This window comes from Anolis sagrei, chromosome 5, assembly GCF_037176765.1.
Source record: "Anolis sagrei isolate rAnoSag1 chromosome 5, rAnoSag1.mat, whole genome shotgun sequence".
NCBI lineage: Eukaryota > Metazoa > Chordata > Lepidosauria > Squamata > Dactyloidae > Anolis > Anolis sagrei.
The window spans coordinates 37,684,813-37,828,991 of record NC_090025.1 but is presented as its reverse complement, the minus strand read 5'-3'; the positions used below and the strand labels follow the sequence as shown (position 1 = coordinate 37,828,991).

The 144,179-nt window shown below is 39.4% G+C and overlaps 1 protein-coding gene across 2 annotated transcripts; it reads left to right on the top strand.

Annotated features, from left to right (window-relative positions):
- The first annotated feature begins 44,358 nt into the window (after positions 1–44,358).
- ANKRD50 (ankyrin repeat domain containing 50) lies at positions 44,359–113,168 on the top strand. 2 transcript variants are annotated; one of them, XM_060778960.2, is made up of 5 exons: positions 44,359–44,693; positions 48,395–49,649; positions 81,697–81,926; positions 103,713–107,264; positions 109,675–113,168. In XM_060778960.2, the coding sequence occupies exons 2-4, from the start codon at positions 49,171–49,173 to the stop codon at positions 107,258–107,260; spliced, it is 4,257 nt and encodes a 1,418-aa protein (XP_060634943.1). In that variant the 5' UTR covers positions 44,359–44,693; positions 48,395–49,170; the 3' UTR covers positions 107,261–107,264; positions 109,675–113,168. The 2 variants fall into 2 exon arrangements, with proteins under 2 accessions (XP_060634943.1, XP_060634945.1); XM_060778962.2 differs by lacking the exon at positions 44,359–44,693 and adding an exon at positions 65,804–65,869 and having other exon boundaries at positions 49,561–49,649.
- The last annotated feature ends 31,011 nt before the right edge of the window (positions 113,169–144,179 follow it).

The following is a 144,179-nucleotide window of genomic DNA, read 5'->3' as shown; positions in this document are numbered from 1 at the left end:
TTTTACCTGCCTAGGTCTCCGAGTTGAGGAGGAGAAAAAAGCAACCTTATTATTGGCATTGCTGGAAGAAAAGGTATTTTGTTTCTGTTCTCCAATGAGGGGGCGAGGGGTGTGCGTATCTTGGTGAGATGGGATTTTCAGCAGCAAAATAGCACAAAATGAATATAAATCATTATCGCACTAGAGAATGAATTCACTTTAATCCAATTGCTGCCTGTTGCAGAATTTTGGGGTTTGTAGTTTAGGGAGGAGCCTTTAACAGCTTCACTTAACTACAAATCCCAGAATTCTGTGGGAGGCAGAAACTGGATTTAAAGTGGATTCATTCTCTAGTGTGATTGAAAGGGTCTTTGAGTGAAATTTGCAAATGCTAAGCAAGGGGCTTTGAATGAAATTAACAGCAAAAGAGAAATATACCCTTTCTCTATAGAAAAAGAGCAACATGGAATAAAATGTTTTAAGAAACAAGATGTGACATGTAGAGGTCATACAAAGGTGAGCTTACATAGGAAGTTGAGTTGTGGTTAAGCCAAAGGTTGTGGTTAAGTGCAAAGTCTGCAGGTACAAGAAGGTACTTTCCATCAAAAGGTCAAGGGAGTGGGGCTGGAAAGAGAGTACTTTCCATGACCTATTACTTGAGTATAAAGATCAGCAGAAACAGAGGAGGGGGCGGCAGTCTTTGACAGCTCATACAGAAGTGATGACTGTTCGTCTCATGTTGATCATCTTGATTAAATAGTGTCTTACATGAACCAATTGGATTATGTGGATTTCTTTGAAAAGTGACCCCGCACCCTAAACCCGTGATCCCTTACATGATGAAGTAGTTAAGAGGCATACAACGAGAAAAGGCATCTTGTGTAAGAGCACCCTCCCCACTGAAGTATCATCAAACTACTACATCTCTTGTGTAGCTGCTCCCCTAGACCCTTAAGTAGCAAAACAAAGCTGTGCATATTCAGCCTGACCCAACTGACTTATGCAATTGCACAACACTAGAATTCTTCACTATGTGACCAGGGCCATGGATCTTAAACTGAAAGAATAACATGTATTCATCAGACTGGCATGTTTTGTTATGCTGTGCAGGTACAGCCTTAGGTACAAAATGCTTATCTGTTGTCACTGCATCTTTTGGAATCATTCAATAGATCTTTTTTTTTGGTGAAGCAGAATAGACACTCCTAAATCATGTGGATGTATTATACATACTTAATGCAATTACATCCATCACTGTCAGGAGCAATTATTTTGTGCATGCTGCATTGGAAGCTGCATTGCCTGTGTTTTGAAAGGATAAAAACAAAAAAGGGGCTGTACAATGAGTATAATTGCTGTTCAGACCACTCTTTATTATTGGTGACATGTAAAAACTAAGGTGTGGCTTGAAAACCAGGCAGCACGTATGCAACCATTTATATAGTTTTACATGTAATTCATCAAATATAGCAATAACATATTGGATTGTGTGATTTAAAATGACATGTGCTTAAGCAATACTGATTAGCACATACTTTGCATTTTACATTACCCTCCATTGTGTGCCAAATGCTATGTTCACTCCAACTGGCATTCAACAAGCACCCAGAAAATTGCTGCAATCATTTGAAATGACTGAAATGTGAACATGAATGTGCAACCCTCACCACAAATAAAGCAATCTGTTGTTTCTGTGCTGTGGTTGTTAGCCATTATGAAAGAAACAATGAATTCCAGCTAATATTACAATGTCTCTGCCAAAATGCAGTCAGTACTCAACATTATTTGAAATTATGCTTCTTGAGTAGAATAGTTTCCCTGGCATATTCTGAATTAAAGCCTGGATTAGAAGACATTATATCTGTCAATCTTTTGAAAAGATTTATTAGTTTTCTTTTTTGCAACCAAACTACAGTTTAAAGCAAATATTAGCATATTATTGGAGTAAGTGAGTAATTCTTAGACTGTTGTTTTTGCCACAGTAATGGAGCTCTTCTATTATGGCACAGTTCCAAAAATCTGAGCAACCTGTAGAAATGGTACAGTGTTTCCTTGTTCTGTCAAAGAAGAAACTGTAAGAAAAAAGTAACTTTTGGAATGAGTTACAAAATGCTAGCTGGAGGATTCCAGGACTTGTGGACTAACAAAGTATCATTTATTTATTTACCAAACTTGTATCCTTCCCTTCTCACCCCGAATGGGACTCAGAGCGGCCTTACAAAGGCAACAGTTCAATGCCACACATATACATATCGATAAATAAACAAATGCATTCATCAATTAAAATCACACAATCCAAGTCATACTCCAGTGCCCTTCCAAATCATGCCATTGTCATGTAAAGGAGAGGGAGTTAAAAAAATAAGTGTTATAAATTAACAATAATATTTTTAAGAACTTAAGGAAGCAGATAATTCTCTGGAGAAATTTAACCTTCAGTAGAAAGGTAGAGGGAGAGGCCCCCAAGGAATTTCATACCAATTATGTACTTGTTAGACAACTTAAGAACAATAATAAGCAGCCGTCCTGGATTTGTTAAAAACAGATTATGCAAAGCCTATCTTCATTCCTTCTTAAACAGTGTAACCAGTTTAGCAGAAAATGCCTTAAAGAAATATCCATATGATTCCCTTCTAAGTAAGTGAACATTTTCTGTACAGAAATTACCAGATAGACCTTGAGGTCCCTTCCTGCTTTATAATCCTAAATTTCAATAATGTATTCACTTGTAAGATATAGACTTTGACAGCCAGGTATGCTGTTCTTTTTAGTAAAGCAAACACACAAGAAATGTAAGTTGGAAAAGTATGATATCAATGTGATTTCGGTGTCTTGTGTAATGTCACGAAAGCAAAAATATCAAAGTTTGGGCTTCAGTTTGGCTGTTGTGTATAGCAGAAACGTTTTAAAAATCAACATTAAAGACAAACAAGATGATTCTTTGATGTGGCAAACAGTTATGAACATGTCAAAAGTGTAAGTAGAGAATTCACTCCCAATACACACTTTTGTTGTGGTTTCTCTTTCAGATGTTATTTTTCTTTTAATCCCCAGGAACTGATAAACAAAAACAATGAATCAAAGTCCCTCATAGTTTTGTCATAAACATTTAAGGGTGAAGTGAAACCTTTTTGAAAAGATACAGGACTGTTGACCCAAATGGCAGCCACATCTCAATGAATCCTCCTTCAATCTACAAAGTGTTGTGCAATTTTCTTGATGTCATAGTGTCACCTTTCATCAGTAGCCAATGCTAATGAATAAATAGTGACACAATGACAGGTTCATAATGAACATAAAGAAACAATAGGCCCAAAACGTACCACAGGACTGGCATTTTCGTGGCAAGCTCAAGTTCCTTCAAATGTTTAATAGAATATGAATTGTTGGACTGTAACTCCTGAAGTTCCTAACCATTGGCTATGCAAGCTAAAACTGGGAGTCCAACTGCATCAAGCAGTTCAATGACAACAACTGACAGACCACAAGGTTCACATGCATAGTTAGTAGTTCCATCCTATGTGGTGCTGATGTAGTACTTACTTACTTACTTAGGCGATCCCTCATTGTCCGAGTATAATGGCCTTCCAAGTGTAGTGTCTTAGTAGTGGGTACATAGGTGACTGTATTCTTGATCTGCATGTTCTTCCACATCTGTTTCCAGGTAGAAGGCAGTCCCAGTCAGGGTTGGCTTGACGCGCCTTCCTCTTGACATGTTTCTCCCTTTCGCCCTCCATTTGTACCTCTTCAGATTCCAAAGTTCATTTTTCTTTTTTGGCTGCAGGGTGATGACCTCACTGGATGCAGCAGTCCTTACTTACTTACTTAGGCAATCCCTCATTGTCCGAGTAGGATAATCTTCCAGGGTGGGTCCGTAGGTAACTATGGAACCCTATTCTTGATCTGCATCGTCTCCCGCATTGGTTTCCAGGTGGAAGGCCTTCCCGGGCGGGGTTGGCTTGATGCGCCTTCCTCTTGGCACGTTTCTCTTTTTTGCCCTCCATTTGTGCTTCAAATTCTGCAGCACTGCTGATCACAGTCCAGCAGTCCAGTCAGGGATAAAAGAAAAAGACTAGGTTTAGGAAAACATTTCTAGCCCCTTCCCAATGTAGGGTGAGCAGAATGGATCCTTAAAAGGACTGCTCAGTCATGGATACAGCTGCCGAACTGATCAACTGCCTTAGACCTTGAGGTAAAATGACTGAATCCATATCCATTGCCCACTTGTCAGTCTGTTAGGAGATTCCAGATTTTACAGTTCTGCCCCCGTTGCCACTTGCTCATTGTCACAGGAGTTTTTGGGTTGGTTTTATTTTTCCTGGAAGACACCTATGTGTGAGGTTTTATTTTTAATGTGTGGAAGTCTGTGCACAGCTGATCAACACACAGTCTTCACAGAGTGAGGTACACATCCAGTGGCATGGTTAACACAATGAAGGTGGCTTTCACAGCCATTGTAACATGTACCAAGTTATTTCCCACCTGCTCTGCTGCTGAGGTCTTTGGATCTTTGGATTACTTGGTCTGGATCCTCTCCTGCGGCCCATCCTGGGAGTGCATGACTCTGGTGGTTATACCCACAGATTCATTGAAACATGCAAGCCACCTCACCATGACAAGGAGACAATCCACTTGGTAAAGCCAAATCGGGAACAGCTCCTTTCACACCACACAATTTAAGTCCTGTAATTCTACTTTAGCTGCCATGGTTGTACCATAGGATGTTGCCATGGCAGTTAAAGAATAGTCATAGTGCTCTAATAGTGTGGTTTGAAAGAACTCCAGTCTTAATGTTGTTGCAATCTGACACACAATGCAAAATTCTGTTCAGTTCATCTGCTCAGTTTATAGCTTTGAAAACTGAAGTACTTGATAGTAAATTATATGAATGTTTATCATATAATGTACTTGTTCATATTGTAATGGGCACATTAAGATTTTCTACAATAGATACATTAGCATGCTAATGTGGGGCATGCCAATCATACAGACCCATGAAAGCAACATGCTTCAGTGGCTTGCCTAATTTTTCACACAGAGAATTACATATGAAGGTTACAAAAATAAGCATATTTAATTTCCTCTAAAAAGATAGAAGTTTATTTCAAACCTGAAGGAACTCCAGTTTTTTCTTTTTCATTTCCTATTGGCAATACTGTTGTCATTACTTTTGTCTAAAGAAAGTATCATTTAAATAAAATGACTTGCAATTATATGCATTAGAAGCATGGCTGAAGCAACAGGGTGGAAGCAAATGTAGTGTATATGCAACTGCCCAAACAGATTTTCGCCTTTTTTAGTATATAGCACTTCACAGTGAAGAAAGCTGATAGGAAGAGAATCAATTTGTGTGGTGCTGAAGGAAATGGTCTATGAATACTGTGAACTAATATAAAGATAAATGAATGGGTGTCAGAGGAAATCAAATCTGAACTCTCCCTAGAAGACAGTAACCTATCATATACTATGGGCATACCATGAAAGGACAGTGTCATTAGAAAAGACAATAATGGTAGAAGGCAGTAGGGATAGAGGAAGATCCCATTACAAAGAACCAAGGAAGCCACAGTCCTGAATCTGCAGCACTTGAGAAGAGTTGTCAGTAACAGAGAGACTTGAAGATCTCTTATTTTAATTGATTTTGCAGCAGTTAACAACCACAACAAATAAGCAAAAAGTGCTCTCCCCAGATCCACATGTTCTTGAGCACTTCATTCTTAGGCTAGAAGTTTTGAGAGCTTACATCATGCACTGCCACGGGGACATTATTTCTCTCAGTTTTAACTTCTCCTTTGCTCTTTTTATTTTCAGCTTGATTTAATACTAATTGTTTTGCATACAGTTTAATACAGAGTTTAACAAGTTTTGTAAACATTTTTTTTCTTAAGAGATGATGATACAAACTTTTGAAAGTGAGGTAAGAAAGCTCTCACCGTGTACTGTATGTTTATTCTGATACATTGGCAAGCACAGGAATACGAGTGCTATTTAGTTTGCTTCGACTGGCATTCAAATTTGATCAAGCAATGCTCAGACCTTTGTTACCATTCTTAATAAACTAGGATGCAAACTGTGGCTCTATAATCCCAGATGTCCTTCTCCATATTGGGAGTTCATTCATATGTTCCAGGCCACATCATGGGGCCAGATGAACATTCCATTATCTGTTTCAGGTTCTGTAGTTGTGCCAAGAGAACAAAACTGATTCCATTTGTTTGGCTTTCCCACTTAAGGGAAACAGGGATGACAATTCATTGCATTCCAGATATTAACCCAGCTATGCCAAAATAGGTAAGAAAATACAACAGAAAACCAGCAATTAGTCTAATCAGACTACAGACTAAAATCTCAATTATTTTTGTTTGTGGAGGCATAAATACATAATTTTACTATTTTTTATCTTACTGTGAGAAAGTCACTGAAACCAGTTCAGTTGCTGAATGCTATCCAAATTTTAGGACTTATCCTGTGTGGGTGTGGGTGTGTGGGGGGTGGGGGGTGGGGTGGGGGGGACTTGTACACTAAATGACATTCCTACAGAAAAAAAACATATGTTTCTATTTTTTAAAATAGAAATGAAATGAAAATTTCCCTTGCTTGGAATTATAGTTCATCTGCAATCAAAGAGCATTCTGAACTCACCAATGATGGAATTGAACCAGTCTTGGCACACAGAACTCCCATGACCAACAGAAAATATTAGAAGTGTTTGATGGGCATTGACCTTGAGTTTTGGAGTTGTAGTTCACCTACACCCAGAGAGCACTGTGGACTCAAACATTGATGGATCTGGGCGAATACTCAATATGCCCAAATGTGAACATTGGTGGAGTTTGGAAAAAACAGACTTTGACATTTGGGAGTTGTAGTTGCTGGGATTTATAGTTCACCTATAATCAAAGAGCATTCTGAACCCAACCAACAATAGAATTAGGCCAAACTTCCCACGCATACCCCCATAACCAACAGAAAATAGTGTTTTCTGATGGTCTTTGGCAACACCTCTGACACCCCCTTCGTGACCCTCCCAGGGGTCCCGACCCCCAGGGTGAGAAACAGTGGGCAAAGTGGAGTATCTTAAGTTTGTCACTGGAGTATCTTACATTTGTTATGTTTGAACTTCATTTTGTCACATAAAACATACCCCAAACTGCATTTTCTCCATCAGTTCATGATTATTATTATCAGGGATTCTCAGCACTCAAGATTTTTTTATCCAATTTTGAATATATGTAAGTATTCTTCCCATCTCTAATTCTGAAGAAGTTCAAATATCTCCGAGCCAGTCCACTTTGTTCAGTATTTATGTTCTATCCAAAAATGTTCCGCATTTCAAAATTAATATACTTGAAACCTTGTTTGTGGGTAGCAAAAGAGAATTACTTGTCTCTGTAAGCAATTCTGTTGTGTTAGTTTTCTGTAAGTCTACATATTTAACATGCACTGCAAATTACTTCTTAATTCATGCAGAAATGAAATTATCTACAAAGAGCACAGGCTTACAAGCATCCATATTTGGTTTTTAATTCCTATCAGATGAGAGACCACACCGTGATTATCAGTCAATGCACTCATTCTTACATATCTCTGATTACAGCAGTCTGCCTGCAATATGATGCAAGCCGCAAAGAAGATTTGTTTGGTGACCTATGTATCCTACTTCTACATGATCAGGAGAGGTTGGTCAAAAGAATGAGCATATATTTAATGCTTTCATCTCCAAATGACTAGGTAGATTCAGCATTGCTTTCTATAAAACATTTCCCTTGCATACTTAATAAAATCATTTTAATATGTCATCCTATGCACATTTACTAAGAAGCTGGTTCTATTAAAATCAATTGGTTGAAGATCAGATTGTAATTTCCCCAAAGTACATTGTTTAAAACCATGTTTCATGCAGTTCTTTCTACAAATTTTAATAAAAATTCATTCAAATATTGCCTGAGTATAAATAAAAATATATCTATTGATTCAAACACATGTTTTTGCCTTCTTTTTTTTCTTTTTTCTTTTGGAAAGGTACTAAATATTGCATCAGAAGAATGTGCTACATTATTGCTCCAGGAAGAAAAATGTATCAAATATCCATTTGTGTACACTGAACCATCTGAAAGCAATGGTTAACCACACATGTGTATAGTTTTGGATTTTAGAGTATTTCGGGCTTTGGAATACCGGATAAGGGATGTCGCATCTGTACCTAATTCATTGACTAATTGTTCTTAGTGATATGTTCCCAGTTTAACTATTTATGTTTTAGTTTGGATGGATCTAATAGTGTTGTATCTCACCCCACGTGCTGATTTTATGCATCACTGTAGAATTTATAGAATTTGACACCACTTTAACTGTCCTGGGTCAATGTTGTGAAATGGGGGGAACACAGTTAGGGTGGTTGCAACCACACCTCAATATGGGTCAGTGTAGATGTGGCCTAAGTATAACAAACTTCACTGTTCTCTGTAAGTCAGTGAGTGGTGGTAACCTGTAATCTCGTGGAAATCAAAAGATGTATGGACTCAAGTTGTGCGGATCCAGAGGTTTTTGCAAATCTGTCACAATTATATTTTCAGCATGCTATCAAACATACAATTAGGCAAGAAACTATAGGGTCATTGAGCTCTGTTAAAGTTGCTTAGCAAATGGCTACAACATTTGAATTAGGAGTGCTTCTGATGCACATGCATTCTGGTTACTGCTGGAGACTATATGAAAATGATTGATGTTTGGGGGCACAAAAAATATTGCAACACCTTGCTTATTACTTAAAATTAGGTTGAAATTTACTTCAGAAAACAGCATGAGCTAGCAGCAGTGGAGATAATTAAATGCCCAATGTACTAGTTGTGTCCTTGGTGGTCTATTATAATTGGTTAATAATAATGCTTTTTAACAAGCAGGAGAGAAAGCTACAATTTGAATTAACAGGTTGGTTTAGTAAATTGCTTTTAGCAGCTCCAAGGACACAAAATAATTGGGCCATGTCAAACTTTTGCCCATTAAAATTGTAGAGGAGACACCACTACTTCTTTATGTAATAAAAAATGTTCATGTTTGTATACACAAATATACACACACCTGATTTGTTTTTTCACCAGCACACCCATTTTAAAGAGTTTTCTTCTTCATTAACTCCAGCCATTTTTAAACAGTTATTCTTGAGATAACCCCGCCCAATCAAAAACCATACATGCATTATGGGCATGTCACATCATTATAGTTGTTGTCCATCTTCAAGTTATTTGTGACTCATACTGATCCTAAGTTAAACCTATCATCTGGTTTTCTTGGCAACATTTGTTCAGAAAGGGTTTGCCATTGCCTTCCTCTGAGGCTAAGAGAGTACGACTTGTTCAATACCATCCATTGAGTTTCAGTGGTTGAATGGGAATGGAAACGTTGATCTCCAGAGTTGTAGCCTAATGTTCAACCACTACACCACACTGGCTCTCAGCATCATAGAGCCAATTAGGTATAGCTATAATAGTATACTATTATAACAATTATTATAACTATTATTACAAGCCAAATCAGAAAGAGGTAGGAAACATTTCCATTACTCTGAATAGTCTTTTCTAAAGCAACAATATAGCCAAACAAAGTACACAACATGCCTGCATCAAATTATCTGCTCATATTTTGAATGACCATATTTGAAATTCTGATCATATTAGTTAGAGAGCAGTGTTTTTAGTAGGGCTGTGCAAAATTTTAATTAGTCATCATAAGTTGGATCAAAATTTGTTAAATTCATACTTACAACATGATATCTGATACACGAACATGGCCCATGCCAAAAACTTAAGAATAAAAACTTACCAAATACTTTATCATTTGAATTTTGTAAACCTTGGAAGCCTCCCAAAGGCAGTTTCATTTTCAATGAAAGGAAGCAAAGCAAAGCCAAAAAGGCTGCCTTTCCTCTCTAAATTAATGGCCTTTTACCATTAGAAGAAGAAAGCAGCAGGGAGAAAGCAGAGTCCTTCGGGAAAGAGATAGAAAGCACAGAAATCTGGGAAATATAGTTTGGGACGGTGAGGAGTACTATGCCAGAGATTGTAAAAAGCCCTGCCATAAACTACAGTTGCCACAATTCTGCTGAGCATCAAAAAGCTCAAATCGGGATGGTGGAAAGATTTTTCTTTCCATAGCAATAGCCATCCAGAGTTCCAATAAACTGTTGAATCTGCAAAGAGGAGGGCTGACTGATAGTTCTAGTAAGTAAATCTCTGTTGGGCTGGGAAGAAATAACAAATTGAAGTTCTATTGATTAATATGAGATACACTAAGTGAGATATCTGTTTTAGCTTTTGCAAAAAAATGTTTTTGTCAAAATCAGTAGATGAGCGAATATTTCTGAAAGTTGGGGAAAATTATCCCCTGTTATTTTGTGTTACTGTATAGAAAATTCAAAGCAATAGCTCTTGTAGTTTTTGTTTAAAATGTTGTTTACAAAAACTTTGAAAATTCCCCAAAAGTCCATGGATAAGTGAAAGGTTCTGAAACTTGATGGGCTAACAGTGGTAAATGTGTTCTACCATTATAGGAAGTTTCATCCCAATGGCTGTAAAAATGAGGGATAAAAGAGTCCCTGAAGTTTCCTCACTTGTGCAATGACTATAAAGAGAAAGTACATTTTTTTTCACATAGTAACACTTTAGAAATGAAAATCTGGCACCTCCTAATTTTGTAATGAGATTTGAAACATTTATTTCATGGATCGCACAGCCCTATTTTACAGTAAAAAAAAATCTCAGTTGTGTTGAATCCAACAAATGAAATCTAATTTAGAAAATGATTACTATAAATCAGTAATGGAAGAGAAGTATATCTGAGCATGAGCAGATCTTTTTAAAGTTGTTGAATTAAGATTATCAATCAATTCACAGACACACAGAACTGGGAAAAGATTTTTATAACAGAGGGCAAAATTTCCAAGTTAGAAAAGAAAAGAAAGTTTTCCTGATCAATCTGTGTTCTTTTCGGAAATTGAGATATATTGCTTGATGTTTTGTTAGCATACTACAGCACTCCTGGCACTGTTGTTCTTGCTTCTTTGAACTTAAGTCAGGTTTGCATGTAACCGCACATTTTTTATGTGGTTGAAGTCAATTTTTTCCAGAGAGTTATATTTCATGAGTACAATTCAAGCATGAGATACCTTTGATCACTTTCATTAGGAAGGGCAGGACACAGGAACTAGGAAACAAAAATTAATCTTGATTAATTTAACCTAAACTATCCTAAAAAAATAAATTATGGTACTTAGTCATGATCAAGATATAGGAAATGTATAGTCTCTTTGAAAACATTAAATATGATCCTGGGATATACAGCCTGTCTGGAAGGGCCCTCAGACCATTTGCAGGACAAATGAAAGCATGTGAGCAAAAGCTGCAGTGTTTTTGATATCTTGAAACAGATGATAGAAGAAATAGACAACATCCAGGGACATAGAGATCTATTTGAAGAGAAGGGAGTATCAGAAAATTCGGAAAGATTTTAAAAGCATGGGAGGGGGTATGCATCTTTGTAGAGACCTCAAGGGACTAAAGATTTTAATTTTAACTAAATGCAAGACCAATGTAATCAAATCCAATGTTGTTGTTATTAGTAGGTTAACCTCTGCTCGTTGCATAGCATTTTTAGTTTTGTGTCTGGTACATATTAACTCCGCTAGCAAGCAATGATGTTTGCTTCCCATGGGATGTACCTCTTTAGTGGCACTTCTTTCAAAATTTTGAAACTGTGACCTTTGGTTTAAAAGAAAAGAGAACTGGCTCGCATTAAATGTGCATGGAGGATTTATGAGTCTAAATTAGGATTTCCTCAGTGTAGCCCAATGGTATGATAAAAATAGACCTGAGAGGAGAGTGGCACTGTGAGACGAGGAGAGAGGGATATTGATGCCCATTAAAATGCATTTTCTTGGGTAAAATTAAACTAAAAGAATAACTCTTGTATCTGTGACAGATACAGTCCTGAACTTAATATGGAAACAGGAAACTGGTAATAGTGAACCCTTCTGCCAGAGGTTACCATAGAGGCATTCTGAAGAACCTAGAAAATTCCTAGAGATGTATCCTCTCTAAGAATTTGCTAGGTCCTCTGGGGCGATACTATAGTACAGGCCTGCACAACCTGTGGCCATCCAGGTGTTTTGGACTTCAGATCCCAGAATTCCTGATCATTGGACAAGCTGGCTAGGGCTTCTGGGAGTTGAAGTCCCAAACATCTGGAGGGCAGCAGGTTGTGCAGGCCTGCTACTACCAGTGGAAGCATATCACAGAATCACCTGAAGGATTTAGAACATTCCTAGGGAATATTTATTTATGTATTTATTTACAGCATTTATATTCCACCCTTCTCACCCCAAAAGGGACTCAGAGTGGATCACAAAACAAATGCACAGCAAACATCCAATGCCATTAGACATACAGGGCAGACAAACAGAGATATATGTCAGCATTTTCCTAACCTCAGAGTCTTTCGGTTATGCTTGATTCTGGCCTCAGGGTGTGCTGTTACTCCATCCTCTATGACGGCTATCCTTTTTGATTTCAGACTTTCCTCCTGTTCTTTGATTGTTGGCTTTTTTTATGGTACCGTAAAATAGCGGTACCTAATTTCTCTACTAACAGCTCACAGCTGTTTTCGAACTGCTTAGGTGGACAGTAAGCTAGACTGAACGTCAGGTACTCACTATGCCCGAGCTTGAACTGCCGACCTTTCGGTTTGGAAAGATCTACTGCAGCTGTGTTAAAACCCGGGCTGTTTTGTCAGATGTGGGTAATGGTACCACAGGTACAGCAGTCATACTGCATAAATGTGTTTCAACTTTTTCCAGAGACAGTTTTTGCTACTGTGACAGAAACTGTCTCCAGTTTGATCCCGCGTTTCCAACCCTTGAGCTCCAGTCAGTTACGGCCCCCTTTGAGCCTCAAGATCCCTTTCTGAATCTGGTTCTCAGACCTCAAAGTGATCATTCTTTCTCCTTTCTGGTGATGCCTTTCTCTTTTTGGTGGGGAATCTCTTGATGGATATTACACTAAATGGAAATATGCATTGTGTTAATATTCAACAGATTAGGTCTGAGCTTATGCCTATGCAATTGTAAATGCATAGGAACTCTCAAAATGATCAAGGAACCTGACTTTATATGACGCTTCTCCTGACCAGTCTTACATGAAGTTGCGTTGTTCCATTTGCCAAAGGCCTGTTTCAGAATTGGCAGTGGGTTAAATGGTCCATGTGTTCACATTCCTCAGACATAGCTGGACCTTCTATGGTAGCTGAATATTATTATATCACATACAGAAGAGCCTAGAAAGGTTTTAAGTTTGGGGATTCTGAGACCTGGGGTACAAAATAATTTTTCTAAGGTCTACCACGTAGCCTCTGAGATATTCAAATGTTATCCCACAAACCAAGAAAAGTGGCAAATTCTCCCCATATATACACACACACTCCCAGTGTTTTTATTATTACTGTAAAGCAAAAAAGAAAACAAGAGACATTCCACAAATGCCTTTTCCCCTTCTGATGGTAAAAATACAGCCACTCTAAATTAAATAATTAATTATTTGCTGCTTTCTCCTGACATTCAAAATCAGTTGCCAAAGGTAGCTGGTTCATCCCCCTCCTCCCCCCATGGGAATGGCCCTGTATGAATGGCCCTGTAAGAAAGTCAACAAAGGAAGCAGTCTTTAGGACAAATAAAAGTAACAAGTTAATGTGAATTGGAAGAAATAAAATTCAGTGTGTAGTAAGCCTGGGAGACTTCCTTTCTAACTGAATTCTCATCCATGTGAAAGATTTAACAGCAGGAAAGGGATGGCTCTTCATTCTCCCTTGCAAAAGCAATCGTGAAAAGCTAATGGATCATCTGATAAATGGTAATGGCCATTTTCTTGTATGCTAAATCCTAGCCCTTAGCAGGGGTTTTATGTATAGGATATAAATTATATAAAACTTCAGCATTACGACTTTCTAACTGACAGATCTGTTAAGCATAGTGATATGAATGGGGATTTACCTTTTAATTCCTCAGCTTATGGATTCACCAACACAAGGAAGGTTTTTTTTAAAAAAAATTCACTGTATTTCACAGTTCATTGAAAGGGGGTTAATGACAGTTGTTCTCCTTCAGTTAGCATGAGGAATCAAATCACCTAATCCCATAAAAATGCTAACTTCTTGTTGTTGTTGTTGTTGTTGTTGTTGTTGTTGTTGTTGTTGCTGTTATTTAGAATACTAAATGTGTTCCCTAAATGAAATGACAAAATCAAGGTTTGCTTTCTAATTTATTTTATTATTTGGGGGGGGGGGGGTGTGTGCAGAATTTGTGGATACAAACAGCCAAAGATGTGTTTTTACATTGAGGTGAATGTTTAATGACAAATAAAGTTTAATTGCTTTGATAAAATAAAAAGGATCTGGATCATCTTTGGCATGTTTTTAAAGTCATTCTAAAATTCTTTCTGTAGCCAGATAAGGATTTCTACACATCACCCTAAGAAATGAACAGACACTCAAAATACATGGTCAGTTCAAATATTTTCTTGCACTGTGATCTATTACTAAAGACAGTAAGTGCCAAGAGAGCCCTGCCGCAATAGGGGAAAACAGACTGCAGTACTGAGTCAAGTCAGCCCATGTCATAATACAGGTTGTTAAAGGAGTTCAAGATTAAAGTGAAAAGGAGCAATGAAGTCCCAGACATTCCTAAATCTGTCAGGAGAGACCAGAACTACAAGGTAAAGACAAAAAGAGATAAAAATTAAGCCAGTCTAGAGGTCAAGAGTCCAAATAATCCATGAGCAGGAAGCACACATGAGGCAGGGAGAGTAAACAACAAAAACTCCCAGTAGCTGCTGTGGGATTTATAGTCACTGGATTGTGAGATGCTAGATTCTTATCTATTCCAAATTTCTTATTTAAGAGACATTGACACCTGCACAACTACTTTCAGTAATTGTCTTGTTGGGTGTCTTTTTTGGTGTCCAGCAGCTCCAAGTGAGATACTGATGTTCCCCAGCAGCCACTTAACTATTAAGAATTGTTGGGGTGGAAAGGGAATTGTTATCTGAGGCTTCTCTAGACCTGAATCCTCTACCCTGGATGTCTCATATTCAACAAGATGAGTTAGAACACACTGGTTGCATTCATTCAATAGACCTTAATGCAAGAAAATTACTCCCCCCACCCATACAATGACATTAATTTTTAAATGACATAACATTATGACTTCTTCTTGTCAACATAAAAAATGCTGAGCAGTCCTACTCCCAACCCTAAGCAGATCAATGTAAGTTCAAAATAGATGGAAATACATCTGTATAAATAAAGATGGCTTCTCCCATGGAGTGGATTCATCTTCTTGTATAGGTTTCTTTTATGCCCATAAAAAATTCTGCTGACGTAACAGCCACATTGGCAGTGTATCCTTGAAAAAGGCACTCTAGAACAAGACATTCAAGGGGAATGGGCACTGCTTTGGTCTGCAGGATCCATGTATCCTCTTGATTTTGAAACTAGAAAGAGAGAATATCTTTCATTGACTCACTCCACTTCATCAGAAGCTTCAACTGATGAATAATCCTTAAATCCAGAAAACATATTCATGGGTCAAACTACATAATGCAACCCCCCCCCCAAAAAAAAAAACAAGCTAAGCAACCCATATCTGGAATACTAAAATACTCCTAAATCCAAGATGGCCCACATACGTGACTGAGATAGCGACACCTAGTCAACATAGAATCTGTTAATCTTTTGACAAGAATGGATGTAATTGTGCATGAAGCATCACAACTGGTTCAAAAATGTTCATGCATCCTTCTTTTCAGAGACATGTGATCAGGACAATTGATACTCCAATGTGCATGTGCACTGCTTTGGCATTCATAGTCTAGGCCCATCTAGTTCTATCAATAACTTTGGAGAGATGTATTGAGATATATATATATATATATATATATGAAACAAATGCCTAGGCAGATTGGAACATCCACATGCTTCAAGAGCCACACGATGAAAGCAATAGGCATTTGAGTATTCGATATGATTATTTAAGCATGTATAATATCACATTCACTACAAAGAAAGGATCTTTTTCTGATTCTTGAGCTTCACCAAATTGTATGCACTGATTCATGATCACGATGCTCTTTTGAAGATGGGCAAGCTCTATGACTACTATTCATGAGCAAATTATAATGTAGTTTCACGCTTTTACTTGAAAAAAGTAAATGCAGGTTTGTTGTAACTGGATTAATCATGCCATTCTAATTCCACATCAGAATATGAATTTCAGCCATTTATTATCCTTATTCAGTTGTCACTTTTGTCACAGCACTGCTCTATGGGGGGCTACTTCAAATTAGATTTTGGACACTATATCAAAAAGAACAAAATTGTGTAATGATAAGGGTTGATTATGAGCACAATTATATTGGAGACAATTCACATGCTATCTAATAATAAATGGATCTTGAGGGAAAGCAATCAAAATGTTATGCATGATAGTCAAATTTATTTAGAAAGATGAAAAATCATGTGAGAGTTTTTACAGATTAGCTATATTTGTAAGGCATGGGGAATATTTCTTACCTCTTTATATAAAGCTACAGCAAAGAACTAGAACCTAACATAAAACTGATCCAAACATGCGGAAACATTCAATTCTGGTGTACTTCTAATGATCCAAAAAGAGAAGCCTACCTCTCCTCTAGAGTAGAAGGTAGAAATAGCTTTAAGGAAGAAAAAACCCAAGCAGAAAGGAGATTGAGGCAGTAGAGAAAAAAGAGGGAATTTTTAAGGTAGTCCAGGGAGAATAACTCCACTGAGCTCTGGGTCATTGCTCTTTCTTTCCTGGGCCTCATTAAAATGCCTTGGAAAGCTGCATGGCATGCTGCTAGTGCTAGGAGAGAAAATGTGCATAACTGTCTCTTCTCTAGAGTAGAAGCAGCTTTAAGAAGCATATAATCCAGTCTCCTCTTCTACAAACAGAAGGGAAAGGCATCCAAGATCTCTTATTCCACTATCAAACAGGTCTGACAAAGGGTGTTTCCAGACAGCACGAAAATACGGGTTTAAAATGGAGGTTAAAAAATCTCGGGACCTGACTGCAGGTCCCCACACAGACCTGTCAGTCCCAGAGTATCTTGACTTGCCATCCTCACAGGCCTCCTCTGTTTTGCAACAAAATGGAGGGTGGATGGGGGACATCTGGTGGAAGGTTGGTTTTTTTTAATCACTCCGTTATACACTGGACTGTATATGTGCACATGCAAATATCTCAATATAAATATAAGCAGAGTCACATGTGTGCATATGAGATTCAGCCCATAACAGAGTGAATTAAAAAAAATTCTGCCAGATTTCTCTCTTCCGACAATTATTTATTCAAGTTCTGTTTATTATTATAAACAGTTTCGGAGAGTTCTAATTGCTCACTGTCCATCTTTCTTTAAATATTTGTGTGTCTGTTTCATAGCTCAATCAGCTGATAAGCTTTTTCGGGCTTTTAAAAAATGGACATGTGCTGGAGCAATCTCCACAGGGGGGAGAGGGTAATCACGTGCTTTTCTCGGGTGAAGGGAAATACAGTGATGTGAATATGCACATTTTTCATTCGGAAACAGAATAAAAGGGACCTTTTCAAGTGATGTTTTTAATCCATTGCAACAAGGTGCAGATTTATCACTAGTGTCATGTTGTCACCCTCCACCCTTTTAACCCAGTAACGTCCACATTTTAGGTACTGTGTAGAAGGACCCTTAGACTAGATCTACTTTGCCATATAATCCAGTTTCAGAATGCAGGTTAACTGCATTGAACTGAGTTATATGGCAGTGTATATCCAGCCTTAAATCCAGTTGTTAGTTTCACCTGGCCTAGATCCAGTTGGAATTTAGTAAGACAACATTTATTTAAGTCAAAATGATTCAATTGGTCTATTTTAATTATAGCCAACAATTGGATTTAAACACAAATTAAAGACTACACCAAGAGAGGACAGGCAGAACCAGTGGCTGCATCACTTCATGTGATAGCAGTGATTTCCTCATCTTCAACATTAAATCAAATAGGCAGGTCTTTTATCATTTGTAACATGAATGAAAAAGTAAGAACTTGGTTTTAGAGCAGGAAAACAAATTTGGGGGAACTCAAAAGGCAGTTCTGTCAAAAATGGTTGGGCTGTAAACTGCACTTTACTCACTGAACTCTGTGTGCCCGTCACATGCAGCTCCTGGAACGTTTCCATCAGCGCTGCCTCCGGAAAATCCTGCAAATCTCCTGGGAAGACAAGCGGACAAACGTCAGTGTGCTGGAAGAAGCAAAGACCACCAGCATTGAAGTGATGGTCCTCCAACATCAACTCCGCTGGGCCGGCCACGTTGTCCGGATGCCTGACCACCGTCTCCCAAAGCAGTTGCTCTACTCCGAACTTAAGAATGGAAAACGGAACGTTGGTGGACGGGAAAAGAGATTTAAAGATGGGCTCAAAGCCAACCTTAAAAACTTTGGCATAGACACTGAGAACTGGGAAGCCCTGGCCCTTGAGCGCTCCAGCTGGAGGACAGCTGTGACCAGCAGTGCTGCAGAATTTGAGGAGGCACGAGTGGAGGGTGAAAGAGTGAAACGTGCCAGGAGGAAGGTGCGTCAAGCCAACCCCGACCAGGACCGCCTTCCACCTGGAAACCAATGCCCTCACTGTGGAAGAAGATGCAGAGCAAGAATAGGGCTCCACAGCCACATACGGACCCACAAGGAAATCCATAATGGAAGACCATCTTACTCGTCCAACGAGGGATCGCCTAAGTAAAGTAAGTCTGTGTGCCCAGGATCCCTCAAGCTCAGGGTGGAGATTTCGTGATCATTGTCACTGTTGAATGATATCTTAAAGATGTAGTCTGCCTGTTTTCTTACAATTGGGTGGGGTGTCCTGGCTTTTTTCAGCCTCCCTCCTCACATACAAACAAAAGGAGGAGAGGTTTATATGCATCTTCCTCAGCCCTGGGTTTATTAATATTCCCTCCCCTGTTCATTGTAACATAGAGAACATATAGTTTGGCTATTAAGAAATCAAGAGGAACAATCAGAAGCAAGAAGAGAAACCTAAATCAAACAAACGAAGATCCATTTTGCACTGCACAGTTATACTGCAATGTCATCTGAAATCCTACAATTTCCAATTTAGGGAGGGGCATTTAGAATTCTTAGGAAACAATAACTTTATTGGAAGGACATATAGTAAAATCTTCAGGAGACTCTGGAGACATATGGGAAGATGTCGAATAATGAATTATTTAGAAATTCATTTGAAATGAAACCTCAACACATCTGTATGATATCAAGAAATCATGAAATGTATAAAGGAGAAGCTGCGGCTCCACTAGGACCTAGTTGAGCCCACACACCTTTTGTGTGAATTGTTTCTGGAATGCTGTCAGATCACACCCAAACTCCCTTCCCTCTAATTTCCACAATATCCTCACAATGAACAAGGAGATGTAAGGGGAGCATGTGATGAATTTGTGTCAGTTTCTGGGTTCATTTCCTGACTTTCTTGATATTATCTAAGATATTGGTAAGAATGGGTCCTATTCCTCAAGCCAGCCTCACCTATTGAAATTGACAAAACATCCCCATGCACCCATTATCACAGACTCATTGCCTAATGCCACACCACATTCCTTTTGGATTGCACCCCTATCATAGGTGGAACATTAAACTGGCTGACACATCAAATGCTCCAGTGACAGTTTATTGATTTTCCCACCATTACAAAGAACCAACCAGCGATGAGCCACTCAGGACACAGATTCCAGCTGGACAGTTTCTGAACCAATCAGGAGCAGGCATGGGTTTCTTGAATAGCTACCAAATGGAATAAAAATGCTCTATATTTGAAACTTCAGTTTGTCAGTACTTTTGAGTGTTATTTCTGTTGACATCTTCTCTGTCAATTGACAATAAAAGACTTCTACCCATCTGTAGCTCATTGGGTATTGTCAAGAATGTGTATGCAACAAATATACATCCTGAAGTTGATCTTATTCAGATTGCTGAATCTATCCCGCTCTGGTTGTTGAATCCAATATTTGCATTGAAATTAATTGCTCCAGGACAGAGCTTTGAGAACTGTGCAGCTTAAGAGTCAGCTTAGGATAAACAGCATGGTATTAGCTGATCCAAATGAAGTCTGTGGGAAGTGATTATGAGTTACTTTTGTTTAGGTAGAGGTTTCCAACTTTAATTAGGAGAATAAATGGCTGTTTCAAGACTAACGTGTATTTTGAAATGATAATTTACTCAAGGCCTGGAGATCTGTGAACATTTTAACAACAAAGTGGATTTACTTAAGTGCTTGTAAATAACAAATGTGACTTCTCAATCAAAGGTTCTGACATTTTTGTGTGAGCAAACAGTCCCAAATTATGGGATTTGTGCATTAATGTTTATTTTCAAGACAACCATTAATCTCCAACAGAAAACAGACTGTAAAGCTGAGATGTGGTAATAAAACATTAAGAGGGGTTTTCCATTAATTCATTTTAATTATTTTGTGTCTCATATGAGAATTGATACGATATATTTTCCATAAGTTTAATTAACTGCATTACCTAGAGTCCAACATAATTCCAGAGACATATCTGGTTTTGTACAGCTTACAAAACCCTTGTAACTGTAATAAAGTGCTTTTCTCTGTGATATCTTTGTAAAGTCTTAATGAAATTAGGAAAATTATAATGGTTTTGTTATTTTTATACTTATGAAAAGTGTCAGTTGTGGTAGAAGCATCTTTGTTTGTCTTTGAGGGCCAAACTACATATTTTTTATATGTAGTAACCAGCTTAAGATCACTTTTAAATCTACAATAAGTGAGAAAGCCAAGCAATTCTACATTTTATTTCTAAATTTTCCCCAAGACGGCTTCCAAATGTAGGGATGATGCAGGGAAGAAGTGGCCCCTCCAACACCCCGGCACTGCAGGTTTTTTTTTTCTAATTATATATAATACTTATACATCTCTAAAGTGAGCCCCCGCTGATGCAATGGGTTAAACCCTTGTGTGGGGAAGTGCTGACCGATAGGTCAGCAGTTCGAATACGGAAACTTTAGTTCCCTATGCGGGGACATAAGAGAAGCCTTCCACAAGGATAGTAAACATCAAACATCCGGACATCCCCTGGGCAACGTCCTTGTAGATGGCCAATTCTCTCACAACAGAAGCGACTTGCAGTTTCTCACATTGCTCCTGACACAAAATAAAATCTCTAAAGTAATGAAGTGATTTTCTAACTGCAAAGGATAATGATAATGCATTTTTTGTTTTGGTTTTTTTTTTGGGGGGGGGGGAATCCATCCACCCTCCCCCAATTTATAGCTCAGCCCACCCATAAAAAGCTCTCATGACCTACCCTTTTTTTTGGCATATAGTATCAACTGATGCTAATTGAAAACTCCAGAAGAGGCACCTCACTTTTCAATAGTTGGTAGAACTCCACTTTTTTTAAAAAAATCTTTTTTTACATTTTTGTCCTTTTGATAGACCAAATGTCCAAGTTGTTCCTCAGGCCCACTGAAGTTCCCTCCTCTGCTAGATCTGTAAGCTAAGTCAGTGGCACTCAAACAAAATGCTTGGCTTTGAAGGCTTTTGGCTTCCAGCAGCAAAGCAAAGCAATAGAGTTCCTGTTAAGGACGGAGGAAATGAGTACAAGCTGGCTTCTGAACTGCTTGTTGACGCTGCAGTAATCAGCTGTACAAATAACAGCAATCCCTCTGTAGTGCTGGGAGTGAGCATGTTGGCCAAAAAGGCCATTGAAGCTGGGCTGACTGCTAAGCCTCAAGTAAGAGCTGGCAGAGGAATGGTCCTGCATTATCTTAGATCCAGTGGGGTATCAGTAAAGTTAGAGTTAAGGTTATTGGTTCTGGATGTTCCCTGTGCTATGGGAATACAGCTCCTTTGCCAGAAGCCATTCAGAATGAGATAATGCAGGGTGACTTAATTGCTTGCAGAGTGTTGTCTGGAAACAAAACTTTTGGAGGTCATCTCTGCAGTTGCAACTGTGTTTGTTGTCTTACTTCTCCACCTTTTCTTGTTGCTGTGAATATTGGTTTCACAACTGAACAGCAGCCCGTCATTGGTGGAAGTTCAACCCACAATCAAGAACATATTTCAGCATATTTATTAATATAATAATAAACTTTATTTATATCCCACCACCATCACCCGAAAGGGACTCCGGATGGCTCACAAAAGCACTCAATATGATAATAGCAATAATAAATAATATAACATCATAAAACCCTACCAGGTAAAAAAACCCAATAAAATGCAACAATGTCTGCAGATACAAAATAAACTGTAATTAATATCAGTCCCATAAAGTGCTAAGTTGAAACAATCACTAAGTTGACCCATTCACTATTTGACCCATTCACAAACTTTTCTTGATTGGGAAAAGACTCCTAAGTACCATTCATATCGCAACAGCTGAAGGAAAACAGATTGAAGTCTTGGCATTATTTTTATAACTCTAAACAGTGAGGTAATGTTTCTTTTTCATGTTTTATTATGCCATATACAGTGTTGAATATATGGCATTATTGTGCATGAAATAAATAAACGGCAGCAATAAAAATAAAGAGCTTTATTTGTTTCTCTTTGCAAAGGAAGCTTTAATCCTGTGCTTCATAAAGAGCAATCCCATCATAGTGCATTGCTTCCAAAGGAGCTGTTGCTATGATAGAATTGTCTGCTATTCAGAAAAGAAAATCATGTACAACACCAGTTCTACTCTTAAGCAGTTCAGCTTTGGGAGGCAAGATCTCTCAGACTGTTCCCAAGTTAAAAATCCCACCAGGCAAACTTTGTCAAAAGTAGAATTTTGCCTGCAAACAGAATGTAAACATGCTTTAATCAGATGGCACTAAGACTACTTTTCTGGCATATTAGCCTCTGTTGGCTGTTGGCTCCAATGTCAGTGAAATGGGGAATCCATTCTGGGGTTTAGTTTGAATTTTAAAGGAACTACCCCAAGTTTTGAAATGTTACTCTAAAAAAGGTTCAGTACCTTGGAGAACCCCTTACTCAAACTTAGAATGCATCACTATCCTATCCATATTGAAGCCACCAGTTGGCACATTTGTGACCTTATGTGGTAACAAAGTCCTGTTAATGCATATGGAACTTTCTTTACTTTGGAATGTAGCATTACAGAAATTGCATTAGGCAGCTTTCTTTTTAAAGGGAAAGGTTTTAACAAAAGTAACGAGGCAGTTAAAAGGAAGCACAAAAGAGTCACTGAAGGATAGATAAGACTACATTGACTTTGCTCAATCCAGCGTTTTCCAGACATTAAAAGCACTACTGTAATGTTGTCTGGTATAAGAGGATCTGCATTAATCCTGGTGTTTTTAAGAAGGCACTCAGTCTCTGATTTTACAAAAATCATGGTTTCAATTTCAGCTAATCTTAAGATAACTTTCAGACTTTCTACAGAGTTTCAGCTAAAAGGAGTATGGTAGCATTCCTGAATAAAAATAAAACAAAACAAATTGTTCATAGCCCTACACTGAGTGCTAAAAAGTTCAATAAGCATTGCTTTGCTTCACTGGATGTGTTCACCAATGGACAGTTGAGCAGAGAAAACATGAAAGAGGGCTTGTGAATAGACAGCTGAGAGTTCATATGCCTACAAACCTAAACATATGTCTGCACATTCAAAAAGACAACTCAGGGGCTGCCTTTTGATGTTTTGAGGTTCTGTTCGGTACATTATTGGATATTAAACCTTGTATAAGCAGCACTTATTATACTACCCCAAGGCCTTCTGTGTCCTAGTAGGCATTCCTTGTACCTTTTATGAGATAACACAGGAATATTATCTCGAAGTAAATAAAAATAGCATGTTTTCATTCTTTACAATCAAGGTACATCTCAAGAATTTTGAGATGTTTTCTGAGAAACAGCCTGAGTACATTGCATTCATGCTGATGAAAGAATTGTTGTTATGCATATTATTAAAAAGCAATATTTGTTTCAGGATATATTTTAGTCCATGGTTGCCTCAAGTCACAGAGAATTTCTTTGATCTCTTGGGGAAGCACCATTCACATCATGGGATTACATCTAAATGTTTATTTACAGTAACATTAGGTTAGAATGCTTTCACTTGTCTCTTTAATTTCAATTAGCCAGATCAGGTGACTGATGGGAACTCCCACATATTACTGAGATGTTTACGTTTTATGTTGCTGACTTGAAGATTTGTTTTAGAAGTTTACGATCACCTTGGAGATTACGATCATCTAGGGAGGCCATGCTCTCAGTTCCGCCTACCTCACAAGTTTGATTGCTGGGGATGAGAGACAAGACCTTCTCAGTGGTGGCTCCTCAGCTATGGAACTCCTTCCCCAATGAAATTAGATCAGCACCCTTCCTCCTGGCCTTCAGAAAAAAGTAAAAACTTGGCTATAGGAGCCTTTGGGCAGTAAGCAGTACAAGGAATGAGCAGGGATTCTGTGCAATAGATATTATATTTGGAACAGCCTGGACTACAATTTTTGAATTGTGTGATTTTAATGTTTATATTGATATGTTTTTAATTCCATGTTTTAATGTTAAATGATGTCATGTTTTATGATTTAATTGATAATTGTATGTTATTAACGTTATGTTAGGCTTCTGTATGTGAGGCATTAAATTTTGCCATAATTATGTTGGAAACCACTTTGAGTCCCATGCTGTGGGGAGAAAAGTGGCATACAAGTGAAGCAAGTAAATAAATAATATACATTTAAAAGCATACTATACTTAATGTATTGAACTTTAGTGTCAAGAAATGCCAAGAATGTATCAGTGCAATGCTGTTAGAGAAGTCTGATAGTAGCCCATTATGTCTCCATGCTAAGGCATCTTGGCATTTATCCTTTGGTGAAATGCTTAGAATTATCTCATAGAAAACTCTAATCTCGTATTTCAGAGTAGAAAGTTCTGTGTATCTCAGGATGGAGCTATAGCAGTTAAAGTGTCAAGATGCTATAACTGTGTAGTGCAATCTAGACTCTTAGTACATTAGTACTTTACTGTACAAGACAGGCAAACCAGGATTGCAGCTGAGCCATCACTTATAGTGGTGGTCCCTATCACAAGTTAACATGTGGATCCCACTGCCAGCCCATCTCCTCTCCATGATTCTTCCATCTCTAGCTATTAATGAGTAACTCTTCCTCCAAAAATCCCTCAATCTTATCTGAATCTAAGTATATGTAAGATTAAACAAGGGATAAATCATTCAACTACAACTATGATTATTAATTGATTTAAATGATTTGTTATCTCACTAATGTTTATTATTTTTGGAGGGGGAGGGCGGTTTACTGCTGATCAAACATACAAAATGATTCAAATTTATATTTCCTTCTCCAACACTGTTTAAACTTGGCTCATTTTTTAAAAAAAGAAAACTACCTAAAAGGGATTCAGATTAGTATGTTTTCATTCTGGAACACTTGGAAGATAACAGATTCTGTTCTTTTCTTCTCTTGTTTTAAAATATTTATTGCCTTCAGTAAAATTGACTTTTTGAATACATTTTTATGTTCCACTCACTTTTATAGCATTACTAGCTTTGCAAATATAATTATACATCTATGCAATGTAGAATTGGTATTGCCAAGCAAAGCACCTGAATAATATATTCACTCTCCGTCAGGATATGCTTGTTTTTATGTGCCTCTCTCAGCAGTCTGGCTAACGTACATTTCAAATGGCATTCTCTGCTCTCATTTGGATATTCTTTTCAACACCAAAAGTGAATGTGATGGTTTCAGGTCTCCCTTTCCAGAGAGTCTGCTGAATGTGTCTGGTTTAAAGTATTCCAGGGTGTCTGTCATTATGGATAATTATTCAATTAAATATAATTTCATGTTAAATGTAGAAGTGTACATGTGAGTGTATGCATTTTCAAGTGGTAAGGAGCAGGTATTGCAAAAGTGCTGATCTTGGTACCAAGTGTGAGAAAAGGGCATTTCAGCTTATTGTGAAGACATAGGTAGCAGCCGATTATATGCAATATGGAAATCTAACAAAGAACAGGACTCTATTCTCAACTGAAAACTAGGAGAGTATTGGCCCCTAGGTGACAAAGGGATTATAGTTTAGTGGTAGAACAGATTTTCTTTAGTACCTCCTGTTAGAGAGGCCAAATAGGTAATGATATAAAACATCTACCTGAGACACAGGGCAGTTCTACATGGATACAATGTCCCTAGATGGTTCTTACTGCCAGGCCCTGGGCTACTGTGGAGGTGAGACCTGGTTCAGCATCGACATTCGTACTCACGCTGTAGACATGTGATAGGCTCACCTTTAAAAGGAGGAAGGGAGGTAGCACACTAAGGCCCCTTTACAGTGACCATTTAATGCAGTTTCAAACAAGTACTGAAGATTGTGGGTTCTCTGTGCAGGTGATTATACTGGAAATTTTGGAATCAGTCTGAAGATGGTGATTACAAAAACCACAAAGCATCGATGCTCTCTGTCATGTGCTTTTGTAGGAATTTGTTGTCTGGCCACCAGCAGCTCCACTGGCTCCTGATAAGTTTTCGGGCCCAATTCAAAGTGCAGGTTATTAATAATATTACCTATAAAACCCTATACACCTTGAGTCCAACCTATCTTTGAGACCGCAATTCCTTCTATGAACTGGTGCAGGCCTTGAAATATGCTGGGGAGGTCCTTCTCTCGGTCCCACCACCATCACAAGTGAGGTTGGTGTGGACGAAAAAAGGGCCTTCTTGGTGGTGGCTCCCCAGCTCTGGAATGCCCTCCCTAGATTAGCCCCAAATTTCCAAACCTTCCATTTCAGCCTTAAAACATGGCTATTACACAGGCTTTTGACCTGGATGAATGCACTATGGTCATATGATGACATCAACCACTGTTACTCGGCACTTTATTTCGTATTTTAAGAAACCCAATAACCCACAGGTATGACTGTGCTTTAGAATTTTTAGAATTTTTAATTTTATCAATTATTGTTGTATTTAGCCAAATTGTGTATTGTTTTGATAATATGTAATTCTATTTTATGAGTGGCACCTTGAGTGATTTGTTAGCCACCCCGAGTCCCTTCAGGGAGATGGTGGCAGGGTACAAATAAAGGTTGTTGTTGTTGATGATGATGATGATGATGATGATGATTATTATTTGTAGCTAACTCTGAACTACATTAAATGGCAAGTGTAGGTGAATCCTGAGCCACAATAAATGACTTAATAAAACAACATCCAAAATCCACAGCTGATATAGAAAGACCACCAGACCGGTTAAAATAGTGACATCACAATAGAAAAACCTCTAAAATCAAGTAGGGGCGTTAATTAGCAAATCAGCTGGTCAAGAGTGAAGGAACTAATATAATCTATCTTGGAAAAGCATTGCACTACAAGTGTGTTGCTACATGGAGTTCAACTCCCATCAACATTTCGGTTGGGTTTAGCAGGGATTTTCAACATGTTGGGATTGAAGTAAAAAAATAAATGGAGGACAGAAGAAGGTTTCTACAAATGCAGCAAGGCTTATCAAGACTTGTTAAAATGCAAGTTTTAAACTCAAAATGCCAGGTAAAGAAAGCTACATTACCTAGAATGTAACATACATTTAACTGCATCATATGCATATATATAAATCAGCAGGGAAGGCCTACTGTGGAGAATCAAGACACTTGTGACAGTACTTGTAGAACTTAAATGACTCAAAACATTATCTGATGCAACTCTTTTCATTGAAGCAGAAACCTGAACACAACACTTTGACTAATCCTGCCATCTATAATCTCAAGGCTCTCAACTGACCTGACAGAAATGGAACAACACAATATTTTACCTGTCCTTTGCCCTATATTACAATAAAAGTCATATCTCTTCATTCTAAAACTGATCTCAGATTGTTCTTAGAGCTGGGATGGGAGCAGAAGAACACCATCTCCACATGTTCTGTGCCTTCAAAGAGAAAAAAAATTCTGGGTAGAGGAAGGAATATTATGGTGACAATATAGCTTTTGAAGACCAATTCCTTCCCAAGCATGTTTCCAGCAATGTCCTCAGTACAGAGAGTACACAAAAAGACAACATCCACCTTGTCCCATTTCATGCTAAGATGTTCAGCATCTCTGTAATCCAAAGAAGGTAAATGTGTAGCACTTCAGATGATGATGAGTTGTAACTTCTAGTAGCCCTTATCGTAGAGAATGCTAGGTATTGACGTCCAACAAAATTTAAATGGTTGCAGAAATACCAGCTCTGAGCTGTTGAATATGATCAGTAGGCAACTTTGTAAAGCCAAGGTTGCATTTAGGTAGGCCATTCATGCAGCTGCATGAAACTCAGTTGGGATTGCCTGGGGCTCATCACCCAACATGTATTGCAAACTGTCCATCTTATACAGGTGTCAGTGTTGAAATGTATGTTAAGCTCTGCCTTAATGTGTATGTTTCATTTTGTGGAAAATCTTTTTCATTGCAGATGTCAGGATAAATCATGTGCACCAATCATGCATCAAAGTTGTGAGGTGGGTTAGAAAGGCAATAACAAACAATGCATGTGCAGCAATGAACAAATGGAAAGGATGTTGAATACATTCCTCTCCACAGCAACCAGCTAGTTTTGAGCTGCCCCTACTCACAGAAACTGAAGAAAAATCAGATAAGGACTTGGTGCTATGTATTGTATAGTTCATTATGAACTATCAAATTCAAATTCACCCTCAAATTCGCCAAATAAATTATTTCAGACAAAATAAAAAGAGCAAGAGAAATGCACTAACAGCTAATATAAGCATGCATACATTCAACCCCTATTTCAGATGTCAGCCTGAAAGCCACATGTGGCCCCTATGGGGTCCTTTTTATGCCCCCCTCAATAAAATAATGATCATGCTCTTTGTCTCTAGAGAGCATTTGGGGTTTGTTTGTTGTGGAACCAGATGCAATGGGAATACAGCCCCCCAATGCTTCTCAGGGTGCTAATGAAGCCTCTACCCTCCTACAATTGTCTATCCTGCACTAATTGATATTTCAAATTCCTTAATATGGTATGGATTCTGAGAGGCAGCTCTCCTGTTTTCAAGGCCTTGCAATCAGGATGAGTTGACAACACAGCTTTAAAAGGGGCAAGAAAGTTGCTAAGTACCCACACAACTTGTCTAAAGGGGTCGAGTTAGACAGGTTCTTTGCCCTAGAGCAAGGGTGAGTGGGCTCCATGACATCCACATGATGAATGGAGCCAACTCATCCTCAGTGTTGGCCAAGATCATTTAATTAAGCCTTGCCCCATGTTGGGCAAAGTCAGGGAATGCCCTGGAGCTTCTCTGGAGTTTTGTGCACTTTGGGGCAGTGTGAACAGTTGGGTTGATTTTAATATGGAATAGTTTGTGACTGTTCATACGGCTATCCCATTGTCCCTGGGGATGAAAGATGCACTTACCATCATTGTCTTGTCACCATCACAGCATTGTCTGAAAGCACTCGTGGCTATTGCTGGTTTCCTTTGCTGACACTTGCAAAAGTATGAGCATAACTTGGAGAAGGGAGAGGGAAAAGGTGGTGTGCTCCCCGCTGGATGGTGTGGACTCCGTCCCGCCACTGCAGCAGCACAGACACGGCCAGGGCAGATTCCCCCTGGGCTGATCCAGAGTACTCCACCTTGGAGCAGCCCTGGGGTATTTGACATCCTAGATCACTATCAAAGAAACCAAAAGATCCAGACAGTTTGTAACCTATGTGACTCTTGCAGGCATAGATAACAAACCTGACGGGGGTGGTTCCAGACAGGCCTTTATCCCAAGAGAATCCACTTTATCCTAGGAGTGCACACTTTCTGGGGTGTCCAGATGCTCTTGTGGGTCTGGCTCATGAGAACATCTGGAGGCCCTCCCTCCCCCAAAAGCCCCCAGACCCCTTTGAAAAGTAAAATAAACTTACCCAGCCTCCATTACAGTCGTGGAGCAGCTCTCCCAGCGCATAGACATGACACACCAGGAGACCGTGGGGGAGGGGGGGGAATTCCACTCCTCCCTCTCCTGGCACATCATTACTATGCTCCGGGAGAGACGCTCCAAAACTATAATGGAGGCCGGGTAAATTTATTTTACTTTTCAAAGGGGGTTAGAGGCTGTGGAGGGGGGAGTGAGTATTCCCTCAGTTTTCAGGACTAATTTAGTCCAGCAAACTCTGGGAATGGTGTCTGGACTGCAGTCCAGACACTGGAAGTATTGGCTTTATCCTGCACCTTCCAAGAAGGCATAGAATAAATCCACTATCTAATTAATTTACCACAAACCAGGAAAACTCTGGTTTGTGGCAAAGTAATTCGGGACTGTGCAGAATGTTGTCTGGACAGCCCCTTCTTTATTGCGGGAGTTACCACAATAAGGGTACTGTCTGAACAGGCCCTAAGAGGTATTCTCAATGTAATTAAGGAGTATTAATTGAACACTGTATACCAGCAGGGGCATCTTTCACCCTGCTGAACACTGAATGAATAGAATTATATTTCTTTCCATATGCATTTTACTCTGAAACAGAGAATCCACATATTTAAACCTTGCCTGCTGGAATTAGTGGCACACAAGAGTGCTCACAGTTGCCTTGATTGTTGTCTGAAACTTCAATATAGATGTGCGTAAGGGAGCAAGGGCTACATTTAGGGCTACCAAAACATTCTACGGGGGGTTTGGCTGCCTCTGGTGCCTGATCTAATCATTTGTGGCAGGATCATCCACAGCTGTGAACCAGCTGCCAAAAAGTCTTCATCTCCCCTCTTGAGCCTCAACTCTGTTGACATTTCCATTGTTCCTAAAGATAGAAATTGTCATGGTATTTCATGATCAGAGAGAGGACTGTCCTTGAGATATCATTAAGCCCACCCCCTTTGAGGCTTTGAAGATCAGAGCCAGCGAGTTTTTCCTCTTCTTTTTAAATTCTTTATCAGTCACTTATCAACGCTATGTTGGGACTAAACACCTAGCATATAGTGCAAAGGACACATCATTATATCCTCCGCCATCTGGAGTTGCTTGACAACAAATATGTCTTTATTGCTGACAATCAGCATTGAGGTTTACAAATATATCTTGGCTGAGCACAGTTGTGTCAATGCAAAACAGCTTTCTGGCTAAGTGTAGGTGGAAGAAGACACTGTGAAACAGTTTGTGTTTGTATGTTGATTATTGGTCCTAACATTAAAAAATCCTTTAATAGAAATTGTGTGTGAGAGAATATACAATAGAGGAAGGAAACATTATGTCTCTCATTAAGTTCTGGAGTTACATCAAACTCTTGAATGGAAATGTTTGCACGCTCAACGAACAAATAGAAAATCTCGTCCAGGTTTAAATAAAAATCATAAATAAAAATAATTCAGAAAGCAGAGGTGTATTAATACTTTGTGAGGAAATAGATAGACAAATTAATGTGTATGTTAATTCTAGAAAATATGCTTCCAAAATGGTTTACAAATTGGGGGAGACAACTGGTTCTGACACAAAGCATTTTCCATAGGTCTGTGTAGCTACTGCTTGTGCCATGAAGCTTAAACATGTAAGGCTTAAACAAATACTTAGAATTGTAGATCTATTTGCATGGATAACCAACTTTTTCCATGGACAGCTAAGAATTTACTACTTTGCATTTCTGCGTGATTAAGAACAATTCTGTAGTTTCCAAAAAATGATGTGTTCACCCGTATGGCACCTAGCTCTTTTACCTCCTTTCAGGTTTTGCAAACACAGAGAAGGCCTCATTTAGAACTACATGTCACTTTTCTTAATTGTAAACTACTAAGCAGTAACATATGCAACTGTACTGCATGTGTTATTAATTATTATTATTATTATTATTATTATCAATAATAATTTCACACAGAACTCTTATTAGCAATTTGTTTTGTAAAACAACTTTCCTGAAGACAGTTATGAAAAATGTTGGTTTCATAGTGTCCTTTGCCTCTTTCCATAATTTGTTTTAAGATTGTCATGATCAGATTGATTATTCAAAATGACAATAATTTTGCAATCTCTGGCAAAACTAATTGTGTTGCTGTTGTTGTTGTTTTCTTAAAACCATTAATGAAAGGGTCTCTGCTACCAACCAGTAAACCCATAACTACGTATAGTAACTATAATTATATCTAGAATACTGTATATGTTTCTTTAACAACTTCATTTGGCTAGATATCCAATTACCTCCAAACATATTTAGGGACATGTTCTGCTGGTTGCTGTTGGAGACACAAGTCTCACATCATATAAGAAGATGATATCTCAAAAGTGAACTCAAGTCACTATGAGAACATGATATAGAAAGATGGTGTTCAAAAAAAGGAAAAATAGGAAAGCAAAACAGAAATGGGGCAAAGAGATAAAGGATGAGTGGTCAAGAGATAATATTTGTATGCATTCACAGACGTTAGATGGAATATGGAATGAAGGTGAAAACACTCAAAGTGGGCTCTACTAGATGATGAAAAGATTTTAAAAGCTTTGAATTGTGTTTTAAAACTAAAAATACCACAATCCACCAGCTAGCTGGGAAATTCTGAGTACTGTATTCCCAAAATCCATTTCCATGCTCTGTTTCAGGTTGCACTTAAAAGTCACTCATTACCCTGAATACTGCTCAGAAAAGAAATAACCAATATCAGACACATGAGGAGACACTAAGACAGCTTGACTCATTATGGAAGACAAGATAAAACTCAGCAAAGTGAAGCATGAAAGAAAAAGAGCAAGACTACATTATAGATCTAATAAATCAAAGAAGTCACGGCCTTGACTTTGTAAGGGCTAAGCACAACTCTAGATGACTAAAGGTTATTGGAGGCCTTTCATTTATAGGGTTGTCATGTATCAAAGTTGACCAGAAAGCAAACCAACAACAACAAATATAAACGTCAGGAGAGAATGCCTCTAGAACATGGTCATATAGCCCGAAAAAACCCACAACAACCCAACAAATATATATGCACACATTCATGTACACATGCTCCATCTGTTCCTAGAAACCATCCCATCCTTAGGAAAAACTCTCAGGTTCCTTGACAGACATAAGACTGAAGTAATCATTGCCTGTGGAAAATTATCAGTGTATTCCGTCATTCTGCAGCTGATTGTGCTAAGCTCTATTAAATGAGCCATTTAAAAGACAGTAGAGTCTGTGCCGCCTCTACAGAACTGTCACTTTTAAAATTTATCTACTTTCCAATAAATATTCATTAGTTAATTAATTTAGCACACTTCTAATTTACTCTTAATGGTCCAAGTACCATTTGTGGAGTTCACAGACCACTTTATGAATCTGTTCTTGCTGATAATTTCACATCCCAAAGCCTAGATACTCATTTTGAGGCACATTACTTCTAAAATAGCAAAATTCCACTCTATATTATTTCATCCGACTCTGAATTAAGGAAAATAAGTACACATGTAATGGCCATATTGTGACATCTCCGATTGTGGAAATAATTCTGCTCTGATATTATCAATCCTAGAACCTAATCAGGTGTAATCCACAGTAGTATGCTAAGATAAGAACATGCCAGATTCATGTTCTCGTGATCATGATGTCTTCACATGATCAGAAGAACATGATAAACACGATGACATGAAGAACAATATAATTATTCATTAAACTACAACTCCTAGAATCTGGCAGGCAACATGATCAGGATATTCTAGTTCAAACAAGATCTCTATAGAGAATTTTTACGAGTTTGGGAATGAAAGATTTAACCTCATGACATTGGAACATAATAATGCTGACCTGTATAGATTAGAGAAGGGTAGGGAATATTTTGTGGACTGGAAAAACTTTTGAAATTTGAGAAATGATTCTATATATTAGAAAGAAGTGACTGCCATGTGAAGAGAGAAATGATGTGTCACTGACCACAATGGTTTATATAAAAACCATTTTATTATGTGGTTGAATGTAATAGGACTTGAGCATCCATTTAGCCCCAGCAGATATCCGGAGCTCATTATAGTCCATGAGTAAGAGGTGCAAAGTCAGATGCCTCCAGATAGAGTCACAGTGGTCTGCTCCGAGGATCAAAGTTGCCACTTGTGCTCACAAATCAGTTTCAAATGTCCTTTGTGACAATGCAAGAGATTTTGAAATGTGTACCTTCAATGATCTTGTCACTGTGCTTTTTGTTGTGACAAGATATCTTGGACCAGCCCTGTGAAGAGGAAATGAACATGGCTTTGCATGAACTGAGGAAAATGCCTTGATCTTGTTTCTAAAGGACAAACTGACTCTGTGAAAATACCGTGGTATATATTGTTTTCTACAACATCAAGAGACAGGGGAATAGGTTATGTACAACAGGCAGGAAAATTGTTGTTTATCTTACATGAGGCTGTGTGTGACCAACCAGTTCTTGACTTCTATTGCATTTCTCAGCTTCATGGAATTTCTCCACACGGGCACTTTGCAGTGTTGACTTGACAACCTTGGCAAACTATATTATAATGCAAAAGCTTGTGATACAGGGCATTCATTCTCAAAGTCTTGTCTTCTAATTTCTCCTAGACTTTCTGGAGAAGGAAAATCCCTTTCACCTGCCCTTCTCCTCAACTTCATTTGCTAATTCTGAACAAGCAAACAGGTGGGTGTGAAAGAATCAGTCAACTGGTCCTATTTTTAAATTGTTGCCAGGTGCCTCTGTTAAATAAAGTTAGTTTCTGGTAACTGTCAGAAGATGAGAAAAATTCTATGACACTACCCGAGAATACTGTTTTACTTGCTAACAGAGGCATACGGTTTCTGTTCATACCAGTGCAAGATGAAACTTCTGAAAGTCAAGATTATAGAAGCTCTCCAGCTCAAAACTGATTATGTGCATTATGAGAATAGTTCTACCTTTTGAAACCATCATAACATGAACACTGATCTGTAATACAGTCCTTTTTATTAATCAAATACATTTTTTCTTCATTCTAAACACTTAGGTTTCTTCTTGTGGTCAGAGAATCACAATTGATATATTTATTGGGTTGTTGTAGGCTTTTCCGGGCTATATGGCCATGTTCTGGAGGCAATTTTTCTCCTGACGTTTCGCCTGCATCTATGGCAAGCATCCTCAGAGGTAATGAGGTCTGTTAGAACTGGGAAAAATGGGTTTATATAACTGTGGAATGACCAGGGTTGGTTCATCAGGTGCTCTGCTATGGCTGATTTCTCTGGTTGAAGTAGTCTGCAGTGCCTTTCATGTGTCTTGATGCATGTCTGAACATGAAAGGCACTGCAAACTACTCCAACCAGAGAAATCAGCCATAGCAGAGCACCTGATGAACCAAGCTGGACACAGCATATTATTTGAGAACACAGAAGTGTTGGACCGTTCTCACAACCACCATGTCAGACTACACAGAGAAGCCATTGAAATCCACAAGCATGTGGACAATTTCAACAGAAAGGAAGAAACCATGAAATTGAACAAAATCTGGCTACCAGTATTAAAAAACTCAAAAATTACAGCAGCAAAACAACAGAGGGGAAACAAACAGGCACATGAAATCACTCTGAACAAAAGATTCCCCCCAAGCGCTTCCAAGCCATTGAATGCTAATCAAGGTAATCAGCTGAAACATTCACAGCTAGCCCCAGCAAACAAAAGTCCTTTGTCTCACCCTGGTCATTCCACAGATATATTTTTCCCAGTTCCAACAGACCTCATTACCTCTGAGGATGCTTGCCATAGATGCAGGCGAAACGTCAGGAGAAAAATTGCCTCCAGAACATGGCCATATAGCCCGGAAAAGCCTACAACAACCCATGGATTCCGGCCATGAAAGCCTTCGACGATATATTTATTACTCTTGGGATTTGATTTTGATCATTGTGGCTGAATTTCTCACCAGTTTCATGCTTTGCAATATTATCTAAAGATATCTGTATTCATGTGATTTTCCCCAATATTTTTTTTCTAAAAATCTCACTGATTTACATATCGAGACACCTGTTTCCCAGAGGATTTGCCTATATTGTTAACTCTGCCTTACCTCTGTATTGTCAGCTACAATTATATGGAAGCTGTTTTTGTACTCAACGTCACTCAAACTGAATAAGGACAGGATCTAATACTGTTCAATGGCAGGACTCTGATTTGGAGTAAGGTAAACTTGCACTGCATGAACAAAAGAAAAGCGATGAATGTGATGTTTGTTGAAAAAAAATCAACAAAAAAAAAACAACCAACCCAAATCTTTTTATTATGGTATAAGCTGCCATGTATAACAGTTCACCTTGTCAGATACATGAAGTGTTATCTTGAGTTATAAATATATCAACATTTTTGACTGAGCAAAGATGGTTGAAGACATATGGCATACTTATTTTGGAAGTTCTATTGAATCATCAGTGGGGCTTACTTACTAGACATGCACAAAATCCCAGCATGAGAAGTCACATCAGAGGTGAAAAGACAGAAGCGTAATCTACGAGTATACATTCTGTGAATCTAAAGAATCAAATTACGCAGCCAGTTGTTACCTTTATATAAATAGCAATGTTAGAATTACCTAAATAATTTTCTTAGGCTAAGTATGAGAAAGACATCAGCAGGCATGAGGGAACCCCAGTGCTATTGTTTATTCACGTACAATAATAAGTAGGATACTAGCTACTCTACTTTGTGTAGATATTTCATACTTCAGATAATCTTCAAAAGAGCTGGTACTTCTGTATCAGTCTTCTATTTTTAGGACACCCATAATAGCCTTAATCCAAATAAAATAAGTTAATTTTTAACCCAATAGAAGACTTTTTAGGGATTTTGCTGCATCATGGTTTCAGAGTCTTGGAATGGTATTGTCAGTAAATGATGTACTGAAAAAGAGGCTCTCCAACTGTGAACATGGGCAGTCATCAATGTGCATTTGGATGGTCCAGAGAAATATTATGCAATACTCAAGAATATCTTCATTGAGTATTTCACTTGATTTAATTCCTGCTGATGACAAAAGTGCAGGTTGTTTTGACCAGGGTGTGATTAATATACAGTTGGTCCTCCACATTCACAGGTTTAACTTTTGTGGATATGATTATTTGTGGATTTGATTAATATGTTCTGTCTAGAAATGTTAGGTTCTCCAGAGTGACCTTATAGCCAATATGTGCTGCAAATTAATCATAGTCACCCTACAGATTCTCAGATATGTGTTCTCTTGGGCAAAAAAAAGTATAGATTTATTCCCATTTTTTCTACTTTTGCTGGGATCCTTCATCCCTAACAACAGCAAAAGTACAGAATCTACTGTAAGGGTTTAGAGTTTGTGTTTTGTATAAAATAGTGTGGTATTTGGCAATGGTGCCAATGCTAATTGGGAGGGAGGAATCTATTGTGTTTTTGCTTGTAAAATGTGAAACTTCTTTTTAAATAGAACAAAACAGTAAATATTGTGGTACTGTTCCATTATTTGGGTGGAGGCCACTAGGGAGCGCTAGAGCCCTCCCCCCCCCCCCCCCAACCATCCCATACCATCAACAACGTTGTTTCCACAGCTGGGACACGGCTGGGGGGAATAACAAGAAAACAGGGGGAAATGGTTTTCCTCCTTTAACCTACTGTCCACCCCTATAAAATGGACTATCCTTCTCTTTCTAGCACCCCTAATGGCCTCCACTCGGACAATGGAACAGTACCAGTATTATTGCATGGCCTGTCACACAATTATATTTCCTACAATTTGCCCGTGGCTTTGAGAACCATTGCTTCATAATACATGTAATTGTTTTCATTGAAAGATGTTAAAGTGACTTGAACTTTATTAGATAAAGATTATACTGAGTTTGCAAAGTTCACAGGTTGATGAATGAAAATGGTAGTGAGCAGGAACATAGAAGTATAATTCCATATCTTAAGATATTCATAGGAAAAGATTCAAAGGTGCAACTCTGTTTCTTGCACCCTGGTCAGTCCAAGAACAGCTTTATCCCTTAATTCTTCTGATCCCATCAACACAGCCAGAAACAAAGCAGATATGAAACGATTCACTTTGTAATCTGTCAAAGCTATCAACACCCATAGTTTTCAAGAGTAAGATTATAATAAATTAGTCAAACTAATTATTAAATTAAACTTGAGAAAGCAATTTAATTTACTACACTGAAAAGATAATTATGTGCAGCCCATGATGGACCAGGAAAACTAATTTTAAGCAAATCACCCATATTTATTTGCCTCTGCAAGCTGCCACTTTTACAGACATATACAGTCTGGGTGAGGAAATGCGTGGGAGTTTCCTTAGGAGTCTGTAGTTTTTTTTATATACGAATCTAGGCCATTGACTGCTAAAAACCAGCAAATACAGCCCAACTCACTGCTACATTAACTTTTCAATACTGCCACAATATTGGATGAGCAATTCAGTCCTAAAAAATAAACCAGAGCAGTACATATGTTTATGTAAGTGTAATATTAATACAGACAGATAGGAATGTTTAAACACAGAATATTATAAAATGTGTGTTTGTAAGATGTACTGCCAATCCGTTGACAACTCTGATAAAGTAGAAGGGCGAAAGAGAAAGAGAAAACTGAGCAAGACTTTGCGGTATTTATATCAAATAGCATGCATGTTGCTTTCAAAACAGTTGGAGCCAGAAGCGGAAATCCTGAGATTTCAATAGGACCATGAAAATGGAGAGAAATGAGTTGCAACCCACCATCTTGAAGGCAACAAATTGTTCAGCCCTAACCTAAAATAAGACGGATATCAAATTCTCAGTATCTTTTAGATCTGCACTATCATATAATGCAGTTTCAGAATGCAGATTAACTGCATTGAACTGGTTTATATGGAAGTAAAACTCATATAATCTAGTTCAATCTCATTGTACAATGGAGGTCCTTCTCACAGCAACACCAGAGGCACTCCAAGTGGCCAGTTTCTGGTCAAAGGACATTTAGTATAATGCCAAGTTTTTAAACTTTGCTTGTGTTTTTAAATACATTATAACTGTACCCTCAATTCGCTTCTGGCACGATAAATAAATAAATAGTATATTGTATTGCCTTCTTTCCCAAATCAATGAATCTCATCAACACATTTCTGCTGTTTCTCCACCAAAAAAGGGGTTTTGTTGGTCATGTGATAGAGATATAAATGCTATTTTAAAAAAAATAAAATCAGTTTTGGTTCTATTGAGATCACAGGGCCAACTTGTATGATCAGCCCAAACAATTTGCTGTTGTGTGAAATCAGTTCCCCAACTGATTGGCATTCACTACATAAAGCACTGTTTGTGCATATTGAACAATTTCACAAAATTAGGCTGCCACATGACCACAGTAACCATATGACTAAACTGAAAAATGCCTTTTCATTCTGTTACTGCATCAACTCTAAACTCCTTTTTTACACGCCTTTAATTTATTCTAACAGCCTTTTAACCAATGGTATGGGAAGCTGTAATGGGACAAACACAGTCATACAACCCAGAATATCAAGGCAGAAAATCCCGCAATATCTGCTTTGAACTGGGTTATCTGAGTCCACACTGTCATATATTCCAGTTCAAAGCAGATAGTGTGGGATTTTATTCAGCTGTGTGGAAGGGGCCAAGAAAAAAACCAAAACCTGCAAAATCCTTTAAATGGCCCTTCTCTAAGCATAGCAACATTTTGAGCATGCTTTAAGTCCAAATAATTTGACTCGGATGGCTGGGGGGAGAATCTAACAGGCAACACTGAAGTCCTCCATACTGTAACATTTTGTTGGAGGTCATACCTGCAATTTGGAATTTATATTCTGTCATGATGTAATCTCTAGCATAATACCATATGACTCTATTCCTTTTGCAATATACTTGCTAACTAAACTGGCTTTGTTTCTTGCTTTTCCAGTTTCCTTTCTGCTCTGGAACTCTGTGAGAGCATTCTTTGCAACTCCACCCTCCCTTGATGGAGCTGGAGCTCTAGCTTTTCTGACCAACACAACTGCTATCTCTACAAATAATCACCGTAAACATTATTTCATCACCTTGAGCAAGAGTGCTTGTATGGCTAAATTCACTTTCAAAACATGGACCTGCATAGTTAGCCAGCATTTATTTTGCATAGAAATGAGTAGGAACTCACTTGAACAAAAAGCACTGGAGTTACTTCCAAAAATGGGCATTTGGAATCGTAATGCAATTTTGAGTAAATTCTTGCCAGTTTGGAGCAGAAAATTGCAATGACATATGAGTGCTTATTAATAACATATCGGTTCTTTTTTTCGGAAGCAATTTCTTTAGAGCATTTCTGCATCAGAAAGCGCCTGGATGCCAAACTCTGCTACAGGATACACCTGCAAGAGCAGAATAACAGGTTACACACCTTTTGAAAGGGTGGGTTTGGGGGAAAGATGGGAACAGATGAAGTAATCTTTTATGGAGACATAGCAAGCCAGCTTTGGAAAATGACACTTTGCAGTGTGCCCTTGATATCCAGGCAAACTTTGGCCCTCCAGCTGTTTTGGACTTCAACTCCCAGAATTCCTAACAGCCTCAGGCCTCTTCATTTTCTTCCTTAGCTACTTAAGCGGCTGAGGGGGAAAAGGAAGGAGCCTAAGGCTATTAGGAATTCTGGGATTGAAGTCCAAAATACCTGGAGTGCCAAAGTTTGTCCATGCCTGGTCTAGGACCATGTATAATAATATCCATGGATATTCAAGTCCCATGGTATACAATGATGTAGTAAATAGTGTCCCTTATGAAAAATGACAAAATAGAAGTTTGCTTTTCAGAATATTTTCAAGCTCCTGATGGTGTAGTTGCAAGGCTGAACAAGGTATAGGGTTACAGCCTGGCTGGATGGGGTTACATTCCCCTTGAAGGTGCAGGTTTGCAGTTTGGGAGTCCTCCTGGAGTCATTGCTGAGCCTGGAACCTCAGGTTGTAGTGGTGGCTAGGAGGCTTTTGCACAATTAAAACTTGTGCACCAGCTGCGCCCGTACCTTGGGAAGTCAGACTTGGCCACACTTGGCTCTCGTTACATCCAGGATAGATTGCTGCAATGCGTTCTATGTGGGGTTGCCTTTGAAGACTGTTCAAAGCTTCAAATAGTCCAACAAGAGGCAGCCAGGTTAATAAATGGGGCAGCGTACAGGGAGCACACAACTCACATGTTACATCAGCTGCATTGGCTGCCCGTTTGCCACCAGGCACAATTCAAAGTGCTGGCTTTGGCCTATAAAGCCCTTAACAGCCCCGGCCCAGTTTACCTGTCAGAACACATCTCCCTTTACAAACCACTGTGAAGACTAAGATCTTCTGGGGAAGCCCTGCTCTTGGTCCTGCCATCGTCACAGGCTCATTTAGTGGGGACGAGAGAGAGGGCCTTCTCAGTGACTGACTCCCAACTATGGAACTCCCTCTTAGTGAAATTAGATCAGCCCCCTCCCTCCTTTCCTTCAGAACAAAAGGTAAAAACCTGGTTGTGGGACCAAGCCTTTAAGCCCTTAATATCCACTGGGGTTTGGGTCTAGGACAGACATGGGCAAACTTTGGCCCTCTAGTGCAATAAGACAATATGGGACAGTGCAATCATAGGAAACCCACTCCGTGGACCGGAGCCAGCATGGTGCTTTGAGATGGTTTTAAACCACTGATTTTAAAGTAGATATAACTCATTTTAGTGTTTGTGTATATTTATAGTTTTATATCCCAGCATGGAATGCTTGCTGTATATCTGTTGGGCTCCGCCCTGAGTCCCCTTCAGGGTGAGAAGGACGTAATATAAATGTTTCAAATAATAAATAAATATGTGGATACAGAACGCAGGTTGTATTCCCCCCCCCCCCCGCCCTTCCATTAATATTTTCAACAGCAGGTGCTGAAACGCACAGATTTCTACCATCTGGAAGCCTACCTGGACACAGATGGGAAACCAGATTGTTTACCTGTCCTTTGAACTTTCATTATCCCTCCTCCCACACATACACACAAAATCATCCTGGAGATGGAAGAGGTGGAAATGCAAAGTTTATTCTTTTTTTTTTAATGTAAATGAATAAAGTTTGCATTTATGTCATTTGCAGTTCTTTTTGCTCAAAGAAAAGTCTGTCCTTTCCTGTGTTTTCGCCAGCAGCAAATCTGAAAAACCTATGCCTTGCAGAGTGCATCTGCAATGTAGAATTGATGCAGTTTGACACTACTTTTAATTGCCATGGCTCAATGCTATGAAATCATGGGAGCTGTAGTTTTCTAAGGTCTTTCTCTCATTATGTGTAAGCAAATACTAAAAAATGTGGGGGGGGGGGGCTACCATGGCTCAATGCTATGGAATCATGGGAGTTGTAGTTTTCTACAATCAAAGGCTAGTGCCTTGTCCCATCTCATTATATGTAAGCAAATATTTCAAAATGCGGAAAAATAAAAAAAACTGCCATGGCTCAATGCTATGCAATCATGGGAGCTGTAGTTTTCTAAAGTCTTTTGCCTTCTCTGTCAAAGAGGGCTAGTGCTCAATGCTATAGAACAGCGTTTCTCAACCTGGGGGTCGGGACCCCTGTGGGGCTCGTGAAGGGATGTTAGAGGGGTCGCCAAAGACCACCAGAAAACACAGTATTTTCTGTTGGTCATTGGGGTTCTGTGTTTGACCCAATTATATCGTTGGTGGGATTCAGAATGCTCTTTGATTGCAGGGGAAGTATAAATCCCAGCAACTACAACTCCCAAATGTCAAGGTCCGTTTTCCCAAAACTCCCCAGTGTTCACATTTGGGCAGGCATGTAGCCGGGGGGGGGGGGGGCTTGGGGGGCTTCAGCCCCCCCCCCCGAAATTCTCATGGTGGTCTGTGAAAAGGCCTTACTGGTGCATTATTTAAACTGTTATGTTTATTCATATCATGATCTGATCACCATACTCAATATATCCCATATGCATGGGAGTATTGGGGTAATGATACAAAAGGTTTGCTAGGCTAGACCCTCTTTCACTCAGACTCAGCCCCCCCGAAACTCAGCCCCCCTCGAACCCCCCCCCCTTGAAAAAAATCAGCCCCCCCCCCCCCCCCCCCCCGAAACGAAATCCTGGCTACGGGCCTACATTTGGGCATATTGAGTATTCCTGCCAAGTTTGGTCCAGATTCATCATTGTTTGAGTCCACGGTGCTCTCAGGATATAGGTGAACTACAACTCCCAAACTCAAGGTCAAAGCCCACCAAACCCTTTCCGTATTTTCTGTGGGTCATGAAAGTTCTATGTGCCAAGTTTGGTTTAGAATGTTCAGAATGCTCTTTGATTGTAGGTGAGCTATAAATCCCAGCAACTACAAATTCCAAATCACTAAATCAACCCCTTGCCCCAACCCTGCCAGTATACAAATTTGGGCATATTGGGTATTTGTGCCAAATTCAGTCCATTGAATGAAAATACATCCTGTATATTATATTTACATGACAATTCGTAACAGTAGCAAAATCACAGTTGTGAAGTAGCAACAAAAATAATTTTATGGTTGGGGGGCACAACATGAGGAACTGGATTAAGGGGTCACGGCATTAGGAAGGTTGAGAAACACTGCTATAGAATCATGGGAGTTGTAGTTTCCTAAAATCAAAGAGGACTAGTGCCTTGTCCCAAGCAAATATTCAAAAATGTGGAAAAATTAAAATCTGAAAACCCAAACACGTTTGTTCCGCAGCATTTCGGATAAAAAGGGACACCCCGCCCCCTGGAGTAAAACAGGCCACGCCCACCCCGCTTGGCCCCGCCCCAAACACAGAGCAGCTTCAGCGCACATAGGGGCGGGGCAGGCGAGGAGGGGGCGTGTCCAGCGAGGCGGCGGAGGCGTGGCCTCGCAAGGGGAGGCAGATATCTGGGAGTCGCCGGCGGTAACTCAGCTTGGCTCCGCCCCGAAGACAAAAGCAGCTCATATCGCCCCAAAGACAAAGCCGGAGGAGGCGTGGCTAGCGGGGGAAGAGGATGAGGGCGTGGCTTCAGGGGGAGGTAGCGAATGTGACTCCGCCCACACTACAAAAGGGGGCGGGGAATGCCTATAGAGCAGGCCCCCGCCCACGCCCGAACACAAAGCAGCTCCAGTTCCGTATGGGGCGTGGCTTCAGGGAAGACGTTGAATGTAGCCCCGCCCACACCACAAACTTGAGGCGGGGAATGCTTCCAGGGAAAGCCCCGCCCATGCCCGAACACAAGGTAGCTCCAGTCCTGTAAGGGGCGTGGCTTCAGAGGAGGCGCTGAGTGTGGCCGCGCCCACGCTCCAATCGTGAGGCGGGGATGCTTCTAGGGCAGGCCCCGCCCACGGCCGAACACAAAGTAGCTCCAGTCCCATAAGGGGCGTGGCCAGAGAGGAGGAGGCGTGGTTTCGCCGGAGCAGCCAGACGTCTGGGAGTCTCCGAATCTGGCAGGTTAGAGGAGGCCGGGCAGCGGAGGGGCAAGGGGCGGAGAAGGCTCCGGGATTCGTCCTCCCGCCCGCTTCGGGGGAGCGGCTCCAGGAGCGGGAGGGGAAGCCGAGCCCGCTGCAAAATCCGCCTAGAGGAGAGGAGGAAGCCAGCCGGGGAAACCAGCCCGCCTGCCTCTGGACAACTTCGAGGGAGGAAGAAAGAGAAGGAGAAGGAAAAGAAGAGGCAGCTCCTCCTTCCTCCCCATTCCTTGGATTCTTCTGCAACGAGCCGGCTCTGGGAAGCCCCTCCCGGTAGGAAAGCCCGCTTTGTCCCCTTCCTGCAGCCTTTCCCTGTCCTCCCGTGACACGGGGGCGTCTGAGCGCCTGCAAGAGAGTCCCCCGCGTGTCTGGTGCTGCCCACCGTTCCCCAGCCTCCTTGCGAGAGTGACAGCCGCGTTTTCTGCCTGGTGGGTGCCTTTTGGCTCGGATCCGGCTTGAATGTGGGGACTGTTTGGTCAGATACCGCGTTGGGCTTCTCTCCTCGGGGCCTTTTGCAGACACAAGAGGCAAAGAGAGGCCGGGGAATACACAGGCACGCGTGGACGTGTGTATGTGTTAGCAACACTCACTGCCATAGGATGCAACGTGAAACTGTTATTATTAGGCAGGCATAGGCAAACTTCGGTCCTCCAGATGTTTTGGACTGCAACTCCCACCATTCCTAGCTCGAAGGCTTTCCTGGCTGGAATCACTAGGTTGCTGTGAGTTTTCCTGGCTGTCTGGCCATGTTCCAGTAGCATTCTGTCCTGACGCTTCGCCTGCAACTATGGCAGGCATCCTCAGGTTATGAGGTCTATGTATTGTACAACAACCCAGTTGTGAGGTCTGTTGTAAACTAGGCAAGTGGGGTTTATATATCTGTGGAATAATGTCCAGGGTTGGAGAAAGAACTCATGTCTGCTTGAGGCAAGTGTGAATATTGCAACTGGCCATCTTGATTTGCCTTCAATGGCCTTGCAGTTTCAAAGTCTGGCTGCTTCCTGCCTGGGGAAACAATGAAAATGAACAAAATCTGGCTACCTGTATTTTTTTTTTAAAAAAAAACGTCTAAAATCAAAACATTAAATAAAGAACAACACTCAAAAACAGGGGAATTCCAGACAAGAAATAATCAGGGCCAGCTAATCAGTTCTCAACAAAGGATTCCTCTGGTCAGTAAGCAACCACCTACCAACAAAGGATTCCACAGGCAGTAAGCAGACAGATCTTGAAACTGCAAGGCCATTAAACGCTAATCAAGGTGGCCAATTGCAACATTCACACTTGCCTCCAACAGACAAGAGTTCTTTCTCCCATCCAGGACATTCCACAGATATATAAACCCCACTTTCCTAGCTTCCAACAGACCTCACAACCTCTTGAGGATGCCTGCCATAGATGCAGGCGAAATGTCAGGAGAGAATGCTTCTGGAACATGGCCATACAGCCTGGAAAACTGAGGAATTGTGCGAGTTAAAGTCCAAAACACATGGAGGGCCGAAGTTTGCCCATGCCAGTTATAAGGTCAGTGGAGAGTCCTAGAATGCAGGTCATGAATTGAATTCTATGAGTCTACTACACTGACTGTATATATAGTACAGTTTCAAGCTGCCTTCTATGGCAGATTAGATAGATGGGGCCTGTCTGCCTTGTGTGTTTGAAATCCAAATCCCACCAATGGAGGGGGAGAGAAGCAAGAAGCTGGAGAGACTGGGAGTAAGTGTGTGTGTGTATGTGTGTTGGAGTCCTTTCTCCCTCAAACTACCCTCCTCCCAAGATTAGAAACCAAATGGCATCTGATCCGGATGAGGGGAAGAAGAGAGGAAGGCTGCTCCTCTTGCCCCTCCTGCTCCTCTGCTGCGTGTCCCTCTCTCGGGTGGGGTGAGGGGAGTGAGGACAGGGCGTGGATCTCTTCCCGTGGCAGCCCCGCCACCTCTTTCTCTCCTTTTTTGTGAGTCCAGCCTTTGCAGCAGAAGCAACGACAGGGAGACACAAGGCGGTTGGATCTCTCTGGGGTTTTGTTTTGTTTTTGTCCCAATCTGAAACGTGAAGCCTTGGCCGTGCAGGCAGTGGAAGGGAGGGGAGTGGGAGACAAAGCCTAGGACAAATGCAAAAGAGAGAGAGAGAGAGAGAGGCTGGCTGCATGGATCTGCTCTGAGCAGAACAGATGACAGAAACAGCATGCTGCACAGCAACAATGCCAAGGGAGGGGAAGGGGAGGAAGGAGGAGGAGGAGGAGGAGGGTAAGTTAAAACGTGGCTCCAAAGGCTGCCTGTATATCCTCCCTGAACAAAGAAGGCTGTGAAAAGCTGTAAAGGGGAACTCCTGGTTGGCTGTAATAGGAAGCAGGTACAAAAGAGGTTTGGAAGACCCAGGGCTGGGCTGGGATCAAGGAGAGCACATGGGTCATAAAGAAGACAGTGCTTGGGCTTGGTTTTTTTTTAAGGGGGTTCTTATGCTTTCTTATGTTGGGTCCCCGATGGCACAGTGGGTTAAACCACCGAGCTGCTGAATCTGCTGATTGAAAAGTCAGTTATTCAAATCCAGGGAGCAGCGTGAGCTCCCGCTGTTAGCCTCGGCTTTAGCCAACCTAGCAGTTTGAAAACATGCAAAAGTGATAGATCCATCAGGAAGGTAACGGTGCTCCATGCAGTCATGCCAGCCACATGACCTTGGAGGTGTCTACGGATAATGCCAGCACTTCCGCTTAGAAATTGAGATGAGCACCATCCCCCAGAGTTGGACACAACTAGACTTAATGTCAGGGGAAATCCTATACCTTCACCTATGTATGAATGACTTGAAGGTAATTCAAGGCTGTTATATGCTGCTGTTTGTTATCTGTTGAATATATGTACATCTGGAGACACACCAGCATCTGCTACATCTTGGTTGCCAGACCTCTGGATGCTCAAGTCGCATTATATACAGTGCATGAAATGGCAAAGTCAAGGGTTGGTTTTTTGAAAATGAATTCATGGATAATAGAATCAATCGATACAGGAGACCAACTATAACAGTGGTTCTCAACTATCCTGATCAAAAACATCTGAGCAAGGTCCTTGCAGACTGCCAATTCTCTCACACCAGAAGCAACTTGCACTTTCTCAAGTCACTCCTAACACGGAAAAAAAACCTTCCTAGTATTGTGACCCCCATCCATAAAATTATTTCTGTTGCTGCATCATAACTATAATTCTGCTACTGTTATGAATCGTAATGTAAACATCTGATATGCAGGATGTATTTTCATTCACTGGACCAAATTTGGCACAAATATCCAATACGCCCACATTTGAATACTGGTGGGGTATTCAAATTATTTTGTCATTTGGCAGTTGTAGTTGCTGGGATTTATAGTTCACCTACAATCAAAGAGCACTGTGAACTCCACCAACAATTCAGTTGAACCAAACTTGTCACATAGAAGTCCCGTGACCAACAGAATGTACTGGAAGGGTTTGGTGGGCATTGACCTTGAGTTTTGGAGTTGTAGTTCATCTAAACCCAGAGAGCACTGTGGATTCAGACAATAATGGATCAGGAGCAAACTTGGCACGAATACTCAATATGCCCAAATGCGGAGTTTGGGGAAAATACACCTTGATATTTCGGAGTTGTAGTTGCTGGGATTTACAGTTCACCTCAATCAGAGAGCATTCTGAACCCCACCAATGATAGAGTTGGGCCAAACTTCCCACAGAGAACCCCCATAACCAACAGAAAATACTGTGTTTTCTGGTGGTCTTCGGCGACCTCCCTGACACCCCCCTCGCAACCTCCTCCCCCAGGAGTCCCAATCCTCAGGTTGAGAAATGCTGAACTATATGATTCAGGGCATACAAATAGAATTCATTCTCAGGACCATACTGTTTGTATGTTCCATGTGTGAGTGGCATTGATTGGTTCTTACTTAACATTCAGTACCCTTGTGTATAGAAGCTAACACATGTTGTTGATGTTTTAATCTTCAGGTGTGGTCTGCGCAAACTCTGCAGCTGAGATGCCCAGAGTGTTTTGGTGAAAGGGAAGATGGCGAGGAAAGCATATGCTGGATGTCACTTGTAAACAAGATTCTTCTGTTTTGACCTTGTTCTGATCAATCCAACACCATGATCGCAAAGTTCTTCAGGTGACCACAGAAGCTTGTCTGAGTTTCAACAAATGACTTCTCAATAAAGCAAAGTCAATCCATACGTTTGCATTGTAAGCCACATTCATCTAAAGGGAGAAAAGAAGAAATTTGTCCTGTCTTTCCAAAGTCTTGAGAAAGGCAAAGGTTGTTAAACTCGCAGATTTTTGCAGTGGTGGGAATTTAAAGAGGCGAGAACATGCAGGGATTCTGCAGGCATGTCGAAACATCTGCTTTTTTCCGAGGCACTGGCTGCATAAGAGAACATGTGGCCCTATAAGCTGAAGCTGCAGTCATGACACGGTGTGACCTTTTAAGCCATATGAGAAGCATTACTGAGCCTTGGTATCAAACATAGCTTTATCTCTAAATCGGATGAGCAGCAATACATCATGTGCTAATCAGGAGAAAGTTGGGATGGAGAAAAGCTGCTTGACATGCAGAGATGCAGCTGACCATTATGTGAGGTGATGAAGCATTTGTGGGTTGCATTTCCCCTTGTGACAGTGCTCTGTACAATGAGTCCATTGGCTTGGAGCTAAGGACCTGCTTGCTTAAAGGGATCTTAAGATGCCTTGCTGTTTCTGATCTGTCCCAGAGAGAGAGAAAGCCAGCATAATGGCTCAGACCAGCTTGCTGCAGGGGAAACCGTTTTATTGTCGAGAGTGGGTTTTTCACAAGCTTCAACACTGCCTCCAGGAAAAGACAAGCTGTAGCAACAGCACTGCCAACAAACCCTCCGTTGTGCTGAATTCCGGGACGAATACCTGTGTTGTCCCTGGCAAAGGAGCTGCCTGGGGGGTGTTGTTAGTGGGAGGGCCTGGCAGTGGCAAGACGGCCTTTTGTACTGAGTTGCTGTGGCCGAGCTCACCTGCGAGTCTCCAGCGGGGTCTGCATCACCAAGCCCTGGCTTTCCACTTCTGCAGGGCTCAGGACTCGGACACACTCTGCGTGGGCGGCTTTATTCGAGGGTTAGTTGCCCAGATCTGTCGCAGTGGACTCATCCAAGGATATGAAGACAAGCTGAGAGATCCAGCTGTTCAGTGTCTCTTGCAGCCTGGGGAGTGTGAGAGGAACCCTGCTGAAGCATTTAAGAGGTAAACAAAGCCTTCCTATCTCATAATCTGATAAGATATGCCTCTTCATAAACAGGTAAAACCTCCTTGTCGTGTGGGTGGTGTTGTGTATCTGCATGAAGTGTTCCAGTATCCCGCACCAGGATGGAGGGGGGAGTCTGTCAGACAAAATACACCAAACACATTCCATATTATGTTTCTCTTGATTCCAGTCTATGTTTGGGAACAGAGTCATTGGAAAGAAAAGAGGGGAAGGCCTATAATAGCAGGTTAAAGAGGGGAGTGGCTTCTGGATTGTTTTGGCAGGTGTCCCTGGTTTTGCAGATAAAAGTTTTGTTTTGGAGTCTTCTTGCTAAAGTTTTCCTCCTCTCGGTAGCTTTCTGGAAACTTTTCAAATCTCAAAATAGATGCCCATTTGAAATCGTTCCCAACAAGGCACTTGCGCTGGTTTGATGTGGACTTCCCTCTCTCTGTACAAAGGTTATCCTGTGTTAAAAATTACTCCTGTAAAAATCTCAAAACATAAAAATCTGTAGTATGAGAGATGGAATGTCGAGCAGTATTTGGAGAACATGCTAATAAGCAGTGATCATGAACTTTCCAAGCTCTTCTGATTGGAGGAGTTAATGTGCTCTTTCTGTGAAATGAAAGTGCCAGAACTAATGATTTGGAAACCCTGTTTCTTCAGAAGTGTACTGATAGTTGTTTGTATTAATTCAACATGGGTCATGTGCTTGCTGTCACTTGCAGTGGAGGGTCTGCCATTGCTTTGAACAATCAGAATGAGTATTTATTTATCGTGTCAGAAATGAGTTGAGGATACAGTTAAAATGCATTTAAAAACAAAGTTAAAAAAAACTTGGCATCATGCTAAATGTCCTTTGATCAGAAGCTGGCCACTTGGAGTGCCTCTGGTGTCGCTGTGAGAAGGTCCTCCATTGTGCATGTGGCAGGACTGCATTGTAATAGTTGGTCTGTGGTTTGCACTTCTCTGCATTCGCATCTTGTGGACCTTACTTTGTAGCCCCATTTCTTAAGGTTAGCTCTGTATCTTGTGGTGCCAGAGCTCAGCCTGTTCAATTCCTTCCAGGTCGTCCACTTTTCTGTGTGCCCAGAAAGGAGTTTCTCGTCCAGTTTCTCACAATGATTGAGGTGATGCGTTTTAGCCTGCCACTTTTGGACTCTCACTTGCTGAGGTGTTCCTGCGAGTATCTCTGTAGATCTTAGGAAGCTGTTTCTTGATTTAAGGCATGGACATACTGACTGATATCCAAACAGAGGATGGGCAAAAGATGTCAATGCCTTGATCCTTTTATTGCTGGCTGCTACTTCTTGGCAGATGTCAGATGGTGTAATACCGGCTGATCAGTGTAATTTCGCCAGTGATGTGGGGCGTAGACATCCTGTGATAATGCGCCATGTATCACTAAGAGCCAAATCCACTGTTTCAATGTGATGTTTTCCACACTGGGCATTCAGATAGGTGTCTGATTGTGATCCTCAGGTTGTACCAGTAAGATTTTGTACAATATTATGAAATATCGTAATATGACATGAGAGAAGCTTCCCTGCAGGATCCGAACATCCGGGTATCCCCTGGGCAACATCTTTGAAGACAGCTGATTCTCTCACATCAGAAGCTACTTGCAGCATGCAACCACCGACCAACCAAACAAACTGACCTTTTCAGAACCAACCATGATAATAATCAGAATGAGTGACTGTACCAAACACAGGATGCTTTAATATATTTACCCGTGTTTGCAGTTTTCAAGGTATATAAACAAATACTCTGTCCCTTACTGTCAGTTCTGGATTATAGTTTTCCAGTAATCTGCATACTGTGTTGCAGAAGTGAGGAACTTTGGTGTTTGAGCTATTTTGGATGGCAACTTTAGTGGTTTCTTATCGCTGGTCATGCTGGGCAGGGTTGATGGCAATTGTAGGCCAAGAGATCCATAGAGCTAACAATTACTATACTTGCTATAAGAATAGGAGGCTGCTTACATTTAAAGAACTTGGTAATAGGGACAAAACTTAATATTACAGCATTGGTGGCCTCCAGCTGCTTAGAAGTACAACTTCCAACATCATGCTGGTTGTGACCAGCGGCAACTATAATTCAAAGTGTCTGGAAAATTCCAGATTGGGGTATGTAGGTTAATAACCAACCTTTTTTGTTTGGACTGAAACAGCTTAGGTTCTCAACCTGTGGGTCCCTAGGTGTTTTGGTCTACAACTCCCAGAAATCCCAGCCAGTTTACCAGCTGTTAGGATTTCTGGAAGTTGAAGGCCAAAACATCTGGGGACCCACAGGTTGAGAACCACTGGCCTAAGGAGTACGGTATGATCCACTGACATGTGAAAATGGTTATACTACAGTTCTTAATCAGTGCCTAAATTAGTATGAACTTCTTCCACAATCGATTTGATCTGATGGAAGGATCTTGAATAAAGATGAGTGGTTTTTGTTCTTCTCAATGCTCCAATCTCATCATTTCTCTCATTGCTGGTTCTGCTGTATCCAGCATCAGTTTTAAACCTGATACAGTTTATTTACTGAACTTTTGCAGAGTTTGAGTTCTGTGGGTTAACATAAGCCCAGTTTGGATTGGGTTGCTAACACGATCATCCTGTATCCATCTACTAGTCCAAAAGAGTGGTGAGATTTTGAAGACCTGTGCTATCATCCCTGGGCAAAAAGTTGCTAAGTCATTGGGATCCTTGCCACACAAATGGAGGTAGCTGCCATAGCCATATCTGTGAGATACTTTCCAAGCAGGTTATTTGATTTATCCTTAGTTTTTTTCTAGTTTTGCATCTCCCAACTTGGCACCCTGCAAATGGTTTGGATTATAACTCCCATCAGCTGGCAGTTGAATATTTGGACATTTAACTCCTTCTGTACACGCTAAAGGATTCTTGGTTCCCTTGTTCACACATTCACATTTTATGTGCCTGGTATACTGCTGTTTATACCTAGGAGCATTATCTACTTTTCACTGGTTAAGCTGTTTCTTCCTGGAGATCAGCTACTCCTCCAAGTTCTGCTCTTAACAACTGCAGCATTGCCTTGTTGCTCATTGTCATGTGGGACTAGTTGCTGGTTCTGTGAAGCGCCTAGCACAGTGCTGTATATATTAAAACATAAATAACAGGAAGACAATAAGTCATGATGATCCCTTTTAGCCCCTACAAATTAGATTCACTTTGGTGAAAAAGCTGTAAGTTTCATTTGGCTATCTGTACTGCTTGGGTCAAAGAGAAAGCAAATCAGACTTTTCCTGCTTCATTCACATCTTTGGCTTAGCTCTGATTGTAGAATGAGATAGCCTCAGGTTAAAGTGGAATAGGTACCATGACAACTGTAGTAGCTAATAAAATTGACCACTTGTGGTGGGGAAGCATACATGGGTGCACTGCCATTGTCTGATCAAATATGTGCAATGGAGAGCATGTTTTGCTTGAAATAGCAATGCCATAAGGGCTGCTGTGTGTCTGAAACACGGATGAAATTATGATGATGGTCTTTAGTCAAGCACCTGTACTTGGTGTGATATTTACTGGGAACTGCTATTTTAAATTCTTGTAAACAAAGCTGCAGATTACAGCCTTGATTGTTCATGGAATGTATGTAACGTCCTTTTAGGAAATGCAAGAAAGAACAAACTATGAACTAAAAATAAAAAGTTGCATCTTGATGCTATGAAAACAAGAACAGTGTGTGTTCTGCACAGACTTGTAAGAAAAGGCAAGGCCCGACTTACCAGGCCAGGGAGGTTGTGGTGTGGGGCGTCCCCCACCGCCATTCTTGCCTCAGAGGGGCTTCTTCCTCCCAGAAGCCCCCTCGGATGGCGGGAAAGTTTCCCGCCATCTGGCCAAGTGGCCAATGGCCAGCTGACCATGCCTCACTGCTGGAGAGACTGCCCCAAGCTCCCCAGCAGGCACTGTGCCTGCATCAGCTGATCCACCCCACCCACTCTGCATGCTGTTTGTGTTTTCATTGGTGGTTAGTTTTTGTTTTGTTAGCTTGTCCTGGTTACCTGTTAACAGTTGCTTCTGTTATGCTACTCATTACAACTCCTTGTTGGCATGGGGCATGGGCCCTGGATCTGGCTTGGTATCCCCCTAGCGGAAGGGGGGAACGTCTGGTGGTCCCATGGGTGCCGGGTTTACGTTGGCTGGGTATTGTGCCGGCGGCACCTTGGCATTTTGCAGTATCAGACAGTAGTGGGCTGCCCAATCCTGATCCAGGACCCATGCATGGCTGCCAACCCTTGTTCCTGTTATCAATAAATGAGTTGTGGCCATTGCTTATCCCAACAACCTGTGTGAGTGTATTTCTCAGGTTGGCTGTGGGAGGTGTATCGCCCTTGCACACGCAACTTGAATCTTATGTATTTTCAAATTCGATATATAAAATAGATTGCTGGACCATCCAGAGGTAATATTGCAATTGTACATGTAAAGATACAATGGGTAATTGAACTTTGATATTTAAACAAATGGTTTAAATATTCAGAATCATATAGCAGTGGTCCCCAACCTGTTGACCGTGGCCCACTGGTGGGCTGCAAGACCTAAAATAAGGTCTGTGGCTCTAGGTTATTAAATACGATTTTCTGTGGACGAGCAGATGGTGACTACTGGATGGCATATGTTCTAAATCAGAAACTAGAGGTGATGTGGTCTATCCAATGCAATTTTCTGAATCAGCACTCCAAATAACCAAACCAAATCTCAAGTTGACAAAAAACCTGATTTGTAACCCTTTTGGAGAGTGGTCCATGTTCAAAGTCAAGTGGTCCCTGGTCAAAAAAAAAAAAGGTTTGGGAACCACAGCTATACAGGAAGGACAAGATTTAATGAGATGAGAAGCCTTTTAAAAATATCAGATAAAAATATCACCATATTATTTTTAACAAAAAAAAAACCTGGTTAGTTTCAGGAAATATCTTCAACACTTTCCTACATGGATGCTTTGATGGTGCTTGTTCTAGATGGCAGGGGGTTAGACTGAGGACCCTTCCACACAGCCATATAACCCAGAATATCAAGGCAGAAACTCCCACAATATCTGCTTTGAACTGGGTTATCTGAATCCACACTGCCATATATTTCAGTTCAAAGCAGGAAATGTAGGAGTTTATTCAGCTGTGTGGAAGGGGCTCATGCGGTTGCTTCCAACTCTATTTTTCTATGTACTTTACAGACAGGTTTTAATGCATGGCTGGAGAACCTTTGAACTCCAGACGTTTTGGCCTCTAACTCCCTTCATTCCATTTGGCCATGGTTGATATTAAGAGACTGTGAGAGATTTAGAGGAAAACTTGTTTCAGTTTAGGCCAAGGATTTTCCATCCTTGGTCTGATATTTATAAGTATCTAGTCTTATATCTAAAGCTATGATACAGTAGGATGGCCTTCCATTTGATTGGTCATATTCATATGGGGTAGAACTTTTCTTGTCCATTGTAGGAGAATTGCGGAACAGTGATCACTCTTCAAAAGCAAATGTTTTGATGTGGGAAATAGAATACATTCATAGGAGCCCAGTGTTTGGCTGCCCTTTATGCAAAAAGACTTTTAAATCCCCCATCTTCATTGACAATGTGATGCTACATCCAAACTTGAGTTTACAGCCCTTTTAAAAACTGCTAAGATATACAGCGATTATTTTTATGACAGGTGTACCAGTGCTAGACCCGCAGATAGAATTGCTAAGGACTACATTACAGAAGCAGGATTCAAATTTTGTAGACTGAAGATCTTGAAATCTGGGAGGGTAAATACTTACAGACAGACAGATGTATATGTATATGTGTGTGTGTGTGTTTTACACTGTATGTAAAATAGTTTTGGCCTTGATTTGGGCCCAGCTGGGAAGGATTGCTATTTACTAGTTTGAGACGTGTTGGAAGCACCTCTCAAACTAGTAAATAGCAACAAGAGTCTGTTGAAGAGACTAACATTTAAAAATGTAAGTGTACAGCTTTGAAAAGTTGGTGGATTTTTTTAACCTACTTGTGAGTCTGTAAGTATCTTTTCAGAATGGATGGGGAATGTGACACTACCCAGACATTGTTAGCTTGAAAGTCCCAGTAGTACTAACCAATGCTGCTAATGGTGAGAAATCTGGGGAGTTGCAATCCAACAACATCTAGAGGCCCCCTGTTCTGAAACATGTTTAAGTCCTTCACAGTTAATTTTTAGCATGGCATGCATGCAAAAGCCACAATATATCCCTTAGGGTGTGTAAAAATTCAGAGCATTGATCCCTTCCTAGTCTCTGTTGAAGCACTCTACCTAAAAAGGCAATGGAGCTGGAGTGAGCTTTGAGCCTTTTGTTTCGTTTTATAGGACAGGAGGGGTCTAAATAACCATAAAAGAACCAGAATCTTTCTAATCTTAGAGGTTAAGCAGTGCTAACTCTGGCTAATACTTGGATGGAAGACTGCCATTTAGTTGCTATAGGCTATATTCCAGAGGAAGGAACTGGCAAAACTACCTTTGAGTATTTCTTACCTTAGAAAACCCTCTGAAATCCATGACGTCATCATAACGTTGCATTCTTTGAAGGCACACACGCACACACTTAAGACAGAAGCAGCATTCTAAGACCCCATCTTCACTGCCATATAATGCAATTAATCTGCATATTTGAGTCTACACTAACCATATAATACAGTTACAGACTGCATTATAAGACTGTGGAGATGGGACCTCAGATGATGGTGAGCTGCAGCTTCCAGTAGCACTAGCTAGCATAGTCAATGGAGAGTAATGCTCTGAGTTGCAATCCAACAAAATCTGGATAGCAGTGTGATTCCCGTACTGTTGTAGGACATAAGCAGACCCTTTGTGCATGCAAAGAAAGTAACATATTTTGAGTCTGAATTCTGCTACCTCCAGCATCCGTTTTGTGCTGATTCTAGTTTCAGGATAATGAAGCTGGAAGGGATGAGAGAACTTTTGTCTCCACCCCTTGCCAACATCTATCTAGCAGTCCCTATTCTTCCCTTTCTCTCTGTAGATCTTGCAATCTGGACTGCAATATGCCTTCAGGAAAGAGAAAGTATATTGTGTAAAGGTACTTATAGAGCAGATAGCTCAAGGCAATTTGTTCATACAGGTGAAGTAAGCCACAAACTACATTGGAAACAGAGAAACCCCTGGCTGCTTTGACAGTCTGTCTGGAAAAATGCTTTCTGTCTCCTGATGCAGGAGTAAAGCCTATTAATGCCATGTCGCCAAGGGAAAAATGACTGCTACCAAACACATCTAGTGGTTTTACCCATGAAGGAGTAACAAAGATTTATTTCTTTTGTGTTTATAAATAGGAGGATGCTTCCATCAGTTCCAGTATTATGGTGCATATTTACTTAAGTTATACATAAAACACACTTGGATAATTAGGATTGGCCAAAATGCTGCAAAAATATAAGCATTTGAGTTCCCAGTACATCTGGTGCATAAAATAAGGAGATGGGATATAAATTCCTATCCTAGATGTTTTGACGAAGTTCACTGCTAGTCTCCAAATAAATAATTGGGAAGTAGTAGAATCATAGAGTTGGAAGGAGCCCATTGGGTCAAACCCAGTGTAGGATGACAAGTTACAATAGTGGTTCTCAACTTTTCTAATGCCGTGACCCTTTAACACAGTCCTCATGTTGTGATGACCCCCAACCATTTTGTTGCTACTTCACAACTGTAATTTTGCTACTGTTATGAATAGCAATGTAAATGTCTGGTATGGAGGGTGTATTTTCATTCACTGGACCAAATTTGGCACAAATTTTATTTTGTCGCTTGAGGTTGTAGTTGCTGGGATTTTTAGTTCACCTACAATCAAAAGAGCATTCTGAAGTCCACCAACAATGGAATTTATCCAAACTTGGCACACAGAACTCCCATGACCAACAGAAAATACTGGATGGGTTTGGTGGGCATTGACCTTGAGTTTTGAAGTTGTAGTTCACCTACATCCAGAGAGCACTGTGGACTCAAACAATGATGGATCTGGACCAAGCTTGGCACGAAGGGTCGATATGCCCAAATGTGAACACTAGAATAGACCTTGACATTTGTGAGTTGTATTGCTGGGATTTATAGGTGCCCAAATGTGAACACTGGTGGAGTTTGGGAAAAATAGAGCTTGACATTTGGTCATTGTAGTTGCTGGGATTTATAGTTCACCTACAATCAAAGAGCCTTCTGAACCCTACCAACAATAGAATTGGGCCAAGCTTCCCAGACAGAATCCCCATGGCCCTTCTGAAACCCCCCTTGTGACCTCCAGGCTTCTGATCTCCAGGTTGAGAAACACTGAATTACAGCATTCCTAGCTGGTAGTTGCTCATTCTCTTTTTCTTTTTTTTTTACGACACCCAGAAGCAAAACTCTTACCGCCCCTCCCCCCCCCCCCCCCCCCCACAATTTGTTCTATTGCCAAACTGCTGTCATTGTCAAGAAGTTCCTTCTACTGTTCAATCAAAATCTCTTGGATTACACTTAGCAATACAGATAAAGAGTTTGTGATACACCTAGCAATCCATACAGTGATGGAGGCTTAGTGAATACATAGTGATGGTGAGTCGGTGTATGCCTCAGTTTCTCAAGATAGAGGTCTGCTGCATGGATGTGAAACCCCCAGAGTCATCTTAGAGAAGAAGTTCCATATTATGTAGGCGTCTGGGCAGTGTGTATATGTATCTACACATGCACTTATTCAGAAATTCTTGTATGTATACATCTTCCAGGTAAATCACAATGGATGGTTTACAGGAAAATGGGGGTGCTTTCATGTTCCTATTCCTTATGAACTTATGTATTGTCGATAAAAAAACAAAACCTCAGTCAAAAAGTATCGCTAATAAATAAACCATGTAGTAATCAGAGTAAATTGCCACCCCATTAAGTTTTGGAACAATTCCTTCAGAGCTTAGATATCTGGAGAGCTCTAGATCTTGAACAGCCACACTATAGGACTTCTTTTACACTTTAATACAGTGGTTCTCAACCTGTGGGTCCCCAGATGTTTTGGCCTTCAACTCCCAGAAATCCTAACAGCTGGTAAACTGGTTGGAATTTCTGTAGGCCAAAACATCTGGGAACCCACAGGGTGAAAACCACTGCTTTAATACACGTCTGCTTAAATTCAATCAGCCTTTGTTTTCTCTCATGTCTTTATAGTAGTCAAGAACAAAGCTATTCCTAAAACAAAGGTATCTGAAGAAGGCCATGGCAACCCTGTTTGGAGTATGCAGGGGTTCACTTTTCTGCAATATGTCATGGTATCACTTCCTGAGCCCTTGTTTTGCATATTTCCCGTTGACTTTCTCTTGGGGGCCTTTAAGCTTCAAAGGCTGTGAAGATTAATTTTTAATAGACTTCTTGAATACAGCTGCAACAGCACGCCAGATTGGACTGTTTCTAACTTTAAAAGCGCAGCTGTTGATACAGTCTTCCAGAAAATGCAGTCCGTTTCAGCCAGAGTTTGGAAGATTTGCCTTTTTGAACTACAACAAGGGTGGGCATTATATGGCCCTTCAAATGTTGTTGGATTGCACATACCATCAGCATTATCAATTTAGCTAGTAGTTGGGAATGTTTGCAGGTAGAATCCAGTAATATTGTGTGCAGAAATTACCGTTGTGTTTTTGTATGGTCTAAAGTAGTGGTTCTCAACCTATGGGTCCCCAGATGTTTTGGCCTTCAACTCCCAGAAATCCTAACAGGCGGTAAATTGGCTGGGATTTCTGGGAATTGTAGACCAAAGCACCTGGGACCCACAGGTTGAGAACTATTGGTCTAAAGCATGTTTGCTGGGAAGTAAAACCTGCAGATTTCAATGATACTTAATTTCTAGTTTGCTTTGCCTTTTTTAAATCAAGAGGATGGCAATGGATTTGGAGTACACCTTCTCTGCATTGTATCCCTTGACTACAGAGCTTTAGTGAACTGTTATTATTTCTCATAAAAATTGGAAAGTATGTGTCTGGGTTGCTCTCATGTCAGTGAACTGTATGTATAGTTGCTTGCCAAGGATTGCTGTTGAGTTCAGAGGAATTTTAAAGACAAGCACAGCTGTAAAAAAAAAAAACTGGACATAGAAGGCTTCTCTCTCTCAAGAAAACACAGAACATCTAAAAATATTAGATTTCAGTGCATGCAACTCGATTTGATAGGACCCTTACCCAAAATCTGAAATATTCAAAAATTCCAAATTGTCTACACGAGTGGCTGAGATAGCGACACCTTTGCTTTGCGATGGTTCCATGGACACAAACATTGTTTCGTGCATAAGATCATTAAGAGTATTACCTTCGAGCTATGTGTATAAGAGGTATATAACACCTTTGAGGAGCCCCCGGTGGCGCACCAGGTTAAACTGCTGAGCTGCTGAATCTGCTGACCAAAAGGTCAGTGGTTCAAATCTGGGGAACAGGGTGAGCTCCCACTGTTAGGCCCAGTTTCTGTCAACCTAACAGTTCGTAAACATGCAAATGTGAGGAGATCAATAGGCGCCGCTTTGGTGGGAAGCCACATGACCTTGGAGGTGTCTTCGGACAATGCTAACTCTTTGGCTTAGAAATGGAGATGAACACCCCCCCCCTCCCCCATAATTTTCAGAATTATTAAAAATAAAACATGGAACACTTTTAGTTTCAAGCATTTCAGAAAGAGGATACTATACGTGTACAGTAGGATTCTAAAAATGAATATGTGTTTTTTTATTCATCTCTAAGGCTTGTCTTGGGCCATGATGACGTTACACTTAAAAGCTTCAATTTTCAGAGATGTACTCAGTTTTGAGGGAGCTTGTTTATATTGCCCACAAAAGGCAAAAATCAATACAAATGTTGTATTCTTACTCATTAAACAGAAATGCCCCCCTAAGTTTGCAGCATAAAGTGTCAGTGGAATAAAGTGTGCTGCTGAGGACTGGAAAGTGTAGGTTGTAAAGGCTTTATTGAAATAAAAGCTAATGTATAGATGCATTATTTAAACAAGCAAACATGCCTGTCTTGATAAAGCATCTATTATTAACGTTTGCAGAAAAATGTAACAACCTAGAACATTTTCTCTCTGATGTGTACTTTTGAAAAGGAGCTATAAGTAATGCATGTGAATTGTGCTGCTGTACCTGTCATCTCCTAATGATTAAGTGGAAATTTTAAAATATAATTATTTATAGATTGAAGTACAATCTAGAGTGGATGCATTCACATCATTAGACTGCAAGCTTCAGCGAGTTCCATTAAACAACTAAAACTGTGTTTAATGGGGGGTATTGAGAATCAGACTGGGAATTAATTGTAGATTTTGTATTTAATAATGTATATTTTAGTTTGTTTGTGTTACACATTGAACTGAAAAGAGCATATTAAAAGAAGGAACTAAATGTGCTTGGTTGGGAGATGTGAAACCTAACTTTTGGGAGTACTATAATTGTGTTGCATTGTAGAGGGTGGATTAGATTTCCCTTGTGATCCCTTCAAGCTTTAAGGGTATATCTACACTACAGACTTAATGCAGTTTGACCCCAATTTAGCTGCTATGGCTCAATGCTGTAGAATCATGAGAATTGTAGTTTTACAAGGTCTTTAGCCTTCTCTGCCAAAGAGTGATGGTGCCTCACTAATCCAAACATTTAATAACATTGAGCCACGAGAATTCAAGTGGTATCGCACGACATTAATTCTACAAGTGTAGATGCATTCTAAGATTCTATTACTCTAATATGAATATTTTTAATGATTTATGCTTTTTGGCTCAGTTGACCAAATAGAAAGCTGTGTTGCCCCAGCTTGCTTCAGGTGTTGTAAATCTCTCTGCAGTCCCATCCTTACATGCCTGATACTATCATACTTTGATTATGTAGCTCCCATAGAACTATGTGGTTGAGAACTGGAAGCTTGAACGTTGCAGTCGTTGAGGTTTAGCTGCATTGAAGCTTTCCAATGCAGCTAAACTTCATTGGAAAGATTTTGTCTTCTGGTAGCAATTGAAGAGAGCCGGCATAGTTTGAATGCTTTATGACTCACTTTTGCCAGTATTCTAGAGCCTGTTTTTTTTTTTTTAACCACATCGCTGTTAAATCAACTAGAGAAGAATGGGGTTGCAGTTAAATTCCTTTTGCTAGTGTAATTGCACACTCTTGGCAACATGGAGAGAAGTTGTGGCACCTGTTGCACCTTATAGTTCGGGGATAAGAGTAATATATTACCTCCAGATGTTATGGAATTGCAACTCCCAGCATCCATCACCACTTGGTATTTTGGCAAGGAGCCTTGGGAAGGCAGCACAATTCCACTTGTAGTTCACACTAAGTGGGCAAATTGTGACTTAAGGACAGCACACAGCCCTTGGACCTCACTTGTGTGGACTCTGAAAAATCCTCATCAATCCCCCAAATTTCACTAAGCCTTATCTTCCTATTTTAAAAATGTTGTGATTTTCAGGCAATTTGCACAGAAACCTCCCTAAAATGTCAAAATACCCCCAAGCACCACAGATCCCTGTGCTTACTCCCAAACAACTCAAATTTCCCTTGTAGCCCCTCTCAAAATGGCAACAGAACATTAGACTATTTCATTTCCTATCTCCATTTGTGGAGTTTGTTTCTGAAAGATACCAAATCCATCTGAACAAATGGTACAGGAATTTTAAAAAAACATGATGAGGATGTGTATTGTTTTGCCACAAAATGCAATTTTCCAAGCCCTGTACCAAAATAATACGATACATTTTTGTAGTTTTCATCTGGTCATAGTATTCTACTACTAGCCAAAAATGTTATCCTTGAAGTGACTGGCTTGACTCTGAAGGAGCTGAGGGTGGTAACGGTCGACAGGGAGCTCTGGCATGGTCTGGTCCATGAGGTCATGAAGAGTCGGAAGCGACTGAAAGAATAAACAACAACAACAAAGTCAACAATGTGATGGCACCTATTACAGTAATCTTTTTTTTTTTAGTTTTTTAGGAGATTTGGCACCTTTTTAAAACAAATTCCACCTTTTGAGAGGGACTGCAGAAGAATGTGAAGACAATCGGACTTGCTGTGTAAAATTGCCACAGACCCCTAACACTTGTTTGCAGCATAACTGGCACACTCACAAAACTGCTAGAACGAAGGAGAAATGCCTCTAGAACATGGCCATATAGCCCGGAAAAACCTACAACAACCCGAAGGAGAAATAAACTGATTGATTGAGGTTATGGTCAGGGGGAACCTAAAGACTCGTCACTTGGTCCAGAATATGTCCTCTCTTTAGCAAAGTTACTTTGTCCTTTCTCATTGCAAAGCTATACAAAAGCAGTGGGTTGTTGTAGTTTTTTTCGGGCTATATGGCCATGTTCTAGAGGCATTCTCTCCTGACGTTTCGCTTGCATCTATGGCAAACATCCTCAGAGGTAGTGACCTCAATACCTCTGAGGGTGCTTGCCATAGATGCAGGCAAAACGTCAGGAGAGAATGCCTCTAGAACATGGCCATATAGCCCGAAAAAACCTACAACAACCCAGTGATTCTGGTCATGAAAACCTTCGACAATACATTATACAAAAGCAATTTAATTACAATAATTCAGTGGACACCTTGAACAAAAATAACTTGGTTTCAGAATCCCTACCTTCTAATCTAGATTAGATTAGACTAGATATCAGTGGCCCTTTGGGAGTAATCTAATACTGGTATCTAAAAGTGAGCAGAGATAGAATTGAGTCAGTGGATATGCTCTATTAGGCATTTACACTTAATTTCTATCTCTGGGTTACATCCATTGGCTTTCCGTTTTGCAAATGGAAATTTACTTACTAGGGGATTTGCTTATCAATATGTTTTCAGATTCATCCTATGTTGCCCTCCCTTTTCCATGAAAGTGTGATATGTTCAGGTTAGTGTAAGACTTTTAAATCATTCCACCTTGACTTCTCATATTGGAGCTTTTGATTTACTTGAAAAGAGAGAATGGATGAATGAGCCTCACTTTTGAAAAGCAGTACTTTTCTGTATCCCCAGGGAGTAACTGCAGTATGTCGAACCTTCCACATTGTCTGTAGGTATCTCAGGTACTTCCATATTCTTCAATACCGAATTTCTTGATGGAAAATTGTTGATTAAACCAAGTCAGCAACTCATTTATGAGTAATCTAGTATGTCAACAAGTTGTCATTTGCTTTTACCAGTGCTCACACTTAATTAGTAAGGCATGTGTATTTGTTGTGTTTTCCCTCTAAATCTGTAAAAAAAATTGCATAAATGACAGTAGTCTTAGTCAGCTAGATTTTGCTCTTCTTTATATATTGCACCAGATCGAAGTCTGGTTCCTTTTGGATAACACTGCTATTCCAAAACAACTGAAGCTTTTTTTTATATGGGGCAATTCCTTGGAAAAAATCCCAGTATTTCACAGTTAGTAATGTTAGAAGATTTAAGAGAATGTTGGATTTCCTACTGAAATGAAATCTGACATATTGAGTAATAAATCTTACTATTTTAGTAATGCTATTATCACTGGGAATCTCATAATGAAGTTCGTTTTAGCTCTTTAGTGTGGAATGCACTTTTTACGCAATTACTGCTTATTCATAGTATGATACCTCTTCTCCTTGGATAAAAGAGAAAGCTGTATATTGATTACTAATTTTAAAAAGGTTTTCCACAGCACTCTCTCTTTGAGGCACATTCTTGGCCCACCCTGTCATCTAGTTCAGTGGTTACGAACCTTTTTTTTTTTTTTTTTTTTACCAGGAACCACTCTTCAACATTAGTACCAAAAGGATTATGATTCAGTTTTTGGTCAACTTTAGATTTGGTTTAGTTACTTGGGGTGCTGATTCAGAAAATTGCATTGGATAGACCACATCAGCTCTAGATTCTGATACAGAACATATGCCATCCTGTAGTCGCTATCTGCTCGCCCACAGAAAACCATATTTAATAATCTAGAGCTCAAACATTCTAATTAGTATAGCTTCTGGCAGGGATTTTTAGCCCAGTTCTGGCTAAGGAGGTTTCAACCTATATTATGTTTTTTCATTGTATCTCACCTGAGATTTGGTGAATGGGTTAAAATGCCTGAATGTGTGCCTGTGTGTGTAAATGGTGGAAGAAAGCAAAATGTATGCAGTAATTCATAATTACAAAAGATAAAATAAAAATATGATTCTCCGGGCTCCTCATCAAAAGAGAGTTGGTTATATCTGACCCTGTGGGATAGAGGCAAAGCCAGTTTCAGCTGTCTCCCAAGGTTTTTTTTTCTAATCTCATTCAACTGGTATGATCTTTCTTGGAGCCGTTTTATAGAAAATATGTGACCCTCAGATGTTGTTAGACTGTAGCTATTATTAGCCCTTTTCTTCAAAACTGATAATGAGAAATAATGTTAGCTGCAGTTTAACATCTGGAGAGCCATATGTTCCCTATATAGCAGTGATGGATTGTTGTCACCTGATTGTTGGTCAATATATCACATCATATGTGAACAGTGCAAAGTTGCTCTCTCTGGATGGTCCATACAGGGGTGTCTACGCTAATTTCCATTGTTCTTATGAATCCACAATGAGATTATTGCTAACAAGTAAGCAAATTGTACAGCCACTGTTCCCACAGAAGTTATGGACTGGTCAGTGAATGAGCAGAGGTGTCCCTTTTGTTGCCTTGAGAGTATAGAATAAAGAGAAAAGTGTTTAGAACTCTGCAACTGGAGAAAGAAAAGCAGCTGTATGGATAGACACTTTTGACAATACACAGACAGTCCCAGAGTTACAAGCATCCAACTTAGAAAGACTCATAGTTAACAGGTGTAGTACATATATTGGCTGGAGTTATACTTCAAAAATGTACCTGTTGATACTTACATACAAATTCAACATAAGAACAAATGTACAGAACCTATCTTGTTCATAATTTCAGGACTGTCTATATTGAACTAAAGCTCCAGAATCCTCTAACCAGTTGGACATCATAGGCCCCATAGTCCCAAAAGCAAAGTTTTCCAATCTGTTCATTTGCTTCCGTGTTTTTCTTCTCTGTTTCATAGTCTGGGTATTTTTTTTTCTTTTAGTTTATCAATGCATCCATTGGTTCTTGAAAAAGCCATTCTCGACCTAACAATTCACCTCTGTTAGTGCTCTTTACCACATGGCAGTCTTTTTTCATCCCTTTAGGTGCTACATTTTCCCAGTACCACGTCTTCCAGCAGTGTTTGACATGAGGAACTTGAACAAATAGGAGTGAGCCAGACTATTTCATATTTTATACTTTGTAATTTTGGTTATGTTGAAGCACTGTGTGGAACCATAGATAAATAACCTGCAGTCTTAAATGATGGTGATTAACCTACATTTTTAGCTATAGTTTTCTTTGTATAATGTATCATATGTCTGAAATAATTCAAACCGTTAGGTGAGTCATGTCTTTTATACTCCCCAATGCCTTTGTGCTCCATCAACACTCTTCCTAAGTATTGGAATCTCAGGATACTCTTATTGGAGAATAAGCAATCTATTAGCCTTTTAGGCTAGTTATTATTATTTATTAGCTAGTCTTACCATTTCCCATATATTGAAAGGCAAATGTCTATAAAGAGGAGATTCCTGTATTTATGTAGCTTGTTTGCATGATCTAGAACAGTGGTTCTCAACCTTTGAGTCCCCAGATGTTTTGGCCTACAACTCCCAGAAATCCCAGCTAGTTTACCAGATGTTAGGAATTCTGGGAGTTGAAGGCCAAAACATTTGGGGACCCACAGGTTGAGAAACAATGATCTAGAACCTTTTAGTTTATAGGACGTAATTTCTTGGGCTCCCTCCCATCATTAATTGTTTAGATAGCTACAAGCAATTTAAAACACAATCTAGAGGTGCTAAATATTTTTAATTTATACTTCTTTTTGTAGTATTGTGGCATTTTAACAGAAGATTAGGATGTGACATACCTGGTCCTCCAGATGTTGTTTGACGACATCTCCCAGCAGGCCTGGCAACTGTAGCTAGTAATGAGAAATGCTGGAAATGGCAGCTTGGCAACATCTGGAGGATCACACATTGCCCACCCCTGCTGTAGATGATATGTAACCAGGCCTCTGGGACTTTGGAAGAACAGCTTGCATTATCTATCTGATAGTGCCTCTGGGAGGAATTGCAATATAAAATATGTGATGACAGTAGCAATCTTGGGTTCATACTATTTAAAAACTCCTTTCTTTTCTTAGAACAATGGTGAAACTAAAAGGCAGTCATAAATTCTGAAATAGATTTAGTTAACAGTGTTGGTGTGATATATGCCACTTTTGGCACTGGGCTGAGTCATTTTTTAATGACCTACTACTGTTTAGAAGGTGAAAAAGACTTGAGACAGCAGGAGAATGAATGGCAGAAAGAAGCTATTTGTTTAGGGCTGAAGGTGTAAAGGTGAATTGCAGTTATACATGGAGAAATGTTTGCAATATCCCAAAATCTAAAGGTTTAGAAAGAAGGAGAAAAGTATGCATAACAGTATGCAGACATGGAAAATGTATAATGAACACATTAGCTGAGTCTGAACATAAGACTAACCTGGGAACCTGGCTCCATGAAGTGCAACTTAGTCCATGGATTCTGTTTGTGTCCACTTTGTGTTAGCAGTTAAACAAACTAGGAATAATAATAATAATAATAATACACTTTATTTATATTCCCTTCTCCCCTAGGGGACTTAGAGCAGATTACAGCATTTGCATGCATAGGCAAACATTCAGTGCATTTACAATACACAATACAATGAAATACACAAAGGCAAAGGCTTTTCCTTTCATTTCTGGCTTCTGGAGGTGGTGGTCATCTATGGCTCTGTTGAGGTGCTTTCTACATTTTCAAGCCAAGGAGCCTGCATTGTCACCTCCTGGTTGTGTGGCTGGCAAGATTGCTTGGAGCATTTCTTTGCCTTTTTTGCTGGAGGATTACTAAACTGGGAACCTGACTCCATGAAGTGCAACTTAGTCCATGAATTCTGTTTGGGTCCACCTTGTGTTAGCAGTTAAACAAACTAGGAATAATAATAATAATAATAATAATAATAATAATAATAATAATAATAATAATACACTTTATTTATATTCTATCCTTCTCCCCTAGAGGACTCAGAGCCTTTTTCACTGGAGGGGTACTAAGCAGGGAACCTGACTCCATGAATTGCAACTATCATAGTGTTAGAAGAGACCTCATGGGCCGTCCAGTCGAACCCCCTGCTAAGAAGCAGGAAAATCCCATTCAAAGCATATTTTCGATCTGCCAGGTTGGCAGGAAGTGACAGATGGGAGCTCACTCTGTCTCATGGATTTGAACTGCCAACCTTTAGGTCAGCAGTTCAACAGCACATTGTGCCACTGCAGCTCAAGGAAGATGATAGATTTCTATTATGTGTAAACCTAGCATCATGGCTTATTTCAGTCAAGCAAACTAGGCTTCATAAACCAGTTTTAAAACAGGGTTGTGGTATCTTTGTGTTTGTTTGCATGCATTAAACCAAAGGATAAATCTTTCCCCCTCCTGTTGTATTTATTCATCCATATGGGCATAGTGGGAGCAAACAGGTTGCACACATTAGAATGCTGTTCATTCACATTGTGGTTTATTAACCCAGGATTTGTGGTTTAACTTATGTGAATGCAGCCAAGTTTAAAAAGGTGTGGCTTAATTTTTAGCAGAGTAAGTTTGTTATACAAAAAGCAATGTCACAAGTACATAGGAAAATATGAAGTAAGGTTTAGAGAGTTGAAGTTTTCTTTTTCTTTCTGTCTTGAAACTTCTAAGTGACTTCAGAGCTGGAATCCTTTTCATACTGAAACTTTAGACCACGGAGAGGATAACAACTTTTTTTTAGCAGTTGTTAGGTATGAAGACAGTTCAAGTTATAATATCCATCAAGATACAAAGAACACTGTCATGTAACAATCAGGGTAGGAATTGAGGAAAATAGACATCCATATTTCACACTTAGGCTAAAATTTTCTTCTAACCTTTGGTGGGTGCTAGAAAAGCAATGGAATGGTGGAAGAAAAACTGTTTTTAATATATTTTATTAGCAATTTATATGGTATAGTAGGAAATTTAGAGTCACCATGGTGTAGTGGTTGAAAACACACGACAACAAAGTAGTAAATTGCTTCTTGCCAATCTTCCCCTGCCATAGACAATATTCAGTGATTCCAAGTGTAATCAGATAATAACTATCAAATACAAACAGAAGCAATAGTCTGTAATCAATATCCAAATAATGCTTATCATAGCTTCCTAAAGGTCAAATGGTTCAACAACAGGCCATATCTGGAATTTGCAGGCGACATATATGTTAGAAATGTATGCCAGTGGGCTCAAAAGCTATTTTAACTCTAGAACAGCAAATTTTGAGTCTCAGTTTTGCTAACAGTGTGGAAAGAATACATCTTTTAGGGTGCTTACATGAGCAATAATTAAATTCCATTTTTTAATTGGGTCTACTCTAGTTGGAACTAACATTGCACTTGGCTTACTTTGTTGAAAACTTAACATTTCACAACTGTAGAAATGTTTATGTATCTGTGCAAAGAGATATATCTTCCTTTCTCAATAGTCCTTCATATTTCACTGCAAGTTTTTGTTTCTGACACTGCTGTGCTATGAGCCAATTTGGAAAGTGAAATCTTGGGCAATCTTTTCAACATAAAGCACGCACATACAGAGAGAGTATCAAATGCTAGGAAGGATGATGTGGCTGCCATATATAGTAGTGCTAAAAGCTGCTGTGGCCATAAATCAAGATGGTATATAGAAAAAGAACTTTCCTTGATTTAGGATGTTTTATGATCTAGAGAAGTACTTCGTGAGTGGAACAGAACAAATAAGGGGAATGCTTTAGTTTTGGAGTGCATGTTACCATAAATGGAACAATGTTATCTTTTCTATAATTTTACAGTTTTAGCACATGTCAGAGTAGAGTCTACTTCTATATGAATGCTTACTGTTTTAGTATAGATTATAGGCCTTTGAAAACTTGGAAGACCTGGATATAGCATGTTATTAATCTGGAAAAGGATGAAAGAAAGAGAAGTATGTTTAAAAAGGGATTACAAAATAAATAGAATTGGTAAGCACTGAAATTCCATGGTTACTCTTACTCTATTAGTGTCCAAGTACTTTACTTAGACTACCCCCCACAGGCCGAGAATGATAGACTTCAAAGTCTTGCAGGTGGGTACATAGGTGGCTGTAAAGCCCTGTTGTTGACCCACATGTTCTTCCACAGTGAGGCCAACGGTTTCCAGATGGAAGGTGGTCCTAGTCAGGGTTGGTTTAATGTGCTTTCCTCTTGGCACGTTTCTCCCTTTCTCCCTCCATCTGTGCCTCTTCAAATTCTACAGCACTGCTGGTCACAGCTGACCTCCAGCTAGAGTGAACAAGGACCAGGGCTTCCCAATTCTCAGTGTCTATGCCACAGTTTTTAAGGGTAGTTTTAAATCCATCTTTAAATTTCTTTTCTTGTCCATCAACATTGTTTTTGCCATTCTTGAGTTGGGAGTATAGTAACTGCTTTTGGAGACGGTGATCAGGCATTCAGAAAATGTGGCCAGTCCAGCAGAGTTGACGTAGGAGCATCACTTCAGTGCTAGTGGTTTTCGCTTCTTCCAGCACACTGACATTTGTTTGCCTATCTTCCCAACAGATTTACAGGATTTTTCAGAGGCAACACTGATATAACTGTTCTAGGAGTTGAGTTTGACATCTGCCGACAGTCCACATTTCGCAGGCATATAACAGGGTTGGGAGGACAATAGCTTTATAAACAAGCACCTTGGTATCCCTATGGATGTCCCAGTCCTCAAACACTCTGTGCTTCATTCGGAAAAATACTTCACTCGCAGAGCTCAGACGAGGACCATCACTTCAATGCTGGTGGTCTTTGCTTCTTCCAGCACACTGACATTTGTCTGCCTGTCTTCCCAAGAGATTTGCAGGATTTTTCGGAGGCAGCGCTGATGGAATTCTTCCAGGAGTTGCATGTGACACCTGTAGATAGTCCACGTTTTGCAGGCATATAGCCAGGTTGGGAGTACAATAGCTTTATAAACAAGCACCTTGGTATCCCTACGGATGTCCCAGTCCTCAAACACTCTGTGCTTCATTCGGAAAAATGCTGCACGCACAGAGCTCAGGTGGTGTTGTATTTCAGTGACAATGTTGACTTTGGTGAAGAGGTGGCTGCCAAGGTAACAGAAATGGTCAACATTTTATAATATTACACCATTAAGCTGTATTTTTGGCATTTCAGAAAGATTGGCTGGTGACTGCTGGAAGAACACTTTGGTTTTCTCAATGTTCAATGAGAGGCCAAGCTTCTCGTATGCTTCTGCAAAGGTATTTAGAGTCCAAGTATGAACATGTTAAGAGGAAAGTGATCTATTTGAACTAAGTTCCCAGTGTATCTTGGCTATGGCTATTGAAAAAGAAGAGGATACCAATAAATGCAGTATTCTGCATAAATTGAAGGGTGTGTGTGTGAGAGAGAGAGAGAGAGAGAAAGAGAGAGAGAGAGAGAGAGAGAGACTGACCTGCTCTTCATAACTTCTAGGTTGTTCTCTTTTAAAAAAAAACAAGCATTTCTATTTTTCATTGTATTGACACTATTAGAAACCATGCAGAATGTTAGAAGTCATTAAAAGATGAGTGTCTTTATCTGCAAATTATTATCTCAGATTAATCCTATATGTGTCATACAACTTGAAAAGCTAAGTGACATTCTGTTGTCCTGGGAGGGTGTCCTAAGAGTTCTAGAATGGTCTGGATCTTCCCTTGCTAGAGAGCCTTTGACCTCCCTGTACAGTGGTTGCCTTATCAAGATATCCAGAGGCAGAAGTGGTGATCCATGAGTGTTTTATTTCAGGGGACTTATACATTAGCGAATTAAAGGCATTCGGATTCTATTTTAAATGCCATGGCTGCATCCTGTGGAATCCTAGAGTTCGCAGCTTATTTAGAATTCTTAGTCATGGAGTACCAATGGAATGACAGTGAAAGTGGAATCATATAATTACAGATTTTGAAATGTTCTCCGTTTGTTGCAGATCATGGCACAGAAATCTTTAAAAAGGGGGGGGGGTCCAAAAAAAGAAAAAAAAAGCTTTGTTCTTTTCTTCCTCTTGATCTGTCAACATAATCTGACCAGGGTTAATGTGGTGGAATAATGTGGTTCTGCCCCAGTTCATCTTGTTTCTTCCAAGGTAAGGGTGTGTAGGCGAACAACTCAGAAACACTCTGAACTCGTCAGCTTACAGTATAAAATTCTTACTTCATTTGATTTCATCCATCTTTGGTTTGTTTCACAAAAGAACAGAGCCTTAATAAAAAAATATTAACTGTCCACAGAACTTACCAAGACCTGTGAACTTGTATTTGAGTAAAATCTGGATATATCTGTTTTAGTGATATTGTACTGACCCATTAAAATAAAGAGATCAATTGCAAAAGTTGTTATAGACTCAGACCTACTTGTGTATACTCATGTATAAACGAAGGTCAATGTTTTAGGACCCAAAATCATAGATTTTGATATGAACCTTAGATTAGTGAAAGGTAAAACTTAGAAGCGTGTGACGATGGATGTAAAGTGCAAAAAAAGCAATGCCAGAGAGCTTACAAAATTGTAACAGACATAACTGTTCGTGCTCACCCCAGAGGCTGGATAGATGAGGAGGAACCTTAGTAAATGGTGGCTATGCAATTCATGGGAGAAAGAGCCAGGTATGGGCAGGGCTTAGAAAATACAGAATGATTTTGCAGAAAGGCAAAAGCACTATCAAATCAGGGGGCAACTACCCTTGACTGCTTCCACCATCATTTGCTCACCCAGACATTCAAAAAAGTGAAAAAGTGCCAATGAGGCTATGAGAATAGAGGGGATCGGTGCTTCTCTTAGGTTCTTCAGGGACAGACAAAGCTCTGATCTTTTATTCCTCTACTCCAATGTTTCTCAACCTTCCTAATGCCGTGACCCCTTAATACAGTTCCTCATGTTGTGGTGACTCCCAACCATAAAATTATCTTCATTGCTACTTCATAACTGTAATTTTGCTACTGTTGTGAATTGTAATGTTAATATCTGATATGCAGGTGTATTTTCATTCTCTGGACCAAATTTGGCACAAATACCCAGTATGCCAAAATTTGAATACTGTTGGGGTAGTCAAATTAATTTGTCATTTGAGAGTTGTAGTTGCTGAACTCCACCAATAATGGAATTGATCCAAACTTGGCACACAGAACTCCCATGACCAACAGAGAATACTGGAAGGGTTTGGTGGGCATTGACCTTGAGTTTTGGGGTTGTAGTTCACCTACATCCAGAGAACACTATGGACTAAAACACAGGTGGATCTGGACCAACCTTGGCACGGATACTCAATATGCCCAAATGTGAACACTGGTGGAGTTTGGGAAAAATAGAGCTTGACATTTGGTCATTGTAGTTGCTGGGATTTATAGTTCACCTACAATCAAAGAGCCTTCTGAACCCTACCAATGATAGAATTGGGCCAAACTTCCCACACAGAACCCCAGTGGCCAACAGAAAATACCATGTTTTCTCATTATCTTTGTGACCCCTTTGACACCCCCCCTCCCCCCCAGGGATCCCAACCCCCAGGTTGAGAAACACTGTTCTACTCTGAGGAAGAGTTGGTTTCTTTTTCTTTCATTTTCTTTTTGGATAAAAGTTAAATTACAGTACTCACATTAACTTTTGGATAAGTTTTGATTAATATTTCTAGAATTACACTCAAGTATTCATAGTAAATTAAAGGCAGTAGAAAGCGAGTAATATTAAAATTGGAATTCAAGATACGTAAGAGTATAACACCGGGCAGTGTGTATTCATCACAATTCTGCATATGTGTTGTGTATGTATCAATCAATCCAGCACAGCAATAGCATAGAAAGAGTCCTCAAAGGAACACGAGTGAGTGTTAAAAAGTGAATTTTAGCTGAAGAAATTACTTACTTTCATTTGGTTATCAATCCACAGACCTATTTTATTATTTTTACTGATGACTTTGGTTGGGAAGTAGGATGTTGGTGAAGTCTGCAGATGCAGTTGTAAAGACTTGTTGTTAATATAAAGAGACACTGGGAGGTTATGCAGGATGAATGGGATGACCTCATGGAATGGAATAACAGAAATGGAATGTAATTCAATAGCACTCGGTGTAAGGTCATGTATTTTGGGGGCTAAATAATTTAGTATCCGGTTTTCTAGTAGTACGGAAATTAGACTACAAAAGCAATCTAGTGATCCTGGTGAATGAAGCATAGTCTGGTGTAGTTGTAGAGGAAATGGGGGATGTAGGCAAGGCACTTTTCAGCGGAATAAGAAATTCCAGTGAATAACTACAAGGCCTTTGTTGGGCTGTCCAGACTTTGTACAGTTCCTCTGTGGTTTCACGTATCCTGTCTTCATGTTTTCAAGGACTATGTCAATGAAATTAATGAAATTATATGTAAAAGGTAGTTCAGTCAATAGAGGAAGTGGGTCTGGTAGCACTTACATTCTGTTAGGGAGTAGTGCTAATTTAGGCTTCTTATACATTATTATTATGCCTTTTCTGTAAGTCTTCAATGTAAAAACCTTTACTCCTCCATTGTCTGCAACTTCCTTTTATATCTGTCAAGGGAAATCCTTTTATTGCAGTAGTACATTAAATTCTATGCAGATTTTTGTACACTGTTCCTTGTTCGTATGAAATATATTTGCATTAGGATGGAAGAGATGCATTTTTAACAATAAATCTTGTTCATCCAGACATTCATGAGCTAACTTTTGCAAGCTTCTCAAGATTTCTACACAGGCGGTGTTTCTCTGTGTGAAAGTGAATTGGGAATTCTGATAAAATAAGGAGCTGAATAGGCCGATTGAACAATACAAAGTCAGTTTCCTTGCATTTCTCAATAAGTTTTTGTAAGCTTAAATTAACATTTGGCCAAACAATCTTAACAGCCCAGCTGAGGTGGTTCCCCCTACTCTGGAGAAGCATGACTTTTTGAGATTTGTGCTTTCTAAGGAGCAGTGTCAAACACAAATGGCAAGGCCATTGTTTAGAGGAGTACAGTTAGCCCTCCACGTTTCTTTAGGCTAGGGCTGCAGAACCCTGCAAAAGTGAGAAAACTGCAAATTGAAAACCACTATTTCTAATTGGTAAGAACACATCCCTAAGAATCTCTAATCCTCCTATGGTAATACTTCTGCAAGAATGTTACCATAGAATCATCGAGAAGGCCCAACAAATCACACCAAAGACCCTAGAGTTATTCTCTCTAGGACTCTAGTGCACTTCTGTGACAGAAACAGATCATTCTGGATGACCTAAAGGTTCCTAATCAAATCCACAAATCATTACGTCTACACAAATGTGGGGAATTGACTCTACATCAGACATGGGCAAATTTTGCCTTGGAGCCTCATAGTGGGCCCAGCCAGGAGGGCTGGACTGGGCCAAGAGATGGATGGGCACACTGGGTGGAATGGACACAGGAGCGGGGAGGGCTTGGGAGAGGGCCCAAGGCATCCTCAGGTTGTCCTGGCATAAGGATGGGGCTACTCACTCCATCCTTATGCCAGGAGGAAAACAAGATATGTGGCGACTACCCCGATCCTCCTCCCCCAATCTTCAGGTTGTCCTCTCGGTATTATGCCGGGAGGAGGGCAAGACAGGCGATGTCAGAGAGCTCTCACCCACTGCCTTTTTCCTTGGGCCTTCCTCCCAGCATAAAGATGGGGCTGCTTGCACTGTCCTTATGCTGGGAGAAGGGCGAAACATGTGGTAACAGAGAACCCTCCAGAGGGCTTATTTATTTTGCTGAACCAAAAGAGTATTAATAGAAAATAGAGATAACTTCCTAACCGCATCTAAAGCTCTTGAACAGAATCAAACTTGCTTACAGAATTGGAGAAACAGGAAGTAAAGAAAACAGAGGTGTCTTACCAAGTCTGTTAAATTACCAAACTTGCAGTTGCCTTCCCTGTTATAGAGTAGATCGCTCCTCCATGCTTTCAAGAATTATTATTCATGGTAGATTCCAATGTTTCCCTGAATGCTACAGAAGAGAAATCACATAGGTCATACCCAATGTCTTAGATTCCATGAGAGCATGGCCCTACTATCTGAAGTATCCTTCATCAAAATGTCACGTATGTTTCTGAACAGGGTTTCTTGAAAAAACAAACTCAGACATTCATAGCAATAACTGGATGTCTATTATTATTATTATTATTATTATTATTATTATTATTATTATTATTTCTATTATTTCTTACCTGCCTTTCCTTATGGCTCTAGTTACAGAACAATTGCATACCAAATGACTTTGATTTTTCTGAGTCATCAAAATATTTTGCACTTGGACCCATGGTATCTGCTGGGAATTGTTCTAGGACACCCTCTCCCATCACAGATACCAAAATATGTGGATACTCAAGTCCCATGATATACAATAGCATATTAAACAGATTCACCTATATAAAATGGCAAAATACAGGTTTATACTTGGAAATTCTGTTTTTTTAATATTTTTGAACCGTGTTTGGTTGCATCTGTGGATGCAAAACACATGGATATGGAGGGATGACTGTAAATTATTAAGTAAGATAAAATTTATAACAGATTTTTAGTGTGCTGACAATAATATTATTTATGTGGCGTGTATGTGAGAGAGAGAGGTGGGGGGGAGAGAGAGAGATTTGTAAAGATAGGGGGTAAAAAGTGTAAATATACTTATCAATCAGCATCAAGTAATAACATCAACTTTAACAGCTGTGTTTAGTATTCATTTGCTTTCAACAAACATGGAAAACAATGACATATCTCTTTTCCTGAGCCTGATGTTTTTATTCTAACATCAACCCTCTTTGAGGACTACACTTTGCTGGATCTCCACTTAAACAGTGTTTTTTAGTTTTACAGTCTCATGACATAATGGGATTTAAAACCAACTCCACCAGTTTTAATTTCGCACTCTACTCACTGTATGAAAAATATTTTAGTCCAAATGCTCACGTGCTACCAGGTGATGTAAAAGTTTTGCTTAGTATCATAGAGTTGAAGAGATCACAAGGGTCAGTACTAAATCAAGTCAATATATATTTTCCAATTTGGGATTTTCTGGAAAGCACCTAGCACTGTAATAAACAGCACTATTTAAAATCCCTGTGAGATGCAGCCATTTCTGAAAAAATGCAAGACTAGGGATAATACCTATACACATAATAAAAGTGAAAATGTGTATGTGTGTATGTGGCGAAGTGTCCACTTACACAGACAGTCTCCCACCTCCACAAACAGGCTATAGTTCCAAGTGCTGAGAAGCCTCCAGAGGCACTGAAGAGGTTATAGAGAGCACCATGAACATGTAGCTCAAACCCTGCCAATGTCCTCCTCAAACACTATGGCCTACCACCCAAGGAATGCTTTCAGTCGGGGAGAATTTCATCCTAGATTTGACATGTTTCCTCCACCACAGGCAGGCACCCCAGGGTTCCTTGTGTGATATTTGCATGGCCCCACCCACTGCCTTTCCCTTTAACCTTTCCTACCCTTTCCTATGGCACACAGCAAACACAGAAGAATTGATCAGCAACTGAACAGAGCAAGCATGGAAACAATGAATACAGTTTAAATCAAAATACACTGCCTCTTACCATAGTGGAGAAGATGGCCTTCTGTTGGCTGTCCAGGTGCTAATCATCTGTAGTACCTTCAAGGCTAATATCTTGGAAGTCCTTTGTAGTGCTTTTGAACCAAATTTGAGCAGGAGGTCAAGGGCTAATGCCCTGCATATTGGACAGAGACACACTATAGCTCCCTGATGCTAGTCTGTAGCTGTTGTGGCAAAAAGTGAAGGGGACTTGTCAGTACATGCATTGGGTCCCGGAAAATATTGTGTGGCTATGAGTACAACAGCAATAAGATTCAGCAGCTTTCAAGATACTTCTTATTCTTTGAAAAAAGCCAGAGCTTTGTGGAGATGGTGATATTTCAAGTAACCTCAGCCTTCATTCCATTTACCCTCACTCTACAAATCTTTTCCGCCCCTCCCACTTGAACATAATTTGGTTTGATGGCCTACTGTCTGCCCTATTTTCTAGGCGTTATTATTATTTTCCAAGACCTAGCAGAGCCTTCAAGATGACAGCTACCTCTTAAGGGAGCCAAAATATTTATATGATGCAAACAGGGTGGGGAGTAAACAGTTCATTCAGCATTGAAACCAAGATGGCATTTTTTTTTAAAAAAAAAACAAAAAACATTATTTTCTCCAAAAGACGATTTCCTTGCAAGAACAGATGCATTATTGAGGAATCCACTGTAAAGGCCTGAGGTCACAATGCAGTTGGAGGTTAGAAAATGAGCTGCTGGATGCACTCAAGCAAAGGCTTAGAGGGTTTTCTTTACTATGTGATTTCTTCTGTTGTAATGCATAACACTGTGACCTTGGGGAACTGACAGTAGCTGTAATGCATTTGTAATAACATTCCTTTTTTGCTGATGGAATTCAATCTGTGTTTTAAAACCTCAGTCAAAATGCTCTGATGCTGGGACGGGGAGGCAGGATAACAACCTGGTTTTGATTGTAAAAGCTGTCCAGCTTGCATGGAATGATTTCAGCAGCTTAAGGATACCACATTTAGAACTGCAAACTCCTCAATTCTGAATGTAGTATCCTTAAAATAATAGAATCACAGAAACATATAGTTGGAGGAGACCTCATGGGCCATCCCGTCCCATGAGCAGGAAAATTGCATTCAAAATATCCTTCTTAATAGTGTTTACCTATTAATTTTCAGTGACTTAAATCTGTGATGTGAAACTATTGGCCTCCATATGTTGTTAGACTACAGCTCCCATGAGCTCTAGCAAATATAACTGATAGTGAAGGATTATGGGAATTGCAGTCCATCTAAATCTGAAAGACCATGCTCCTTTTTTAACCAGAGATGCAACACTACTGAAAATTTTGAAGCCATTGGAAATAAATTCAAATTCTCTTCCCTGTTTTGGGGGAGAAATTGTTATCTCTAGAAAATATTACCACATATTACAGACTGAAAGTCCCTATTGTTAATCTAAGAACATAAGATATTATAATCTTGTTTTGCGTAGGATCATAGTGTTTTGTATAGTAAAACTTTATCCAAGAATAATGAGATTCAGTTTCCTTTTGAAAAATACTATTTTTTTACAAATGGAGTTGCAAGATTTGCAATGGTAAGAAATTTCTTCTTTCAGGTTTTTAAAAGGAAGCAAAAAAAAACACAAGCAAATATAAACAGTAAAACCATGCACATTAGTCATATCTAGTCATCCATGGTTTCAAGTAAACACAAAACACTCTGTTTCATAAAAGAAACTGATAAAAGAAAACATAAACTAGGAATTGAAATGAAAGATGTACATTGTCTTCCATAATAAAAGTGTTTCTGTTACATAGTTCCTAGAAATAATTTGAGGGAAGGATAATATATGTTTTATGCAATTTATCTGTCATTTAAAAAGTACTGCATAATCCATTTTTCTCCACCCAACCCCCATTTTTCCAGAAAAGGGAGAGGAATGATTTCCTGGTTTTTTTTCAGAGTTTTCCCCATGCCTTCACATCTCGATCTTAGCTTACAGAGTGTAGGAATTCTGTTTCTGACCAATTACTCCCAAATAGGAGCCAAATAAAATGTGTAATACAGATCCTCCAACATGCGAGTGTGGAGAAGAGCAAACCACAGACCACCTATTACAATGCAGTCTGAGCCCTTCCACATGCACAATGGAAGACCTTCTTATAGCAACACCAGAGGTATTTCAAGTGGCCAACTACTGGTCAGGGGACATTTAGTATAATGTCAAGTTTTAAAACTCTGTGTTTTAAAATACAGTACATTACAACTGCACCCTTGGTTTGCTTCTGATACAATAAATAAAATAAATACAGGTCCTCAAGAAAACATGTTATTGAAAACATAGTAGATGAATTACCAAAACAAAATTACATTTTAACAATACATTGGGTCTTTCATTCATGTGGCCTGTCAATGGGTCTGTATCACTGGAAGTGGGTAGTGACTCACTTCTTTGGTATGGTACAAATGTTAGCTATGCTGATTATATTTTTCCTGTTTGTTAAGGATATAGTAGTACTATAGCATTATTCATCTCAATAGTTATGTTGAGTAATCAGAACTTTAGATCTTTCAAAAAATTACCTTACGGCATGATTTTAGATTACCACAATGATACTGTGTTCCATAACCTTGTAACACATCTCACTAAATTTGGTGGAGGCTATTACGATATTTAGCATTAAATGTTTAAGTTGTCGTTATCCATTTGTGTTACTTTTGTGGTGGGTGTGATCTGTGATTGGGCTGATCCCCATGTGGGCTGCCCCAAATCCCCCTTAGGGAGATGGTGGCGGGGTTTAAAAATTAAGTTATTTTATTATATTTATTTTTGGGTGGATTTATGCTTTTTGATTTTGCATTGTTATTAGTTTAGTATCATAATCAGAGATGAATTATGTCCAAGGTTTTTGGTGTAAAATATTTTATCCTGTGATGAAATAACACTGATGATTTCATCTGAGTTCACTTCTTTACTGCACACTTTAGGTGTATTATGGTGACTCTGGCTTGCTTTTGCTCTATCTCACCAATGTTTAGCTCTGCCAATGAAAAGAACTGTGATATTAGGACTTGTCCAGATTTTCTGTGTGAGTTTTTCGGTTCTGATGGTGCTCGCACAAGGAACAATTTGAGTTTAAATACCGTAGTGGCTGCTTCATACAACCAAGTGATTTACAGTGACAGAGATTCTGTACAGCTGTGTTTGTACTATTACTACTACTAGTACTAGTAGTAGTAGTAGTAGTAGTTATTATTATTATTATTATTATTATTATTATTATTTTACTTCTTACCCACCTCTTTTCGTGGCTTGAAGTAGGGCAAAACACAGTTAAAAACACATTATAAAACAATAAGTAAAATTCATATATTAAAATGTATACACCTACATGTGTGTCCTTGCATGAAAGAGAGAGAGAAAGAAAGAGAGAGATGCTTCCTAAAAGAGGGTATTTTCCACTGCCACTTTGGGGTAAAGCTGGGTAAGGGATCTAAGCAGGCTACTATTATCATGCAGTATAAGTGAGATGAGTCACTTTCAGGTCATTCCAACCTCGGTTTTGCTACTTAAAGGATTAAATAATTTGAATGGTGGAACAAATTCAACTGTTGATCATTCAAGTTAATTACTTGAAGTTTTTTGTAGTTCTGGGTTATCTCAGAAGGGCAACATGCATTATTAGCTTCTCATCCAACAGGCCAAGGAAATGAGTGGGAGTAGCCAAAGGATACCATGAGCTTGCAGTTCTTTTCCATAAACTTCAGATGTGGAGAGTTTCCAGACAATTGGAGAACTGTCAGATATATAAAATTGCTACTGGAATTGTAGCCAGTGCTGCACATTACAATAATAACGCTACTGGTATTATGATACATACATATCACATTCTTACTGACATTAAATCCCTGTGTTTACTGTAACATCATCGGTAGCTGCATGTCCATAATATAGATATGAATGTAGCTGTTCTCCACACCTTAACCTAATATTAAACAAACAGAACCCAATGTTGACAAACTAAAGGGCTGAATCAAACGTTAACACAGTTTGAAAGGAGGCCAGCAATTGCTAACAATGGCAGGAAAAGCATTTCCCCTCGTCTGTTTTAGTGCATAAGGTGGAGGGTGGAATATCCTTGGCTCTCCGGATGTTTTTGACTTCAGCTTCCAGAAAACCCAGCCAACATGTCCGTGATAAGCTATTGTGGAGAGCCAGTAGTTTAGACAGCTAGCACCAATTTCTGCGTATGTACAAGCACCACTGCACAGGCATAATGGTCAGGAATCCAGATCCACATAGAATATAATTCCAAAAGATGTAGAAATAGAAAGTGTATATTTCTGTGTAACAACCCTATTCTTTTTTCTTTTTTACTTTTTACAGATGTATTCTCCTTCCCCTTCTTGGAGCCAAGGCCCCCCAGCAAAGTCTCTTCCTTCTCGTAGATTCAATAGATGAAGGTTGTAACATTGCAGAAAGCGACCAAACATCTACAAGCATGTCTGGAACTATAGCTGAGCTTCTAGCTAGTCACTATGAGTTTTTTCCTCCATGGTTGCTGCTCCTGTGCTCTGCCCGGAAACAGAGCAAAACTGTTACAAAAATGTTTACCGGTGAGTATACAAATCACAACTATATTCACTTTTATATGTTCACATGGAATCCCAATTGTTGGGGTGGGAGGGTTTTTATTGGAAGAAGACACACAATCCATAAGCCAGCCTGGCCCATGCTGGGATTTGTGGGAAAATTCTGGGATTTATAATTCCAAGCTCTGGATGAATTTGCTCCCAAAACCTTTTTTTGAAAATGAAGAAATGTTTTACTTCTTTCAAGAATTTCCACATTCCTGGTGTCTTAATGTAATTAATGGTGTTTCCTGTACATAGAGTAGATTTTGTAATGTTCCTTTTCAAAACTTGTTATAAAAACAGGGGAAGAGGGACAACTGACTCAAGCAGCACTTTATAGTCTGGTTTATGTAGCATGATCTTTCATGGTTATTCATCTGGTTGTTTAGATAATAACAGAAAATGAAGCCACGTGTTTTAAAACATATTTTACATACATTAAAGTGGAATAGAAAGTAATGATACAGAAAATGTGTACTTTTATGATTGTCCTGAATAATAAATAATAATAAAACATTATTTATATACCATCCTAATATAATAATATTTTATTTATATACAGTGGCGTCTCACTTATCCAACATAAACGGGCCGGTAGAATGTTGGATAAGCGAAAATGTTGGATAAGAATAAGGGATTAAGGAAAAACCTGTTAAACGTCAAATTACATGATGAATTTACAAATTAAGCACCAAAACATCATGTTTTACAACAAACTGACAAAAAAGCAGTTCAGTACACAGTAGCGTTATGTAGTAATTACTATATTTATGAATTTAGCACCAAAACAGACACATGTTCTTTCTTTCTCCCACCCTGGACATTATTTCGGGTGGGAGGCAGACTGAGTTGGATAATACAGAATGTTGGATGAGCAAAGGTTGGATAAGTGTACCATCCTATTTCCCCAAAGGGACTCAGGGCAGTGAACAACAAAGTCAGCAAACATTCAATGCTGTACAAAATAAGAAAAAAAAACACATAAATAACCATCCAACCCAAAACTTCATAGATCCATATTTAAACCAAAAATAAGATCATTATGTACCATTTACAATTCCACAGTAATCCATTAAGAGAACAGACAAATGAAATATGGTTAAAATTTCAAATTATAAATTATTAAATTAACTATAAAATTAACTACCCCCAGCAGCCAGGATGAGTAGTCCATATAACATACTACGCCTCGTCTTTATATGCCTGAGCACATAAGAAAGTTTTTAATTGTTTTAAAAAGTAGGTTAAAGAGGGAACTGTTTTTATCTCTTTGGGGGAGGGGCTGTTCACAGAGAAGACCCCTCTCTCGTTCCCACCAACTGTGCTTGCGATGGGGGTGGGACCTATCTCCCCAAAGGGACTCAAGGCGGTGAATATCAACCTGACAAGGTTTAAGTTCCTGCACTATTATTATGTTTATTATTACCGTATGTTTATTTATACCCTTCTTTTTCTCTCTGTAAAGGAGATTCAAAGCGGCTTACATTAAAAGCATTTCAATACAATTTAAATTGTACAAATATACAAACGGTAAAACGGAATAAAATATAAATGGTATTAAAATTCACAGTTAGAATTCATAAAAACTTATTGAAGATATAGTCAGAGCTAAATTCACAGCACTCTGACTTGATCTTAAAAACCTTCTTCTTCTTCATTATTCTTTACCTTCTTCCTATAAAGTAGTCCAGGAGGACAGAGTTTTTGTTCTGTCTTTAAATATAATATCTGTGTCCCATAGCTCTCTCTGCTACACCAGAATTCCCCATTGTCCCTGGTTGTTTCTGCAGTTCCTCTCAAGATGACAACAGGGATTGTGGTGGAAAATAGAGATCTATGGGGCTAATACAGGATTCCTAGCCTTAATACCCAGAGGACACTAAACTCTGTTTGATCTTGGAAATTAAGAGAGGGCCAAGGCTGGTTAGGACTTGAATAGGAGCCCACCAAGGAATACCAGAAGCTGTTGGCTATGTTTGTGGAAAATGGAGATCTGTGGGACTAATACAGGATTCCTAACCTTAATACCCTGAGGGCACTAAATTCTGTTTGATCTTTGAAACCAAGAGGGTCAAGGCTGGTTAGGACTTGAATGGGAGCCCACCAAGGAATACCAGAAGCTGTTGGCTGTGTTTCAGGGGAAGGCAGTGGCAAACCACCTTCTGGGTATTCCTTGCCTAAGAAAACCCCATTAAATTCATGAGGTCTCCCTAAGTCAGCAGGCAACTTGAAGGCACATACATCAAAACAGAAGGTTCTATGGCGCTTTTGGGTAATTTGTTTGTTTTCATATATGTAGGAGCTTTCTGTATGCTTTGGGAGCAAAAAATGTTGGAAAATTGCGTCTAAAATTGAAGTGTGTGTAGAAAGGGGTTGAGGGGAGTTGAAAGACTTCAGAAGCCACAAAAGTGGGATGCAGTGTTACATATAACCCACAGGCCTTATGTTATCCATCCCTGATGTAAACTTTTAAATAGTTTTCTGGGTGGATGCTTAGCATAAATCAGTTTTTCAGAACCAGGGGTGAATTCCAAACATTTCTGATTTATTGTTTCTAGATTTTGGCAGTCTGTGCGACTTTCAGAGGACCCTGGAAGCAGATTTTTATTGTTAGGAAAGGCTATCGTTGTTCTTTGTTTCATGACAATGTAATAATAATAACATTACTTTATAATGTGTTACAACTAGGTTCTGTCAGAGATAAGTGCTGTGTTATCTTATGATGTATCTCCAGGGCATTCCATAGCATTTACTTGAAACTATAGAAGGGTGAATTTGACATGTCTGTAACAAAAAGGAAATTGAATTGTCTATTCCATTCTCTAGTCTTCGATGGTCTTCAGTTTCCATCACTTGTCAGCCAGAATAGAGCCTGGACTAATCTGCATTTCATAATAATGACCAGGTTTTTCTTCTCCCTAAAAATTGGATTTGTTACCTTGTTTTGGGCGAGTGAAAGCTGCATTTTGCAAGCTCATTGCATGGGTGTAACTGTATTTGTTCATGAGAACATATTGTTAGCAAAGACTTTTGGGAATCTTTTACAACTTGTTTATCCAGTTTCTGCTGAATTGTGAGCTCATTTTATCACTCTGCTGCTATTGTTCTGGGATTTTTCTGAAATGCAGAGAAGCATGAAAACTGGATTCTTGGCTTTTTTGTAAAGCCTACTTGTATTGAGGCAGTGATTTGAATACTACTGAAGGTATAAGAAACCTGGTCTAGTACAACAGGTTGTGTTTTCATTCCCTCTAGAAATTCCTTGATGTCTTTCCCTTTGAGCTAAAGTAATGATAGGTTACTTGAACGAGTGAAGGTTTGTGTCAGCTTCAGAAAGGGGAAATATTTATGACCCCACCAGAGGGGGTGGGATTGAAGGGTTGAAAAGCTTTCTCCCCATGCCGTAGTCATAGTCTTGACAGTTCAGTCAATGATAAGAGAAATAAAACTTGGATGTATTTAATTGTAATCATGCATCTAACAAATTGGCTAATTTGGTAGTTTACACTACCCTCATTAACCTATGTCTATCCTCTCTATATATGAGCAGCTGATAAATTCTGTTACAGTACAACTTTGCAGAAAGAGAGCAGAATGATTTTCAGACCCTTCGGTGGTTGGTGGCTTCCATGTTAGTAGGGCAAATAATCTTCTCACTCAGGAAACAATATAACTGAGTTATGACTTTTAATTGGTGATTTAATTATAAGTCTTGTGTTGATATTAACATGTAGATGCCCTGTTCTAAACCTCTGAGGTCTCAGTGATTATCTGATCAGCTGAATGGGTGCCAGTGGCAATTCAAAGTTTTAAGGAGCTATCCAAGGTTCTGAAACACTAGTCTTAATATTCAGCACTTTGGTTGACTAGTTTGCATCGTGTTTCCTCTTAATGTTTTGCAGACTTTGAAAATAAAAAATATATATTAAATGACTGATCTAGACACAAAATATGTGCAAGAAAATAGAGTAAATTTATAAGTGACTAATCCATGGCCTAAATACCCTATAGGCACCAGATCCCTGTCTGATCTTGGAAACTAAGCAGGGTCAACTCTCATTAGTCTTTGGGTGGGATATCACCAATGAATACCAAGTGCAATAGATTTTATTTCAGAAGAATAAACTGGCAAAACCAACCCTGAGTATTCCTTAAAACACCTGTATGAAATTCATGAATTTACCATAAATTGACAGGTTAGTTGAAGGCGCATGCACATACATACACACAAAACCTTACAAGGATTTCTTTTTATAATAATATTACATGTACACTCAGAAACATGTGTATGCACACATGTGTACACACACACACACTATTTGCCTTTCAGGTCATAGCAGTCCAAATTTGATTTTCTTCAAGGTGAACTGTAGAATAAGTATTAGAGGTTGCACACCTCAAGCTTCTCCCTTATCTAGCCAAACTCAGCTGCCTTTTTTCAATCTGTCCTCATCTCAGAAACAAAAAAATAGCTAACAATTGAAGACTCTTACTAATCTTATAGTCAACATGCTAGCACTTGTATCTTTGTTTAGATATAGCGGAGAGTCCAGAACTTCCAGAAGAAAGTAAGCAGTTGGTTACAGGGCAGGTTCAGTTTATTTAGAGGAGATGTAAAAGAAAATGTTTGTAGGGAGTATACATACTTGTAAAAATGGGCATAGCTGAATTCATTTCAATATCTATATGACCTAATGTATAATTCTTAACATATTTTATTCATTGCTTTGTAAGAGAGAAAGTGATTATATTTTAGCAGATCATAGGTATATGCTTAATTTGCTTTTCTAGGATTTAAATTTAACTTTCTGTATTAAAAAATAATAATACTTAAATTTAAAATGAAATCCTATCATTTTCTAATTAATCATTACCTTTTTATCTAGTTTCAGTGACTGATTTTCTCACCTGGTGTGTTTTTTTTATGTCAGGAGTGACTTGAGAAATTGCAAGTCGCTTTTGGTGTGACAGAATTGTCTGTCTGCAAGGACGTTGCCCAGGGGACACCCAAATGTATTATATCCTATGGGAGTCTTCTCTCATGTCCCTGCATGAGAAGGTGGAGCTGACAGACCGGAGCTCATCCTGCTCCCCAGATTCAAACCGGCAACCTTTCAATCAGCAGTCCTGCTGGCACAAGGGTTTAACCCATTGCACCACCAGGAGCTCCTAATCTTTCTGAAATTAATCTGAGGTGACTTGGGAGCCCGTTAAATGAAATATAGAACCTCTGGTTAGGTGTTCTGTAACAATAAACACACAAAAATTGGAACATAGAGGCAGCAACTTATGTTGTTAATTTGTACAGCCTTTGGGGCAGTGCAATGAGGCAATAATAGGAAACCTACTCTGCTGATCAGAGCCACCATGGTGTCTTGAGATAGTTTTAAACAGCTGATTTTAAAGTAGATATAACTGATTTTAATGATGTGTATATTTATATTTTAAATAAATAAATAATCCATTGATATTCAAAGTTTCACTTGCCCACACTCCAAAAAATGTTCATGGGTTTCACAACAACCTCCATTATAAATCTATGGTAGAGTCAAAATAAAGGGTTTGCTATTATCCATGGTTTCAAGTACGTGTGTAGGGTCTGGAATATATCCTCCATAGATATAAGGTTCATACTGAGAAGCTAAAGAGAAGTGCTTCCTCTCTGGGTAGCTCTTACACAATTAAAAACAGTTTTCAGGGTTTGTAAGTCCCAAGGTAATCTATACGCATCTAGAAGAGACTCTCTTTTTGGGAAATAAGTAGAAATAATGATGGAGCAGCAGGAATAGGGATTCTCCTACATTTTGTTTACTTAAGATTACCAAATTCCAGAACAGGGTTTCTTTGTGAAGGTGCAGCTAGTCAAGACCTGCTCACCTCCCAACTCTGTGCTTTCATGTTAATTTTCCAGATAGGTTTTCTTTCATTTCAGTTATTTATTTACTCATTCATTCATTAATTTTATCCTGTGTTTCTCTCAAATTGAAACCTGAGATGAGTCACAGCACAGACTCAAAACAAAGTACAGGAAAGCACAATGAAAGTACAACACACACACCATCAAAAGTTCATTTTGCATATGCAGAGCTATACTGTACATGTGATCTGATGAGGTAGAAAAAGAAGAGCCTCTAATGGACAAGCCAGTGAACTTTTGTAAGAGAGTTTCACACCTTTTGTTGAGTCTTTGGAGATAAAGAATACCTAATGGTGTGATCATGACGTGTTCAATTTCCACATTTTCCATGAACATATTAACCACTAATGAGAAAGATTAGAGAAGCTAGACTTTTCACCTTGGGGTCCTTTTCTGAGGTTAATTTTAATGGGGTTTTTTCTAAATCATTGCACACATACACAAGTTCAAATCATGTATATTGCAAAGTATGCATATATGTGCATTCTTTTGCACTCTCCCCTCTAATAATAAATATCAATATGATTTTTTTAAAAAAAATGGTTGCAGTTAGAAAATAATTTATTTCATGGTTCAGCATGGTGTAAGGGAGTTTGAGGCATTCATGTGCAATTACTTTGCATTTCTAAGTGCAAAAAGTGAACTGAGAATCCATTCTGACATCACTTCCTATTACTATTTTGAGAGGGATTACATAGGACAAAGGTAGAATTTGGGATCGTTGTAGGGGCCAGATAGAAATTGACCCCTAGCTCACAGACAGTTGTTCCCCATGATCTATAAACTTTGGTCCTCTAGGTATTTTGGACTTCAACTCCCACAATTCCTAACAGCCAAAATGTCTGGAGGGCTGAAGTTTGTCCGTGCCTGGTCTATATAATATGTTTTCAATGCCTTTGATGATGTGTTGTAATTGTGGTGAGAAAAACTGAGGACAAGCTGAATGGAACGAGTCCAAAGTACAAGGAATTATCTGTGACATCTATTTGTTTGTATTGCGCTCCTGGAACTTCACTATAAGCATTCTGAAATAGTCTTACAGAATGATGCTGGGAGATTACATTGATTTGCCAGTAATGTACCTTAGAAAGTTGTTACGAGGATAAAATGGCAAATGCTACTTTGACTTCAATGTGTGAGTATCAAAGAGGCTTAAATTGCTAGCAAACCGAGAATAGAAAAACAGTTTTAAGCTATGTGAATAGACTTTTACTTAATTCTTTAACAAAGTATGCAATGTAGTGATGACTCTGGTTTATCTAGAAGATAAATAGGTAGCATTCAGGCTGCAGGTTGCTCGTGGCCCTAGTCCAAAAACTCAACCGTCTAGTATTTGCATTTTATTATGTCTTGTTTTATAGTAGTTCATAATTTCTTCTATTCATCTGTTTATTACAAATATTTATATGCTGCTTTCTATATGAGGATCTCAAAATATTTATCTGCAGAGAAAATAATTACTTATAATAGTAATAATGTGTTTACAGTGTGCACTGTATCTTCACTTGGGCTTTATAGCTTGCACTAGCAGAATCAACCATAGAGGGAGCACAGTGATTGTCAGGCAAGAAAACAGTGTAGCCTCCAAAGGATTGTGGGATATCCAGTGTAATCCACTCTCCCCGCAAAATGCACATACATACAAGATAATGTAGTCGGCTCTTGAATTAGTATCAGACTAGAATGGGAAGACCCACATTTAAATCCTCATTTTGGTCACTTTGGGCCATGATTATCTGTTAATCTGTCAATGGATGGTGTGATTTATATTGAATGTAATGTTTTTAAATGCTTAATATATACTTTTAATTTAATTTGTTTTGAATTTCAATGGTATTGGAATTTGTTTGTTTGTAAGGCATTGAATAATTGCCTTATATGTAAGCCACCTCAAGTCTCCTTTTGGGTAAGGAAAGGCAGGCTATAAATAGAATAAATAAATAAATAAATCAAATGTACCTCAGAAGGTTACAAGGAGGATAAAATGGCACCTTGTGCCATTAGGTAAATGTCAGTGCGTCTTAAAATATTTTGTTTTAGGAAACATTGTTTTGCTTACTGAGAGACCAATTATTTTGCTTACTGCTCATCCATGGACATGTTGGGTAAATCATACTATTTCATCTCTGTTGTAACAAATTCTGCCAAAAACCATAAGTGATAGGTTTGCTTTAGGGTCGCCATAAATCAGAACTGACTTAAACGACTACTTCTTACACATCCTCCACTTATGACAACATATATTAAGCTGCTTATAATAGTTTGAAATGCTGTAATCAAAATAAATAAGAAAAATACCATCTAAGAGGTGTCACTTGAAATTAACACAGGTTAATACATTTTTTACTTCAATGTTTAGGTTTGTAACAATTACAAAATTTCAGGAAGGTATTAAAATACCACCTGGGCCTCAAAGCCAAACATCTTCAATAAATGTCTGGCTCTAAAATACCTGAGGCTATTAAGTTATCGTGACTATGCTAGCTTGCCAAGTATCAAGTTTCTCAAAGGAAGTTATTTTTAGATGTTCGTCCAACATATTTTTAACACTCAGACTCAGTTTTATTAATTTTAGTTTTAATTTGAAAAATAATTGCAAAATTGCTTCTCAATCAGGAAAGAGCACCCTGTGGGCCTCAACCTGAGTTAGTGTGGCCTTTGGCCGAACTCAAAAGCCTCCTAAAACTGATCAATTCAGACTTCTTTTGCCAGACCAAAGTTTCACTTCTCTGGTACCCTGGTAGGTGGGGACTGCAGGAAAAGGGTGGCTGTGTTGTTTGTTTGGTTTTTCTTTCTTTCTGGCTCTGTCTACATATATCCACATTCTTGTCATCCACTTGTATATGCTCCTCCAAAATACAGTCCCTATGGGAATCCAGCCCATCTATGTTGTAGACACCAACACCAACAATTTTTAAATAATTTTAAGACTATTTTTCAAATGTCAATCTTGAGAGGAAGAACCATTAAAAAGAGTGTGTCAGTTTACACAGGTGAGACATTGTGAGGTAGAGCTGCAAGCTATGAAGGGCAGAGCTTTAGTTGCCACACAGCTGACCCTACCTTCTCTTGAACTTGTTTTAGGTCCAGAAAGTAAAGTGTGAACAAATTATCAGTCTGGTTTTATATATGAAATGGCAGAAGTGTGCCATCTTGTCCTATGTGTTGTGCAGCAAATTGACTGGTACAGCATAGGTATAGGGGTCATTTCTCCTTTAAAGATAATTGGAAATGATACCTTCTCCACAAAGTAGATTTATTTCTGGTCCTACTGTGGCAGAAATTTGAGGGGGAAGAAATAAACTGAGCCTATCTTCCTCCTGGTGGAAAGAGGTAGAGTTGGCCCTCCACATATGTCATCCAGTGGAACTCTATAGTTAACTTCTGTCAGTACACATGGATCATGGAGTTTCATTGAAGAACCTAGAGATTCATAGAGAGGTGGTCCCTCAGATTTAAAAAATGTGTTTCTTTTTTCACAGTTTTACCTTTTTTTTCATATCAGGAGCGACTTGAGAAATTGCAAGTCGCTTCTGATGTGAGAGTATTGGCTGTCTGCAAGGACATGGCCCAGGGGATGCCCGGATGTTTTGATGTTTTATCATCCTGTGGGAGGCTTCTCTCATGTCCCCGCAATGGGGAGCTGGAGCTGATAGAGGGAGCTCATCCGCACTCCCCCCGGATTCAAACCTGTGACCTGTTAGTCTTCAGTCCTGCCAGTGCAAGGGTTTAACCCATTGCATCACGGGGGCTCCACAGTTTCAGCACTTTTGTAGGAGTCTTGCACCTGTAAACATAGGGAAAGTTGAGGACTAACAGTAATTCCAGAGTAAATCCAAGGATTTCTGGGCTCTAACGTTTTAAATAGATCTATCGAAAACTGTAACACTCCCATCTTTAAGGGATTTTCATAGTGACTGCCTAGGAAGATTTATGACTTGTGAGCATGGCACTCTCAAGGGCAAACATGGCACACAGAATGTACAGAATGAAAGGATGTTTTACAAATAAGACATAATTGAGTGTTGCTCATAGACTCCCCAGAGTGGTTTCACTCAGGAGTCCCCATAGAATTCCAGACTCCCTTCTTCTAGAGATATAGCCACAGTTGTTTACAATGTAGTTGCTTATCTTGACATGAACAGTCATGCCAATCAAGGGTCTTTGATTATTTCCAATGTGGTATCTTTGCTTTGAACTCTTGCAGTCCCAGGATGGAGGTCTGCATCCTCAATTCGGATCAGGCCAAACTTAGACTGGTGTTTTTGAGATAAGATCTCCTGTAAACAAGCCCTGAAGAGCAAAGAATGTTGCTTAAAGACAAACATTCAAGTTTGAGGGAAGGAACTTTGGAACTGCACAGAGTATAATGCTTTAAGGCTTTCAATACAGTTTCAGGGTGAGATGTTGGGAAGCATTTATTAGATTGCTGCAAAGATCAAGCAATTGTGTGGGATATAATCCCATTAAGGACAGTAAGATATCTATATCCACGGAACTGATAATACACAATTTCACTTATCCAAGGTTTTGCTTGCTTACTTAGCACCAAGCTACAGTGTCTACTCGGTACCTCCATAATTCATCTCATTGAAAATAATAGGGTTTGCTATTATTCATGAATCCTCACAAAGTCCAAAAACGTAACCTCTGGAGATATGATAGTGTAGTGTATAATGAAATGGAATATAATGGTTTGGTAATCACAGTTAAAGGGCCCCCTGGTGGCGCAGCGTGTTAAATAGCTGAGCTGCTGAACTTGCTGACCAAAAGTTTGGAGGTTTGAATTCGGGGGGCGGGGTGAGCTCCCCCTGTTAGGCCCAGCTTCTGCCAACCTAGCAGTTCGAAAACATTCAAATGTTAGTAGATCATAGGTTCTGCCTTGGCGGGAAGGTAACGGCACTCCATGAGTCATGCTAGCCACATGACTTTGGAGATGTCTATGGACAATGCTGGCTCTTTGGCTTAGAAATTGAGATGAGCACAATCCTCCAGAGTCGGACACGGCTAGACTTAATGTCAGGGGAAACCTTTACCTTTACCTCACAGCTAAGAGAGCCAATATGATGTAGTGGCTTGAGTGTTGGACTACGAGACCAGCGTTCAACTCTAGCCTCAATTATGGAACCTACTGGATGACCTTGGGAAAACCACATTCTCTCAACATCAGAAGAAGGCAAGGACAAATCCCCTCAAAGCAAATTCTGGCAAGAAACCCCATGACACAGTTACTTTAGGTCCAATGTAAGTCAGAAATGACTTGAAGGGGTACGGCATGCACAGTCCCAACTAGTTACTGGTATTCTCGGTGGCATTTAGATAAGTGCTGATTTATCAAGTTAACATTGATTCCCAATTGATACTAGCAGTAGGATTTAAGCTAATGCGTTGGATCTAGCATTACCTTTGCCAGTAAAAACACTCTGCTCTGGACACTCTTATCAGCAGTCTGTGTGTACGTAAGTCTTTGCAATTCTTGCAGTCTCTGTGGCCACAGTGCATTTTTTTAGCTGTTCCAGAGCTTCCTAATCATCTGGAGAAGGAAAGAGAGAAATTAGTAAAGACCGCCTCTTTGTTTAGTCATTGGGAAATTTCTGAAAATTATATCAAAAGTTTGCAACACAATGAAAGCGTAGAGATTGATGAAATATTTTAAAAATATTCAAAAGTGGTTGGGAAAAGAATTTCTCAAATATTGAAGAATTGAGGTGAGGAGAATCCTAGTGACTTTTTGAGATTTGGAACTTACACAAAACATTTTTATACAGCAAAAACAGGATTTCTACTAACAAAATAACATTTCTTACAGAAATGTGCAGGGACTTTTTTGGGTTTTGCTCAAGGCTTACGGTGCATTTTTGTTTTTCACAATATGGCTCCAAAACTTTGAATAGTCTTCAAAAATTGTTCAGTTTTCCTACGTTCTTATGAAACAAATTGAAGCAATATAATTACAGGCTGTCCCCAAGTTACAATCAAGATAGGGTCTGTAGGTTTGTTCTTAAGTTGGATTTGTACATAAGCTGGGACAGGTATATTTTTAAAGTGTAACTCCAACCATATACATATACATATATGCATGTGTGTGTGTGTGTGTGTGTGTGTACATTGGTGCATATTCATGCATACATGTGTGTTTTGGATAGCATAGGGATGGGCTAATACCCCTGTGGTGTTTGTTTTGCTGTCTGTGCCCCTGTTCAGAAGATTTCACCACACTTTCTGTCCCTTTGATCATTGGATTTTGAAAAAATTGGTTTGTTGTTGAAACAAGGATTGATGCTAAAGCTTCAGTAGAGACATTTTTTCCCATGATAACTTTCACAGGAGGAAATTTCTCTCACTTCCTGTTGTCTCACCTCCATTCTTAATTATGAGTCATTTATTAGTCGGATGTTTGTTTTTTGCCTACAAAAATGAAATTGTTAAGGATTACATCCCTAGAAAAGAGACCTTCCATCCATGGGACACAAGTTCTCGATGCAAGCCACAGCCTTTATGAGCCAAAAGTCTGTTGCTGTTGGGAAGTGATGGAGAAGAAAGGCAGTGGAGATCCTGGTTTGTTATGAGATGTCTGAGCTATCACCGTGATGCATTGAAAAGATGCCTAATATGATTTTAATAGACATTTAGACTGAGACATTGAATCTATAATAGCACTGAATAGTGGCAAGGTCATTATTGTGAGTACTACATTTGGTCAATCACATTCAGAATGGATGTATTCCATCTAGGAAAAGTGCAAAATACTTGTTTCAATCCAGCCCACTCTGGATAAAGGCTCCCTCTTTCAGGTTCTTAGGTTTGCAGATGTGTGTTGAGAGAAATTATGTGCAATATTCCAAGGGTCCTCAAAGCATTGTAGGCTTGTACTGAATATTTTCAAAGTGTAAATATATGCAGTGTCTAAGCTTTCAAATCGCGTGTTGATTTACAGTGATTCCCATGACTTGTAGGGCTTTTTTTGGCAATTCAAATTCAGAATTGCTTTTGCCAGCTTTTATAGGCCTCTGAAATATACCCTACAGCAACTGGTACTTGTTGGTAGTCCCCCATCCATGTACTAACCAGAGCTGACCGTGTTTAGCTCCCAAGATCAGGGTGGAATTTTGGTGCCTTTAGGTTATTTAGATCTCTTAAAAATCATGTACAAAGAAAGTGAACATGGAAGTGAGATGCTTGGGGTGGTATATCATATCCATTTCTAAACTGATATTGCCTCTGAAAGTAAAATCAGTGTTCAAAGAGCAGGATGGAGCCCAGTTTTCATTGGAATCCCTTGTTAATTGTATTCTCTCAATATTAACCCCCCTCCCACTGCCACATTTGGAGCCCCTCGGTGACGCAATGGTTTAAACTCTTGTGCCAGCAGGACTGCTTACTGACAGGTCAGTGGTTCGAATCCAGGGAGAGCTGGTGAGCTCCTTCTGTCAGCTCCAGCTTTCCATGTGGGGACATGAGTGTAGCCTCCCACAAGAATATTAAAACATTTATTTACCGTATTTATATACTGCTTTTCTCACCCCTGTGGGGACTCAAAGAGGTTTACACAGAAATAATGGCAAAGTTCATTGCCTTACATACATAAACCAAATCACAAATCAACACCATATAACATAAAACCAATAAGACAATTCACTATTAGATGTAGTGTCTTGGCAGTGGGTCCGTAGGTGGCTGTTGAGCCCTATTCTTGAGCCACGTGTTCTCCTGCAGTGAGGACATCAGCTTCCAGATGAAAGGTGGCCCAGGTCGGGGTTGGCTTGACATGCCTTCCTCTTGGCACGTTTCTCCCTTTCGCCCTCCATTCGTGCCTCTTCAAATTCTGCAGCACTGCTGGTCACAGCTGACCTCCAGTTAGAACACTCAAGGACCAGGGCTTCCCAGTTCTCATTGTCTATGCCACAGTTTTTGAGGTTGGCTTTAAGTCCATCTTTAAATCTCTTTTCCTGTCCACCAGCATTCCGTTTTCCATTCTTGAGTTTGGAGTAGAGTAACTGCTTTGGGAGACGGTGATCGAGCATTTGGACAATGTGGCCAATCCAGCGGAGTTGATTGCTTAGGAGCATTGCTTCAGTGCTGGTGGTCTTTGCTTCTTCCAGCATGCTGACATCCCCCCCCCCCCTCGCTACAGGCCTGATAGTAGTAGTAATAATAACTACTACTACTACTGCTACATTTTGCCGAACAAAGCAGAGAGTATTTGAGGATCGAGACATCCATATGAGTACTGAGGTGCTTGTTTAGAAAGCTATCGTTCTCTCAACCCTGTTATATGCCTTCAAAACATGGACTATCTACAGATGTCACACTCAACTCCTGGAACGATTTCATCAGCGTTGCCTCCAAAAAAAACCCTGCAAATTTCTTGGGAAGACAAGCAGACAAATGTGTGTGTGCTGGTGCTGGAAGAAGCAAAGACCACCAGCACTGATGCGACACTCCTATGCCATCAACTCCACTGGACTTGTCATGTTATCTGAATGCCCGATCACCATCACGCAAAGCAGTTATTAAATTCCCAACTCAAAAACAGGAAATGTAATGTTGGTGGATAGTAAAAGAGATTTAAAGATGAGCTTAAAGCCAACTTTAAAAACTGTGGCATAGACACAGAGATCTGGGAAGCCCTGACCCTTCAGCTCTCTAACTGTAGGTCAGCTGTGACCAGCAGTGCTGCAAAATTCGAAGAAGGTGAAAGGGAGAATCATGCCAAGAGGAAGGCGCATCAAGCCAACCCTGACTGGGACCACTTTCCACATGGAAACCAATGTCCTCACTGTGGGAGAACATGCGGATCAAAAATAGGACTTCACTGCCACCTACGGACCCAACACCAAGACACTACACTTGGAGGACCATCATCCTTGGGCTTTGAGGTTCACTTAAGTAAGTAATAATAATGTAATAACAACAACAACTAGAAGTCATCTGATATTAAAACATCTGAGACCTTGGAGATCCAACTGTCAGAGTAGGTATTTTTCAAAACCACAATTTGTGTTGGCTTCAGACAGCTTCCTATGTTCTTATGAAACAAACTGAGGCAATATAATGTAATACATGACGTTGTTTCTATAAGCCTTATTAATAATAATGGTACTTGATGCGCATGTCACTAGTTAATCTTCCAATGAGAAAAAAATGGAGGGGAAGAAAAGACACATTTGCCCTTAAAACATTCAGCTGGTGAGAAACTACATTTGCCCTTCAGCCCTGGAAATGTGCCAATTAAATCAGATCCACATTAGTGAGGAAATGGTGCTGCTTTAATGCTGCAGCCAGAACAATGTTAAGTACTTTAGGCAATAACGTTGTTTTTCAGAGTTTGTTATTGTCATAATTGAACTGCCAAGGTTTTTCTATGGGGAGGGGGTTCATCTTTTATGCTGGGTTTTAGCTCTTTGGGGCTTCTGTAGCCACCCTGTTTAAAAAAGCACAAAACCCACCAAAAACGATTTTCCTACATTTGCAATTTTAATTTGCTCTCTTTTCTGGGTAGATTAGATATATTGCTCTTCAAACAATGTTGCCACTATTCTTTCTTTTCTTTGTTTTCTTAATTGGATTTTCTCGTTTATCTGCTTGTTTTGTGCCGTTGTATGAATTAAACAATGAAGCTAGGAGGAACAAATTTTAAGTTGCAACTTTTGTGTGGATAAATTAGATTTAATTTGCACTTGAGTAGTAATCTCCAGTGCCATTTCTTTAAATAAGATGTGGGGCAAAACACAGGTGATGCTCCATAAAACAACTTAGTAAAATTGACAAAAGCATCTTTTTTTTCTTGAAATAAAACATTGCTTATTCCTTCCTCTTTGTGTGCATGCTGGGTGGGTGGGGTTACAGATGATATGATTTTTAGTATGCCTTTGTCTACAATGATAAATAATACATTTTATTTAATATTTAATGGCCAGATTCCTACTGGCAATCTCAACTAAGACAGACCCCATAAATGAATAACTGGATAAACACTTGCATAAATCTTACTGATTCTGTGTGTTTACTCTAACTAAGAGTATTCTGTGCTCATTCAGAAGAAGACCTACAAGCCACTCTAAACACCTTAGTAGAAGCATACAAGAAGCTCGGCCTGTCATTGAACATCGAGAAAACCAAAGTGCTCTTCCAGCAGTCACAAGCCAATCCCTCTCCAATGCCAGAAATACAGCTTAATGGTGCAGCATTAGAAAATTTTGACCATTTCTGCTACCTTGGCAGCCACCTCTCCACAAAAGTCCCCCACCCCCCGAAAATTTCAACACCTCCCGATTTTTTTTCTGGCTACGGCCCTGACTACTATTACTACTACTATTGGAAATGTTTAAGATTTCATGATTGACTTTCTGCTGTACTACTATCTCAGATAATGCTTCCTTCTCAAAACAATTGTAACTTCTTGCACCATGTCATCCTCTGTGTAAAAATATTTATGTTTAAAGATACATTTCTATGGAGGCTTTTGGGTCATTCATGCCAATTACAAGCTCAATTGGTTTGATTATCTCCTTAGATTTGATAGAACAAGTACACATCAGCTCAAAAAGAAAATCTGTGCCTGTGTATGACTTATTTAATAGAAAATTGGTGCCAGAGGCAGAAATAAGCTAGAGACAGTTGGGATAGGTTTCTACACCACAAAACGAAGAGCAGCTGAATATGTTTCAGAAAATGTTTAATGCAGAAACTAATGATATGCTTATGTGAAATAAAGCATCTAGGTCACATAAGCCTTGCATAATTAAACAAATCAAACCTTCTGTCGACCCGTTGGAGGCTTCTTACAAAATGCAACCAGGGATTACTTTTTCTTCCAACAGTCCCAACTTATGAATTTCATTTTGGGTGGCCAACTTTTAGATGTTTTATTATTTTCTTATCATCCTAGAGGTAGCAGGAAAGTGGTCTTATCTACTCTTAGATTCTCTCTTATTTTGCTTTTCCCATATGCTCTGAAAGTAATTCTGGATATGCTAATCATATACAAAAAAAAACCCATCAGTATTGCACAACAAAAGTTTTGCCCTCAATATTACATGGTTCTGTTGTGGAAGTCTACTTTTTTCTGCAAACAACATCATAACGCAGTATAAAAACAACCATTGAACAATCAACTGGTAGCCTGATATAGTAAACATTTCCTGGGCTCGGGTGGGCGGGCTGGTGCAATGCATTGCAAAGACAGGGATGATAGATAAAGTGCAAAAGTTAGATGACAGAATTGGAACTAGAAGGGCAATATAAAGTAAAATACTATATCTATGGGCAGGGAACAGTAGTAAAGTGGAAGAACTAGACCTTGGGATTAAATCTAAGGGGCTTTTAAGCCACCATTTTGTTTACAGAGTGTAATCTGAGTAGCATTCTAGATGTTAAAGATACAATATTTTAAAATAATTTTGTCCTCATTGAAGGCCGTTAGTTAACCCACACAATTTAACTAAAACTGAATTAATTCCCATTTTAACAAATTTGCTTGTATTCTGTTACTGAAGTATTTTGAGGCTGTTGTTGCTTCTGGCCTTATTCAAATAGTCTTGTTAAAGGAGGGACTTTACTTTTCTGATTAGTGTTTCAATGCTGAGGGATTAGTTCCTTATGAGTAGGTATGCATAAAATGTTAATATAAATGCCTAATTCTACTTAGATCGACTTAGATTGGCAATGTGAATTATTCATATTGAAGCACTGAATATTGCTCCATCATTTAGATTACATATTTAATATGCATTGAATGAAGGAGAAAGGTTGACTTTGAATTTTCCATATTGGAAGCAGCAGCAAGCAGATTCAGGATAATAACATTCAGCATTATAACTGTATTATAATTCCATATGAGAAGCTTAGGTTTTACAGTGGAGTGGGGGGCAGCTATTTTGGTCCCTTCAAGATAACATCTTTTCGCTGTCTTTTAATGGATTACAATGACCTGTTCTTCAAGGTGTCTCATGACTTTTCTGATTTATTTTCAGTGCTTGTTTCTGTTTGTTTTATTAATGACCAAGAAAGATGCTTTAGAGAATTCATATAGCACTGGTCCATCTTACATTGATCCAAGACCTTGGTGAGATGCCAGAAACTAAATTTAGAATGGATCTGAGCCAAAAACTTATTAAATCTAAGAAATCCATGTTGGAGCTTGTATTAGGAAGAAGTTGAGAAAAATCTGAACAATGCTGAAGCTGGGTCGTGGGATTGTTTTAAGTGGCGACTGCTCATCCTGATTTGCTCAAGTTCAGGAATTCATGAGATGGGCTGTACAAGAAAATGAACTTTCCCATGTACTGATCTTATTACTGTCCAAGCAAGATTGCTATGGATATATAGTATTATTGTGTGAAAATTCATATGTAAGTGGAAACTAATGTAACCTACTTTTTAAAGATGATTCCGGGTGGAGTCATTTTAATCTCCCTGTTTGCCCTGTTTAACAGCTACAGCCCACTGTGGCTGCATCACTCTTAACTGTTTCCAAATTAGCATGGCAGACTAGAGGCCAGTGTTTCTCAACTTGTGGGTCCCCAGATGTTTTGGCATTCAACTCCCAGAAATCTGGTAAACTGGCAGGGATTTCTGGGAGTTGTAGACCAAAACACCTGGGGACCCACAGGTTGAGAACCACTGCTATAGGCTAACAGGATTGTTATTTGTGAGACAATCCAAATAGACTATACTAGATCCCTAACTTGCTAGTTCCTCTGTCTTCTGGTCAAGCTACTTTAGCTGTGGGAAAAGCAACACTCTGGCAGGCTTGCTGCATGTTTGGACTTTAAAGCATTAGGAAATATTGTTGGGTCAAGCTCTTTTATCTTTTCCCAGGGTCCACTGTGTTTGAACAACAGCACGAGTATTTATCATTCTATGCAGTGGAATATATATTCCTGTAATTCTGTAGAAGTCTCACATGTTATCCTAATTCTTATTTGGCTTGTTCTGAGTTCACACATTCTAGAGGGAGGTGGGTTTCTCAGTAATTATAATACACAGTTGATTAGTTAATTATCTTGTTTCATTCACATGATTTATGCAAAGTGTTAGCTTTATGATCTTGTCCTTGGAGTATTAAACACTAAAATTCTTAGGTGAAACAATAAATCTTCATTAGATTCTGATTCAATGACTGTTGTTTTCAATGTGAGCCTGTATTTAAAGATAACTACAGTATTCCCTCACTTATCGCAGGTGTTCCGTTCCAGGACCACCCTCAATAAGTGAAATACCGCAAAGTAGGCACGCTCCCTCCCACCCCCCATCACTTCGCCTTCTCGTTCCTCTTTCCACTCCCTCCCTCCCTCCCTCGGGCGCCCATGCTACCCTTTCCTGGCAAGAGGGGCACTTTTGCCTGCGCGACCCTCCGCCCCCTTGCCTTCCCTCCCTCCCTCCTTGCCTTCCTTCCTCTGCCGCTTTCCCTCCTGAGGCTGGGGGAGAAAGAAGAGGAGGAGGAAGATGATTATGCTGGGGAGGAAATGGAGGGAGCCACCAGAGCCACTGCCCCTGACCCCAGCAGGAGCAAAAAAGTCTGGAGCAAAGAGCTGGCGAAGCTGCACTGGGTTGCCACCGGAGGAGACCTGACTGAAGTGCTGCAGTTCCTGCAGAAGCAGCATGAGCCGAGCGAGAGGGACAAGAGGAGGGAAAGTGGCAGAGGAAGGAATGTATATATGTATACCTAGAAACTCATTGTGATATAGGTCATTCTGAATGGCAGTGTATATAGAAGTTTTCATCTATCACAGTGGTTCCCAACCTTTGGTCTTCCAGGTGTTTGGCACTTAAACTCTCAGAAGCTGCAACCAGTTTGCCCAACTGCCAGGAGTTCTGGGAACTATAGTCCAAAACACCCGGAGATCCAAGTTTGGGAATCAATTATCTAGCAGATAGCAAGTGCCTATCAAAGGGCTGTTGATAGCAGATGGGGATGGCTGATAGTTTCACAGAACATGTTATTAATTGCTACATCCATCCAATATTAAACTGTCTCTTTATAATCTGTTTGCCATGTATTTTTATTATTGACATAGCACATGTCTAGCTTTGTCTAGCTTCAGAACATCCTACATTCCAGGGAGCTAGATAATACCCTAAATTCCAGTAGACTGCACACCCTTGTAAAAAGAAATATATATTGCTCTTCCGACCAGCACTCCAGTACTCTTGTCTGCCTCCAGGAAGAAAATATTCCATCTTAATGTTCTAATCCCACGATGACTTAAAAAAACCTTTATTGGAAAGCAAAGCATTTTGATCTAGTGTGCTGTAAACATAATAAATGTGACTTAAAACAATTGTACTTTAAATTAAGTCCAAAAATGAATAGTTTCAGTCAGGCAAACTGATATGAGCTTTAATGACCATTTATGGCTTTACATTCAGAGATGTTAAAGACCAGCCGATTCTCAAGACCTATATGGAAATTACTATCCAGAAAGCTCAAGTTAGTTCATTGCCAAAAGTGAGCTAAATAAAAGCAGTTTTATAAATTCATCTGGTTGAAAGTTTGCTGTTCCTTTCACTTGGAAACAGATTCCAGAAAAGTACGTGCAGACTTGTAAAATGTGTTCTAGGCCTGAAAGATGTGGCTCTGGGAGGAATACCAAAAACTGACATGATTTCAAAGAGCAAAAAAAATAACTGATTTGATGTCTTTTAATAATATTCAGTTGGATTCTTGACTTTACTCTTTTAGGGCAATCACCTTTATCCTCATCTTAAGAAAAGAAAATACAAAGAGAAGTCTCAAAAAGTAGTTAATAAAGTTGTTAGTAACTGGTTTTTATTCATCCTTCTAGATTGAAATGGTTGCACTAAGATGATCAGGAGATGACTTTCCTATTTCAGAAGAGGACTGTCCAATTTCTGGGGGATTGTATAGTGCGTGATGTGGTTGCTATTCTTTCAAATGATGAAAGGGCATTTAGACTTGTAAAGAAAATCAAACTGATCCCAAGTAACCCAAGTGATTGAAATGTTTCCATGGTGTACAATACAGTCCAACCCCCATATCTGCAGGGGATATTTTACTGAACTTACCATGGAAACAGGAAACTGTGGATAACAGCAAACTCTATTTACGTGAAAGACTTCTGCCAGAAATTACCATAGAGTAGCGCCTCTACGAATTTGTGAGGATGAGTCCATGGTAACATCTGGTGGAATCATCTAGAGGACCAAGAAAAATATATTTTTCCACATTTGGGTAGCTGCAAATGGAGGAGGTTGTATTGGAAATACAGGGTTTTTTAAGTTTAATGTTTTGAGGTCCCAGTAATTCCAATTAAAGACGTGGAATGTGAACTGGCACCACATTCAGTGTCAATACCCCATCCAGATAAGAAATGGGCATAGCCAATGCCAAAATCTTTTCAATTGCTTATTCTGAGAAGGGGGTACGGATGTCACTGGCAAACCATTTATATGTGTCTCGCTTGAAACAAATATTCTGAATTAAGCTATTTTGTTTAGTTCCTGGTTAATTAATTTTGTTGAAACAAGAAGGCATAATAATGCATAGGGACATGGAAATCAACCAAACCCAAAGATCACAAATTATTTCAAATTATAGACCTTCCAGTCACTTCATTGAAAAAAAAATGCTACTTTCATTGTAGTCCTCTCTGCTAAACTGAGTAACAAAATCCTGTTGGCCCTTTGGAGACTCAATTCAGTTGCAGATGAGTTCACTGAGAATTATTGTAATTTAACGTAGATTTAAAATACAATTGCTTCATATGCTGAATTTTTGTTTTAGATACTATCTTTTATTCGGCTAACTTTAATAATACCTGAAATAATCTTTTTGAAGTTAAACTTGAGAAATACTTACTTATCTCTCTTCTGATTTTTTTCTACAGGGTTTCGAAAAATAAGCCTTGATGATCTCCGAAAAGCCTATATCGTCAAAGATGTTCAGCAGTATATTCTTCATCGCTTAGATCAAGAGGAAGCTCTGAGGCAGCACCTCACAAAAGAAACTGCAGAAATGTTGAATCAGCTTCACATCAAGAGCAGTGGATGTTTCTTGTATCTTGAGCGTGTCCTAGATGGAGTTGTAGAAAACTTTATTATGCTAAGAGAAATCCGTGATATCCCTGGAACACTCAATGGTCTATATCTTTGGCTTTGTCAAAGACTTTTTGTGAGAAAGCAGTTTGCAAAAGTTCAGCCTATTCTGAATGTTATCCTTGCTGCTTGCAGACCACTGACAACAGTTGAATTGTTTCATGCAGTGTGGACCAAAAACATGGCATTATCGATGGAAGATTTCCAGCGCAAGCTAGACGTTCTTTCAAAAGTGCTTGTTGATGGCCTTGGAAACACAAAGATCCTTTTCCACTATAGTTTTGCTGAATGGCTGCTGGATGTAAAACACTGTACACAAAAATATCTCTGTAATGCAGCAGAAGGACACAGAATGCTAGCAATGAGTTACACCTGTCGAGCCAAGGATTTATCACCCCTGGAGGCTCAGGAATTTGCTTTGCATCTAATTGATTCAAATTTGCAACTGGAGACTGCTGAGTTGGCTTTGTGGATGATCTGGAATGGCACACCTGTCAAAGATTCTTTGTCAACATTGATCCCGAAAGAACAAGAAGTTTTACAGTTGCTTGTCAAAGCTGGTGCTCATGTCAACAGCGAGGATGATCGGACATCTTGCATTGTGAGGCAGGCTTTGGAAAGAGAAGATTCCATTCGAACCCTGTTGGATAATGGGGCCTCAGTAAACCAATGTGATTCAAGTGGGAGAACTCTGTTGGCTAATGCTGCATATAGTGGCAATCTTGATGTAGTAAATTTGCTCGTTTCTAGAGGTGCAGATTTAGAAATTGAAGATACACATGGTCAGACAGCACTTACTTTAGCTGCTCGACAGGGACACACCAAAGTTGTCAATTGTTTAATTGGTTGTGGTGCTAATATAAATCATACTGACCATGATGGCTGGACAGCACTGCGATCTGCAGCTTGGGGTGGGCACACAGAAGTGGTTTCAGCCCTCCTGTATGCTGGAGTCAAAGTGGACTGTGCAGATGCTGACAGTCGAACTGCCTTGAGAGCAGCAGCCTGGGGAGGACATGAAGATATTGTATTAAATCTTTTGCAACATGGGGCTGAGGTTAACAAAGCGGATAATGAAGGCAGAACTGCTTTAATTGCAGCAGCATATATGGGACATAAAGAGATTGTGGAGCATTTGCTGGACCATGGTGCTGAGGTAAACCATGAAGATGTAGATGGAAGGACTGCTCTCTCTGTCGCTGCTCTTTGTGTACCTGCTAGTAAAGGGCATGCATCAGTTGTGAGCCTTTTAATTGACCGGGGTGCAGAGGTGGACCATTGTGATAAAGATGGCATGACTCCACTGCTGGTGGCAGCCTATGAAGGACACGTAGATGTCGTTGACTTGCTTCTGGAAGGTGGAGCAGATGTTGATCATACTGACAACAATGGTCGCACTCCTCTCCTTGCTGCAGCTTCAATGGGCCATGCTTCAGTTGTAAATACTCTGTTGTTTTGGGGGGCAGCTGTGGATAGCATTGACAGTGAAGGACGAACAGTTCTTAGCATTGCCTCTGCCCAAGGCAATGTTGAGGTTGTAAGAACTCTTCTGGATAGAGGGTTAGATGAAAATCATAGAGATGATGCAGGATGGACACCTTTGCACATGGCAGCTTTTGAAGGACATAGGTTAATATGTGAAGCACTTATAGAACAAGGTGCTCGAACAAATGAAATTGATAATGATGGACGCATAGCCTTCATATTGGCTGCCCAGGAAGGTCACTACGATTGTGTACAAACCTTGCTGGAAAATAAATCAAACATTGACCACAGAGGTTATGATGGGAGAAATGCCCTCCGTGTTGCTGCATTAGAGGGCCATAGAGACATAGTTGAACTCCTCTTCAGCCATGGGGCTGATGTGAACTACAAAGATGCTGATGGCCGACCAACCCTCTACATCTTGGCTTTAGAGAACCAGTTAACAATGGCTGAGTATTTTTTAGAAAATGGTGCAAATGTAGAAGCAAGTGATGCTGAAGGAAGGACAGCACTCCATGTTTCCTGCTGGCAGGGTCATGTAGAGATGGTACAGATGCTGATAACATATCACGCTGATGTGAATGCAGCAGACAATGAGAAACGATCAGCTTTGCAGTCTGCGGCATGGCAGGGCCAGGTCAAAGTAGTTCAGCTTTTGATTGAGCATGGGGCACTAGTTGACCACACATGTAATCAAGGTGCTACTGCACTCTGTATTGCAGCCCAAGAGGGGCACATTGATGTTGTGCAGATATTACTGGAGCACAGTGCTGATCCAAACCATGCAGATCAATTTGGACGCACAGCTATGCGTGTTGCTGCAAAAAATGGCCACACACAGATAATCAAATTACTGGAAAAATATGGTGCTTCAACTCTAAATGGCTGCACTCCATCTCCAGTACATACAATGGAGCAAAAGCCTTTGCAATCAGTATCCTCAAAAATGCAATCCTTAACTATAAAATCAAATAGTTCAGGAAGCACTGGTGGGGGTGATATGCAACCTCCTTTGCGTAGCTTGTCTAATGGGCCATCTCATGCCTTTAGCTCACCATCTGAATCCCCTGATTCCACAGTTGATAGGCAGAAATCCTCCTTATCCAACAATTCCTTGAAAAGCTCAAAGAACTCATCACTTCGCACAACTTCTTCTACAGCAACTGCCCAGACAGTACCTATTGATAGTTTCCACAGTATGTCTTTTACAGAGCAAATACAACAGCATTCATTGCCCCGTAGTAGAAGTAGACAGTCCATTGTTTCTCCTTCTTCTACAACTCATTCCTTAAGTCAGAATCACAGTTCACCAAACAGTGAGTTTGAATGGAGCCAAGTGAAACCCAGCCTGAAGTCAACAAAAGCAAACAAAACAGGAAAAACTGAGAATGTCAGCAAATCTGGATCTGCTGGCAAAAAACCAAAACAGAATGTCTCCTCTCAACCCAAAGTTCTAGAATATGAAATGACTCAGTTTGATAAACGGATACCTGTTGCCAAATGTGGAGCAAACTTGCCCCCTAAATCGATGGCTCCTGACACTCACTGTAAAATAGTTGTTCCCCCAGCCCAGCAAGAAGTTTGCCGATCCCAACAGCAGTTTTTGATCCACCAACAAAGTGGGGAACAGAAAAAGAGAAATGGAATAATGACAAATCCAAACTACCATCTTCAGAGCAATCAGGTTTTTCTTGGTAGAGTTTCTGTCCCACGAACTGTACAAGAACGAGGGCATCAGGAGGTTTTGGAAGGCTATCCTTCTGCAGAGACAGAGTTAAGCCTTAAACAAGCCTTAAAACTTCAAATTGAGGGAAATGACCCAAGCTTTAATTATAAGAAGGAAACGCCATTGTAAAGAGGTGAGCTAATTTCAGCACTATCTGGTAAAGCTGGTATGTAGTTGTTGCTGCATATCAAAGGTTGTGCACTCATACCTTGGAAATACTGTAATTCTGGATTCCCTAAATGGATGAGGAGTGATTGACCAGATTGTAGAATGAAGGGGACCTTCAAAGTCATCTAGTCCAGTCCCCCCCCCCCCACCCCCGTGGCCTGCAATATCCCTTCCAAATATGTGGTTTTGCATTTGATCATATGCTGCTGATGCCATTCTTGATGTGGAATTATCAATGCAGGTTTTGTCTCATATGCAGAAGGCTTGGGATTAGAGATGTTTAAATTTTGGATTTGCCTATATGTATATAATGAGATATCTTGGAGATAGGACCCAGGTCTAAACACAAAATTTATTTATGTTTCATAAAATTTATACACATTGTCTAAGTCAATTTTCACAATATTTTTAATAATTTTATGTTTGAAACAAAGCTTGTGTGCACTGAATCAACAGAAAGCAAATAGGGCACTTTGTTAGCCACCCCATGGATGATTTTGGATTTTTAAGTATTTTTGATTTAATGCAAAAAAATTATTGGCATGTGTTTTAGCAACTGTAAATTACAATCTTTTAAAAAGAAATATACATGAACTATTCTGATTCTGAAGGCTCAGAAGCTTCTGTAAAACAGATTTTCAGTAACCGTGTAAAAGCTGTATTATATATATTGTTTTTAAGAATAACCTGCATTTATTGAAAATATTTATTTGTATTTCATGCAATACTAATAATAATGTTAACAACAATATAAACATGATATTGGAAGCCTTCAGTCCTCTCCATCTCATGTGGTTTCCTTGTCAAGATTTCTTCAGAGAGGGTTTATCATTTCCTTCTTCTGAGTCTGAGAGAGAATGACTTGTCCAAGTTCATCAAATGGGGTTCTGTGGCAAAGTAGGCATTCAGACCACAATATCCCAGTCCTAGTCTAGTATTCATACCACTGTACTATGTCGGCTTTGTTTGAAAATAGATAGCTAGCTACTAGGCTTGGGCGGTTTCATTCATTAATTTCGTAATTCGTTATTAATTCGTATTTAAATTAGCTTACGATCCAATATTGAGCCATGCAGGATTACTGTGAGGAGTAATTAAAAATCGAAACAATTTTTCCAATTTATTTCGTATTGTTTCGTAATTGGTTCAAAATTGTTTTGTAATTGTTTCGTAATTATTTCCGTATGGTGCAAGTTTTATAGTTGTTGTTTGTTTTATCAATGATAAAAAAATAAATTATCACACCACCAGTCAACAACAGAGGGAAAGGGAAGCTTCAGAAGTTCCCCCTGTCCCATTTGGAGGGTTTTTTAGCATATTGCGCAATCGCGTCCGCCATTAACGAATCGATTCGTAATTTTACGAAATTTCGTATATTTCGAACTTTTTTAAAGGAAAATTTCGGAATTCTTTAAAAAAAACTAAATGCAAGGGCCCCCCTAAAAACGAAACAAGTTTAGAACCAAATTTTTCCGTTGTTACCCAAGCCTACTAGCTACAATGGTTACATATTAGGCTTCCACGTGAATCAACAAAATCAACTATGTATCATCAAAGACTTTATTAGCCATCCTTAAAAACGTAGAGAACTGCAAATTGCAATGATTATTTTAGTGAACTGCAATAGATTTATTTGGATGATGATTTGAACCGGTGAACTGTTTTAATGTATATTTATAACTTTTTAAAATTTTGCTCATTGTATTTTATGCTGTGTTATTATATTGTATCAGCATTTAATGGTGCCTGTTGGTAGCCGTCCTGAGTCCCTCTTCGGAGGTTGGGAAGGACAGGATAGAAATATTCCAAATAAATAAATAAATAGTGATGAGAAAACTCTTACAACTCATAAATGCTTTCTTAAATGAAAGCTTTTCTTGTTATTTTCAGGTTTTCTGGGGGCAAAATACATATTATGCATCAGGAGTTAAAATAGGAATTCAGTGCCATCCCCTGCTCCAAAAAATAACATCTGGGCATAGTTTTTGCCTTTCAAGCTTATGTCTTGAAGTGTTTTCAGGTCCTTCTAAAAGCAGTCTGTGATACGGAGAAAAGCACAACTTGATGACACTAATATGGCAAAAATATTTGATAATACTGTGTAATGAAACAGAGAGGAAAAGCTTCACATGAAAATGCTATGTTTGTCAGCCACACCATGCCCAAGTATATTATTTAGCTCTTTATATATATTATCAAATTCCCAAGTCAGTTTTTTAGTTGGGGAGAAGACAAAGCTGAATGTTAAGTAACAAGATTTTTAGTGTATTACTATTGCCTAATCAAATATAATTACAAACACCTGCTTATTCTTTGATTTGAGATATTGCATTGCAATGTACCCTTCTAAATTTCTTTTGTTTCCATTTTTTAAGGCAGCTCACAGCACCATGAATAAAAAAGAAGAGCTTCTGCTTAGAATGAATTGTCAGCTGGGCTGGGATAAAAGCATGTCTCGCTTCTGGAACCACATTGAAAATTACGAATGTTATCACTGCAGTACAGTTATCTTGATTACTGTAATGTGCCTAAAAGTGTTAAGCCTGCCTTCTTAATTTAACCTAACATTTTTTTATTTTCTGTACTTTAGACTTCATACACAGAATAAGCACTTTCTCTCTTCCTTAGCAGCAGAGCAAGAGAATGCTGTACTTTCCTCACACAGCTGAAAAATTGTAAGAGCTAGAAATTTGAGTTTCCTTTTCAGGAAGGCTCGGTTAGTGTAAATGTGCCACAGTGGACTTCGTATCAAAAGGCATTGCCTTCTGTATTTATTTTATGTTAATCCGTCGAAAGAAACTTCATACAGCCAAAAAGACAAGGAGTGTCCTGTGCCACCTTGAAGACTACAGCAGCCCCTTCCACAGTGGCCCTCTGACTTCTCAATGCCCTTGAATAGGCCTTTGTATGGCCAATTTAAATGCAATCTTTCTTCTTTTTGCTTACACCAGCAGTGTTGCAGCATATTAGATTTTGAAGTGCCATAGGACTTTCTGTCTTTGTTGCTGTCACATTCATGTGTCCAAATCCATGGGAGGCTTCAACATACCCCCAAAAAGTGTGTTGAAAAAAAGTGTGAATTTGCACATTCCACAAAAGTTATTTACATCTGTTGTGATGGCTTCAAAATCACTTCTGCAGTCCCAGTCATCATCTCCTGGATCACTGCAGATGTGGATGAGTTAATTCATACAGAATATTCTTCATACAGCTGTGATAACAATCAGTCTAATGATGTGAACTGGTTCTAAGGCAACTCTGTTCTTCTGTGCCTCTTTGCATATCTGCAATATATTTCTGTATAGTTGAAATGTTTCTCACAAGAAAGGATAACAGTATTGGCTACACTGTAGTACGTGCATTCATTCTGGTCAGTAGTGGAGAAACACTGTTGTGCAGCTTATCGAAAATAGTTCATGTTGTCGAGTTGAAAAATCAGTTTTTGAAGGAACAATTCTTGCATCTCCAGATCATTTTTCATGTCGCCAGGAGGTATCATTGCATTCAAGTTGCTACTTTTTACTCCTAAAATCTGTCAGAGGCAAACCATACAGTCAGCAGTAGCTCAAGTACTAGCTTCTAAAATTTCCCAGACAACCTTTTTATTTCTTTAAGGCTTATCTATAGAAAACCGCCATAACTTGGTATTAGAACACACATTTTACATAAAAGCCCATGCTCTATTATTTTTATCTTTAGTCAAGAGGATCTCTACTAACAGGCAGAACACAATTTCTGCAATGGCTGTAGTAACCGGACATAAGACCTGACTTCGTATATGACAGCTTCATATGTTGATATACAAATTCATATCAATAAGAAGGGAGCATCCATATAATAGCTCTCTCCTAGTAGCAGCTGTTCCCTTTTGCTATGTTCTTCAAACACTGTTATATCTCCTTTCAGATTATTAGTTTACCACCTGCTAATGTTATCATTGTACTGTATTACAGGTCATTTATAAACTCTGGGCTACTTGTAGTCTCAACAGTTAGTCAAATGTCACAGTCCAAAACAGTCCATCCCTCTCTCTACATTTTCCTGAATGGCGGAGATTGGATTGGGTTGGATGGCCATTGTGGTCTCTTCCAGTTCAGTGATTTTACAATTCTATATCTGGCATTCAACAGCTGCAAATAGGGGAGAACATTGTCCCAGGGTGCTTTTCAGCAGCACCAGTTATCTAAGGTAAAGGGTTCCCCGACATTAAGTCTAGTTATGCTAGACTCTGGGGGATGATGCTAATCTCCATTTTAAAGCCGAAGAGCCATCGCTGTCTGTAGACACCTCCAAGGTCATGTGGCCAGCATGACTGCATGGCGCTTCATTATATATCAATGAAAAAATGCTGTCCTGAAAATTCTGTTACTGTCCCATGTGGCCAAGAAATAAAAAATTAAATTCTTAGGGATAAGAACTCCTTTGCTGCAGAATTTCAGCAAGATAATAGAGGCACATAGTGAATGGCAAGAGTTTACTACAAATATTTTAAAGTTGTCTTCTTGGGGCTGTTGTCATCACTTTGATAACTGACAAATGATAGGATGAACAGCAGGAGCCATAAAACATGGCCCTGCTTCAACTTTAAATATGATCTCTGTGTTCACCCTCATATCAATGAGTATTCCCGCTTCCTATTCTGAACTGAATTATATCATGGGCTTCTTATAAATACACCCTTGGGGTAAGAATATTAAAAAGATGTCCAAACATTGCCTTCAACTGTTTCTCAACCTCCCAAATACTGGGTGTTTGCAATACTGCACAAAAAGGTTTTCTATCAAATTAGAGGTAGAAAGACACCTCTTAAGAGGCAGCCTTCTCCCTACATCTTGGCTATTGCTGAGATTATATTTATTTAATTGTTTTGTTTTATTGCTATATGTACCTTGTAACTCGATATTTTTGGCCATTTTTGCAAGGAGGTTGTTGTGCATTGCAGCAGCTTTTGTAAGCTTCAGCAGAAGACCACTAACATTTAAAGAAGGCGGTAGAGACAGAAATCAGCTAAAAGGAAGCCAGTGACAACAGTTGTACCTTTCAGAGAATTGAAATGGAAGTTCCTACATATCTTTGGAATTGTTTGAAAGACGGGAGGCATTTCTTTGTGAAGAGGCATCCATTTGACGAGTGTGACAGTCTTCTGCTTTGATTTAATATACTGTTTTAATATATTGACTTGAATGGCCTCACTCAAAGAAAGGTAGTATTTAATGTATTGAAATCTTGGCAGTTCCAAAAAGTAGGTGGCTTTGAAACCACTTTGAATGGTTGGTTGTAATTCAGTTTTGTTAAACTCTTTAACTTGACAGAGTTGATCAATCATGATTTAGCATAGTCCAAAAACCCCTCTTTTATCCCTCTTCCACAAATGTCTCCATTTTTGTTTATATTTCATTGTCCCACATGTTGTCTAAAAGTCATCACTGGATAACATAGGGAAGTACTGTAACCCATGACTGGGATATTTGGGAAAGTACTGGTGAACTACACACCTGCTAAGGAAGCCACCCCTAAAGAGAAATAAATGGTAAATTGATGAACATCAGCCATGTTAAGGTAGAGCAGTATTCCTTAGCCCTTGTCGTGATTGGTAATGGAAAATGGTTTTGCTTTTTCTCAAAGCATAATTTTCTCTTGTCAGCTATGCTGCTATGCAAATGTCTGTTTATGCTCGACATCCTCCATTGAAACTCTTCAAATAACATGGTGCACGGATAAGACTTTTTTCCTGGACTGGGTTGTAAATAGCCTATTATGTACATTGAATTTCACATTGTAAAATTTTTATTTTATTTCTTGTATTATATTAAGCAAAATTCCTTATGTATATGAAAGTGCATAATAAATATATTTGCTTTTCAGCAGACATTTGCATTCATTTTGTTTACTCTTTTTTATCATTCTTCATAATAAAAGAGCCTTAATGAATAGGTATTGGAATATTTGGACATGTGTATACCAACAGCATCATCACAATTCTTTACATACCAGTCTGCCCCTACTTTTTCCTGCTGCACAAAATTCATTTATGAAAATAACATGAAAACAACAGTTCTGTGCAGAAACTCCTACTTGCTTTCAAAAAAAGAAGTACATCTTAGTTTTGCACAGTTCCAAAATTAAACATTCCCATCATTTTAGGCTTCATATCAATGGAGCCCCTGGTGGCACAATGGGTGAAACCGCTGAGTTGCTGAACTTGCTGACTAAACAATTGGTACCACTTCTGTAGGAAGGTAATGGCACTCCATGCAGTCATGGTTGCCACATGACCTTGGAAGAGTCTACAAACAATGCCGGCTCTTTGACTTAGAAACGGAGATGAGCACTGCCCCCCCCCCCCCCCGAGTCCCACACAACTGAACTTAATATCAGGAGAAACCTTTGTTGCGCTTCAAGCGGAATTCAGCCTAGTCCAACAAAGGCACAATAACTTTGCACAGCTGCAAAAGGAAAGAAACAGAAAAAAACTTTTTTTCATCAGAGTCAAACATAAATTTGCAGTGTTACATCAAAAACAATTCTTATGGTGTAACAAACTTACATAGTTCTTGTGAACATTGCAAGACCCAAAAATCATGGCATCTTCTTTTTCTTCCAAAGGGGAGAGAACTAAAAGCGAAAGCAAAACTAAAAGCAGGAGCAGAAGCTAACACACACAGAGAGCTACACCTCACCAGGTGTAGTCCACGCTTAATTGCTTAGCTTCTAACCTAGATTAGCTCCCACATGTTATGATCAGCAGCATAGGTTTTTCTTTAATACACACAGCCTGGGTGTTAGTCTTCAGTATATGCTAACAACCTTTATCTTTTATCAATGTTTCCCAAAAAAAAAAATCCAACATTTCTTTTAATATTTTTCAAATAATCTTTCCATTCCTAAATATGGATAAATCCAACTGGTTATTTGACTTGATGTTTCTGTAAAATTGTAGCCAGTACTTTTAGTGAGACTGATAGTCTTGTTATATGAAGGAATATTTATTGATTGGTTGATTTTATCCTGTTTTCTCTCAAGAAGACTCAAAGCAGCTAACAATTCCATTGCAAAATGTAATGAATTAAAACTTTATATAAACATTAAAATAGAATTAAATATGGGACTTCTTAAAATATGTAATTTATTACTTATTTACTTCATTTCTACCCCACCTTTCTCAATACCAGAGGGGACTTACAAATGCGGCAAAAGTTTAATGCCGCACAAATAAACAATAAAACATATCTCATCAAAATATAAAACAACCTAAACATATAAGCAATTTAAATACATATCAATCAATCATACAAATTAAAAATCATCTGAAATTTTGAGTCAGTAATTAAAACCAATAAAATCCCTGCAAGCAGGAAAAAGATCCTGGTTGCTAGAAAATAAATAAGCAATAGAATATCTTTTGTCAACACATGTTAAATATATAGTTTAATGTTCAATTTGGGGACTGTACTGGGATTAGTTCACAAAGTAGATTGTGCAAAGATTTCTAAGAAATGTTTGCACAATCTATGAAAACAGTATTGAATGTTTGGCAAGGATGCAAATTCTAACCCTTCAATGCTGGAGAAAATACCAGTGCCAGGAATAAGATACCCACTAGAAAATCCAACTCTTGTGACAAAAGTCTTGAAAGCTGACCGCATTACAATGATATCAGATCTCAAGTCCATCGGCTTTGTTCATAAGAGGAAATAATAAGCATATGGATATGAATCTTAGGCTATGATACAGGTTTTTCTGGGATTTTTGTGGGGGTTTTTTTTCATTACAGGACAAGGGACTTTTGACTGTTCGGCCCTATTCTTCAGTACAGGCTGTTGCCTAGGAACGCCCAGCAAGGAAAAAAAATGATATTATGCTATTATGAGTGAGATCTGCTACTTAGTCCCTTCTTTTATCTTGAGAATCTGCCTGGTATGAAACCAGGGAAGAATAACAACAGGAAATGCTGCCTAAATAATCTCAGTTTATTGAAGATTTTGTAAGATTTTTGTTCCTGGCCCATTTGCCATTCTGAGGATCTTTTGCAAGCCAAGTGCTGCCTAAATAATCTCAGTTTATTGAAGATTTTGTAAGATTTTGTAGGATTTTTGTTCCTGGCCCAGTATGCCATTCTGAGGATCTTTTGTAAGCCAATTTTGGAGGTACAAAACAGAATATAAATGTTCTAAATTAGCACTTTCTACTGAAACTCCATAGTTCACACAGCAGTGAATACAACAAAGATTTTTTTTAAAAAAAAGTTATAATAGTAAGCTAAGGGTTTCTCCTTGACATTAAGTCAAGCTGTGTCTGACTCTGGGAGGTGGTGCTCATCTCCATTTCTAAGTCGAAGAGCCAGTGTTGTCCATGGACTCCTCCAAGGCCATGTGGCCAGAGTGACTGCATGAAGTGCCATTACCTTCCTGCTGAAACGATGCCTCTTGATCTATGCACACTTGCATGTTTTTAAATTGCTAGGTTGGCAGAAGCTGGGGCTAACAACGGGAGCTTACCCCATCCACGGATTTGAACCGCCAACCTTCTGATCAGCAAGTTCTGCAGCTTAGCGTTTTAACCCACTGTGCCACCGCAGTTATAATAATGTCAGTTATATTCCTGATTACCTGTTTTCTCCCGACAACCTTCAGCTAAGAGTTTACTGAAATGTCAGGTACCCAATAGCATTTTTTGAGCTTACATTTGGACATGAAAAACTGAAAGATAGATTTTCTAACTGCTTTTTGTTGCAGATGTTTTTCCACGCTGAAAACACCCCAAATCAGAGAAAGATTTTGATCCACATAAAATGAAGGGGAAAATAGATTATTATTTAGAAAACAAAACAAAGGTCACTATTTTAAAAGAAAAATCTGAACATTAGTAATTTATTACCGGCATGCAAGCAGCATTTTAAGATGCAGGCAGGAATCATTCCCACAAAACAGTTTTCAATAAATGTGCCTTGGCATCATCGAAACCTTTAATTGCCACTAATTTCTTATCAATAAGTATGTTCTATGTGTATGTACTTGCTTGTTGAGTTATGGGGGCTCCATCGGGTTTTCTTAGACAAGGAAACCTCAAAGGTTGTTAGCATTCATCTGAAATATAGCATCTGGTATACTTTGGCAGTCCTTTGTGCACGTACTAAGCTTGCCTGACCCTGCTTAGCTTCCAAATTCAGGTTCCTTGAGAGAATTAAGCCTTTAACAGTGTTCCAGCCAATACTATTTCTCTAATGCCAGATAAACATATGATATGCTTGTTAAGATGACAAATGATTTTTTTTTTCAGACCTGGATTGAGGTCCTGGCCTTTAAAAACATGTTGCTGTATTGACACAGTCCAATTCAGACCAAGTACGAAAAGAAAGGGATTTTGTGAAAAGTTTATATTTAGTTCAATCATTTCCCTCATTAGATAATCTGTAAAAATATTTTAGTGTATAAAATTTAAAGAGATCCCTCAGCACATTTACTCAAAAGTATGTTGCAATATGCACAGAATCATGCAGCTGTCCAGATGTTGGTTCACAAGTTCCACCAAGCGTCACCTATGAGGACTAGTGCTGAGAATTGCTGTTCAACGACATCTGGACAACCACATGGTGTACCACTTCTGTCAAAAGAATATTCTTGAAGGGAAGAATTAAAACAGTTGGGTGTTATACCAAAGATTGCAATATGTAAAAAGTTTTCCCTCCTCCCAAAGATGGCTTTATTCCTCACTTCAATAAGTGAATCATAAAAAGAAAGATTTAAGAAGCTAGGCAAAATCAAGCAGTATCTGTGGGCAGACATGTTGACACTAAAATTAAAGTGTTGGCAGTTGGTGATACTGAGTCTAGCGATCATTTTGCTACAGTATTACTGGCCTAAATCTGTCATTCCTTGGCTTTTACCTGTAAAATGTGTGTATGAAGTTGAAAGGTGACTCCCCCCCCCCCCCAACATGCTGAAAGTCCACAGCTAAAGAATACCTGACAATTATTCAGCCAAGAAAGGGTTGTCTATGATATATCAAACTTATGCTGAGAACATGAATTGAATTTGGAATAAATAATTAAATATGCTGTAGATCACACTTTTGGATTCTTGTACTTCTAGATATGGAAATGTCCATAGAAATGTTGGTCACTGTGTTTTTCTTTATGAATTTGAATATATTCAGAAATAGGAGAAAGCTAGACATACAGTCTGAATGGAAAGCATTAACACCTCCTTGTCGGCCTGATGTCCAAGAGGCATTGCTATTCCTTCTGAATAAGTCATTTGCCTTGGAGTCACTATTTGTGTTCATGTAACCATTGTGTGCCTTCAAGTTGTTCCCAACTCATGATGACCCCAATAAGAACTTTTCGTAGTTTGCCCTTTGTTAGACTTGTTGAGCAGGAGATGACCATTTCTTCCTCTGGGGCTGAAATAGTTGCTCAAGATGCCAATGGCTTTCTATGGTTGAGTGGGGGTTTCTAACATTGAGGGGGAGGGGGAGCACCAGCACTTGACTCTTAGTGCAATTGAACTTCATTCCCTCCCCCTTTTCCCCACAACACCCCAGATGTTCAAAACTTTGCTCCAGTGGTGTGCATTTATCTACAACAGTGGTTCTCAACCTGTGAGTCCCCAGGTGTTTTGATCTACAACTCCCAGAAATCCCAACCAGTTTACCAGCTGTTAGGATTTCTGGGAATTGAAGGCCAAAACATCTGGGGACCCACAGGTTGAGAACGGCTGATCTACAAGTTTGAGGCATCCTACTCAGTATTGATCAGGTTCCTGAATTAATACCTTTGCCCTTTCCCACAAAGTTGCAATAACATATTGGTGGCATGGATATGTAAAGCATTCACCTTTGCAATAGAGAAATGAATTCTGGTTTCCTTCCATGATTTGATTAATATTTCTAACTTAATTTGTGTGATATGTCTCAGTTACATAATTATATCACCAGTATCTGTGTTGTAGCCCATAGAGGTGTGCTAACAACAATTTGTCTTAACAAGGTAATTTGGCATGTGGCCAGACTATTTTGCATTTAATTTTTAATATTGATTGGGGTAAATTATTCATAAACACGACCAATTAGCCTCATAAAGACTTAGCCAAAAGGGACAATTTGCTGGAAAACCTCATGTGGCCTTAAAATATCTATCTTGTCTTATATGGGAAGGAGAAATGGTATACTCTGGTGGTTTGCAGTGACAGTCATTTTAAATGTAAAGAAAAATGGCTTAGATGTTTTAAAATGTGACTTAAAGTTCACCCCATTTTTCAGTAGACTTATTTTTTAATTCAATGCACTACCTGCCCTTTACAGAAATAGTACAGATAAAAAATGGAAATAGCTGCGTATGACAGGTACATAATTTGACTGTAAAAAGGGAAAGAGTTTGTAGAATAATGTTTATATTAACATGTTTCACATAGTTTTGAATCTAAATTGCAACAGGCTGTATTGCTGGATTATTACAAGATAGCAAGGGTTGTTTTTTACACACATGTTCATACACATGCATCTAAGGAGACTGATGGGCTGAAAATGACAGGAAATTCAAGGAGGAAGAGAGGCAGAGGAAGTGACACTAGTTAAGCAGCAGCTTCAAACTCACCAATAGCTAAATTTGTTTTCACAATGGGTATGTTCACATGCTCAAACCAAATCCAAGATAAATGTGTGATCAAAATGATACAGCAGGGTTTCTCAATCTGGGGGTCGGGACCCTTATGGGTGCTTTTAAGGGAGGTTACAGAGGGTCACCAGAGATAATCAGAAAAAATATATTTGATGATCTTAGGAACCCCTTTGGCAGAGAAGGATGAAGATCTCTCCGCCTGTCATTCTCTTCCTTTTTGGAAACAGACAGCGAATCCTCGCACCAAAAACTCTCTTCCACTGTGATTGGCCGGCCTCTCATCCAAGGGGAAAACAGTTTCTGAAACTCCAAGTAAGGAGGGAAGAGCAGGCATGCTCAGCACATGGCAGCGTAGTGCACATGTGGGGTCAAGGGAGAGCATACGAGGCTGGAGGGAGGCTCGTACCAGCAAGGGTTCAAGACATGGGGGTTCTGTGTGGGAAGTTTGGCCCAATTTTATCATAGGTGGGGTTCAGGATGCTCTTTGATTGTAGGTGAACTATACATCCCAACAACTTTAACTCCCAAATGTTAAGATCTATTTCCCCCTAAACTCCATCAGTGTTCACATTTGGGCATACTGAGTATTTGTGCCAAGTTTGGTCTCTGGATGTAAGTGAACTACAACTCCAAAACTCGAGGTCAATGCCCACCCAATTCTTCCAGTATTTTCTATTGGTCATGGGAGTTCTGTGTACAAAGTTTGGTTCAGTTTCATTGTTGGCGGAGTTCAGAATGCGCTTTGATTGTAGGTTAACTATAAATCCCAGCAACTACAACTCCCAAATGACAAAGTCAATCCCCCCCAACCCAACCAGTATTCAAATTTGAGCATATTGGGTATTTGTGCCAAATTTGGTCCAATGAATGAAAATAAATCCTGCATATCAGGCATTTACATTACTGTATTAAGGGGTTGCAGCATTAGGAAGGTTGAGAAACATTGACATATAGGAACCTAAATTATTTAATACTACCATCCTCTGCTTTTATGCTAGGTGTGTTCACATTGTCAAGTCAATAACTCCGTGCTTTCATCATGGTTAGAGAACATACAGAGAAAAGGAAAGGCAGCAGCTATCTATCAGTGCAGATGCAGGATGTTGTCTTCCTCCCGAGTCTTCAAAATATCCTGTGGTAGCCAAGCCAACCTAGATGAAGTCATAGATTTTGTATAGCAGTCTTAGGTTCCCAGTTATGTGAATAATCTCACCATTTGGGACTATGCAGATGAATGGTTTTATAGCCTGTTCCCAACAAAAGAAGCCTTGTCCACGCAGTAAGAAAGTAAATGTCTACTCATTTACAGTATGAATTATATATAGCAAGAAAGATACCGCCTACCACACCTCATATATCTCAACAAATTTCATGGAGTGGAAACAGACAATCCCTGCCAAACAGCTGGAGACCAAACTTTAAATTTCTCAAATAATCTGTCTCTCTTGGCTTTTCTACTTCAGAATTAATATGGCTCATCTTCTTACTGACCTCTTTTACACTGCAAATTTCAGATCCATTTGTTCTGAATAAATGCTGTCAAACCTGATTTCCTAAAGTTTTAAACAGTGAATGGGGTAAGTGATTCAACCAACTTACCCTAAAATGCAGAGCTGCACTGTGTCCCTAGTATAAATTAGAAATGCCGTGGAAAAATTAGTTACATTGATTCCAAGTATAAAATCCAGCTATTACCTCTCATATGTACATAGAAACAATTTTTTTAAACAGTGTTGCAATAACAATTCCAATTGAATTAAGCTCTCTGCCTATATATCACAGTTTATTGCCAATTGGGAACTTTTTCTTCTCTTATAATTTGCTTTTTGGGCTACAGTGACACCATAAAGATAAGTCTTCCATTACTGAAGAAGAAGAAGAAGAAGCACAACACAGTTGCTCAGATTTTTTTCGTATCAGGAACGACTTGAGAAACTGCAAGTCACTTCTGGTGTGAGAGAATTGGCCGTCTGCAAGGATGTTGCCCAGGGGACACCCAGATGTTTTGATGCTTTAGCATCCTTGTGGGAGGCTTCTCTCATGTACCATGCTGAGCAATAAAGTTCAGAGGGCTCTGAGTTTGTGCAAAGTTTCTAGATAGAGTTATGAGAAAGTGCATACTTTAGAAAAGGCAGGGCTAGGAGAATCATTTTCTTGGGTGTTAAAATGTCAGAATAATAGTACTGAGGGCCATACTAAAATGCAGAAACTTAGGTAACATTGGCCAATTCTTTGGAACTGCCTAATCAAAGGCATAGAAGAACATCCATGTTTATAAGTTCCTGTGGAAGATGGACTGGGTAAGTGCCAGTCTGATCTCCCTAGGTAGAGAGTTCCAGAACCGGGGGGCCACCCCCAAGAAGGCCCTCTCCCTCGTCCCCACCAACCATGCTTGAGACAGAGTTGGAAATGAGAGAAGGGCCTCCCTGGATGATCTTAAGGCTCATGCTGGTTCATAAGGGAAGATATGATCGCGAAAATAGGCAGGTCCCGAACCGTTTAGAGCTTTGTAGGAAATCACCTGCACCTTCAATTAGGACCAGAAAGTCACTGGCAGCCAGTGGAGCTGTTTGAACAGGGGGATTGACTGTTCCATGTAGCTTGCTCCAGCTGAGGAATGTTGGGAACTATAGTCCAGAATCATCTGGATTCTGTGTGGCCTTCACAGCAGCTCTAGATATTGGAGCACAACTCCCAGCAGTCTTTCCCTGCAGTGTCAAAAGTTTCTCCAACAACATCTGGAAGACCACAAGATGTCCATCTCTGTTTTAAATTATTTTTTTCCTGAAACACATTGCTTCTTTGCTGCCTCTTTATTCTCTTGGAGATTGATTTTTTAAAGAACTCTGTGTGCCGTACCTGTGTTGCTCTTTTATCTCTTGCCCACTTTAACTGCTGAAGCAAAAGTAGCTGTCTATTCATTGGATACTTGCATTCATCATGTGCTGTTTGTCCTGAAAGAAAATAAAGACAGATGAAAGAAGTAGAAATGAGTGTTGGGTGATAGAAGAAGCCACAAAGTAATATCTCTGCTTGTTCAAAAAAAGTATAGCCCATGGAAAAAGAATGGATTTTTGTATTTGTAAATATGTATATAAATTAAATTAAATACACATACAAACTCATGTTTTTCCCTCTTATTCTATTCTTTCCTTTGTAGTTTATTTTTCTATCTCTGCTTTGTGGGAGCAACCAGAAACCCCTTCCATATAAGATGAATAAAATCTCTCACAGGAACAATAATATTTCCACATCACCTGAGCACTTTTTTTATCAATGCAAGGAAGAAGCTTTGGCATGGGAAGTAGTTGGGAGAATTGAGGCATACTCTCTAGAAGCGAGGTACTCATTACACAGAAGATTGCAGTTATGGGTTTATCACCATCTTTTAAAAAAAGCCCTCTAATGCCTTTTACTTGAATTCTCATAAACCATAGTTAATATTAGCCACTTGTCTGTGCAGAGTTATCATTATCAGTGGGGCCCAAATAGTGATTTTGGAAAGAAATGCATTAAGGGCAGGTGTAAGTTCTGCTTCATTCACTCCATGTTTATTTTCAATTACCTGATATGTGATACTAGGCAGCTTTCGCTATATGAGAAACTGAAATCCAACCAGGTCTCTAAACAGAGACTGATAATTAAGTATAGATACAAATAGAACAAGGTGACTTCACCTAAGACTTTATGTTCACATTGGAGAAAGAACAAAAATATCTGGAAGATTTATTTTTACAGCTCTCTCTATATTTGATGAGAAGGTTGTTGAGTATTGCATATAAAATCCCTTGGTACCATTTGCAGTAGTTGTAATAGCAGCTGCTGTGATAATTGTTAATGTTTTCATTTTATACCAAGCTGCCTGGTGTTTTTCAAGTGATTATGAAGTACAAAAATTGCTGGATGATGTCAGACTATTTTAACCTTGGAGTTCCTGAAACATTCTGCTCTGAAATAACAATTGTTTCAAGTTGGAAACTGAGCGTGGTGTTGTGGTTTCAATGTTGAACGATTATTCTGGAGACTATTCAAGTATGGAAATCCACAAGATGACCTTGGGCAATTCATACTCTCTCAGCCTCAGAGGAAGCTAAAGACTAACAGCAAGTCAACAATCCAGATCTTCATATCCACAATTTCTCTTACACAAATGCACATATGGTATTTTCAATCATCCAAGACTTTTGTGGACCAGAGAGAGGTTCATACTTGATTCTATGAGACCCATATGCTGATCAGTGAGTGGATTCTATTCTATGAAGGGGGTTTCAGAGCCTGGAGATATTTCTCAGGTAGGTTGTAAAAACAGACTAGATCTCACAAGAGGCAAATTTATTTATTTATTTATTTATTTGATGCACTTATTAACCGCCATTCTCAGCCCATAAGGGCGACTCATGGCGGTGTACAGTACACATAAAAGACAATTACAAAAAAGCCAGTTTCAACAACATATAAACTATACAACAATTACAGACTACACTAAAAATCCGCTTCGTCTCTTAGTGGAATCATAGCCAGTCTCATATTCCTTGTTCCATTCCAGTTCTCATTACCGTATTGTTTAGCACTTAATTAAATGCCCTCTCGAACAGCCATGTCTTAAGGCTTTTTCGAAAGGACATGAGGGAAGGCGCCTGTCTGATGTGTGCAGGGAGAGTGTTCCATAGCCGGGGGGCCACCACCGAGAAGGCCCTCTCCCTCATCCCCGCCAGCCGTGCCTGTGAGGCAGGCGGGATCGAGAGAAGGGCCTCCCCAGACGATCTCAAGGTCCTCGTGGGCTCGTAGGCCAAGATGCGGTCGGAAAGGTATTTTGGGCCGGAACTGTTTAGGGCTTTGTAGGCCAAAACCAGCACCTTGAATTGGGTCCGGTAGCAAATTGGCAGCCAGTGGAGCTGGGACAACAAGGGCGTTGTGTGCTCCCTGCCACCCGCTCCAGTTAGTAACATGGCTGCCGCGCGCTGAACCAGCTGAAGCTTCCGGGCCGTCTTCAAGGGCAGCCCCACGTAGAGAGTGTTGCAGTAGTCCAGGCGGGATGTGACAAATCATCATCTGGAAACTGAAAAAGTGGAGGAAATACTCCAAAGAAGCATTGGAGCATTAAAATTGGTCACAGAATAACAAAAAGATAATAAGATATATCGGCTATCAAACCATACAATATAATACTGAACAATCCAAACAATACATATATAAATTAATATGTGAGTCGGTAAAAGTATGATAGCTGGAACACTACGCTGGTTGAGCACCACTGGTCAGAATTTATGAAGGGAAGATGTGTGTGAGACAGAGATGCAGCTGCGAGGGAGGGAGGGAGAGGGGGTCTATGGCTCACAAGTCCTGCCCTCCCAGAGCCCCAGCTCCTCCACTGTTAGAAAGTGGGAAGGGGAAAGCAGAAGAACAGGGGAAGTGGGGTGAAACAAGTTCCTGCCACTCTGTTCACACTTGTTGTTGTTGTTCATTCGTTCAGTCGTCTCCGACTCTTCGTGACCTCATGGACCAGCCCACACCAGAGCTCCCTGTCGGCGGTCACTACCCCCTCCTTCAAGGTCAGTCCAGTCACTTCAAGGATGCCATCCATCCATCTTGCCCTTGGTCGGCCCCTCTTCCTTTTGCCTTCCACTTTCCCCAGCATAATTGTCTTCTCTAGGCTTTCCTGTCTCCTCATGATGTGGCCAAAGTACTTCAACTTTGTCTCTAGTATCTTTCCCTCCAGTGAGCAGTCGGGCTTTATTTCCTGGAGGATGGACTGGTTGGATCTTCTCGCAATCCAAGGCACTCTCAGAACTTTCCTCCAGCACCAAAGCTCAAAAGCATCGATCTTCCTTCGCTCAGCCTTCCCTAAGGTCCAGCTCTCACATCCGTAGGTTACTACAGGGAATACCATGGCTTTGACTAGGCGGATCTTTGTTGCCAGTCTGATGTCTCTACTCTTTACTATTTTATCGAGATTGGACATTGCTCTCCTCCCAAGAAGTAAGCGTCTTCTGATTTCCTGGCCACAGTCTACATCTGCAGTAATCTTTGCACCTAGAAATACAAAGTCTGTCACGGCCTGCACGGTTTCTCCCTCTATTTCCCAGTTGTCAATCATTCTTGTTGCCATAATCTTGGTTTTTTTGACGTTTAGCTGCAACCCGGCTTTTGCGCTTTCTTCTTTCACCTTGATTAGAAGGCTCCTCAGCTCCTCCTCGCTTTCGGCCATCAGAGTGGTGTCATCTGCATATCTGAGGTTGTTAATGTTTCTTCCAGCAATTTTCACCCCAGCTTTGCATTCATCCAGCCCCGCACATCGCATGATGTTCACACTAGGGCTTTGTAAAAACCTTCCCCAGCTGCCAGCACACTTTCTGTCCTTCAAAGAAAGCAGCCCCAGCAGCTCAGAGCAGTCTAAGCAGACTTCCCTTCATTAATTCTGATGCGCATTGCACAACTAACATAGGGTTCATAAGGTTCCAGCTATCATACTTTTGCCTGTGAATCAAAGGATACAGACCAACTGAAATCTGTATGTAATACAATGTAACTGAATATAACTCACTATGATATAATATGAGAATGGCCTATCTTAAAGGCACCAGATACCATCTGATCTCAGAAGCTAAACAAGGTCAACTCTGGTTAGTATTTGGATGGGAGACCACCAAGGAATACCATGTGCTATAGGCTATATTTCAGAAAGTGTGGCGAAACCACTGAATATTTCTTACTTAAGAAAATCCTATGAAATTCATGGGGTTGCCCTAAGTCGACAGGCTACTTGAAGGTACACATGCAAATAATAAAAATGTTATTTGTAAAAACTTTTAAAAATTCCAAAAGGTCAGTGGATGGACAAAACATGAAACTTGGTAGGCTTGCAGCTATAAATGTGTCCATGATGCAGCAAATATGTCTGTGCTCAGCCCCATCACCCCATGGAGAGATAATGCTGTTTCAGCTATGGGAAAAAACAATCAGAATATAAACGAACCTAACAAACTTTTCACAGAATTCCATGGGGGTCCTGTTTTGGTTCTGTTTTGTCCTTCGAACATTTTGTTTTGGAAGTTTATCTCTATGAATCACTGATTTTTGTCGAATTTGGCTGAATTCTGGAATCAACTGCTGGAATTTTGCACACTCCTGCACATGTACATGATACAACATGACATAGATCAATACAATATAAATATATCTATGTTAAACAATGGCAGCTGCATTATCCAGAAATATTTCAGATGGAAACTTGGAAGCCCATAATGTACGATGGAGTCATGTCAACATCACAGTCAATTTCAAACTTGCATGTGAATTGGACACGAAACATAGTTCACAAGGTGTCGACCGCTGAAAGGCTGTCAGGAAGAGCTTAATAAACAACTACTCCTGGAAATATGTAGCCATTTCAACAAGTCTTTATATGTAATTAGATGGAAATCAAATTTTCCATAATAATCCAGTGATCACAGATGGACGCCAAGGAGACCAAATAGCAAAGACATAAATTAATCATATTACCAGTATGGCTAAATATAAATCAGAGATGTTGGAAATGTATCACCTCACAAATGAAGCAAGGTGGGAGTTACCCATTTACACACAGATCAAATCAAGTTAATTAGTAGAACTAGCAGGTGGCACAATAACAGTGTTATTTGTAACAAATTAAAGAAACGAGTAAAATAAGAAAACACAGCAACTTAAAACTAACATATAGTGGCCTACAGATGCATCTAATGAAGTGGATCATAGTCTATGAAATCTTCTGTAAAACTAAATTGTTAGGCTTCAAAGGATTATTGATAGGCTTCAAAGTATATTTTAATATGTATCTTATAGAAATATGTTTTAATATGTGTATTTGTGGTTTTTTTACATGGTGTATGTGTTTTAATTATTCTGTAACCCACCTCAAGCCACAAGGAGAAATAAAATTATTATTATTATTATTATTATTATTATTATTATTATTATTATTATTATTATTATGCATGGTGCCACAAGTTTCTGTTGTAGTAGTCATTTTCTGCACCATCAAGGCTACTGCACTAGAAATTGCTAGTAATGTTAATCACTGAATGATGAAGAGTTACAAAATCTAAATGCAATAATGTGCCCAAATATTAATCCCAAAGTCAATGTTTGTGAGCATTACATATAAAATAATAATAATAATAATAATAATAATAATAATAATAATAATTTCTATCCCACCCTATCTCCCAATGGGGACTCAGAGCAGTTCACAAGAAACAGTGGCAAACATTCAGTGCTCTAAAGTGCAACCAGAAACATAAATGGCCATAACTCAAAGAAAAATATATTAACCATATACATCAAGCAAAAGAGAAACATTACTACAAATAAGGCATGGCATAACTAAAATTACATTTTTATAAATAAACATTAAAGACAAGACTTAGAATTAGGACTAATGAAGGATTAAATGACAATTTAAAAACCAAAGTAGCAAGCCATTTCCATATAATTATACTCTGGTGAATTGATTTTCACACATAGGTTCAAGTGAATTTCCTATTCTTTAGCTTCTTTGTGGAACCAAGACTACGCATCTCTGAAAAAGTCTCAAATTATCCTGTGACTTTTACGATGAGACTATGTTAATGATTAAGATAGCATTCCCAGCAGTGTGTTTCCTGTGCTAAATCACTTATGATGGGAGGAGGTGGTGTTTTTTTTAACAAGAGGCTTTTGAAAAACTCATTTCATCCAGCTGTTTTTAATTAACTCCTAGAAGAGTTCACACAAGTCATCCCTCGAACCTTAGGGAAAACAAAACTATATATAGAATCAATAGAAAAAAGGAGAAATGATTTGTTTGTTTAGTAAATATCCTGGCTTTAAAATATAATTCCTGGAGTAAATACTCCAGCTTTGCCATCATTATGAAATAAGCCACTGCTAAAATTAATTGATATGCACCTGTCCCAAATAGTTTTAAATGGAGTCATTTAAGTAAATGTTGCTTCAGGCAGATTTTGGTATGTATGTATGTATTAAATAACCCTATTGCTGGGACCATTTTAAAACTGTAGTTTTGGACTGGCCGAAATACCCTAAAGGTATCAGATCCTGTTTGATCTTGGAAGCTAAGTAGAGACAATCAATGAATATCAAATGCTGAAGGCTATATTTCAGAGGAAGGAAATGGCAAAAACACTATGCTGAGGATGTAGCACACTTTGATGTCAATAAGGCCTTCAACCAAGTCCCCCATGACCTTCTTGCAAACAAACTAGTCAAACGTGGGCTAGGAAATGCTACTATTAAGTGGATCTGTAATTGGTTAAGCGACGAAAGGGTGCTTACCAATGGTTCCTTTTCATCCTGGAAAGAAGTGATGACTAGAGTGCCATAGGATTTGGTCCTGGGCTCAATGTTCAACATCTTTATTAATGACTTAGATGAAGGTTTAGCAGGCATGGTTATCAAGTTTGTAGATGACACCAAATTAGCTAATAATCCAGAGGACAGGATTACAATTCAAAACCTTAACAGATTAGAGAGCTGAGCCAACACTAACAAAATGAATCTCAATAAGGAGAAACGTAAGATACTACTCTTAGGAAGAAAAAATGAAATGCAAAGATACAAAATGGGTGATGTCTGGCTTGACAACAGTTCATATGAAAAAGATCTTGGAGTCTTCATGGATAACAAGTTGAACATGTGCCAACAGTGTGATGCAACAGCTAAAAAAGCCAATGGGATTTTGGGCTGCAATAAAAGAAGTATAGTGTCTAGATTGAGGGAAGTCATGGTGCCTCTCTATTCTGCTTTGGTTAGACCTTACCTGGAATATTGTGTCCAATTCTGGGCACCACAATTTAAGAGAGATAATGACAAGCTGAAAGGTATCCAGAGGAGGGCAATTAAATGATGTCCTATGAGGTGCATCTTAGAGAGCTAGTTATGTTTAGCCTGCAGACAGATAGAGCTGAGGAAAAGGGGGGAAAGTGGGGGAAATAAATTCACATAATCTACTTCTCTGTGTGGCATTCCATCTTTAAGGAAGGAGAATCTACTCTTATCCCAATCACACAGAATTGCTTCCTCCCACCTCTAGTTGTACCATCCACTTAGAGGAGACACAAGGCATAATCCTGAAGACACCACTTCTATGGGCTGCTTTCCTTCCCATACCACTTTCTTAAGACACTATTTCTATGGGCTGCTTACCTTCCCCAAGTCCAGTAATTAAAAAAAAAATACTGATCCAGTGGCAGAATTTTGGATGAAAAATGTCCACCCATAGGGATGCCCATAACTCAATGTCACTGAAGCAATTCAACACAGGCAAATTTAACAGATACCACCTCATGTGTTTCCCTCTACTTTCTACCATTTCCACATGCATTGGGAGATCATAAGATGCTTTCTAGCTGGCTCCAGTTCTCCTTGTTTCCCAGCACTTCAGAAACAGCTGAGAGACAAAGCAGCATGGGTGAGAGGCAGAAGTTCCCTTTTGTCATACGATGGGATCCATGTTGCTTCATCTATGAACTGTTTTTAGAAGTGTGTGGAAATGAGTGGGAGGGGTGCCTGCATGTGATGAGGTCCTACAAGAACTATTTTTTCCAGTTTAGCCTTCCTTTTGACCTGCTAGATTTCTATATGAAATTACATGGGTCTGGTGGTATTGAGATATGTTATGTTCCTGAAGTGTATCACATATGGTGTTATAGATTGCTATAGATCCTCCCTTCTGATAAAAAAATGGCATTCAAGTTTAATAAACTGTGCTTGTAGATTATGTATGGATTTTGACACCCAGTAGTGGCATACAGGCAGTCCCCAAGTTATGAACAAGATAGGATCTTTAAGTTTGTTCTTAAGTTGAATTTGTTTGTAAGTTGGAACAAGTACATTTTAAGTGAAACTCTAACCATGTGGGGTGTGTGTGTGCATGTGTTTTGGATAGCACAGGGAAGGGTCAATCCCCCTGTGGTGTTTGTTTTGCTTTCTGTGTCCTAGTTCACTTTACTTTCTATCTCTGTGATAATTGGATTTTGAAAAATTTGGCTTGTTGTGGAAACAAAGATTGGTGATAAAACTTCAGTGGAAACACCTCCCCCCCCCCCCCCCATCACACCCCGCCCATGATAACTCTTTCGGGAGTGAATTTTCCTGCCTAGGGTAGATTTCTCTCACTTCCTGCTGTCTCACACCCATTCTTAACTATGAGTCTTTTGTTGGTCAGATGAACTCAGGGACTGTCTGTACATAGGAAAATAAAATGTTTACATCAATGTAGGACATAGCACATTTATTATGATACAAGGAACTTGGCAGGGAGTTTTACATTTTAGCTACTTTTTGAAAGGCAAGCGAAATATCTCAAGGTATAATTTATAGATGCTCCTTAGCATTTTTCTCTCTGAGCTAAACCATTCTGAGACGTAATTTGACAGAGAGCAATAACTTATGTTACATATTCTCTCTCAATAACTTGTTAGAAGGTGATGCTATCTTTTATGCTGATAACTCAAATAAGAGAATTTATAGAAATGCACCACTGTCCTATTTATATATCAGCAGAGATGGAATTTGATTTTCTAAAAGGCTCATCTACGTTGGGCTTATATTTTCACTTTCCAATAAATCTGAGTGCTCTGCATTTATTCATATATATCAGTTTGGTAGAACTGCCTGAATCTAAATTAAGCTTGAAACCTATCTCTGTCTCCAGGTAGAGAAATGAAAGCTAGTCCTGATATTATGTACTTTTTTGGAATCATCCAGAATTTTTTTGCACATTATATTCACCACATCTTTTGCTGTGTGGGGTAAAAAAACATGATAGTGGCCCTATTTTGTGTAGAAAAGATAACCAGATTAGTAGCTGAATGTTTTTCAGCACCAGGAATGAGACAGCAAGCCACTTTAAAGGGGGACAGAAGTGAAGACCCTTCTACACTGCTGTATAAAATACCACATTATTTGCTTTGAACTGGATTATATAGTAATGTGGACCCAGATAACCCAATCAAAGTGGATATTGTGGATTATCTCCCTTGATATTCTGGGTTATACAGCTGTGTGGAAGGGCCCCGAGGTCTAGCACACAGCATTAGCACGCAACATCTTCTAGCACCTTACTATAGCCACTCAACCTCTGTTTTTCCTTGGTTGTTGTTGTTGTTGTTGTTGTTGTTTACTTTCAAATAGTAAACTTATCACAGACTGTGAACGTCTAGGCAGCAACATCACTATGATCCACTCACCCCATATCTTTATTTATTTAGAACATTTATATCTCGTCCTATTCTCAACCTCCGAAGAGGGGCTCAGGGTGGCTTCCAACAATATAAAAACACCAATAAAACACACAATTACATAAAATGATAATAAATATACATTTACAAACAGTTCGCCAGGTTTAAAACATCCTCCAAATCCGTCCAAAAATGTGGTCCATAAAATCTCATCTACACCAATAAAAAACATCTATTCTTCCCTCTCTGAAACAGAGTCAAACATTAGGCAGAATCAGAAACCACCCTCAGGTGGTAGAGCATGAGAAGCAATGAATCCCTCATTAGCATCACTCTGTCATTGCTCTGGAAAGTCTCATTAGTTGCCATCAATCTGCAACAAACATCACAGCTAGGAAGGGAATACTTTGCTTCTCCAGGAAGGGGCACCAGTAGATTCTCGAGATTGGAACGCCTGTTTTAGCAATGCCACACTATTGAAATGGCCACTACACATTTATCCAGAGCTGAATACACCATAGATACAATTTTAAATAATTTTGTGCATGAAACAAACTATAGAGGTTTTAGGACATTTTGAGCAGGTGTTCTTTTCTCATCTGCAGCAGCATAAAATCTTCCAGACCACCCTGACCAGCCATACTATGCCTAACTTAAAAGAGCCAGACACTTGGGCCTGTCCAACTCTGTGAGAGCTATGTTGCCTTTTTGTTATCCACACAGTCTCTGATTTGCTTTCATAGAGGGTGAGAACTTTAATGCTAAGATCAACGGGAATAGAGAATAGTAGATGTGATGGTCAACAGCAAGACTTCTCCTAACACATCAGGTAGTTTGAATAATGTGGTCCTTCACTGCTCTGAAACATGTATGTTGGATAAAGAAGTATATGGAGACACATTTGCACCTTCATTTGTCAATCTGAGTGAGACAATCTGGCATGGGCCTCAGGTGCATCTAAACTGCAACTTCACTACAGGGCTATTTTGAGATATATATGGCAAATATGTTTAGGTAATGGGAATGATTTGGTATTATATTAAGGTGTGTGCAGCACAGTCATTGGAATATAAATGTATGGAAAGAAAGAGAAAAGAAAGGATTCTTTGGTAAGGTCAGAAAAGCTAAATAATGATAATTGTCATCATCTTTATTTGTTTGTATCCTACTTTTCTCCCAATAGGGACTCAAGAGGCTGTAGCCTTGTACTACGTTTTTTAGACAGGGTCATAAAACTAACTTTGGAAAGAAGGGCAGAAATTATCTCCATGTGCAGACAGGATACTCGAGTATTTAGGACATAGTTCAAGGAAATCATGAGGTGAATCTAAAGGACAAGCTGGAATGTGTCCAGAGGAGGGCGACTAAAATGATCAAGGGTCTGGAGAACAAGCCCTATGAGGAGCAGCTTAAGGAGCTGGCCATGTTTAGCCTGAAGAAGAGAAGACTGTGAGGAGATATGATAGCCATGTATAAATATGTGAGAGGAAGCCACAGGGAGGAGGGAGCAAGCTTGTTTTCTGCTTCCCTGGAGACTAGGACACGAAACAATGGCTTCAAACTACAAGAAAGGAGATTCCATCTGAACATGAGGAAGAACTTCCTGATTGTGAGAGCCATTCAGCAGTGGAACTCTCTGCCCCAGAGTGTGGTGGAGGCTCCTTCTTTGGAGGCTTTTAAGCAGAGGCTGGATGGCCAGCTGTCAGGGGTGATTTGAATGCAATATTCCTGTTCTTGGCAGGGGGTTGGACTGGATGGCCCATGAGGTCTCTTCCAACTCTTTGATCCTATGATTCTATGACAGGTAGGTTTTCCAGAGACCCCCCTAACCTTTTGCCAGGAAGGCCGAAGCCTGGAAAGTCAGTAGCTGACATGTTGAGAGATAGGCAGGAGAGCTAAGAGGCAAGAGGGAGGAGTCAGCCAGCTCCTGATTGACTAGAGCAGTCAGGGGAGGAGCTAGCTTTTAGAGGGAAAAAGGCTGTGTCTTTTTGACAAGCTGGGGAGAAGAGCTTTAAACATCGTAGAATGAAGAAGTATTTTAGGAAAAGGGAGCTGAGAGGAATTTAGACAGGGAGAACTTTTGAAGTGAGCCTTGGGGATTAGAACATAGGGAAGGCAAAGGTTCCTGAAACACTGTACTTAGTAGGGTCAGTGTAGGAAAGCCTGGTTTGCTCTGTGAGGCAGTCTGTGGGCTGTTCTCAGGGACACACTGTGTCAGTGTAAGGGCCAGTGTGAAGCAAGGAACTCACAGGAAACAAAAGTTAAAATCTTGAGAGAAGACTGCTTGTCTAAACCAGCTAAGCCTGTGAAACACATTGCGCTTTTGTACCACTCTTATGAAGAGTTGATTTGTTCACCAAGTTTAAAATAAACCTGTTTCTAATTCATCTTTAAACTGGTGTCTGCCTCAGTCCATTACAATCATTAGATCTCAGCTAGCCTGAAAAAAATTAATTTCAGTCCAGTCAGCAAGAGAAGCAGTCATACAAGATAAATCAAAGGCTTGAACAAACTTTACCAATTTCACATTCACACTCATGTTTTCCTCAGACATTAATTGAGGTGGTGGCGGCAAATCTACCTATTACATCGGTCATTAACAATGTTAATACAGTTGGTCACTTGACAGTATTACTGAGGTGGGATTAGAGAGTCTTTCCCCCTCGTTATAGTCATTTATCGTCGTTAAAGTAGTGTCCAGCTGAACGTTAACCCTTCACACTGGTGGGCAGCAGTGGGATTGCTTTGTCACCCCTGCCCAAGATTTCGCTTATCTCCTTTACACCCCCCTTCTTTAATTCCTTTAAATTAGCATTGATGCCTCTTTGCTTGCAACATAGAGTTTTTAGAACAAAATAAAACAATATATTCAATGAAATTACATCCATAGTTCAAATCCAGAAGATCTGACAATGAAGCAAGGAAAAATGACTGGGAATGCAAATATAAATTTGAGACTGCCCAGGATAATAGGAATTGAAAGTCAAAACCTCACATCACTGTTCTAATCAGATTTTGTAAATGTACCATCACATCAGGTTATAGTTCAGATACTGAATCTTATTGATGCAGAATTACCCTAGCTTTTCTGTGACATTTGAACAAAATCAGTGTAGTTCAAATTTATGGCATCAGACAGTAAAGTTATAATTGGAAAGACATTCCCCAGCACAACTGGGTGGCCTGAAGAAATGTGATAAATCATAAAAATGGGCAAAAAATGTAATAGGCACTCTTGACTCAAGCTATAAATGTACTTTGACTTTCCATCTTTAAATACATTGCTGCAGAAATGACCAGTAATTGCAACTGTGTGATAAATGATTCACATAGTGGCGATAAGAAGCAGGGGATGTTAGTACTTCCAAGAGTCAAATTGTCTCAATACACTTTTTTCCAGAGTCACTCAAGCCCTAAATAGGTCAACACAGCAGTGCTGAGAAGTCAAAAGGTCAGAACAGTAGAGTCATTTGGATCTGATTCCCATCATAATTATCAACTTGACCTATACAACCAGATTTGGAATGAGGTAGAGACTAAAATGATACAAGCCAAATCATGTTTGTATAATAATTTTCTGATTGTGTAAATTATTTATCACATATCCCACTAATAAGTTCAGTGTTTTTAGCTTCACTTCCAAGCTCTGAGGAATAGACTTTGAATAGTTGGAATTTAATACTTACAAGGGTTATCCAGAAATTAAGTTTACAAGGCACGTAGCTCTCGTGGGGAATTTTCACAGGGGAAGTTGGTATCACTGCCATGTAGCAGGAAGCCAGCAGAAACGAACGAGCAGTGCCAGTCATCAGTAGCTCATTGACTGGTGTTGTGGTGAAGGTTAGAGATGAGTGTCCTCACTCAATTTGCCTCCAAGTGCAAAGTTTGCACTGTAATGCACTACCTAAATGCTAAGGGCATGAACGCTTCGGCAATTCATTGCAAAATCATTTCGGTTTATGAAGAGGATGTAATGTTAAGACAGCATGTGACAAAATGGGTGCAGAATATATTGTGAGACCATGAAGAAACATCGCAGAGCCATCCAAAACAAACATTGGGGGATGCTGACGGCACGAGTCTGTCTCCTGTGCTGAGCCTGGAACCCCAGGTGACCAGGGGACATTCACACAACTATGACTGGTGCACCAACTGCACCCATGCCTTGGTAAGTCTGACTTGGCCATGGTAGTCCATGCTCTTGTTACATCCCATTTAGACTACTGCAACATGCTCGACATAGGGTTGCCTTCAAAGACTGTTCGGAAGCTGCAAATAGTCCAACGCACTGCAGCCATGTTGTTAACTGGGACGTTGCACAAGGAGCATACAACCTCCCTGTTGCAGCAACTCCACTGGCTGCCTATTAGCTACTGAGCACAATTCAAAGTGCTGGCTTTAGCCTATAAAGCTTTAAATGGCTCCGGTCCAACTTACCTGTCCGAACGTATTTCCCTCTATGAATCAGTTCATAGATTAAGATCTTCCAGAGATGTCCTGCTCTCATCCCTCTGGCCTCACAGGTGTGGCTGGTGGGGACAAGGGACAGGGCCTTCTTGGTGGTGGTCCCACAATTATGGAAGGTCAGCTCACTTCCTCCTGACCTTTAGGAGACAGCTAAAGGCCTGGCTGTGGAACCAAGCATTCAGCCCATCATAGGAATATTTAAAGTTAAATTTAAAAGAACTAATGAACCTATAGAACTAAAAGAACTAAAAACATGCATGTTCCACTGTGCCTTCAACTAGATAGTTCCCAAATAATTATGGCCCCCAATTTTGAACCATAATCAGATCTTGCACTTTACCACTGTTCCCTTCTAAAGACATAGTGCTCTCTTTATGTTATCCCCCAGTTCTGACCTTGTCACTTAGCACTTTATCCTTAGCACTTTATCCTTAGCACTTTATCCATCAGCCCTATCCTTTGCAAGTGATTTGCACCAGCTGCCCATTTGAGCTCAGAACTATGCACTACTCAGACCATTGAAGGTCTTTAGATGTTCACTATGTATTGCATTATGTGTGGTTTGTTTTTATACTATTGAAATGTTTTTATGAATTTTGTTCTTATATTTTAACTGTATTGAATCTGAGGTTTCCCCCCACGTAAACTGCTCCGAGTCCCTTTGGGGAGATGGAGGTGGGGTACAAAAATAAAGTTGTTGTTGTAATTATTATTATTATTATTATTATTAAAGTGAAAGTTGAAAGTGCAATGACCCCGGACTGTTTACGGACAATGGGTATGTCTTTGTGTGATACGTGATGTTATTTTATGTAATGTGTTTGATCATTTTTCATGTTTTATCAGGGGAGGGTCAATTTTGATGTTTTATGCTGTGTTTTATCAATGGCATTGAATTGTTACTAACACTGTGAACCACCCTGAGTCCCCTTGAGGGTTGAGAAGGGTGGTATATAAATACTGCAAATAAATAAATAAATATTCCAAAATCCCCAAATTATAAAATCCAAAACACTTCTGGTCCTAAGCATCTCATATAAGGGATACTCAAACTATATAAAACATGTAGTGGTGTAGTTTTTTCCAAGGGCATGAATTACCCATAGCTTCTGTGTTCTTACCATGTCAAGCTGTAGAAAGCCAGCACTACAATTGATCAGAAAAAGAGACAGGAAGATACCCCAGGCAGCACAGTTAAGACTATGAAAAGGAAGCAATTCCTAATTAATTTGTTATTGTTATGTTTTGCTATCCAGAAGAGGGAGAGGCAATTCTAATATTTTCTGTTTTATTCACTAAAATTATTTATCTCCATAGGTGGGAATATGTGAAATGAAACACTATTTACTGCTCTGTTTCCAGCAGGAAAGTGTTTGGGCCAGTCCAGCATGACCGAACTGTGACATAATGACAAGGAGCTCAATGTTTGGCATGTAAAAAAATGCCACATTGTTTGATCGAAATATCTTTGAGGCATCTTCAATTGGAGGAAAAACCTGAACAACCTCATTAGGTAGCTGTGAAGCTGACTTGTGTTTTTTTCACACTTTGACATTGCAGTGAGTTTATAGTAATGGTAAAAATGCAATGTCTGGGCCAGAAAAAATTGAGAATAATTATCTGGTTCAACATGCCATAACTGGAGCTGCAGATAAAACATCTCAAACTAGAAGAGGGGAGAAAATGAAATGCAAACCACATTTACAGTGTGAAATTACTCTGTTACATTTTGATACAAAGGCAGAAATGTTTTGCACTCAGTGTCACACAATTTACTTTCCTACAGGCCCCTGAATACATTTATAAAGATTTTGTGATTTCAAAACTATTCTTACTTTTTTAAAAGGAAGAAAACATTTACAATTTTAAAATATATATATTACAGCTGCACAATACACAAGACACAGCAGGAAACAGACACTCTGAAATCAGTTGCGAGACAGGAATTGCTGATCCAGCAGTCTTGTGATAAAACACATCTCCAAAGAAATAAAAAGAGAGATCCTGCTATTTCTTAAGGAACCTATATTTTGAAAACAAATGCAAGCCTTCTAGCTTCCCTGAGTTCTTTTCAAGTCATACTTTTTTTTCGTGTCAGGAGCAACTTGAGAAACTGTAAGTCATTTCTGGTGTGAGAGAATTGGCTGTCTGCAAGGACGTTGCCCAGTGGACACCCGAATGTTTTGATGTTTTACCATCCTTGTTGGAGGCTTCTCCTTTGTCCCCACATGGGGATCCGGAGTTGACAGAGGAAGCTCATCCGCGCTCTCCCCGGATTTGAACCTGCAACCTGTCGGTCTTCAGTCCTGCCAGCACAAGGGTTTACCCCACTGCACCACTGGGGGCTCGACATTGTGACATATAAAATGAATTCTTTTAAAAAAGAAAAATTTAGTATTCACATCACATCTGATAGATCTATTGGATCATGGCAGAGTCTGTTGAGTTCATGGCCACCTGAAAATAGTTAATGGACTGGTTGAGGGCTAAGAAATTAACACTAAAACAAGACACAAATTCTCTTTTGTTAACAGAATGGATTCATGGATAGATCTTGCTCATTGTATGTGGCTTCTTCAGTATTCGGGCCTGATCTTGAATGCTAAGGCCATGATTGTGGCTAGGAACCTTTTTTGCTCTTCTGAAGTTGGTTCCTTAATATGCTGTTTTCTGAAAAATGAAGACCTGATTATGGTGATACACACACTAGTTGCAACACAACTAGATTATAATGCTATTCTATTTGTTGTTCTATTTGTTGTGAGCTGCCCTGAGTCCCCTTTGGGGTGAGAAGGGTGGGATATAAATGCAATAAATAAATGAATAAATAAATCTCATTCTTTTTCCCCCATTCAGGTGAACTACTCACATGGCAGGACATGTTGGAGTCTTCACTTCCCTTCAGTCATGATCACTCATCACTAAAGGGGCAATCTGATCATGAAGCGGGGAGTTTGAAACTCTTGTAGTTGATCCCCAGAGTGTCCTCTTTTTTTGCTGGTCCGAAATTTCTTCGGTTGCTGATTACTACACAAATTGTCTCCCCTGTAGTGGAACATGCACAGGAGGTGGCTACTGAATGCCATTCCACCCAGAAGTCCCCTATCCAGCTACACATGGAGATGATAATATGGTGTGATTACTGTTGACCTCTCTGAAAGCAGATATTGCAGTAGGCAGACTATCTTTTTCTTGGATTATTTCCAGTCTTAAAATTACATGAAATTGAGTCTGGATGGCCTTTTCATGCTTGTGGTAAGGACAGTTCTGATACAGCATCATAAAGAGACCTTTGGAAAACTTATAAAAAAGCAAACCAGCTTTCTTCCAAAAGGTCACCAAGAAAACTCATAAATATTGAGCTTATTTCTAAATGGACTGAGGAGAGCTTGCTACTCTAATTATAAAGCATTTTCCATGTGATAAAATCATTCTGTACACTTAATCTAATTAATTGCCACCCCACTGTAAGACAGATCAATATAACTCCTATATTGCAGTTGAAGAAATATATATATAGTAGTTTGCCAGATATATATAAATACAATATTTAAAACTGAGACTTTCTGCTATCTGAAAGGCTATCCTTTTTTGGTGTTGTGTGTTCTCCTTTTTTGATGATGTGAAAGTGGCCACTCTGTTCCCAGCTCAATCCCACTAACGAATGCCATCCAAGATCAGATCTGGGCTACTCATACTCCTTCAGATGAACTGTAACTTCTATTAGCCCTTATCAACATATTATTTATTTATTTATTTATTTATTTGTGATATTTCTAATCCACTTTTCTCAAGCCCAAAGAGGACTCAAGGCAGTTTACAAATTGACCACAATTTGATGCCATTAAAATCCACAATATACAATTAAGACATTTAAAACAGCATTATAAGATCAATATAAAATCAATACAATACAAAAACCATTACATACCCAATATCAAGGGATGATGGGACTTGTAGTTCAACAAGATCTGGAGTCCACATGGTGTTCTTACCTCTCTCCCTGATAGAAGAGCTCATCCATCATCTGCATTTGGCTGAAAATGCAGTTATATGCCTGTATCAAAACCAAAAAGAAATGTATTTATGAAAGCATGGCTCTTACCAGGCTGACAAAGCAACAATAATTTAAATGGATAAAGGAAAAAAATACTGAACTGACTCTTTATATGTAAGAATTCAAAATATACTAGGAAAATTTTCTTCCAAAGGTGAACGGACAACTGGCATATTGTCTGATAAACAGCATTGGACGTTGTCAGCTTAGAAATTGATGTCAGTGTCTTTTTATGGAAAGGATTAGATAGGAACCAGAGTCTTGTCATATTTCCCTTCCTTCTATTCTAGCATACGAGCACTAACCTGGAATGGTAGGACTGCCTTCAGGGGATTAGCCACATTTCCAATAAAAGTATAAAGATTTGTGCTTTTTTTTTTACTTCTGTAATTCAAAACTGGATTTACACACGCATGCCCATGGATTATTTAGAAGCATTGCTTTGTCTTTGTTGAACTGTGCTTATTTTTATATTATATTTATATATTTTCACATTACAAACTGCCTTTTAAGAACCCTCCCTCCCCCCGTTAAAGCCACAAAACATAATATACACAATAAGAAGATAGGGAAAACAGGGAGGACCCTGGATTCTACTGCTAGACTTACACAGATCCCCTCTAAAAAGCAGATGTTGGAGTGGAGGGTGGGATCCAAATGCATCTGATTGCATTTGGATCAGGAAATATTGTTAAGCACCACCTGCCCAGTCAATTCATGCTATATTCTCACTGAAGGAAAATGTGATCTTGACACAGATGGATCTTGGCCATAGTCTGTTTTGTTTTGTGTTTTTTTTTTTCATGTCAGGAGTTACTTGAGAAACTGCAAGTTGCTTCTGGTATGAGAGAATTGGCCATCTGCAAGGATGTTGCCCAGGGGATGCCCAGATGTTTTTTGATGTTTTGTCATCCTTATGGGAGGCTTTCTCTCATGTTCCCGCATGGGGAGCTGGAGCTGACAAAGGGAGCTCATCCATGCTCTCCCCAGATTCGAACCTCCAATCTGTATATCTTCAGTCCTGCTGGCACAAGCGTTTAACCCACTGCGCCACCAGGACTCCTAGTCAACCACAGCACTTCTTTTATAACTCCTCTTAATGGTATACAAACAAGCTGGCTGGCAAGTATATGGCCATCTGTTAGGGTTACTTGGATTGTGCTTTTCCTGAATGGTAGGGGTTGAACTACATGGTCCATGTGGTCTCTTCCAACTCTATGGTTCTAAGTTTACATAAAAGTTGGAATTCATGATAAACAACTTATGTAGATAAGTATAGCTAACATGTTTCATCAACAATTCTAAGGAATTCTATGGAATCATGGGAGCCAAAGTTTTCCAACGTCTTTAGCCTTCTCTGTCAAACAATGCTGGTGTCCCATCAAACTACAACTCGTAGGATTTCATAGCATGGAGTTGTGGTAGTTAAAATGATGTCAAACTGCATTAATTCTACTGTATAGATATACCCCTGGTGTTGCCAAACTGCACTGATACTAAGTGCAGATATTCATTGCATAAGTGGAAATGTTTGCTTGGTTCTTCATCTCACAGCAGGAGTCTTATACAAGTTACTTATACATGTATACTCTGTTTATGGTTGATACAATATGATAACTTCTTAAATGGTGTCCTGAACTAGAAACATTGTGGGAAAGTTTTTCTTTCTTTGGAAGTATAAAAACTTGAATTTGCCAAGTTAAATATGACCAGATCCTTAAACTAGGATAGCTCAGATTAAAACCATCCTTAGATAGCAACAAACAAGTCATCTACAATATTGAACAGCAAGTCTGATAGAAGAAATGACTCCATCAAAATTTCTGCACTGCCTATTTTAAGTCATTACCCATCTTTGTGCTGTTCCTCTGCTGTTGCAACTGGCAATGCATAATGGAAAAATGAACTCCTGGTGGAGTGATAGGAATCTATTTCCTGATGGATCTTCGGTGCATTTTAGAGGTGCTTTTAGATATAGTCTTCCCAAGACATAAAGACCCCAGGGACATGAAAAAAAATCCTTTATACAGTAGGTAATTGTATACATAATGTCCCGAACTGTAAAGAAGCCAATGCATTCTGAATAGGCTAGCACTCTTCTATATCTGGGCATTGTAACTCGGGATACTCCTTGATCTATATTTGTCATTTGAGGCTTTCCTTCACATGGGATGAGGTAAGGGGGCAGACGCTTCCCCCCATGGGATGAGGTAAGGGGACAGTCAGGTAATACGAGGCATATGATGATAGGTTCCTAATGCCCCACATTGACCACCACTGGATTTGCCATGATGATGAGGTCAAAAGTATGTGAAGATACACAGAGAAAACAACGATTTTGTGTTCCTAAATCTTTTCCAACATGTACAATACAATTTTTGGCTTTGTAAGGGAATGAAGAAAGGATTTTCAGAGCTATCAGTCTTTACAGATATGCAAAGAAAATATATTTATTACTGCAGATTAATTTTCCTAGACAGAGACAAGACCAGCATCCTCCCACAATGCTGTGTCAGTTACAAATAGGAAAGCTACAATCACCAGGGTATATAATAGATATTAAAAAGAATACTTTTCTACTCATATAAATCTCTTCTTTAATAAATACATTTGCTCTGTTCACTGATACAATTAATACTCCCCCACAAAATTCTGAATGGTAAAAGTTCTGATAGTACAAGAAAAATGTTTTAACCTCCCCAACCCCAAGTTCAAGGATTTAGACATTATTTCCCATCAGATAGCTGTTGTTTCAGTATCCTATTTAGGGTTTTATCTTCTTTCTTAGAGTTCACCCAGTTAGTCAAGATCACATGAGCCCCATTTAGGCATTCATTTTTGAAACCACGAAGTAGAGTCTGGAAACTAGAGCTTGGCTTTAATTTCCAGAATCCATACAGACACCTAGAACTGCCAACATAATGATTTGTCCACACTATAATACACTAATACATTTTCAGAGTGAAGACAACACTTCCTGAATTCTTTTGTCCTTCCTCTTAATAGGTGCCGGTGGAAGAGTTCAAGAGAGTAATGCTTTGCATACAAAAGTTCAGTCCTCATCTTTAGAGTAGATAATAGTATAATAAATAGACAAATGGACTGAATTAAGATAAGGTAGATTCTTTCAGCTTCTAACTCTATGGTTGTTATTGGGAGGGGAGCCCAGCTACACATCAGACAATGAAAATGTTTTCCAATCGGTTTTTCTGTAGTAATTCAAAGATTCTGTGTCTTTCTCATCACATCCATGTCAGGCAAACACTTTTACCCACTTTTAATTCCTTCTGTAATTAAAAGAGTTGAAAAGTGCTGCCCATAATCAGACCTTGATTAAATTCAGCACTACTTCTTTTGTTTGCCATTTACCATTCAGACATCACAATTTTCATTGCAAGGAAGTGGAGCAAGTGACCGACGGTGGAATTGTGAATCTATCATAACAGTTGATAGTGAATCATAACCTTAAAGTTGTAAATCTCTTCTGGATTTTAGTCTGAACTTTAAAGGAGCTTTTCAAGATCCTAAAAACTATTCCAAAAAGATCTTTGGCATCTTAGATAGGTCCACTAAAATGATTCCAATCCCAACCTCCTCAATCTCCACTCACCAGGCAGCGGCCACTACAATTTACCAATCTCTATTCCCCTATCAATCAGGAAGCTGCTAACTGACATTTCCACACTCTTTGAGTGACCTCTGTTGAAACAAGTAGAAACAGGATCTGTGTTGTAATTACCCCTTGTACTGGAGATTGGTCACACAATGTGAAAGTTGAATCAGTCAATTGCTCAATTTTTTAATGTCAGGTGAGACTTGAGAAACTGCAAATCATTTCTGGTGTGAGAGAATTGGGTCTCTGCAAGGATGTTGTCCAGGGGACGCCTGGATATTTGGTATTTTACCATCCTTGTGGGAGGCTTCTCTCATGGCTCCGCATGGGGAGCTGGAGCTGACAGAAGGAGCTCATCTGCACTCTCCCTGGATTTGAACTGGTGACCTGTTGGTCAACAATCTTAGCAGCACAAGGGTTTAACCCATTGTGCCACTGGGGGCTCCTTAATTGCTCAATGATAACAGGGAATAGACCTCACCCCTCTCAATCATTGTGGCTGCTGTCCACAATGTTTTTTTATTTTATTTTTACAGACCATATGTATCCCCTAAGTTAGGGACTATTTGGGTGGGGATCATGTATATGACACAGTTATGAATATATATATTTAGTTTAGGCATTAGTACAACAAGTTTCTGGATGCGATATCTTCCTCACCCCATACCTTTCTTACAGTAGCTGGCCACCTTTCCTTGCCTCTATAGGAACTTTTCCACATTCAATTTATTTTTATTGCCTTTGGAACAGAGCACAAACACTTCCTTAATGTATGAGACAGCTGCTGTCGCCTGTATGATAAACTTACTAAGACGGCTCATGCTTTCATTAATAATAGGCAAGGATTGGATGGCAAGGATGGGTTACAGAGGTGAGGCTGTCTTTTAAAAACATACTGGCGGCCT

Excerpts from the sequence above, each read along its gene's own strand:
- ANKRD50 (XM_060778960.2), top strand. The coding sequence starts at position 49,171 with ATGGCTCAGACCAGCTTGCTGCAGGGGAAACCGTTTTATTGTCGAGAG. Across the intron at positions 49,650-81,696 it reads CCTGCTGAAGCATTTAAGAG|ATGTATTCTCCTTCCCCTTC; the intron begins GTAAACAAAGCC and ends TACTTTTTACAG. Across the intron at positions 81,927-103,712 it reads TGTTACAAAAATGTTTACCG|GGTTTCGAAAAATAAGCCTT; the intron begins GTGAGTATACAA and ends TTTTTTCTACAG.